This window comes from Pollicipes pollicipes, unplaced genomic scaffold (assembly GCF_011947565.3).
Source record: "Pollicipes pollicipes isolate AB1234 unplaced genomic scaffold, Ppol_2.1 Scaffold_7261;HRSCAF=8764_pilon_pilon_pilon, whole genome shotgun sequence".
Classification (NCBI taxonomy): domain Eukaryota; kingdom Metazoa; phylum Arthropoda; class Thecostraca; order Pollicipedomorpha; family Pollicipedidae; genus Pollicipes; species Pollicipes pollicipes.
In genome coordinates this window covers 8,624,512-8,759,621 of record NW_023597054.1, presented here as the reverse complement: position 1 = coordinate 8,759,621, position 135,110 = coordinate 8,624,512, and the positions used below count along the sequence as shown (strand labels likewise).

At 50.5% G+C, this 135,110-nt stretch overlaps 7 protein-coding genes and 1 long non-coding RNA gene across 16 annotated transcripts in view; 4 read left to right on the top strand and 4 right to left on the bottom strand.

Moving 5' to 3' along the window:
• Positions 1–534: 534 nt before the first annotated feature.
• On the bottom strand, positions 535–3,234 carry Tapdelta (Translocon-associated protein delta; the record flags this gene model as incomplete). 3 transcript variants are annotated; one of them, XM_037235952.1, is given in 3 exon segments in its annotated part: positions 535–656; positions 2,620–2,694; positions 3,142–3,234. In XM_037235952.1, coding segments are annotated over 2 exon segments (177 nt in total), but the record flags the coding sequence as incomplete, so codon positions are not given.
• A 12,099-nt stretch (positions 3,235–15,333) lies between these two features.
• On the top strand, positions 15,334–29,357 carry LOC119112863 (eukaryotic translation initiation factor 3 subunit A; the record flags this gene model as incomplete). The annotated part of the gene is made up of 10 exons (XM_037237151.1): positions 15,334–15,451; positions 22,309–23,293; positions 23,865–24,056; positions 24,615–24,836; positions 25,286–25,445; positions 25,909–26,368; positions 26,603–26,789; positions 27,133–27,249; positions 27,846–27,955; positions 28,160–29,357. Coding segments are annotated over exons 2-10 (3,612 nt in total), but the record flags the coding sequence as incomplete, so codon positions are not given.
• A 529-nt stretch (positions 29,358–29,886) lies between these two features.
• LOC119112012 (urocanate hydratase) lies at positions 29,887–36,072 on the bottom strand. The gene is made up of 9 exons (XM_037235948.1): positions 35,836–36,072; positions 35,206–35,339; positions 34,750–34,903; positions 34,086–34,343; positions 32,051–32,816; positions 31,542–31,717; positions 31,160–31,341; positions 30,761–30,871; positions 29,887–30,423 (listed from the first exon to the last, which is right to left on the bottom strand). The coding sequence occupies exons 1-9, from the start codon at positions 36,031–36,033 to the stop codon at positions 30,294–30,296; spliced, it is 2,109 nt and encodes a 702-aa protein (XP_037091843.1). The 5' UTR covers positions 36,034–36,072; the 3' UTR covers positions 29,887–30,293.
• Positions 36,073–36,701: 629 nt separating this feature from the next.
• On the bottom strand, positions 36,702–70,267 carry LOC119112011 (zinc finger A20 and AN1 domain-containing stress-associated protein 6). 2 transcript variants are annotated; one of them, XM_037235947.1, is made up of 5 exons: positions 70,207–70,267; positions 40,243–40,470; positions 39,850–39,971; positions 38,379–38,547; positions 36,702–37,838 (listed from the first exon to the last, which is right to left on the bottom strand). In XM_037235947.1, exons 2-5 carry the CDS (start codon positions 40,379–40,381, stop codon positions 37,690–37,692), a joined length of 579 nt encoding a protein of 192 aa, XP_037091842.1. In that variant the 5' UTR covers positions 40,382–40,470; positions 70,207–70,267; the 3' UTR covers positions 36,702–37,689. The 2 variants fall into 2 exon arrangements, with proteins under 2 accessions (XP_037091842.1, XP_037091841.1); XM_037235946.1 differs by lacking the exon at positions 70,207–70,267 and adding an exon at positions 45,383–45,534.
• LOC119112010 (long-chain specific acyl-CoA dehydrogenase, mitochondrial) lies at positions 59,895–78,003 on the top strand. 6 transcript variants are annotated; one of them, XM_037235939.1, is made up of 7 exons: positions 59,895–60,126; positions 72,891–73,037; positions 73,701–73,838; positions 74,237–74,401; positions 74,612–75,059; positions 75,312–75,545; positions 77,185–78,003. In XM_037235939.1, exons 1-7 carry the CDS (start codon positions 59,987–59,989, stop codon positions 77,257–77,259), a joined length of 1,347 nt encoding a protein of 448 aa, XP_037091834.1. In that variant the 5' UTR covers positions 59,895–59,986; the 3' UTR covers positions 77,260–78,003. The 6 variants fall into 6 exon arrangements, with proteins under 6 accessions (XP_037091834.1, XP_037091840.1, XP_037091839.1 ...); XM_037235945.1 differs by lacking the exon at positions 59,895–60,126 and adding an exon at positions 64,624–64,698 and having other exon boundaries at positions 77,185–77,320; XM_037235944.1 differs by lacking the exon at positions 59,895–60,126 and adding an exon at positions 70,008–70,144 and having other exon boundaries at positions 77,185–77,320.
• A 31,454-nt stretch (positions 78,004–109,457) lies between these two features.
• LOC119112009 (uncharacterized) lies at positions 109,458–112,830 on the top strand. The gene is made up of 2 exons (XR_005095665.1): positions 109,458–109,556; positions 112,133–112,830. It is a non-coding gene; the product is annotated as an uncharacterized LOC119112009 (long non-coding RNA).
• Positions 112,831–116,586: 3,756 nt separating this feature from the next.
• On the top strand, positions 116,587–122,172 carry LOC119112853 (biorientation of chromosomes in cell division protein 1-like 1). Its single transcript, XM_037237143.1, has 7 exons — positions 116,587–116,594; positions 117,840–117,983; positions 118,192–118,316; positions 118,841–118,968; positions 119,441–120,025; positions 120,071–121,889; positions 122,055–122,172. Exons 2-7 carry the CDS (start codon positions 117,849–117,851, stop codon positions 122,170–122,172), a joined length of 2,910 nt encoding a protein of 969 aa, XP_037093038.1. The 5' UTR covers positions 116,587–116,594; positions 117,840–117,848.
• A 12,369-nt stretch (positions 122,173–134,541) lies between these two features.
• The window catches only part of LOC119112008 (uncharacterized), a 29,055-nt gene continuing 28,486 nt past the window's right edge, over positions 134,542–135,110 (bottom strand). The window contains exon 4 of the mRNA XM_037235938.1: positions 134,542–135,110. This exon is cut by the window's right edge and continues 123 nt beyond it. Coding sequence (XP_037091833.1) covers positions 134,974–135,110 — 137 coding nt within the window. The 3' untranslated portion in view covers positions 134,542–134,973.

Below are 135,110 nucleotides of genomic sequence, written 5' to 3'. Positions count from 1 at the left end.
TGCAGGTACCACACATCACCGATGACCACATGCAGAGCGATAGTGAAACGACGGATGGAACGACAGGACTGGCGGAGGAGCCACACCGGCCACCGGGCCCCAGGTGGCAGGTGTCACCCACGGTCGCTTGCAGACTGACGCACCGACAGTCAACGATACACAATTCCACAACGGAAGGAACCCGCATTGCCATTCATTCGATTTACTTGCAGTATATTCCAGCCAAGCCATTGCCGTCTCGCGGAGGACGGACAACCAACATGCAAGAGCAGGCTGGCGTTTGTAAATATCAAACGTGACAACTTTTGAGAGTTGGCGACAATAATAGCTCAAACCCATATATGTGTTAAAACAAAAATCGTCACCACCAAAGTTGTGCAGTCAGGCGATTAAACATGTGGGGTCTCTGGACGAAGAGTGGCGTCGGGGCTATTAGCAATCGCCAGGAAATTGTGGCCGATTCGACATCTCCCACACAGGGTGACATCCCACCAGCTATTCCGGCGACCGGCGATGGCGGCACGAACTGCGTACCGTGACGCCATTGGCGCACTTCAGAGAGAATGTGGCGATGTAGGCGATGTTGGTGACGATGGTGGCGTCCATGGACGTGTAGGACTCAGCCTCGATCGTCGGGCTCTGGCAGGCGTCAGTCGCTGCCGGTGAACACGGGCGTCACGGCACTGAGCAACGGCATGGCACGACGTTAGACGTGCAACAAATATTGCTGAGAAGTGATGTGTACTGCCCTGGGCCTCGAACTCGCTGATCTGATTACATCCGTGCCATATCGTGCGAACGTAAGTGAAATTGCAATGGGTGAGAAAGAAACTAGATGTGTTCAAACTATTAGGTGATGGGTTACCAGTTTTCTCACAGATGCCCCCATTAGAGGTGCTGATTGAAGTACAAATCTTGGAAATTTGAAAAAAAATTTTCATTGTTCAATTTGGAAACTAGACAGAGGGAAGGAAAAATCATTAAAATTATTTTGCCAACCAGTATGGTTTTCTTGTCACAAATTGGTAAGCATAGAATACTCATTTAATGTTGCTTGTTTTCAAAATAATCTGAATCTGAAATACACACAAGCCACTGATAGAGCACAATAGAAAGCACTACTTTTTGAAACATGAGAAAGAAACCCTCATTGTGTACAATGCCACATATTCCTTGGCCACGGGACTTCCAAATTGAGATGAGATGGACTCATAGCCACCAGTACTAATTCTACTGGCATTTGCAGCTTGCATCACTTTTTGTTCTTTTTTGGCAGCCACTTCTGTCATCATGTGCTGATGGGGTAAGGTCATCCTGAAATGCATGCTAGAATTGTCTTGATGAAATCCTGTGATGAACATCACTTACCTCCAACTGCTTCCTTTCTTTTCATGACATTTGAGTAAAGCCAAACAGATGGTGCCTTGGGTTAACGATTTGCAGGATATGGCTTTTTTACATTAAAAACTGGAAATCCTTGGGCAACCTCATATAGACAAGATCAGGCAGCAGGTCCAACTTTGGGTTTTGAATAGGACTGTGGGTGATAACTTACAGAAGATGGTGACAACAGCATGACTGGCTCAAATTGTGCATGCTTCTTTTGGTGAAGCCTACTGAATCTTACAATAATTTTTTCACTTGTTATTATGTAGGCCAGCTGGGGCCTATGGACAAGTTGGCATACCTTTACCTATAGGTCATATATTGGATGATGTTTGGAAGGCCTTTGATGGCTTTCAAAATATCACATATTATTTTATACCATCAATTATTCAAAAAATATCACACTATGTATTTTGTAATTTTTGTATCATGTTACTTTGACAATGATCACAAAAAAACATCACAACAAACCATTTGCCCATGAGGCAGAATTGGGTTCTCTTTAGCTCAATATGTTGTACACTAAAGACAACACTAATGTGTTGTACACTTGACCATATAGACCATACCATAGGCCATACCATAGAATCTGGGTCAGCAAATGCAATGTGATATATAAGTCCTGTATGAACTATTGTGATAATAACTTCATACTGAAGATGTTTGAGGATTTGTTTGATGCAGCTTTGATATTCAGCAATAGTTTTATGTCAAGAAAGGCCTTCATTATCATATTTGGTAAGCAAAGCTGAATTTAACCATAACAGCTTTGATGTATGGAAGATTTCAACCATGTGTTTTGTTAGTAACCTTAGTAACATTTTTTTGCTAGACATGATATGCTGAGCAAGTTCTAACTTTTAGAAGTAATGTCATGTACATATACCATCAGTAACAGCTCTTGTGTCTATAAGATAGCAGTTCCAAACACAAAACATAGGCAGAGGGACAGGGCAGCACCTACCCTTCTAACACCTATTTCCAACATTGGCCTTAATACATTGCATAACATTGGATAGCTTCAAAACAATTACTGACTAACATGTTGCTCCCCCAACTTCATGTCAGCCTCTGCTGCTAAGCAGCTATGTGCAGAATGTTGACCACGACCCATAATTATGTCAGACCTTGTGCATGAACTTCAAACATTCAAGTTATGAAGGAGAAAATACTTAACAATGAAGACAGAGGTTCAGGGAACTCAAACAAAACATCACAAAGAACTTTACATACCCAGTGACCCAGCCATCAGCCCCCAGATCATTGTCATGTAGAGATAATTCATCATGAAGAACAATGAAGTTTGACCTGTGAAAGAAGGCACCCATCAGAAAAGAAGGCGAACAGACCGTCATATAAGCATCTACAATTCAACCACTGTCACAAACAGCAACCAAGCCTGGGCGTTTGAGTTTTTAGTTCAGGGTTTGGGCGCAGGAAGCCACATGTCACTTTTTGATATCTACGTGAAGTATCATGCACACATTAAGCTAGACACTGAACAAACGAATATTTGCATGTGCTCGTTGTCAATAACCATACTTACAGATAGGCCTGATTGCTAGATTTGCCACCACCTACCAGCCAAAACCCTCAATGATCGTATCAACAGAAGCACGGGAAATGCCGGTCACACTTTGGCTGAAGCAAAAGCGCGGACAATGTCCACAAACCGTAATGTTCAATAAAAGATCAAAAGTTCTGCGTAAGCTAGGAAGCCCTAATCAAAACTAGGCTTTTACGACGCTTTTGTACCTTGGTTGGAGCGACGTCGGAATGAATCGCTACATATACAATACGAGCGTGAGTTGAACACACGCGCACAGTTACGTCAACACCGATGCGCGACGTTGCAGTGACGTCATGGTAACGTGGCGAGTGAAAGCCGTGAAGACAACTAAATGGGAGGTGATAAGTCTGCTCTCGATCATGGAGCAATCCTAAATTAGACCTGGTGTGAAAGGGTCATTGAAAGCGCTGTGTCGTTCTCAAATCTTTTGATCGTTTGCCGTGGTATAATCTCTTCAGTCACCTAGAAATCCGGCCAACGGCCTTTGGCAGATGGCGTTAGGTACCGGCAAGCAGATGGCGTCTCTCAGATGGCGCACCGATAGGTTTTGAACAATAAACAGGCCTGACGGGGTTGGACCCAAGGTGTAACGGGGTCAGAACACTCACGAAACAGTTGGAACACCTAGCCTTGCACGCACTTGCTTTATTGAGGTCGAACACTTGAATACATGCACTCTTGCAGCTGTGCCCAGATAAAATGAGGGGGATGTGGGAACGTATGCGCCGCGTCCCGGTGAAGTGGTAGCACGAATATCTCACAGAACGCTAGACTGCGTGATACAGCACAATGCCGCGGACATAACAACCCAAACACACTCTTGTCAATTCTTTCCAGGGAGAGATCCTTGCACCCGCAAATGCCAGAGCACAGCTCGCCACTTCGGTTCTGAACACCTTTACCTTTCTCGACATTTTTCGGTAGCTGTCTCGCGTGAATCGGGGTTTGCATCTGTCCACAGGGCTCATGTCCCTTGATTTCTATCTGTCCCCATCCCCACCACATCCCAGGGTTGAGCTAGACACCCACGATATAGAACTTGGCCCTCATAGCCCCACTAATACCTCAAAATACTAACCCCAAATACGGCAATGTAATAGGCATATAAAAGCAAGATAATAGTTACACTTATCTCTAAGATGTAAAAACAGGGTTCGATGAACTTTTTCAAAATGTAACTGAGCTTTCATGATATGAGGCACGGGCACAGCATTTCAAATAATGTGGATACTAACGCGTCATTGCCATCTGTACGACTGCGAGGATATCCATTTGTTATTAGCTGGATGCCCGGCGATTCCCAGCCTGCTAAAGAAGCGTGCACTGCAATGGAACGATTTGGGATGCCCCTATCTGATTTTACGACTGAAGATTGATTTGAATTGTGCCGTGTGTATTGATATGTGTACTCGTATTCAGTGATGAGACACGCTGCAACGAAATTGCCGGTCGTACATAATTCCTTGAGTGATACAGTTCATACAATAACAAAAATACCCCGGCAACCAGACGCTCAACCCCCGAGAAGCCAAGGGTAAACGGTAGCATATGATCTGCGGACGTCTCACACCAGTCTCAGATTACCCACTAGGGGTCGCACCGCATTAAGGCTGGACCACCTCGGCTCGCCAGGTAGGGGCTTACGTGCCCCTCTGATGTATAGCATTACGGTCCACTACCCGACTCACGGCACGGGCTCTCATGGCAGTGGACGGGTTGAGCCTCCTATGGCTTTTGTTCCGATTCTCACGGTGAATGTCTGTTTGACAGGAAACCGTATCCGCTTAAATTCGAGGAGCATGTCAGATGGAAGGAGTGTTATTCTTGGAGTAAAGACGCTACGTCCTTCGGCATTGCCTGTTGTGATGGTCGCCATCGCTGGGTTCGGGATTCAGGCTTCGTAGGATTATGATGGGCGCGCCCTGCTTGCACACCAAGTTGTGCAATAATATTCCCGATGACTCCAAGCTACTAAAAAGCGCCAATCAGTAGTTCGCAGCCTCCCCTGGGTCTTCCAGCGTCCACCGACTTGCAGGTTCTTAATTTTCCACGCTGGTTCTCCAGGAGCTGGCAGTTCACATCATACCATGGGACCAGATTCGCAAACGTAAAATAGCGAGCACGTACATAATGACCAAGCAATGGCGCCTCTGCAGCAAAATCAACCATTATTTGCAAAGACCTGTCGCGAAGCGATGGGGCTGGCTGCAAGTTTAATTTAGTTTTTTTTGTGCATTTCGGGCTTGATAGCAAATTAAACTCCTGTCTGGTAACACTAGCGCGAAGAGGACTTTAGGCTACCATGTGGTGCGAAATAAGTGTGATACTAAGTGATGTGCTCAGATACCCGCACTAACAGTGCAGATATATTTTCCTTGTTTTCTTTCCACGATGTTTCTTTATTTTGTATATATGCATTTCGATCGGGGCCCACGTTAGCCTTGGAGGCCCGTGCCACTCAAAAGTATGTTAAGTGACGCTCCTGAGTGTTGACCATACAAACACTTCTCATCCAGCTTCACACATTGATTCGGTAAAATTGCTTACCTGCTGTCCTTAGATGCATCGCTGAAAAAAAGATCGTCAGAGGATTGAAAATCCCGCCACGGGTTGTCAGGATCTGCAGGAGCAGCAGTCTCGTGACCCGTTGTCGTCCAACCGTCTCTGGAACGGAATACCTGGACTGCTTGGAGCTGGTTAACCACATTTTATCAAATCGGAACTCGCCGCTGAATAAATCGCTGATTAAGTCGCTAACTTCATGGACATCTGATTCCAATCAATTGCTGAGCGATCTGACCCGAGGCCATAATTTTCTTAATACTTTTTGCCTACATCAACACCGAGCCGTTTCCTAAATTAATCAGCGCGGCAGGTATTTGGTGGCCTTGCAGGCTAATCAATTACAAGGGAGCGATGCAGTCGTTTGCTAAATGAATGATGACAATAAATGTCGTCGTTATTAAACAATCTGGCCAATTACATCAAACAATGCAGTTATTTTCTAAACTGAAACTTACGAAAGGTGTTCAGGGACCGAACAGCCTAACCACTTACAACGAGGCACTTAAACGGAACTTTATCTACTACCATAATTCGTATTCGGAGACCAAAAAAAGGATCTTATTCGGAGATCAAAAAATGGTCAGATTCATGTGAGATAGGATCAGTCACCTGGCCAAAGTTCTCCCCATAGGATGTGTAATTTTTTCCCAAATCCTGCGCGCTTGGACCGAATTCGTCGATCTCTCCTAGTTTCTAGCGTAAACCTCTTTGCTAACCACAGCCCCACGGCCCTCTTGGGCATTCCCTTGGCTATGACCCTGGATAGAGCCAGGCACAAAACCTACATCGATGACATGTGCCATTTTTTTGTCACCAATTCTTTGACTCTTTTAGACATTTTACCGGGCGTCTGACTTACTGGGCGTCTGACAACTAACCGGTTTCTGACTTTCTCGGTGTTTCGTAACTTTTAAGGTATGCTTAATTATTTGATTCGGGCTGAAATCCAGCGAGATATGGACCCCACGCCCCGTTTAGAGCTCAAAGTCATCTACAGAGCACAGAATCACCCAGACAGAGAAACAAGTGAATCTATTCTTATCAAAAGTTGGCGACCAAATCTTAACGCACAGGGCTCATCATGGTCGATTATGCGAACGTGATATGTGCCTGGATGTGTAATGTGTGCTAGCTTAAAATGGTTTGCATGTAAATGATACCTGACATATGATGCGTGATGCCCGTTCAGCTAAAATCGCTGGCATGTATAATAAATGCGTGATGTGTGATGCCTGTTTACTTAAACTCTCTTGCATATTTGAATGAAGCATGATGCGTGATGCCAGCTCACTTGAACTCGGTTGCATATGCACGATTTTCGCGTATTCTTATTCTTAGTTGGACATGCATTGTATCGTAGTTGTGTCTGGCCATTGCGCCCCATTTAATCCCCCGGGTGTTGATGGGCTGTAAAACCTGTGGGTCGCTGTTGAAAAAAGCCTGAAAAATCAATCAGGATCATGGGCAGGCAGTTCTGAATTCATTTCTGCTATTGTTTCGCTGAAGGCATGTCACCGAAATATCAACACATCTACACCTCCATTCTCCGGGTTTTCCTCCGAGGAATGAGGCTGTTACTACTGTCTGATCTATTTGGCGGACTCGTTGGCCGTCTGAGGGATTTATGGAATGGTTCTGTGGCCGGTATCAAATACAATAACACATTCGAGCCTTCAGTGGAATAAGGTTATCGAGCCGTCTTGGCTGTTGGCTCTCGCAGCTCAGAGCCGAGACACCTGGGATTTATGTGCGCCCAGAGATGTCTCGACTTTTCATGAACTCATTTTCGTTTAGAAGTTCTGACCTAATCGCATCTGGATACACCCAGAAAGTGAAAACGATTTGCTTACGCGGTTATCATGAAACATCCTGATATTTTTACCAGCTGCTAGGATATCAACGACAAAAGGTAATAATTATGATTCAGGTAGCCCATCCAGCAAAGCTTGGTTACGCTAGATATAACCTCAGGTCAGTTGTCTGTTTCGATCCTAGGTCCGTCAAGAGAGTAACACGCTCAAGTTCTAAATTAGACGCAGTGGAGGTACCTTCTACCTCTCGAACTTGCAGACGCAGTGCGATTGCACACGCTCTTGTCCACGTTCCCAGGTTTTGGCTGTACAGCTCGCCAAAAGTTAGGACACTATCTGCTCCCTCTCGCGACCTTGCTGAAAACATTCCTCCTTTAGCTGGGGATTCGAATTCGCAGGATTTCAATACAATAAAATAATTACGAAGATTGCGAATCCACGGATCCTAAAACTGAGGATTCCATCCTTGAGGATCAAGACGTGAATCCTAAAAAGCGTCAGATCTTAAAAGTCATCATTGACAACTCTTGCTACCCCCATGCCGTGTCACCTGGCTTTGAGGCTATTTGTTCAGATGAGTTGAATGCAACGCGGAGCCGTCGGTTCTGCATTGGACGCCAGTCTTCCGCTGAATTATATAATTCAATGTCTCGATGTAAATATTTGCATCTTGAATCCAAATGGGCATCCCAATCCGGAGTCGGAGTTTAGGCAGTGTGCTACATCATTTGCATGATCTCTGGATGCCAAAGCTATCAATGGGCAACAAATGCCTCACTTGGAGCTGGCAATGAGCTATCCATAAGCACAAATCAAGATATTCTACTTCACTGGACCCCGGCCAAAAACCGTTGGTGTCAACGTCATAACTGAAGAAAGAACCAACACATTTATCGGAGCCATTGCCCGAAGTATCAGCAATGGGTACGTTTTCTACGCAATCGTGATAGCCTGGTACGGTTGAAACAGTCTTGTATGACCTCTGGAAACCACAATTATTGATGTGCAGACAGGGGGCGACGTATCCAAATTTGGTATGAGAGAGGCAAAGACTTAACGAAGGACCCACAAAACCGATGGGCCGCTTTATTTCAGTACAGACGTGCAGCCAGAGCCTTGGCAAGGGAGGGTCACAGGGTTGACAAAGGGCCCCTCATGGTAAAGTCCCCCCTCCCCCGCCCCCAACACGACCAATGATCAGAATATGAGCCATTTGCTACTGAGGGCATGCTTTTTTAATTTTTACCTTCCATAACTAAAATAAAAGCCGGTATCTACCGCGAGATCATTTCTGCCTGAATTTTATGGTCAGTCAACGGAAAATGTCTCTTTGGGATCATATGTCGGTTGGACCACCCCACACACCGGCGAGCTGCCGCAAACAACACCGACAGAGAGACTCCACCCCACGCGCCCGAGCAGCACCTCTTATACTGCTTCCTAGACATATACCCGCAACACGATCTGCGTGCGACTGGCGGATGTCGTGCGTTAAACGACTGCATGAAGTACGCCACCGGCACTCTTCTTTTCACAATGGTTCATTGAACTGTTTGCAAACCGAGAGAACTCAGAAGCTCCGTCAGAATCTGACCTGGGCTGTAGAGAGATATGAGGGACCTTGTGAATGTAGATAGAGATGGATCAACAATTTTTAGTACCATAGCCGAGCCATGATTGCCTAGAAGTGTTCAACATTCAGTCAGAATTGATAAGCGATACAAATTATGTAACATGGTTTTGAGCATGCTCGCTCGCAAATCTCGGCAAAAATCCTCGACGTCAGGCGTTGCAGTCTTCGTGAGCCGTGCAGCGTCGGCCTTGAACGCTTAAGGATTTTGAACCGTAAATCTAAAAAGGAGCCAACGTATGTATCACCCGTGCGTTTTTGAAACTGATAAATTGAACGGATTGGCATTTACAGGACCACGAAGTGGTGCTGGAATCTGGTGGTAAAACTGGAGGAGTGAAGTTAGAATTTCTTTTTTTCGTGTCCCTGTAGCTGTTAACCTACCCAGACGACAACCTCAAAGTTGTAAAGATAAGCCAGGCCTAATCTTTGAACGATGCGAATTAATCTTTTAAGACATTCGGAAGCATGATTCCACGACAGTTGCTCTCGCGCCCACGGCACACACCGCCTGGTGTCACTTGCAGTAGCCAAAGCCGTTCCGTTTCACGGAAATTGCAACCCAGGCCATCACTGCCCTTGCTTCCGAGATCGCGGGCGCGCAGGGTCAAACTTTTGATAATTTGTTTCACCAGTCGATTCTTCATAAGAACAAACGTTTTCAGGAAAACACGGGATGGTCTCGGTCGTTTTTTAAGTCATTGCGACCCACTCTTTCCAACAGTAATGAGGCTCCTTATTTCTTTCCGAGAACAGGCCCCCTTGAATTGAACACCACGGGGCACATTAGTGTCGCCGGTCATGGGCTGAAGGGCCACTCCGTCTCACCGCGGGGTATCTCCCGGCAGCCGTCCTGGCCATACGAGGCCTAATCCCCTGGCCGATTCGGAGGCTCCTAGAGGGAGATATATCACATTGGTTCCCTCCCAAATGCGGGAGGCCTTCCGACCCGCGCAGACCGCAATTGACCCTAGATCGACGCAGGAACCCTCACAGACGCAACAACGTCCCTAATCGCCGCAGGCAATCCAATAACTGGCACATAAATCCCAGTTCGGCTTAACAGGCCCTTGCTGGAGCTGGGTTAGAGGGCTCACCGTTCGATATTGGGGCCCTGACTGGCACAGAACACTTCCACTGCCTCAAAATGAACAATCATCATAAGCTGTCATGTTTCCTTTCATTGTCAGAGGGCCCGACCAACGCAAGAGGCCTCTATCTTTCGGGGTTCCGGACCGTTCCTGTTGAGCACACCCTCCTCTGACCGACTCGAGGTCCTTTGTTAACATAGAATGCCTTGTTCGGCACTGTAGACCGTAGACCCCTGATCAATACAGGAGCCCGCATTGTTACACGGCCCCGGCCCATGTAAATCACAGAATCGGGAGTTTCCCTGTTTCGGGAACGGGGCGCCAGAGCTTAGACCGACATGGAGCCGACTGTTCCCTGTTGATAATATCTGGCCGAAGCGGAGGAATGAATACCTCTCTCTCTCTCTCTCTCTCTCTCTCTCTCTCTCTCTCTCTCTCTCTCTCTCTCTCTCTCTCTCTCTCTCTCTCTCTCTCTCTCTCTCTCTCTCTCTCTCTCTCTCTCTCTCTCTCTCTCTCTCTCTCTCTCTCTCTCTCTCTCTCTCTCTCTCTCTCTCTCTCTCTCTCTCTCTCTCTCTCTCTCTCTCTCTCTCTCTCTCTCTCTCTCTCTCTTGGGGTCCGCAATCGCTGCGAGATACTCTCTGACGGACATTTGAGATCATGGCCCTACCAGCGGGGCTTGCTAATGTGACCTACAGCGAACCCTTCGGGCTGTTTAAACCTCTGAGCGGGTCCTTGATCTTTGGTCTCAAAAGACCATTCAGCCCCCTTTCGGGCCCATCAGACACCGCTCCTAGTCAACTCGGGTCACTTGCCGCCACACGACCCCTGTTAGGCACTGTGACCCCTCACCGACACAGGAGCCCCTCATTGTGCCAGAGACCCCGAACATTGCAAAGTGTGGGCCCCGGCCTCATGCCTGCTTGAGAAATAGGTCTCAAATGCTCAGGCGGACATGGAGTCGGCTGTTTGCCTCCATGCCGAGGCCCTGTATAAAGGAGATGGAAACTTTTATGAAATGAAACTTGTAGAAGCCATCTGACTGACATTCTAGGTCATGGCACTACTCGTGGGGGACCGGATCCGAGTCTAATCGGGCATTTGATCTCTGGTCCGGAGGGGCGCTCCGACCCCTCTTCGGATCTCCTCAAACAAGGTCTGTGGCAGACTAGGGGGCCACTAGCCGAGACATGACGCCCTGTTACGCACTGTGGGCCCCTAACCGACGAAGGGGCCCAGCCACCGTTTCCGGGACCTAATCGTGGCCCCTGGTCTTGCTTCTGCTTGGAAAATGGGCTTCTAGAGCTTGGACTGATAGAGAACCAACTGTTCGATGTTCGCGGTCTCTGGCTGAGTTAGACACACGCGTTATCTCAGGGGTCCACAAACGGTACAAGAAAACCTCTGGCTGATATTTCAGACCACAACCCTACGGGTCTCGATTCTTCTTCATATGACCCGCAGTCAATCGTTCGGACCCTCATGCCCTCCAACGGGGCCTTTGATAGTCTGTTTGGTTGGGCCGCCTAGACCCGTCTTCGGGCCTCAACGAGCACTGTCCTTTGCCGCCTCGGGGTCCCTTGCGAGAACAGGACTCTCTGTTAGGCGCTCTGGGCCCCTGACAGATACAGGGGCACCGACCATTGTAAGCCGCTGGGCCTGGCTTTGTAACTTAATGAGAAGTGTGTTCATACCGATGTGGAGCGGAATGTGTGGGACTGGTGGTGTCTGGCCTACATATAGGCCCATAGCAGCTCAGGGTATGCCCGATCGGTACAAATGGTCCTCTGGCTGTTATTTGAGGGTCCGTCCCCACCAGCCGGGCCGCTGAGTACGATTGCGGGGAGCCCTTTGTGCTCTTGGACACTCCAATCGAGCCTTTGATCGTCTGATCCAGTGGGTTCTCCAGGCTCTTCAAGCCCCCTCGAACACTGCCTCTGGCCGACTTTGAGCCTTTTGCCAGCGCAGGGCCCCGTTAGGCTCTGTGGGGCCCTAACTAATGCAAATCGCTGGCTCCGGCTTTGTCCCTGCTTGGGAAGTGAGCCCTCGCGCCCATGCCACCATAGACCTGACTGTGCCTTACTGATGGCGCCTGAGTGACATACAGGCCCTTGTCGACTCAGGGGCCATGTATCAGCGCGGGGGGCTTTGGCTGATATGGGAGTGCCCGGCCTTGCGGGCCGGGCCCCTAAATAAGACCTCCGGCCGGCCTTCCGGGCCATTCGGACCCTCAAATTTGGCCCTTAATGTTAGGTCCCGAGGGCCCCAGGGACCCCTTGGAACCTAGGGGGAGACACGTGCCCCTTGTACCCTCCTCTCTGCCTGCGCTACTGTTTCAGAAGCGGAAGCAACAGCCGATTCTAGAGCTTCCAAATCTACCAAATCATAAAAAATATTACTTGACTGACATATAGGCCCATATCGACTCAGGGCCCGATCGAAGCAAAGGGCCCCCTGACCGCTATTTTAGGGTCCGTTTTCACAGGTCTGGGCCCCTGAATATGACTCCGACCAGCCCTTTATGCCCTAAGACCCTCCAATCGGATCGCTTATTGTCGGACCGGGTGGGCCCTTCAGGCTCTTCGGGCCTCCTCAAATACTGCCTCTGGCCGACTCGGGGCCCCTTTACAACACAGGTCCCCTGTTAGGGGTTGTGGGCCCCCAAGCAACGTGAATCGCTGGCTCCAGCTTTGTCCATGCTTGGGATGTGGGCCCTTGAGCCCATACCGTCACGGAGCCGACTGTGCGTTACTGGTGGTATCTGACCGAAATATAGGTCCTTATCGGCTCAGTGGGCTCCAAATCAGCGCGCAGGGCCCTCTGGCTGGCATTTGAGTGCCCGACAGTACGGGCCGTGGCCCCTGACTGAGACCTCTGGCTGGCTCTTCGGGACATTCGGGCTCTCAAATTGGGCCCCTAATCGTAAGTCCCGAGGGGCCCGAAGGGCCGCCCGAAGCCTAAGAGGGGTGCAGGTACCCCTTGTGCCCCCTGCCTGCTCTACTACGAGGCGTGGACCCTCCACGCTTGCTTTGGTAACACAGCAAGCAAGCAATACCACACAACCGACGGCCTCTTCTGGGCCACCTGAAATTATGGGAGGGGGGGGGGGGGGGGCAAACGGATACTTTTGCCCCAGCTTCAAAATATGAGGGGGAAAATTTTCCCTCGCTCCCCCCCCCCCCCTCCCCGTATACGCCGCCACTGTGTGCAGACCGGATTACTCAAAGTACAAGGGGAGGTGACAGGTGAGCAGGGTCTCGGCAAAATTACAATGGCTCATTATTTTGCATCCCAACACGTTGTGTGACCGTTGGAGGCTCAAGTTACCGTTGCGAAAAAATATATTTGGACACGGACACTGGACATGCAAGTGGACAGGTTTCCAGCATTACACCTCACTAACCTAATGATAGTATGAGGGCATCATGATAGTCCGCCATATTTGACTCCGATCACACGTGCCTTCTGAAGGCCTGGGTTCTCGCTGTGAAAGGGAATTGCATGGTTGTGGACACGGCCATGGAATAAATGCCCGAGGAACTATCACTAGCACGTTTCAGCCAAGCCGTGACTGCGCTGTCTTTGCCCCCAATCTGCATGACGATCCCTGAATAAAGCATTGCGCCAATATTCCGACAAAGTGAGGCCCGTTGGCTGAAGGGACGCCCTATGGCCGATTTGGCCACCTCTTGGCTGAAATCCTGGCGACGCCACTGCCTCAGCATCAGTAAATGCACCATATAGCGGCATTGCTACAAGTTGAACAGCTACATCCGCCATCAGTTACCGAAATGCATCTTCTACTCACACTCATAGCATTGCAGTGCAGTGGTGTGCATTTTCATTGTCTATACAGCGTGGCCACTTAATACGGGATCGATGACACGCGTATAGGTAGGCAGGCAATGTCAAGTATCTGTCCGCGTAAAAAGCATGCGAATGACAGGAAAAGCACAACACGCGATCTCCAGCTTCTCTCTCTCGCCATGGACGAATTGATGGATCCATGAAAACATGCGATGACAACGTTGGTTGTCCTGTTCTCAATTTTCAATCGATTTGAAGGCGCGAAGCGTAGACGTCTCGGAGCGTACGACACATGCCATCGACACCTCGATCAATGCATTTTCGGTACGTTGATCATGTAACGGTTAGGGTACGCGCATGCTTTGTAGAGTTTCCTCCTGCTTAGTGCAAGAGTACGAATAACCAGAGCAAAATCGCGGCTGCGTCACTACAAAAGATATTCCTCGATGAGCTCACGAATCTAGCATTATCCAGCGGTACCACATTGCTGGACTAGAACCATGTTGTTAAGAAAGCTGCACGAAGAGTTACATGCTTTGCAATAAGCCGAAACGTTTGTGGATGTGACATTCTCACCCTAAGCCTACCCCCCATTAATAACTGATGCACCGCTTCTGCGAGCGCACCAATTGCTCTTCCAACGCACATGCCTGAGGCACACGATCCCCCCGCCACCGAGCCCCACCCACATATAATCGGCCGCGATGCCACCGCTCCCTCATCGCCGGCCGACGTTCCGTCCGCACTGTCCCGAGACCGCCGTTACTGGGATTGCGCGAGCCTCGGCAGAGGCTACATTCCGGTCGCGGGAGGACCGTGACGTCACGTGGCGTGCCAGTTCCGGCGGTGCTGGCGCAGGCTCAGGCGCTGTCCGCCGGTGCCGAGCGCGGAGTCCGACCGGGGCAGGGCGCGCCGAGGCTGTGATACACGTAGTCTCCGAGCACCGGCTCCATGAAATGTGGTTCAGTACGTCAGCCGTTGTGGACTACCGCACAATGAGCCTTTCAAATCTAAAAGGTTGGTTTGGGCGCTACCGCTACCGCTGTCCCCTCCCCGCTCAGTCCTTCGCACTGCCCTCGCGTTGTGCGGGTACCTTCAGTGTGGACGAAGCGCATCCCGTAGATTAACTTCCCTTCTTCGTGGTAGGGGCGCGAGTTAGAAGCCCGGGCTGCGGTCGCTGCTGTGTTAGTGCAGTGTTAGTTACTCATTTCTCATTTCCGCAGCAATCGCTCCAGGTTTAAGAAATCTGTTGAGCTCTTATTTTGCTGGCAGCCAAGCGTCGTCCCCCGCATGTTCCTATTGATTCTGGTATTCCGTGCACTCGTTTCACCGAACGGGCGGCCCCCTCCCCGAAGCCGTGCCTGGCTATTGATTGCCGACCGGCGGCCGGCCACGGGTGAATCGGAACGGTCCTGAGCGCGGCTGCGCCTGGGGCGGCGTTGGCCGCGGCGGCGCCATGACAGCTCGGACGGCGGGGCGAGACGCTGGTTACAAGGCACGGGGGCTGCAGCAAAACCGGCGTAGAAAATTAATTTTGGCTCCGGATCTGTGACGTTTCAGCAGCATGTGAGCTCGTGACACCGTAAGGAACAAGGCAAGCGTTCGGGCATGCGTCAGTGGAAAACTGTGGAGGATCAAGCCTGTGTGAGGGCGCCCAGCACACGGCGTCGGGACGAGCCGCGCCCCGTCGTGCGTGTGGTGCAAGCTGGGGTAGGGAGGGGCGATTTGCTGGTGGGCCCGGGGTTGCGTGAATGATCGGACACAAAATGGCACGGTGAATGATGTGCGGCGTGGTATAGCATACTCTGCCACATACTTTTCGCCGGGGTGGAAATCACCTGTGAAATCGATACGAAATTGAGCGCCGGCGCTGGCGGGCCAGGGTCGCGGCGCTCTTGGAGGGGGGAGGGGGGGGGGGGGGTCGGTCGGTGCGTGAGTACGTGCTTCGTTCTGATGTTTTGTCCTCTTCAAAAGTGAGTGGATAGGTTGCATTTCTTACCCTTTGCGTCGTTGATTCAGAGAATGTTGACGGCGTCCTTGGGTGAACAAGGGCGGGGGCAACTTTCGTGCTCTGTCCCGAGTCCTGACGCTCAACCGTTCGAACATTATCTGGGAATCCCGTACGTTGACATTTGTGTGTAGCGACGTCTGCTTAACACACTCCGGCAAACTGAGCAGAACCGTGATATTTGGTGTCTGAAACGACCGTCATTGTTACGCGCAAGCAAGCAGTGGCAACTGAATCCTGTTTCGGTTTAACTTATACGCAGGCACCGGCTGCGACATACAGCGTATATGGTGCATGGTACAAATTTTCTGAGACGTCACTCGAAGGCATCAACGCGTAGCATGGCGCAGGTGCACAATACTGTGCACGGGCGTTTGGTCGCCACGAGCGGCGGGAGCTGCGCACCAATTCACGTCCGTATAGAATGGGTGATAAGCCGATCCAATTCCCGGACGTTGTGCTGGACCGCGGTAAGCTTTCACACTCAGCACATGTGAACGGTGTCATTAACGTTTTTTTTTTTGCTCATTCATGGGGGGGGGGGGGCACCGAAGGGACCGTCCAGCGACAGAAGTGTCGGAAGCAGGTTGTGAATTTGACGCTGCGGTCGAAGTCCTCAGCGGTTTCCGTGCGCTCATTGATGCTGGCGCTTTATAAAGTGGGCGTGACGCCGTGCGTCGGGGTCTCCTTTTAAAAAAGAAAGGTTGATTTGCGTAGTTGATATAGCATATCGCACTTTATCTTTGCTGCAGCCCTGCTGTATGGGTAATTCTGCAGAACTTTGTTTCGCCGATCGTGTGTTTCCAAATTGCCTCCCAGATTCATCAGACCCTATGTTTCCGAAGTTCTCTTGCGCTGCGCTCCGTTAAATTTACAAGGATTTTTTCGTGGACAACCTGCGCTAGGAAACTTTCCTTTAGTACTCAGTTCACCGTTTTTGTAGCAGTTGAAAGCGTTGAGACGAGGTGAACATTAATTTGAGTTAGCGGCGTCGTCGAAAACGCCCTCGCTGTTCCTCTCCATCTTGCGAGGACGTGGGTTAGCATCATGGCATCATGGTTAGCATCATGGTTAGCCACAGCATCATGGCAGCCGTCGCGAGCCGAAAAGTTTGTGCGTTATTGGACAAACATCGGTTAAATTGGATCCTGATTTGCGGAAGTTCGGAATCTCTACACCCAGCTCTGAGACAAGTTGTGACCGCGTCTGCAATGTAGTTCTGCAAGCGATAGCCCGAGACATGACTGGAAAGGAAGTGCGTTTAAGCCGCGGTATAAGAGAACTGGAGAGCAAGGGATGGCGTGAAAACGTATATCGAACGACTTCTTAGGGTAAGAACAGGTAAGGGCTGTTTGAAACAGCATATTCACGGGGGGACATTTCGTCTTAATTTTCAGCTGGCGTCTCATTCTGCATCCGTTGAGATGGGTTGGAATCTTCGCAATATGAAAAAGCTCGTGAGTTTTTCATGACCCAAGTTATTTTACCCGTTTTCTTTCTTTTAAAATCTACTGTAGAGTGTGTGTTCCTGGCTACTAATGAGAAGATGTTTGCGGGTGGTGTGTTCAAGGGGCATTCATCTGACTCAGCCAACCTATTGCCCTGGCACCTCGGGCGGAAAGGAATGGGCAAGCATTTCATCACGATGCGTAATTTTCAACTGAAGACACTACTCGTAGGGCGGCCCCCCGGATATTGTGCGTTTTATGCAGCCCTGCCCACTCGCTGCTAGTGCTTGGCGTACATCTCTTGCTAGTATTGCTGGGTTTTGCAGGCCTCCAGTGCTAGCGCTAGCATGCTCAACAAATTGGTGATGGTGCGGAAATTTATGTCGCGTTTGATATGGTACAATACGTAAATGGCGTATGGAACTATCACTAGTTGAATTCGCTCCAACTACGCATCACCGGAGCCGTCGAACACAAGTGCAATGTACATGCAAGCACGCAATGGGATCGAGTAATTCGCTGGGCATGGAAGTATAGATTAAATATTGGATGAGGTGATGTGGAAATGTATATGAAATACATCGATACCATAAACACAGGACGCGCGTGCCAACGTCTTGTTTGTGCTAGACGTGCTACGCTGTAGATTCCATGCGCTTGCGGGATGTATTTACGGGTCAGGATCGCCCGCGCTAGACAAAATGTAATAATGACACTGTCATACTTGCTGTGACCGAATCCACCAAAATATCTGGAACACATTGTTGAATGGGTCTGGCAGCAGCCCCCCGGTACTCCATACGGGTAGCTTTACCCACTGGGCGGGATTAAGTCGGAGCTGGTGGTGTGAGGCATGTGCGTACCAGACCGTCGATCAACGGCATTGTATTGAATTAATTTCAAAACATTTTTGAGAATGGCCTGGCCGCTGATCGCCCAAATCCATGTGGTGAAGCGCGTGGTGATCGTGAGGCTGAACTGTTCGCATGAGGCGCCACAGTTCGCGCAGACCATGCAGTTGCGTCAGTCTATCTGACGTGGCCTGATTTAATGTCATGCTCTATGCTGGCTAAATGGTAAACCGTTCATCATCATGTACCTTTGCGTTATTTTCGTTATATTTTGGTGATTACAGAACGTAGGAGCCAACCCGGCGCTTGCAGTGTGACAGTTGGCATTTCGGATAGGGGAGGTCTGCAGCTTTGACTTGACTGTATGTACCATTAAGCAGCGATAAGTATCAGCCAATTCCGGATGTGGGAGATTTCAGTTTTAGGGACCTGTTTTAGTTTCAGTTGCGCCGTGTGCTATTGGCGGCCCTCAGTAAAACTGGCGGTTATCATTTTCGTCCCGTTGTACATGCTCATTTCGACGTCATGACCTTGATCAGCTTGAATATTGCGCACGGCCTCGCTGTGAGCCGTTCGACATCTGGCACATTCGATCTCCCTCGTACTTCGATTCTTTCGTCATATCCGACTATCGCGACAGTGGTAGACGCGGCACTCACGGACGTTCCCGCCACACGGCGTGCGTGAGTCAACACGGCCTCAGGTTCACCAAACCGTCAGCTGATGCCCAGTCACTGCGCGCAGAACGGTCCGCCCGTTTCGGTAGCCTCTGCGCGGGGCAGGGTACGGGCGCCTTGCCTGGTGAGGCGGAGAAAAATACGCGGCGGGCATGTGACGGGACTGGGCGAGTGACCGGTCCGTGGTGCATTGCGAGCGCGTATATGTGTACACAATGAGTGGATTGTTGAAGCACCGGCGGTGGTCCGCAAATTATGGGGGCAGTCATTAGTACCTTTCTGGGAACCTAACGGCATGGTAACTGGTGTTCGCAGTTTTAGCCTTCGAGAAATGTCCGGCGGCACGTCTGTGGGGGTTGGCGTCCAGTGATCCTGAACTCAGAATTTCTGTGTTGAGGTGATAACCGTTTTGTGTTCCCGCCCCATCTGGATATCAGTGACGTTCCGCAAAGGTTGGCTTTGTCCATTGCAATAGTTTTCGGACATCAGCATTGATTTAGACCGCGCTAAACTAATAGGGTTTGTGGGCTAGCGTTCGTCCCCGGGAATGGCCTGCTGGAACCCGATTGAACCGTCCAGATCCAGCAAATTCCTCCATCTCTGGCCCGAAAGGCTGCCGACGCCATTGCTGATCACGGTGTGAAGTATCCATTAAACCCTGCGCTCGTGCTTGGCTCGCGCCTCGGCTTTCCGCAGCACATGACTTTAGGTGACAAGGGCCCTGAAGCCGATTGGCGGCCGTGGGGAAGCCTTAAGGTCATGTTACTAATGCAGAGTCATCCTGCCTTTTCAGCGCCAATTTCCCGCGGGCGGCGTGTCCACTACAACCGGTTTTGCAGCCATGTACATGGTTTGAAGCAGAAGTTGGAGGGAATGCGCGCTGTGAGAGTACTAGGTGTCCTGAGGACTTGTTTCGACTGGTCCCAGATGCATGCACTCAAACACACGCAATATCTATGAAGCTATTTTTGACGGATGCGAAAATGTGGACGGGAGTGGGCAGACTGTTCGTGCCAATATGAAGGACAAGAAATAGGGCTTGCTGAAACATTTTCAGGTTAAATATGTAGAGAGTTACGTCACGCTGTCCTTACTCGTTCAGCATGTTTTCGGAGGGTGCCTCTCCGCTGTGCATATATTTTGCCATAGTTCAGGTCCGATGGAGCCGGCGCATCACCTTGCGATATTTACAATGCGGCAACGTTTTAGCGCACACCGTTACGGGGAAGGACAAAGTGCAGAAGTAGTGATATTTCTGGTGGTCATGATTCGTTGGGCTTAACAACTGCCTGATTCAAATGAAACCCTCGGATTTTACGGAAAAAGATGGGTTAAAACATTTTGATTCACAATCGCTTTATGTGCAAGTGGTCCTCATGAAAGGCATGGTCACCGTGAAAGGTTGACGTAAGAAGGCTAAAATTGTGACGTCATGGACAAGTAACTGGGTTAGCCCAACGGCTCCTCTAGGCAGTGCGGTCAGAGTATTCTCAACAAGATTTGTGCAGCAGACCATCTGGGGTAGGGGTGTTTTTTAAGATGGGTTCTCAAAGCAGCGTTGTGAGGACTCCTGCTGAAAGTAGGTGAAATGACGCCCTGATCTGTGGAAAGTGGCAGCAGCCAAACCAGCTTTCATTTAAACAAACCCGCTTTTGACTGTGCATGCATTGGTGCATGCGATGCATCGACGTATCCGATAGATTCACGCTCACTCCGGAATCTTTGCCATTCCGACTTTTCTCAGCATCCTCCACCCGCGTCAAAGCCTCGGGCACTTCAGCCATTTGTGCAAAGCATTCCGCGTAGTTAAATAGTTGTAATGATAGGCACGCAAACGGCGCGTATTTTTATCCGGCCTGTACAATTGGAACGGCGGTGTGGTCTGCAAGGCACGCGCGTATCTAACGAATTAATGTACCTATCCGAGGATATCTGCTTCCAGTTGGTCTGGCTTTGAGTATAGGCACCACGGGCGTTCGCGGCGCGCGGGGACGCGAAAGTGACGATGAAGTTTGGGGACGAACGCACGCACACATCCCGTGCGATTTCAAATCGACGATGTCGAACGCGTTTGACTTACTCGTCGGTGCACGGGATTTGGATTTGCTCTGTGCTTTATTCAGTCAGCTGCGAGGTGACCAGAAATGTTGGGATTTCTTCAATGCAACGTCCGCATTCGATGAGACAATCCACTGTGTCTCTTGCGGCACTTCTGACTAGCCATGCCATGCCGAGTCATTTACTATCGCGTACGTCCTTATTGACTTCATTTTGTTGACTCCCAATGTTGCGATATGTTGTGCTCGAAGCCGTAGAGAGCGCAACCAATTATTTTGCACTTTGCGAGCAGCCGTAACGTGATTTTGCATCGAAACACTTGAGTATACGGCCATGGTTGGTATATGCAATACTTCTTCCAACGAATCAAAGTTGTGCGAGATTGTTGATAAAAATCGGAGTCGGCTCAGAAGCTAGAGTTCTTCATTACTTTTTTAATTGGACTGGAGTGCGGTTTATTAGACTAAGCTGTTAGTAAATTGACTCGAGTAGAAATTTAAGCAACGAGATGTTCTGATATCCTGAAAGCTTTCACAGAGACTGAATGAAATTCAGTCGTGAATAAGTATTGTCAGGGCAAACGCTTCGTTTAGGCTTTTATGAATCTCAATGACAAGTTCACCTATTTGTATTGCCTCTGCTTATCTATGTTTGTCGTTTTCTAATGCAAATGCCAACATTGCCAATATCGTCAATGCTTGCGTTTAGTGTCTTTTAAGCGATGTCTTCTGGTACAATGAAGGTCGACGGCTCGGCGTAAGAACTGTGAACTCATAAAGATCAGGTATCTCATTTACCCGAACGAACTCCGCTCAGAATCGATTTGGGATTAGGATCGATTTGAGCCATGCCTACCAGCCATACCAGTCGGAACCGAAGTCGACTCAAAGCTGCGATGAGCTGTTTAAAGTCAGCGCCGGAATCAACCCCATGCGCTGTGAGGTAGGGTCGGAATGATTCCGCTGCAGTGGAATCAAGCACAGGTCCACAACCAGCGGACAAGGTTGTATTTCACAGGCACAAGTATTGAATGTCCATTTCCGGGAGGTTTGTGATTACTTTTACGACTAAGTTACTGTGGAGGAAAATCATTATGTAGCGTGGTGGAGCGACAGACGTACGTCATTGGTAGACTGCCGTCTCCTCGCTGTCAATGGGAGATACAGTAAATATTGGGAGTTTGCCATCAGCCCTGGAATGAATGCCAAGAATGAACTAAGCGTAAATAAGTTAGCCCCGCCGGTTTTACAACGCCCCTACACCAATGCGATTTCTTCCAGGCCCCTAACGTACGCTTTGAACAACATTTATGACTGTCGGCGCTGCCATTCGCTCTCTTCACCATTACTGAGCCCGTGAGAGTCCGCCTGTACCGGCGGCCACATGTGACCGTGCTGCACCTCCGGCAGGCGTCCCCGTGCAGCCGTGATGGACACCGACGACGAACACGAGCGGTTGGAGATCGTGGAGGACATGCTGGAATCTTCGGACGACGTGCTGGAGGAGAGCGACCAGGCCATGGAGGAGTCCGCCGCGCTGGCTGACGACGACAGTCCGCGCACGCCCGGCAGGGCGGGCCCCGAGCCGGAGGACGGCCAGATGCCGATGGACGCGGACGCGGCGCAGCCGACGGCAGCCGATGAGGCCGCCGCTCCCTCTTCAGGGGATGAGGCCGCCGCTCGAAGTTCGGAAGATGAGGGCACCGCTGCAAGGTTGGGGCGTGGAGACGCCGTTCGAACGTCAGAAGACGAGGGCGCCGCTCAAAGGCCAGGAGGCAAGAGCCCTGTTCGGGCGTCAGAAGACGAGGGTGCCGCTCGGACGTCCGGAGGCGAGGGTGCCGCTCGAACGTCCGGAGACGAAGGTGCCGCTCGAACGTCAGGAGACGAGGACGCTGCTCGGACGTCGGGAGACGAGGGCGCCGCTCGGACGTCCAGAGACGAGGGCGCCGTTCGGACGTCAGGAGAGGAGGGCGCCGGTGGGACATCAGGAGACGAGGGCGCCGTTCGGACGTCAGGAGACGAGGGCGCCGTACCGACCTCCGGGGACGAGGGTGCCGCCGTGACCTCAGGAGACGAGGCCGGCGCCCGGACGGCGAAGGGCGAGAGCGACCCGCGGCCGGCCGCGGACGAGGGTGCCGGCCGGGCGCCGCCGGCCAGCGTCGGACCGGACCAGGACGGACTCTCCGACGTGGGGGCCGACTCGGAGGTGGCCAACCTGGAGGAGGGCGAGCTGGAGGACGGCGAGCTCGAGGACGACGGCGAGGAGCCGGAGGCCAAGGCACCTGACGACGGCGAGAAGGATGCGTCGCCAGCGGCGCCGGCCTCCAGCCAGGAGAAGCCGCGCAAGGCGTCCCTGCTCAGGCCCGAGTGGGAGGAGGCACGGCAAAAGCGGAAGGTAACCGACGACATGGGTGCTTTACTTTACACTTAATCTTACTTGATGCATGTGCCGAAGGATGATTGTGGACTTTTTGGTGGATGGTTTTGTGTTTTGTGTGTCGCCGGCACACTTGATGCCGCACCAGCCACATAAACAAAATTTTCCTAAGGCAAGCAAGTGCCAAATTGCCTCCTAAATTCTGCGAATTGAGACCGAATTCTTGAAGAGACTCTAGTGCGACCTCTTGGCTCCAGGGGTGGAGAGGGAGGGGGGGGGGGGGGAGGCGGCGGAGGGAGAGGAGAGTCGCTCTCCTGGTCGTCAGTTGGCGAGCGGAAGCTTTTAGGAAAGATGCTCGTGAGAAACTCAAAAAACCCAGCGCTGGTACGGAACGTGGCATGAGTTTCGTGTAAGAACAATTCGTGTTACGGTGCACGCGTGACTTTGCGCGGAGCTCAATGGTTGGGCGCAGTCGCATATGCTGGGTTGTTTTCCGAAAGCAGTCACGTCAGTGTCGCCGTAGCAGTTACTTGATCTAGCCGGACGTGATCGGCCCTGACCTGACCTGACCCGACCCGACCTGTCCCAGGCGGCGGCGGCCGCACGGCACGGCGATGAATACAAGCCGCCTTACCCGCGCCAGGGCTCCATGCTGGTGCCAGAGTACGACGACATCGACGAGGAGATGGGCCACCAGCATTTCAAGCGGCGACGCATGGACCGACCCATGTACAAGTCACCCGCCATTTGCAGCTACTACATGCAGGGCAAATGCCAGAAGGTCGGTGCCCAACCTGATTTGCTGGCATTGGCCTCGGTGCTTTGGAGTCGACATCTTTGTCAGTCACCACTCGGCTCGAATTTGAACATGTTGCGTTTGAATATGCAGTTCCGTAATACCATTTCCAACATCGACATTCAATGATGTTTCGTGTTTGATCGTCATTGATGTTTGAATGTGAAAAATCGATCGGTTAACCTTACGAACTCACAGCTTTCACAATCGTCGGAGATTTTGACATTCTTGCTCACAACGCCCACTGACAACTCATAGATGATACCTATGATGGCGATCATAGATCGAAGAGAAGTCTTAAGCTAGCCGTTGGACTGTAAAGGCCAACTGCAACGGGCGTTATTCCTACTTGCATTGTATCTCATCACCGCACGACACAAACTGACACTCATAACAGGTATGGCCAGCTGACGGCCGTTTGCTCTGGCACCAATCGAAGTCGAACTGGTGGTGAGCGGCGATCTTTGATTACGTATGTGCCTGGGCGTAGGCCGTTTAAATGCTGTATATTTCCAGTAGTAATTATTCGGTTTTTTGTTGCAGGGGAGAATGTGCTCTTTCTCGCACAATGCGATTCCGCCAAGGAAGATGGAGCTGTGCAAATTTTATCTCATGAATTGCTGTGCCAAAAAAGAAAAGTGCCTGTACTTACACAAAGGGTTTCCTTGCAAATTCTTTCAAACGGGCGCCAAGTGTTTTGTGGATGAGAAGTGCAAATTCAGTCATGAGCCCCTTAATGATACCACCAGGTCTATCTTGCTAAAGGTGAGTCAGCGGCCTGTACTTCGCATTGAACCTCTGCATCGAATTTATTCGCGATGCTTGGTGCAGAGGAACGAGGAACGAACCATTTCAGTGTTGAATTTGAACGTGTTCTGGATAAGCTTCATCGCCTGGCAACAGGTCACGGCGATTGCGTCGTCGTCCCGCTCCATGTGCATGGTTATCGTGTTTCAAGCTGTGGGCCCCTTAGCTCACTTGAGGCACGCCTTTGGAGCCACATATCCACGTAAGCCATCAGACCGGTTCATGTTGCGGTTGTGCTTCTCGCGACGGGTTCTCTGCTGGAGCGGCGCAGGGAGCCATTCGTCGGAATTTTTGATGACTACATCTAAAAATATTAACTCATCACGCCAACAATGCGTCGCGTCACCGTATCATGTTGGCCGCATCGTTTCATTGCGTGCCGTTGAGTGTGTGGTTTGGGGCGGCAGCATCTGGAGACGGCGCCTAAGGAGATCCTGGGCGACTTCCCTCGCATGACGCGTCCCGACGCGTTGCAAGTCATCGAACAGGCTATCAGCAAGCGCGAGAAGAACGAGGAACCCAGCTTTACCTTCCCCAACATGGAGCAGACCAGATCCGCACACATGGGTAGGCTCCACGTCCACGATAAGGGTGCTTGATCCGGATGTGTGCCTGGGCAGACACGTGCACACATAACGACATGTATGCGCGTACGGCGCATAACGTCTTACGCGCGTGCGTATGCGTATGTGTTTGCGGACATGTCTGTAGAGGGAGTTCGCTGCACGTCGAGCAGTTGCGGAATGCCTATGAGATGCCGTCTGTCGCTCAGTTCTTGTTGCGCTGTTCTCGTGGTTATGGTTGGCGGTACCTTCCATGCTCATATCTTTGATTGTCCGTCCTAACACTTACCGAGATGTCTGCGTTTGAGGCAGCTACTTGACACGCACATATATTTTTGATAGTATAGGGCAAGGCTATGTCGAACATTTAGGTAACATAATAACCATAACATAACATTAAATAAAAAATAGGACATATGTCAGGAAGAAAGTGTCGTTTTCTTCACGAGCGTTTTCTCCGTTTATAGTGAAGAGTTCTTTCGACCCTCGCAACCTGGAGAACGACCGCAGCGTGAGGCCCGGCCCGGAGCGGCATGACTGGTCCGGTCCGGAACGGCACGAGTGGGGCGTTCCGGAGTGCTCGGAACGCCACGAGCGCTCCGGTCCGGACCGTCCGGAACGGCATGAGCGTTCCGGTTCGGACCGGTCGGAACGGAATGAGCGCTCCGGTCCGGATCGGCCTGAACGGAGTGAGTGGTCTGGCCCGGACCGATTGGACCGGCCGGACCGAGGGGACCGGGCGGACCGAGGGGACCGGCCGGACAGGCCGGAGCGGCACGACCGGTCGGACTGGGAAGGTGGCGAGCGATCAGACAAGTCTAGCCGTCGACGCGACTCGTCCGTCAGAGAGGAGGAGCGCCGCCAACGTCGCGAGCGGCGTGCGCAAGAGAAGCGCGAGCGCGAAGAGCGCCGCCAGCACCGACACCGGCGCGAACGCGCCAGCTCGGAGCGTGAGCGCTCGCCGCGCCACGACCGCCACGAGCGGCGCCGGCGGCGCGAGGAGCGGCGCGCCGCGCGCGCCGACGGCTCAGCCGAGCGGCAGCGCGAGCGGCTGAGCGGCGCCGAGGCCGAGCTGGAGCCGGAGCCGGAGCTGGCCGGGCCGCCATCGACTGCCGGCTGCGGTGCCGAGGAGGCGCCTGGTGCGCCGGGCTCGCCGCCGAGTGCGCCGCCGGGCGCGCCAGACCCGTCCACGGCGCATTCGCCGCCGGCGATGTCGAATCCCAGCGGCGGCCTGTCGCCGCGTGACGCTGAGCCGCCCAACATGGTCTATATCAACAGCTTGCCGGCCAGCCAGCGCCAGCTCTACCTGCGCATACACCAGCACCAGAAGGAGCTCGTGCCCAGAGAGGTGAGGCGCTCGTCTGCGCTAGGTGCTTATGGGCTCCCACTAGTACGCGCTGTGTGAAGCACAGCCGTGCCATATCTCATCGTGATATGCTCTCGTTTTATAGCAATGTCTTCCTGGAGCTGTCATTATATTGTCCTTATGTAGCATATTTATAATGGTTCGTTCGGCGCTGCACCGTGCGCACGTGCACAAATGTTTGCACGTGCACATGCATTCGTGTGCACCATGTGCGTCACTGTCCCATTTACGCCTTACACGTGTGGGCCTGACGACGCTGGTGTGAGAGCTCTCACGTGATGGCACCCGAGACTGAACGATGCGTGCGTCCGCGTGTGCGCTGCAGAACACGCCACAGCCAGCCGGTGACGACGACGACAGGGCTGCCGACGACAACTGGTACTCGAGCGACGACGACGACGCCCCTCCACTCACGGACGTCCTGAAGAAGATGTCATCGGAGGTGAGTAGAGCTGTGATAGGCTGCACCCGCACCGCTCTCGCCGTGACATGGTGTGGCTGGGCGGTTATCAGCGTTTCAGTCAAGTTTGACTTTTAGTCTCGAACTTGCAACCAGTTAAAAACGCTGCCCGTATTAAATAACATCCTGTACCACCCGGCCACGAAGCGCTGAGGACGAGAAGTACGGTGCGCGTTGCGAGCTCTGGTTATGGCGCCCAGGGAAGGGGATTTAGCCCGTGATGAGCCCCTGACAGCACCGGTGGGGAGCTGGTGTCCTCACCGTCCGGGTGCTACCCGGTCCGGCCAGCACAGAGGTGCCTCCAGCTCCAATGGAAGCAAAACTTTGTACTTGGTCAACTATACGGTTCAAGTGCATGTACCAGAGTTCGTTGTACTTCAAATTTGAATAAACCTTTCGTGAATTTAGAGTCACCCGTTCATCGAGTTGTAGTACATCACGCCTGGGTGCGTTTGGGCGATCAAAAATGTCTCCGGGGTCGATTGTTGTGGTCATGTCGTTGGTGCGTCATCTCGCACAGTCGGCGTGGATAAAACATGAGCAGCACACCGTAATCGCACTCTTTAACTCGTCCTCAGCCAAGCAAACCTGGTGACTCGGAAGGCTCCGCTACCGTTATGAACCCAGCCGACGCCATCAACCAGTTGCTGACGACCATTCGGAAAAGCACGAAAGACCACGAAATTCGGTGAGTCGACCGCTCATGCAGCTAAAGGAGAGGGCCGTATCTAAGAAGAAAAATTGGCCGCTCATGTCCGTATGTGATTGGACTGTGGTCGAGTTTAGTCGTGCGTAGCCCTAGATATCTCAGTGTTGTTTCCCGGTCCGCCGAGCTGCTAGTTAACTCGACACCACGGCTTTCTTGCTGACCCACTGCCATGCCTCTGCACAGATCGCCGGACGCCACGCTGTCGAGCCATGAGCGCGGCGCGCGACCGCGACGCCCCTCCTGGGAGGAGGCCAGGGACGAGCGGGCTGGCGGCGCGCACAGCCGCCGCGGCTACGGCGGCCATGACATGGATGAGCGCGCGCCGCGGCCGGGCGAGCGGCGCGGCTCGTGGCGCGACTGCCGCGCCAGTTCCGCTGAGCGCCAGGAGTGGGCGGACGCTGGTGGCCGCAGCCCGCGACAGACACGCGACGTGGACCCGCGCGCCGCCCGCCACGAGCCCAGGGATGGCGACGAGGCCAGGGGCGCGCGCGACCACGACATGCGCTACCCGAGGGTGCTGAGGGACGTGCACGCACGCGACGCCAGGGTCGGTGACAGTGACATGCGCGACCCGCGTGCCGCGAGAGACGTGGATGCGCGAGACCTACGTGCTGCGCGAGATGTAGACGGGAGAGATCCACGTGCCGCACGAGATGTGGATGCGAGAGATCCGCGAGCTACGCGAGACGTTGACTCAAGGGATCTACGAGCTACGCGAGACGTTGACTCGAGGGATCTGCGTGCTGCACGGGATGTGGATGCGCGAGACCCTCGCGCTGCGCGAGACTTGGACTCGAGAGATCCGCGTGCTGCGCGAGACGTGGACGCTAGGGATCCGCGGTCCCGCGGGGCAGACCCCCGTCACTCGCCGCGAGACCCAGGCCCAAGTCAGGACGTGGACCTGCGCCATCCGCCAGCCGACGCCGCCTGGCCAGCGCCCGACACGGACTTGCGCTCGCGCGACGTGGACCTGCGCATGCCGGACCGCGACATGCGCGCTGTGCCGCCGCGCTCCGCCTGGGACATGGGCAGCATGGACTTTGACAAGGACGTCGGTGATTTGCCGCTGCCGTTCAAGCCGGTGGACTTCAAGCCGTGCGTGGAGATCGACGCGTCGGTGAACTCGCACCCACCCATGGACTGGGTGGTGGTGCACGTGACCGTGGACAAGCTCGACTACTCGCTGCAGCGTTTCCGGCTGGCGGAGCCGATCGCGCGCGTCGACCCGCGCTTGAAGGCGGCGCGCCGGCGCAGCTCGCAGGAGGAGAAGCCACCGGCGGCGCGCGTCATCCCCACCGAGCCCAACCGCGAGTATGAGCAGCTGCTGAGCCAGACTGGGGACGACCCGCGGTACCGGGAGCCGCGGCCGGACCCGCGGCCAGACCCGCGGCGAGCGGCGGCCGCCGCCGCCGTGCCGCCGCCCGCCCTGCCGCGCCCGATGGTGCCGGCCGGTCTACCGATGAGCCGCGCGCCGGTGATGTATACGGGCCTGCCGCCGCACCCCAAGCCGGGCCTGCTCGGCCTGATGCCCGGCGTGCCCGGCCCGCTCATGCCCGGCATGTACCCGCCCAGCCGGCCGTTCATGCCGCGCATGACCGGCTTCGGGCGCGGTGTGATGTACGGCGAGGGCGGCGGCGGCGCCAGCAGCCGGGGCATGCGCTCGCCGCTTGATGAGCGCGCCTTCACGCCGCCGCTGTAGGCGCTTTAGGGCGCGAGGGCACTGCGGGCTTTCACAGATGCACGAGAACTGAGTGCGCGACTCTATGGTGCACCAGAGATTGGGCAACATTTGAGGCCGGCTACGCTTATGTTTGCGGGACGTGATGAGTGGGAGCGTGCCCACCGTGCCCATCTGCGATGTGGCTGAGGAGTATTACTCAGTCTGCTGTACGTGCTGTAAAAACTGCGAATAAAGCAGAGCCAAAGCGTTTATTCGATTTATTTTGGTTCTGGGCTGTGAGTAAACACCAACAACCTTATCCGACGTTATGCGTTTGCCAGGACTCAACATTTCAGAAATGGTGCGGCGACATCTACGAGCGCTGCCCCACATTCGCAATATAACTGAGTATGCATATCGAGAGTCGCTTCGGAGCCTACCCGACCTGGGTGAGTGTCGCACCAGCTGAGGCCCAGCGCCCCTCCGTCTCACGGACGGCGGCGAGGGCGGTTGGCCAGCATTTAGTCTTGACTTCACATTAGTTCCCATCACAAAAGCTGATCTTAGCCGCCAGTTTGGGGGCGCCCCTTCTTCAGGGCTTTCTCATCCACCCGGTGACCCAGCCGTGGGCCGACCGGCGGCGCAGCTGACGTGGCGTCACTGGGACAGCGCCCGCTCCACCAGGCCGTGCTCCTGCACGCGGTGGGCGCGTGTGACCCGCAGGCGAGGCTCGTCCGCCATGGCTCGGGAGATGGCCAGGTCAGCATTGGTGTTGCCGGACCAACTCCTGCCGACGGAGAAGGACGAGGTCGGGCGGGACGCGTGGACTCGTCACGCACAGGACCGCCGCAACGCTGCTCTGAGGGTCTCAACACAAGCGTCAATGTGGGAAGGCGCTCATCGAACGTTAGCTTTGATAATCGACCGCTGCGGCACGAGCGAGACAAGCAACAACGCACATCAAATATGGGCAGCTAACCTGTGGGCTGTCCTAGCGACATACAGCTTTGCCACGGATCAGTATGCACAGCTGTACTTCTTTGATAAAAGGATACAGTTATGCTCAACGAGATTGAAATTGCTGCATTTATATGTCATGCATAATCGACGTGCCAAAAGATCACCTCCTAGCAATGCCATTGTTGACATCCCAGTGCAGCATGCTCCTGGCGCGGCGGTCAGCCTCCTCGGATCCGTCCAGCACCATGCCGAATCCTCCGTTCATCACTTCGCCCCTGGCAGGAGCAGATCATGCAGCAGATTAGCGCATGCTTATGCCTAAGTTCAAAGCCTAACTAGGGGAACACTGCTGGTGCTTCACTCTGACATTGTTGGGCTGCCATAACGGAGAATCGATATATACTGATGCCGTCATACCGCAAAATCAAGAACTGCATTCACCAGTTGGCTGATGCAAGAACACAAGCGCATTAATACTATGCTTTCTTCGCTCTCGCCGGACAGTGTCTGCAAAAGTACAGGTTCATTTCTAGCCGCCAGGTGTCTCTGATGCTGGCACCTACCAGCCTACTCCACCCCCATTGTGTAGCGCAACCCAGGTGGCGCCGCGGAAAGCGTCGCCAATGCAGTTCTGCACGGCCATGTCTGCGGTGAAGGCCGATCCGTCGTACACGTTGGAGGTTTCGCGGTATGGCGAGTCCGTGCCGCTCACATCATGGTGGTCCCGGCTGATGATCACCGGCCCCTGCGGACGTGGCTCGTGACTTCGGCGTCGCGTTGAACAAGATCGGCCGGCCAAAGTTCTGCCCACAACATGTTGACAGGGAATGGAGGCATGCGCCTGACAAGTGCACTGGTGTGGTCAGCATGAAAATCTAGCATGTCCTGAACAAGCGCCATGCACGGGAGTGCTTGGATAATCTCAAGGGTCAGCCAGCGCCTCACCTGAAGCGTGCCGTCCCGGACGGCGGCGTTGAAAGCCAGCGCGATGGCGGAGCGGCCGCGACAGTCCGAGTAGAGGATGCGTGCCTGGGAGCCGACTACCAAACCGTGCTGGCCCGCCTCACGGATCCAGCGCAGGTTGTCCCGGTATTGCTGTGTCACCGGCTCAGGCAGATCTTCTGTGGCGCGCGCAGACAGACCAATCAGTCGGCTGGGCGAAACATGGCGTGCATATGGGATTTGGATTAGTGCGTTGACAACTACGTTTAAATGATTCCAAATACTTAAACATGATTACCACTGAGTCCCCATTGACCCTTGAGATATCGGTGCAGAAATTGTCAGCACACAAACACCATTCCTAAATTTGATAAGGCCAAGAGCCATCAATATCAAATTAACGCAAAATGTAACTGACCCTTTCGCGCTGGAGGGCAAACACGGATTAATACCCTTACCCTGCTCCTCTGAGCACTTTTGCAAATTGCGGTGCCGCCACCTGCACATCTCACCATTCGTGATCTGCTCCATCGCTCGACCGGCGATGCCATCAGTCGTCGCTAGGTCAGACGGCTCCCCGGAGCTGCACACCCAGCGGAAAGGGCCGAAGCCCAAGCTGAAGATGTCGCCCATCACGTCCTGCACGTAACTGGGGTAGCGGAAGCGCAGGCCGTTCGGGTCGTCATCGCGAGAGACGTCGGCGCCGGCGCGGCGCGCCTCCAGCAGGAATGCGTTGCCGTAGTCCCAGAAGGTCATGCCACGCTCAGCCAGGTAGTTGATGGCGACCACCTGGCGCACCAACGACGCGCGCACGAGCTCGGCAAACTCGTCCGGTCGCTCGGCCAGCAGCCGGCGCGCCTCCTCGTAGCCCAGCTGCACCGGGTAATAGCCACCAGAGAAGGGCGCGTGGCACGAGGTCTGGTCCGAGCCGAGGTCTGCCAGCAGCTCGCCCGAGCTGCGGTGCTCCTCCACCAGTCGCTCCCAGACGGCCACCACGTTGCCATGGAAGCCGATACTGATCGTGCTGCGCTCGGCGCGCGCTGAGCGTATCCGCGCCACCAGCTCGTCCAGGTCGTCGATGACCTCGTCCAGCCACCCCTGCGCGTGACGCTTGTCGATAGCCTCCCTGCTGACCTCGGCCACGACGCCAACGCAGCCACTGATAGTGGCCGCCTTTGCTTGGGCGCCGCTCATGCCCCCTAGGCCTGAGGTGACAAACACGCGGCCAGCCAGCTCCGACGAGCCAAGGTAGCGCCGCCCGGCGTTCAGCACTGTCAGCTGCCGGAGTTGGAGCGACACGGTCAGCTGGTGGGGAGGGGGAGGTGGTTCCGACGTCTGCTGCCCTAGCAAGCGTCAGAGGCCAGTGAGATGACGTTAGTGTTCCATGTCACGGAACACGTCTGCCTGTTGTGCAGTTTCAGGATCAGTGAGATGACGCTAACGATAACCGTCGAGCGTGCCAGCTGAGAGTGGCGGCGGAAGTCAGCGTCCGGTGTCGGGGGTAACAAGAGGTCAGCGTGATGACGTCACTGTCAGCTGCTATGGCAGTCGGTGACGTGCGGAAGGTTGTATCGCAGCACACGATACCATTCGATGTGAACCAGGGGCGGCACCGCGGTGAAGATCGCCGCGTGGGATGCCGGATCGTTATGCCGAGTGCCCGAGCTGTGCCGTGAAGTCATGCCCTGAAGCCTGCGCGCTCTACTGTGTGAACTTGCCGTGGTGTTCAGCGCGACACCAGGACTGCTCAGCGTGCCGCTGTACGGCACTTCAGCGTTGTACCACCGTGCAGGGTGCTTTATGGTGGTGACTTATGTCATTTGCGCCACATTCGACGCTGCACCATCGCGCTGCGTGCGACGCCGGGGCGCCTGCACGGTCTTATAGCGTGGCACAACATGCCGCACTATCTTGTGGTATTGCATATGACCCCACACCGTGTTTACATGTCACACACCTATCGTGGTGGCCACATATGATGCCGCGGTGTAGTGCTACATGTGACGCCGTGCCGGGCTGCTGCCACAAATGCTGTACCACGCACCAGGTGTCATGCCGTGTCGAGGTGCTAAATACGACGCCGTGCAGCTGCGGCCCAATGCTATTGCAGCCTCGTGGTCCTGTGTATTGCACCTTACTGCTGCGACTATCCACAGAAGCGCATGACGCGCGGTGCTGTATGTGATACCGTATTCAGTGACTGTATACTATGTCCTCATACCGTAGTCCGATATACCATGCCGAAACGATTTGAGACATTTGATTGACGCCGTGATGGTTGTCTCCGACACAGCGCCCCGGCGCCGTGGACTGCACCTCACTGTGATGGTCACTCAACATCGTACCGTAATGCGACACACAAAACCATCCCGAAACACTATATGCGACGTATAAGCATCGTATCCGGTACAATGCCTGCCGCTGTGCTACATGTGATGACGCACCTGGTACCGTGTACACCCCACGCGTCACCGCGGGGTTTATCTAAAGCAGCGCCGCGGTAGCAAATGCTGTACCGAACCGCGGTTACCGCACCCGGAGCCGTACCGTGGTGCCGTGGACGATGCCCTGCGGCCCGATGTAGCAGTAGCTGCCGGCCGTCATCTGGCCGTACTGCGTGACGCCGAGCGCGAACAGGCGGTCGTAGTCGCGCCGGCTCGAGTGCTGAGGCACGACCATGCCGTTGGTGATGACGGCGCGCGGCGCGCCGACGCTGGACGGAAACAGGCCGAGCGGGTGGCCCGAATACAGCACCAGCGTCTGCTCGTCAGTCATCGTCGACAGGTAGTGCAGCGTCAGGCGAAACTGCCGGCACAGGCGAAGCGGAGTGAGCGGGCGGCTCGTGGGACGTCCAGATTACCAGGGGCGTCACGCCAGTACACAGGCAAGCCGGCTGGGGCAGAAAGACAGCGAGCTGTCCAACTATTACCCAGCGTGCAGCCATATTCCGTCACCTTTTATATTAGAAACGTTCTTTTCACAGCCCTTTTTATTTTCATCTTTTAAAAATTTGATCCATACCCTTCGATGGGATGGATTTCTGGGATCAGAGCTCACGCTAAGCCCCGATTGTGCAATTCCAGGCGATGGCAAAACTTAGTGGCGGAACTTTAACGTTCGCAATGCTGTCCGTCCTGGCCTCCGACGTCCGACGTCCGACGTCGACTCATAGATCAGCTGGAAAAAGTCGGAGCACCCTTTGACATCATACCTGTGCCCAGTTGGAAAACACTTGACCATTCCCTCCGTATGTGACGAGCTCCTGTGGGAACTGGGCCACACGGTGGTCCAAGTTGTTCATGATCATCAGGATGATGGCGGCAGCCTGACGCGACGCGCCAGGGTAGAGGCGCAGCGCGTAAGCCCTGTCAGTGGGAATGAGGCGCGCTCAGGTGAAATATGCGGCTGAAATGATCAGGTTTCGGTGGAAACATGTTTGAATTATACTGATTTCGATGAGAAGTGGGAAGGCTACTGCCCAGTCTATTGCATCGCCTCATGCGCATCTATGTCAAGTTCCCACGCATAACATGGGAGTACGTGTGACTTCTATACCATCTGAGCGCCGAATCACCATGCGTCGGTCAGTTTCCGCTACCAATTGCTGTCTGGTGTCACGCCCACACCGTGTCAGACTCATGTCACATGTCGTGACCTCCACACTGACCTGATGCGTGCCGTGTCGGGCATGAAGCGGTACATGTAGATGTGCCCATGCAGACGCAGCTCGGTGGCGAATTCTGGGGCCAGCTCGCCGTGACACTCCGACGGGAAATACCGCAGGGCGTTGCGCAGTGCCGTCTGCAGCGTGCGCGCAGAAACAGTAACGTTATAACGACCCGACAAGCACGACAGGGACGTCTAGTGAGCTTCGCACACTTGACGTGTGCGCGGTGAACAGGGCGCGGCCGACAACACTTCGTCAGATCCATTTGTCCCGGTCACGAGTGTGTTATCGCCAAAGTGATTGTCAAGGTTTGAGGCTCAGGTAGTTCAAATAGTTCAGTTCAAATAGTATAGTTCAAATGCAGTCCATTATGCATGCAAGGTAGAACTGGCGATTTCCTAGGATTTACTGGTTCATGCTAGAATTTCCCCTGCAGTGTTCGATGACAAACCGAGTGCATGTGTGCAAAACAGCTGACAACGGGCGACGTGAAAAGGCGGACAGCTCAACAGATCACCAGGTGACACTATACAACTTTATGAAACACCTTATGAACGAGACAAGTACACGCTCCAGCATAGCACCCAGATTTTCTAAGACCAAGACGATGCCCTGGCTGGCTCGCCTCACCTGCTCCTCCTCGGGCGTGAGGTGGGTGGTGCGAACGGGCGCGTGCGGCAGCGCCTCATCCCTGGGCCGGGGCGGCGGCAGTGGCGCCACCTGGAGGCCGGCGCACAGTTCGGCCAGGAAGCCGCGGTCATCCTGCTCGGACGCCCGCAGCCGCAGCACCGGCGCTACCTGCTCCGTGACCGTTCTGGAGGTGCTCATCGCTGTCACTGGCGGCGTGGCGGTCCCGACTGGTGACGGGCCGCGTCGGCGATCGGCCGATGCCGGTCACCGGGTGTCGCTCGGGCCCGCCGCCGGCATTCAAACCGGTCCCCTCGCAAGATAGCATCGAAGGACGGCCGGCCTCCGACTGCGTCATTGGGCGCCGCTCGGGTCTTCGGGCGGAGATGGGTGCCCCCTCCTCCACCTTATGACAAGCGCGTGCAAAACAAAACCGCAGGAGCGCCGGTACTGACCTGAATGACGCAATCTGCCTCTGTATGGCACCAATAGGGTACAGCGATTCTACTGAAACGGGACAGAGCTGTAACCACAGGTTTCGAGGGCGGAAATTGAGGCAGGAAAACGTTCCCCGCCGCCAGTGCTCCTTTCCACAAATTTCCACATGCCCGACGTCAGTTGTGAAAATCGACAGCTAATGCAGTCCAGGCACATTCGAGCATCTTCAGGCACCGCTGCCCGCCGAGTCCCAGACACATTCCACCGGCCGACTGACCGTCGGCCAGTTCAGCTGCCGGGTCTGAGACGCAGCCCCGCGACAGTCAGTCGTTCAGGCCTGTAACGGTCCGAGGCTGCTCCAGTCAATCATCCACCGCCTGCACCCACCGGTCTCCGTGAACTCTCTGCTCCCTGCTGACCAACACCCTCACGACCGCTTTAGATGTTTATTTGTCTGACATACCATTACAAGTGTGATTGAAACGGCCGACGTCGAGTAAGCCTCGCAAATCGTGTTGCACGCTACCGCGTCCATGTTGCCCCGGTGCACTTACTAGGCAAGCGGATGTGCCTGAACAGACAAACAGCGCGAGAAAAAAGACGCATGCCAGCCAGGTGACGGCTAGGAACATCTCAGGCAATACATTTCGAGAGACGCTGGACCCCGCAACACCGCAAAACGCTCGCCACTGCAACTACCAGGACCGCACACGTGCGGCGTTGCTCCGCAAATGCAGACCTCAATCGGAACGCTACTACCCACATAGACTACACCACATCGATACTCGATAATATAGAAACCAACGTCATGTGAGATATATGTATATATCAATAGTAACGCATGCAATTTATTCAACACAACGTGGCGTCCGCATGAACACTGAAACCTCCATACACGAAGTGCGCACGCAGAATCAGGGCATTACAAAGGATTTCAACACTCCACAAATGATCATGAATAGCACGCGAGGCGAGGGAGGGTCCAACCAGATCACCTACACTCTAGGCCGATGAAAGCGCGTGAAGGCAGCGCGGCGGGATCCAGATGAGTTCACATTCCAATGGATTACACACATGGGAGTTGAGCTACACAAAACATTCTCTACCCCGCGTGAGTGCCGGCCCCGTCGGTAGCTCCTCCCTTCCCTGTCCCACCGCCCGGCACCGTCGCCAGCGGCGGCAAGAGCCACCCCACCATGCTGTGCACAAAGCCAAGCGGCGCCGGCCGACGGACCGCCGCGTCAGCGCTCCCGAACGGCCGATCACGGGCGAGCGGCGGCCGGCGGCGGCCGGCGCCGTCGCACCGCCAGCGTCCGCGGCCTGGGCCGGGGCGGGGCGGACGCGAGGCGCGGGCACGACCTTCCCGCGCCAGGTCCTGCCGCACGGCAGGCCCGCCCGCGGCGACACGGGCGCCGGCGCTCAAATCTTGTTGACTTTCTCGCCGACGATGACGGGATTATTTTTGCGGATCTCCTGCTGGCCAAGCTGGCGGTAGTCGAACGTGCAGTCGTGCTTGTCGCTGTACCGGTGTAGCGAACAGAAGAGGCCATCACACCGGCACGTAAACCCTGGCGGCGGGCATCATGGTCAGGTCGGGTCGGGTCACACACCCGTACGGACACAGCAACGCTCGCAGCCCAGCGGCGCCCGCGAACGATCTGCATCGAGCCTGATCCAGACAGCGCACTGGTCAAAGGCTGGACGGCCGACTGAACAGGGGACAATGAACCGACAGACAACTATTGTCTTTTCGTTATCTTCTACAACTAGGAAAAAGGATCAGTTCGCATGCCTCCACAAACCAGCACTTTCCTGACGCGAACCCCGACGACAAGGCACTGATTTGATTGCAAAGTGTGTACAAGCACGTAACTGGTTCAAACTCAGGCATTGGTGCACTGGTGCACAAAAGCAACAGCCGATATCGCGCGACTTTGCACGGCTCACAAATGCCCCGACATGCGCCAATAACCCCAGCTCGGCAAATGAACAACATCTGGCTACATATCACCTTGGTCAGTCCAGTTAGTCAAGGTTAAGCTACAGCAAAAGACCGCACCAAAGCCAGAACTAAAATGCACTGCACAAGAGTAGCACATTCCTCTTACCTGTCAAGCCGACCTTCTTGCGGCACACTTCGCAGCGGTTCTTTTTCTTCTTGCTGACGCCATCGGCCGGCGACGGGGCGGTGTCGGTGCAGGAGCCGGCGGAGACGTCGGTGGAGGTGGAAGCGGCCGAGGCCGTCGGTGATTTCTGGGGGCTGGCCTCCGCGGACTCCTGAAACAGTTTACCTCATTTCCATACGACGGCACGCAAAGCTGCCGGACAAAGGCGACACTGCACGTTCCAAGCTATGCAAAGGTGCATACAAATGCCAAATTACACAATCATTCATTACAGGCAGATATAGTACACAAACAGTCGCCATCTAATACAAAGTATGCCTAGTGAAAGAAGCTGATGTGTATCGCATCAAATTTCATTACGTTCAAGAACAAACTTTTCAACATTCACGACAATGTTCTAGATGTAAGCTGTTGACAACTATCTAGTGAATACAGCGAAGAAAACTCAAGCTTCAAAACCAAACTATTTCACGTTCGATGCTCTGAGAGCACGATCGAACAAGGATCTTGTTACATTTTTCAACGAATCTGAATGTATTCCCATTCCTATGCATTTTTCAGAACTAGAGCCCACAAGCGGGGCAGACTCCCGACTCTGGTACACTCTCGACAAGCTCTCATGAATAGATTTCACTTCAAGACAGTGGATTTTGTGATATTGAGAATTAAGACACGACGTGGGTAATGGCTTTGGGCGCTTAAATATACCTTGAATTCCTCACCGTAAATCTCGTGCAAAAGTAAATAAATATCTCCAATTTTAAGCGACGCAAGGCATATATCGCGATGTTTTACGATTTCAACAATGTGCAATAAGACCCTGTCACAAAATGGGTTCACAATTGATGCTTTGACAGCATGCCTACCGGCATCCTGTCATCATAGCATGCCGCCACCTCACACAATTATATACAGAAGATCATAACTTCCTGTCCTAGTGGTCACTTCACCATTCCCTTCTGGGCACAGTAATGAGGCTATGGCGAAAAAACTCGTTGATTGTTCAATACAGAAGCCCACCCTTTCGTAAAAAAGCGATTTGATGCGCTAATTGACAGCCTCGTTGAGAGTTGACAGCCATCTGTACTAACATGACGAGGTCTTTGATCTGCGGACGTTGATCCCATCGCGGTTTTAGCACCGACCGGCTTGAAAGCTACTGAAAATTTGCACCATAGCTTGAGTGTGAAATCGAACCCAGTAATTCCACGCACATTTAGGAAATCGCGCGATACACTTTTAGCAATGCTGAGTCACCATGGTATTCGCTGGCCTTGAAATTCCACTCCGTCCTCCTTGTGTGCGTGTGGTCATGACAAGGGTTTCAAGGCTGGGCGTCAGCGACCGGTCTGCGACCAGCATCGATAAACAGCGGCGGCTGTCAGCTGCGGACTAATTACGCAACAGCGGCGGGGTGGCGCGGCCCGGCGCCGCCGCGCTCCGCCACACTCACAGCCTTCTTGTCGGCGGCGGCCGGCAGCACCGACACGGTCGGCTGGCCGGTGACAGCCAGCAGGGCTGACGTCGTCTCGCTGAGCAGCACCTGGCTCAGGCTGTCGGCCGCGGTGCCCGCGTCTGGAGGGCGGGCACACGGTCAGATCCGGTGGTGGCGGAGGCGGGCGCGCAGTGAACTTAACATCATAAGCATTATTGCGCAGCACGCACTGATCAGATGCGTAGATCCTCAAGCCTTGGAAACATTTGATCTAATGCTGGATCAACAACTATTCAAATGCATTTCAACATCATGCCAGTGACACACGCAGAATCAATGGCCAAAGCCATCCATTTTTACATGACATTGCCATTTCAACTCAACAGAAAAGCGAACGGCCTAGTGCCTCACCCTGTGGCGAGTCGTCCTTCTTGCCAGAGTCCTTGTGACACTTAGAGCACAGGCCGTCGAAGCTGGGGCTGCCGTAAAAGCCACAGCCGTTGCGGCAGAGCTGTGGCGCCGACTGCCTCTGATTCTGCTCCTGGTCCATGGCGACTGATCCCCTTGCAAACCTACGGCGAAAACGATAACCGGCCAAGCCGACTGCAGCGCAGCTTCCACTCCCGTCAATCGAACAGCCTGAAACGGGGACAGCAATGAACAATGGTGCAAATGCAGCTTTCCGTAATGCACCATTTCGTCATAAGTACCTATACACAGGGCTATAGCTGGATCACATTAGAAGGAAACATAGCACCCAAAAGTTAAAATTTTGCCAGCTTCCGCGGCAGGCACTTTTGATGGAAACTTACGTGGTGGAATCTGATCCACCGCTGTAAAATACGCCAGATAATATGACTATGCTCGCAGAGATTAAAACACCTCGAGTTCCCCAAGCAATACTTTTCATAGCTATGCAACACTTCATATTCATCTTGCACTTTTTCCTCAGCTTTCCATTCATGCTGAATACTTATGCTCAGTTCTAGCTTTAACACATACCAATGCTAGAAAAGTGCCACAATGTGCTGCATTCAATGTATTGGCATCTTAGTCCGTAGCGCTTCGGCGGAACACTGAGGTAAAAAGTGGCAATATTTCGGGCCTTTGCGATCTCGCTGGGGCAGAAAACTCCTTTGCACAGGAATCTCCTACTTTTTCACGAAAAAGGCGACAAAAAGTTGTTTTTTGAGGGGAGGCTTCACATAAACAATCTTGTAGCCTCTAAAAATGCTGCGACTTCCGCGACGCGGCACGACCACGCGCAAGCACAAGGCCTTATTTCAATAACAGGACGTTAGTGATCTGTTATTGTGATCAAACGATGTCTCGTCCAAACCCTGAGCAGTAACAAGCTGCATTTGTTGACTTATCAATTGTACATTTCCAATGACAGCAAAATTGGGAGGCTCAATTTTGAGGGAACTTTGCAATGGACTGATAAAGTGGATAGAGGAACTGGTTGCACTGCAATTCCATACAAACAGGAAGACTCCATGATGCTTATTGCGCTATAATATCTGCCAGGTATTCATATCAAAACTGTTTGACTAGGCACGGCCACACCACCACCAATCAGCACTATCTGATTCTCGCGAAGAACATCTACTTTCTTCACAGCGAAGAGCTGTGCAGCAAGGATCATAACCAGAGCGATGGGGCTTTTTCGGAGCGCGTCGAGCACCACTTAACGGACGAGAGAACGGGAAATCTCAATGGCAAAGGTGTAGATTGATAAGTGCGGCTGGCCCTATGCATTCCAAATCAGTGTGTGGACCTGTTGGGCTTCAAACATTTTAAGGATTGGCTGATGTCAGATGTTGACAACTAGCATGACTAGTCTCCAACACGTTACGCAACGCCGTACAGCGTAGCTTCCGGTTTATCTAGCATGGATGGAGGGCTTTGAACTTCCCAAAATCAACTTAGGTAACACCTGTTTTCCATTTTCATTTTCTGACACCAGATATCTCTTTCAGAGCACTGTAAGTAAGCCTGCCTTTCTGAGAATTAATGCAAGAACCAGCAGTCTGGAGTGCTTATGAAACAGGCTACAGACAAGCTATGCCTAGGAACATCTCTGAACCTGATGTTGGTCTCATAAGAATTTAATGGGACAATGTTATAAATCAGCACGGATTCCAAACATATCCCATCATATCACGCCTGCAGCAGTCATCAGTGATGCTGCACCAATGATGATACACACAATGCGTTTCTGGTGTAATATGCAGGAAGATTTGCCATTTATCAGTTTGATTTGGGATGAAACTTGGGATTCAACACCAATCATTGAGACAGTCAAATGTTGCATGCTAAGGTGCAAAAATAATCCCCAGCTTTGTGAAAGTTGTATTGTGTGTATCTTAAGTACGTGGTTGCTCACAAACTCTACACACAAACTGGGGAGGGAAGTAACCATGCTATGTCCTACTGACATCTCACTGTCAACACATACTTTAGACCCTGCTCCAGTCAAGCAAATCATGGACACCAGCCAAACAGTGTAATTCCAGCATACATGGCTACCATGTGAGGGAAAAGGGAGGTTGTGACAATAACATTTGAACACAAAGTGCTATTAAGTATGTTTAAACAATTTCTCTGCTGTGATTCATTGCAAAAATATCACAAAGCATGATACAGCAATGGCATCAGAGATGCAACAATTGCCTGGCAGATTTTCCAGAGTAAAGAAGGGGATTGTTAATCATTTGGCATAATGATCAATAAGTGAACATGAGCAATAGTGAGCAATAAGTGAGCTATAAGCAGTTGCCTTGCTTCATTACCAAAATACAAGGTGTTCCAAATTCAACATCCTCACCATCAACACCAAAGAAATTCAACTTGGGACCATATGCCAGGATGGCAGAAATGGTAAACCAAGAGGGATTAAAGGTAGTAAAAATTGGCTCATTTTATTTTCACAGAGCAAGCAGAACATCACACTTCTAAAGGTCAGGCTTCCAACAACGGCAAATGACGAATGCTTCATAAGTTGGCATGTAACACTGTTTTATAACCCCACCACATGTACCAAAATGCAGCCATGATGCCTCTACCACTATGAGTCCACTAAAATGTGGCCATAATATCAGTTCCACCAGGCATAGCTAATGTTTCCTCTACTGCTTACCAAACTTTGATGGTGTGAACTCTTTGATTATGATGGTTGGAAGATTGGTAGATGGATGCACCTGATCTGTATGATGCAATTATACATGTATTTAACAAATATCAAAACTATTTAGAACTGTTTTTCACCAGATATGGTGAATGAAATTGCATGCCTACCTCAATCAATTTTTTGTTTTTTTATAAACAACAGATTCCTTTAGATTGATGTAACTACAATAAACCATCTCAAGTTCAATTTTCATCATCCCATTATGTGACATGTTTCTTTAAATCTCATGTAAACCCATGTAACCCATCTCAAGTTCAATTTTCATCATCCCATTGTGTGACATGTTTCTTTAAGTTTCATGTAAACATTTAATAAAATATAAGCCACAATAGACAACTAAGTATAATATTACCTCATGCACTTCATGACAATATTGCATGAAAGTCAATGCAACTGAACAAAACCAAAACCTTCCATCCTGCGGCTCAAATGGTTTTAGGGCCTACCTCCCAACCTGCTTGTGGCTGAGTGGGTCCATTCAAGGTACTTCAGTTCTTGCTATTTGTCCCTGATTGGGATGACTCATGGATGGAGGCTGCAACCCATTCAAGTCAGATGACATCACAGGGTAGGCTGACCAACCAATGCTACAAAATTTTGCAGCTGAACCAGAATTTCATGATCAGATGATGCTGTCAGATGGTGCTCAGGGTTCACACAAGTACTGCATAGTATGCACTCTGTTGTCAAAAACCTATTTTTGTCAATCTTGCCCAATTTACATTAAAAATGCATGACGCCACAACATTCTTACCTGATAAGACCAGCCTCAAAATATTTTAGCAATGGCTGCATGCAATGCTCTTCCCACCCCAGTTTATTACTGAAGGCCCATTTTAAAACATGGTCTGAACCTTTCACTGCCTCTTAACTCTGACTTAATTAAGGATGAATGGTTTCCATTTTCTATGATATCTTTTGACGGTGTAGGTGTACTTTCCTACCTAACGTTAGGAAAAATCACTGCACACCATTCGTCGTGTTCAAGGCGGCACATATCGTAACTCATCTCAAAACAGGTAGAATCATGCTCCTACCTTCGAATTTCAATAACTTCGATGGCGAGCTCCCGAGCGCCGCGCGCACCGCACCGCCTGGACTCCCCAGCGCCGTTTCTGCGTTGCCGTTGCGTAAATACAATATTTCTGCTTACCAAGAACTCTACAAAATGTACGGGACCAAGGTAAACCATTCGTCGTGTAAATATGGTTATGGTAAATATGGTTTATGTTTAGTAAATATTTTTATGGTTCGCAGTTAGGTTATGGTTGTCCTGCCTTAAACATGACGAATGGTTTACGTTGGTCCCGTACATTTTGTACAGCTCTTGGTAGGCAGAAATATTGTATTTACGCAACGGCAACGCAGAAACGGCGCTGGGGAGTCCAGGTGGAGCGGTGCGCGCGGCGCTCGGGGGCCCGTCATGGAAGTTATTGAAATTCGAAGGTAGGAGCATGATTCTACCTGTTTTGAGATTATTTACGATATGTCATGCCTTAAACATGACAAATGGTGTACAATGATTTTTTCTAATGTTAGGTAGGAAAGTACACCCTGACCCTTTTGGCCTGGCTACATAGTGTTAGGAATAAGTATATTAAAAGTTGGGATATTTTGGCATGAGTATATGGCCTTGTTTCTTTTTTAGTAACCTCAACACTCAACATTGTTCACCATCACACCAATAATGTTTGCTTAAACTGCACAGACAGCTGACACCTCCTCCAAAAATTGTCCCCATGACAGCAGATTAGATGCAGACTCCAAGCATTTCCCAACTAATCTCATTTTTTGGAGGAGTGACAAGAGCAGGCCTTTCTTCCAGGCATGGGAGTCTGATTTCAGTTTTTAAGCACACAAATTTTGCACAAATCTTATGTGGACCTGCCCTTTAGAGAGAGCATTTATACAGGGGAGCATAACATTCATACCTTCACTTAGACAGGGTGTTTTCTCACAACCAATGCCAATGGATAATTCTTGTCTTCTTTACAAAGCTATGTCCCAAAATTCAAGCATCACAAGCAGGTTAATCAACAATTTCAACTGAGCATTGATTAAAGCTCAACATCCATACATAACATACAACATTATCAGCAAGCCTGTAATCCATGCACTGCACAGGTCTTCCAATCCTATCACATTTGATACAATGGCAAACAAAGAGCTCTTTGTTGGCTACATCAACTTGAGCCCTAGGTCCCCAGAATACAATACAGACTGTCCATTTTGAGCAATTGGGTGTCTAATTGCACCCTTGAAATGTAGATGCCTTAGCAAACTATAGCGGGTACTTATCAAGAGCCTGCGGATGACATGACATCCCATCGAAATTGAGATTCCAAACGACCTGGCGCTCACCTGTCACTATAGCTGCGTTTAAACACCAGCTTGATGTGTTGTCTGAATCCTAGGAGCGTATCAATTAGCTAGAAGATCACAATTGCCACAAGAAACAAAGCAAAGACGAATATATAATCTCCCCGCTGCCACACACCGCTCCCTCACGGCGCCACAGGGAAATGCAGCTGGGCAGTGACCATGCAAGGACGGGAAATTTGGTGACGCACGAAGGCTGTATTCGATGGGGTGAATCAGACCAGACTTTTATACATGCTCGCCTTGTGATTGGTCAAGATTTCCAGGGCTTGGGGCTCGATTGGTTTATAGCTGAGAAAATACCAAGCGAGCCATTGCATCGAACTTACGAGAATTCGCTGAATTGGCAGCTCAAGATACTTGCGTTTGCGTCAGACAAGTGCCGTGACCTGTCGTAATCAAAGGTATATATGAAATGACCGACGGTCAGATGATTTGAACACAGAATGTTCAGCACATATTGATCGGTTGCAAACATTAAAAGCACCGATCAGGATATCATTGTTACAGGAGACCGCCTTCAGTACCCCAGCATTGTATTGCCAACTGAGCACTTTGAATGCTCGCACCAAAACAGAGTGCTAACGTCATCGTTGTACGACGTAGATCCTATGACGTTTCGAGATAACGTCGTGTGACGTTTGACGATGTCCGTGTAGTTAGCGATTTATTCAGCAATTTTTTTCAGCGACGAGTTCCGATATCTCTTAAGAAGGGTCTCAAAGTCAATTGTGGCATGAAAACACGAAAATAGCCCTTATTTTGCAATATCATGTAACCTTCAAGATAAAAAACTGGGTCAAAGGACAGAGATTTGATATCACACCAAAACTACCGGCCGATTTTGAGAACTGTGAGCATCAAGATATTTACAAGCGCGAGAGCTAGAGTCCGTCAAAAAGTTTTAAACTCTCAAAGTCACTCTCCAGGGTCAAACACGGCTCAAAGGACTGAGAATTTCTTATCACCCCAAAATTTCCGGCCGATTTTTAACTTACAAGCATCGGAATATTCACCACAGAAAGAGCTAGCGTCCGTCAAAAAGTTCTGGCCTCTCAAGGCCACCCTTCAAGGTGAAAGACGGGCCCAAGGGACGGAAAACTCCTATTATCCCAAAATTACCGGCCAATGTTTTATTTACAAGCATCAGAAAATTCACCACAGGAAGAACTATAGCGTCCGTCAAAAAGTCCCGACCTCTCAAGGTCACCCTTCAAGTTCAAACACGGGCTTCTTTTCTTGATATGGAGTTCCCCGTCCTGTGAGCTCGAGTTTGACCTTCAATGATGACCTTGAGAGGCCAGGCATTTTTGACGGATGCTAGTTCTTTCTGTGGTGAATATTTCGTTGTTTGTAAGTTTGAAACTGGCCTGTAATTTTGAGGTGATACGGAATTCTCCGTCTTTTAAGCTCGAATTTGACCTTGAAGGATGACCTTGAGAGCTCAGGGTTTTTTGACGAACGCTAGTCCTTTCTGTGGTGAATATGCTGATGGTTGTAAGTTAAAAATTGGGCAGTAATTTTTGGATGATATGAAATTCTCCGTCCTCTGAGCCCACATTTGACCTTGAAGGGTGACCTTGAAAGGTCAGAACTTTTGGACGAACGCTAGCTCTTTCTGTGGTGAAAATATTGATGTTTGCAAGATAAAAATTGGCTGGCAACTTTTGGGCGATATGGAGTTCCCCATTCTTTGAGCCCACGTTTGACCTTGAAGGGTGACCTTGAGAGGTCAGAACTTTCTGACGTACGCTGGCTCTTGCGCTTGTGAATGTTTTGATGCTAACATTTTTCAAATCGGCTGGTAGTTTTCGGGTGATATCGAGTTCCCCGTCCTTTGACCCAGCTTTTGACCTTAAAGGTCACATGATATTGCAAAATAAGGGCCATTTTTGGTGTTCTTATGCCACAATTGCCTTTGAGACTCTTGTTTAGAGAAATCGGAACTCGTCGCTGAAGAAATCTCCGAATTGCTAACTTCACGGACATCGTTTGGCGTCCGTTCTGCACCAATACTCACGATTTTGGAATCGGGGCATGATTTATAGATTATCCTCATGCCCATAGAGATTTATTCGGCGTATTGCAAGCCTTGAGACAGCCTGATAACCTTTTTTATTTTCATCAAAGTACTGTACGATCATTGTTATTGAGGATACACAAATTTCGTAAGCTATTTGGTAGTCTTCGATGTTATTTTGCGAGCCAATGCATAGCCTTTTTTATCCTCTGGTGATCTTCGGAGGCTCCTGGAGGTGGGCAGTAGCGTATGTAGGAGGGAGCACAGGGGACACGTGTCCCCCCCCCCCATTGGGTTCGGAGGGGCCCTTAGGGCCCCTCCGAACCTCGGGTCTAAGGACATAACAGGCTGGTTTGAGTCTTATTCAGGGGCCCCTGCCTGCGAAGACAAACCCTCAAATACCGGTCAGATGGCCCTTTGCGCCAATCGGGTACCCCCTGAGTCGATATGGGACTATATGTCGGTCAGATACAACCAGTACCGCATAGTCGGCTCGGTGCCTGTACGGGCCTAAGGGCCCGCTTCCTAATGAGCTATGAAGCCGGGGCTAGGAATTTACGCTGGCCGGAACCTTGTGCCTGTCAAGGGTCCGCAGGGCCTAACAGAGGGTCCAGCGCTTGCAAGGACCCCGAGCCGACCAAGGGAAGCATTCGACGAGGCCCGAAGAGAGGCCTGGGAGGCACACCGGAACCGACAATGAAAGGTCCGGTTGGAGGGCATAAGAGCCCGAAGAACTGGATGTAGATCACCCAAAGAATCGCGGCCCATAGGGATGTGACCTGAAATATCAGCTAGATATCCTCTTGCACCGTTTGAGGAAAGCCTGAGACAATGTTAAGTCGGTCAGAGACTGCGAGCACCGAACGGTTGGCTACATGTCAGTCTAAGCCCGAGACCCATTTCCCAGGCAGAAACGAGGCCAGGATCCACGATTTGCAGTGTTCGGGATCTCTGACGCAACAAGGACCTCTTGCGTCGGTTAGGGGCCACAGTGCCTGACAGGGGAACCTATGGTGGCCAATGGCCTTGAGTCGGAGAAGTGTTTGAGGGGACCCGAAGAAGGGCTGAGGGGTCTTTTGAGGCCAAAGATCAGGGGCCCGATGGGATGGCTGAAGGGTCTGAATGGCTGGCTGTAGTCCACATTAAGGACCTCTGTCCAGGGCCGTGGTCTCAAATGTCATTAAGATGATATCTTGCACCAGTAGGGACCCTGAGGCAGGGCCTTCCTCTATTTCTACCTGAGATCATGAACAACGAGCAGTCGGCTCCAGGGGCGGATCCAGAGGGGGGGCCTATTGGCTGGGCCATGGCCCTCCCCCCTTGGGCGCCGGAGGGGTTCATTGGCTCCGAAGGAGCCCATAACCGGCCGAACAGGTGCAGTTGTTTTCAACACAAAAACGCAACACAACTGCGTATCTCCGCACTTCCAGGCCAGCTGTTGGAAGCAAAAGCGAAGGGCATATGAGAAATAAAAAAATAAAATGGACAAAACGCTATTCATTGCTTGGAAAAGTTGTGAACTGAAAATATTAAGCCCCATTACAATGTCTAGGGGCCCATGCTGTTTCCGGGGGAACTATATGCCCACTTGCAGGATCACTTCGGTCGTTAAGGAGCACTCCACGCTACCCTTCATTTCTGCACATTTGATCGGAGGGCCCTGCGCTGTTGTTGAAGTCCTTCCTGTTAGTGTGCCGGGGCACTCGTGTCGATTACGGGCACTTCCGCGGATTCTTTCCATTCGCCAGAAAGGTTCTGGGAGCTATAGCCGGGGTCTCATATCTTAACCTGCCGGGGTATTCTCGGTTGCTCAGGGGCCCTTTATGTGGGCCTCGGTTAACCTACCGACACACTTGCGATATTCGCATGGGCCCATTACATTCGTCTAGGGCGTTTCCAATTCTTTGTAACTTGCTTAGGGCTCCACACTCTTGTCGGGAGGCCATCTGATGGCCTGCTTGGGCAAACTCAGTCGCTCGAGGACTCTTCACACTCGGTCTTGGGTACTTGTTTTCGGAATGGGGGCCGTACGCTCTTGTTGGTGGTGGAGGCTATATGATAACCTGCTCTGGCACATAAGTTCGTTCGGGGGGGCCCTCTACACTGGGTCTTGGGTACGTCCTATTTGAATGGGGCGCTAAGCATATGTCAGGGGGCTCCCTCTGTTCGCCCCTTCCGCCACACTGGATTGCTCAGGGCGCCCTGCAAATTGGGTCTTGCTGTTTGAATTTAGGGCTCCATGCTGATATTGGGGCCATCTGATAACCTGCTCGGGTACACTCCATTTTTCGGGGCCCTCCGCACCGGGTTTTGGTTACTTCTTATTTGAATGGAGGGCCTTACGCACCTGTCGGGGCCCCTTCTGATAATCTGCTCGAGCCCATTGGATCGTGGGGACCTCTACATCTGGCTTTGGGTGCTTCCTTTTTTAAAGGAGGGCCCTCTGCTCTTTTCGGAGGCCCTTTCTGTTAACCTACTCTGGTGCACTTGATGATTCGGGGCCCTCTTTATCGTGTCGTGGGTTTTTCATATTTGAACGAAATGCCCTACGCTCTTGCCGGGGACCTATCTTTTAGCCTACTCGGGCACACTCGAGTATCCGGAGGCCCCCCACATTGTGTCTTGGGTACTTCCTATATGAGTGGAAGGCCCTACGCACTTGTCAGGGACCCCATCTGTTCGCCATTTCGGCCACTTTGGATTGTTCGGGGCCCTATACATCGGGTCTTGGTGTTTGAATTTAGGGCCCCACACTCCTGTCTGGACCACCTGATAATCTGCTCTGGTATACTCTATCTTTCTGGGCTCTCTGCACTGGGTTTTGGGTACTTCTTATTTGAATGGAGGGCCCCATGCTCTTGTCGGGCCCCTTCTGATAAGCTCCTCAGGCAGATTTCGCCATTCTGGGCCCATTTACATAGGGTCTTCGGTGCTTCCCATTGGAATGGAGGGCCCTACGCTCTTGTTGGGAGCCCTATTTGCTAACCTGCTCGGGCACACTCGATCATTCGGGTACCCTCTACATCAGGTCTTGGGTACTTCTTTTTGAATGGAGGGCCCGACGCTCCCGACCTCTGCATGTTAATCTGCTCGGGCGCACTCGATCGTTCAGAGCCCTACACATTGCCTCTTAAATATTCATTTTTTGGGTGGATGGCCCTTTGTTCTTAGCGGGCCCCATTTATTCAGCTGCTCGGGCCAGTGACGGATGCAGAGCATGGTGTGGGGGAGGGGGAGGCACAGGACCATGTCCCATGGACCATGCTGAGTGGGCCTAAAGGCTCCGAAAGGGCCCATAACCGGCCAGACGTACGCAGTTTTGTTACAACAAAAACGCAATAAAATTGGATACCTTTGGACCTACAGATGAGCAAAAATCATAGTTAGCAAAAGTAAAGAGTCATAAGCAAACGTAGTCCATTCTTCGCTGATTGAGAACGTGCTGCTTGGGGGAAATGCTGGGGCTCATTGCGCTGTCTAGAGGCATTACGCTGTTGGTTGCCTGTCCCTATATCCCTATATCCTATATATATCCCTATATATATCCCTATATCCTATATCCTATATCCTGTCCCTATATCCCGATGTCCCTGTTGGTTGCCTGTCCCTGTCCCAGCTTTCCACGTCTCCCCTGACCTCTTTGCGCTTTCTCGTACGGCCAAATGTGCCGCTGGGACGCTGTCTGCCTGCATGCCTGAGCATTGTTGATCCCTCAGGTCTTCCTCCACACATCCTTCCTATTCGTCTGAAAGGCTCTATACACTTTTTCCGGGCCCCATATTCCAGGGTACACTCAGTTGCTCAGGGGCCCTTCATGTAAGTCTCGGGTTCTTTCGACTTGCTTGGAGGGCCTTGTGCTGCTGCTAGGGCTTTTATAAGGTCAAACATGGAGACACTCGATGGTCAGGGGCGCTCTTCTTTGATCGAGGGCTCTCTCCCTTTGGTCTCATTTGCGGAGGATTTTTCACTCCTATCGAGGCTCGTGTTGTTAACCCGCCCGTGCGCTCTTGATCGCACAGGGGTATTGATTTATGATCTTGGATAATTTCTCTTCGCTCGAAGGGTCCTGTGCTGAGGCCGGGGCTTTATATGTTAGCCTGCCGAGGCACTATCGATCGCTTAGGGGCCCACCACGTTGGTCTTGAGCTCTTTTTCCTTGCTCTGAGGACCCATACTTGTTGACGGGACCTACTTTGTTGGTCTCCTATGCACCCATGATCGTTCAGGTCCCGCTCGTATTGGCGTTGGTGCCTTCGCCTTAGAGCAGGAGTCGAATACGTGCCGAATAATTTTTAAGCGCAATTGCCGGACGTAATTTTACTTGCCGCCGACGTCGTATGTGTCATTTCCACTAGCTATTGGGTGTGTGACACACTAGTGCATCACGTTCTTAACATATTTTCAATGCTACGTTACATTGTACTCCTTTATAACGAAGGAAAAATTCTGCATTAGCGTCAGCCATCAGCTGATGACATCGCCCAGCCGTCTAATCGTAATACATAAGCTCGGAATTAAGTCCATGCTTGGTTTGATGGCTGTTAGCAGCCAACTCAAGTTTATTTCGCCTGTTGTTCCGAAACACTTAGCCTTAAAATCACGGCATTTAACATGATCTGTGGAAATGAGTGAGCTCTATGTGCATGCACGCGTAGCACGCATAGCTTTAATTAAGATGGGTTTCTGTATTTACTTAATAAATGAGTAGTAAAGAAGAGAGAGAGAAGAGAGAGAGAAAGAGAGAGAGAGAAGAGAGAGAGAGAGAGAGAGAGAGAGAGAGAGAGAGAGAGAGAGAGAGAGAGAGAGAAGAGAGAGAGAGAGAGAGAGAGAGAGACAGATTAGAGCACGAGAGAGGAGAGAGAGAGAGGAGAGAGAGGAAGAGAGAGGAGAAGAGAAGAGAGAGAGAGAGAGAAGAGAGGAGCACGAGAGAGAGAGAGAGAAGAGAGAGATAGACGAGAGAGAGGAAGAGAGAGAGAGCAGAGAGGAGAGAGAGGAGCACCGAGAGAGAGCGAGAGACGAGAGAGAGGAGAGTAGAGAGAGGAAGAAGAGAGAGAGAGAGAGAGAGAGAGGAGAGAGAGAGGAGAGAGAGAGAGAGAGAGAGCGAGAGAGAGAGAGAGAGAGAGAGAGAGAGAGAGAGAGAGAGAAGAAGAGAGCGAGAGAGGAGAGAGAGAGAGAGATCGAGAGGAGAGAGAGAGAAGAGAGAGAGAGAGAGAGAGAGAAGAGAGAGAGAGAGAGAGAGAGAGAGAGGGAGAGATAGAGAAGAGAGAGAGAGAGGTCGAACAATTACTAAAAACTTAAACAATTACTAAAGGCCTCTACGTTGGAAGTTCCTTTCCGCGGGCCTGATGGTCGAATGTAGGGCCAAATTGAGAGTGTTGCGATGGGCTCACCTCTAGGACCTCTGTTCGCTACTTTCTTTATGGGACACGTAGAAGCCGACATACTACAAAATGACGACATGAGACTGGACATTTACTGCCGCTACATAGAAGATATCTTTGTGGAAGTTAGGGACGTTGACAAACTAAAACACCTTTGAAGAACGGTCTGGCTTAAAATTCACAACAGAGCTAAGTGTGCAAAACGTAATATGCTTTCTTGACGTGGCTGTCGATGGACAAGGACAACAATTCAAAACGACTGTATACCGGAAACAGACTAACAACGGACGGTGCTTAAAAGCTGACAGTGAGTGTCCTCGACGCTACGAAAGTAGCGTAATAGGGTCCTTCATTAGACGAGCATTTAAGCACTGCTCTGATTGGACAGGACTACATTCGGAATTGATGAGAATCAGACAGATTTTGGTGGACAACGGTTTTTCAAATTCTGACGTTGAAAACGGGACACAACGATATATGACAAGACACACTGGCGGCAAACCAAGGCAAGACATCCAATTAACCGTCAAACTGTATTATCAAAATCAAATGACATCTGCCCCCAAAGAAGACGAAAAAAGCTTCACGGGAAATTATCTCTCGACATATTAAAGGCAAAAAACGACCACAAAATAGACATCGTCATTTACTATCGTAATAAGAAAATATCCAACTTTCTTATGAGAAACACCCCAGACAAACCCGACAAACTAACATGCACCAATGCAGTGTATCAATTCCAATGCAACATCGAAGGCTGCAAACTTCGTTCCATACACTGCATTGGTGTGACCACAACGACACTCTCACGACGCCTGACAATGCACTTCCGTGACGGGGCACCTCTGGACCACATGCGACACGAACACGACATGGCATTGACACGACAACAACTGACAGACAGCACTGACACTTTACGGACGTGCAGTGACAGAAGACACCTTCAAATTTGGGAGACCATATTCATTAACGAACTCTCTCCGGCTTAAACAGACAGACAAATTCTTGCATAACTCTTGAACTACTAGGTGGTGGGCCGTGAGCACTTCTGAAGTGATTGTGGCAATAGTGTTCCCATTATGAGTGTTTCTTACATGTATGAAAATGAAGGTAGGATTCTGTCTTACTTCAATTAGCTATGCTTCATTTTTGTTCTCCGTATATATATATATATATATATATATATATATATATATATATATATATATATATATGCACATACGTAAACTCACTAAATTTGGTATTTGACGAAGATCTCATAAAATAATTTCTTCTCGCCAACAGCCACGGCTTGGGTCGAATTTTTCGCAAAACCAAACGGCGTTGGACACTCCAAGTAACGTCAGGGGCGGGCACTGAACACGCAACAATAGCCATCATAAAATAATATTTCTGAATGTCTTCCAAACTTAATTCGTGCGGTTCAAAGATAACACTGGATTATTTTTTATAGAAACTTCAGGTTGTTCTCTTGACAGATTAACAATTACAGAACCATGAAAATAAGAAATTTCACCTTTGCTCTTCAAATTGCAGCACCAGACCAGCACCAGACTCCAGCACCACTTCGCGTTGCTGTAAAAACCGATACGTTATTGTGGTCAATGTAAAAACCACACAGGTCAAACATACGCCCGGAACATCTCTAAATGTGCGATTTGATGTGTGAAAGCGTTCAAAGGTACTTCTTTCTGATGCGTTACTATTTTCGTCCCCTGTTGGCCACGATCTAACACAAGTCGCAAGACCGACGCTTCGCGGCCAAGGAGACTGCAACGCATGGAGTCCAGTTTTTATGTCTAAGATATGCGAGCGCGCACGCTCAACACTATGCTACATAGTTTGTGCCACTAATCAGTTCTGACTGAAGGCTGAATATATCGAGGCAAACATGACCCGGCCATGCTAACACAAATTGTTAACCCACTTGATCTTCAATCTACATTTACTGAATACTTGGCAATCTCATATGTCCTCACCAACAAATGGGTCATGTACGATGATTTGTTTGGGGTGTCTTTGCTATCAGGGGGCACTGTGTCAACCCTGTGCCCCCCCCCCCCCCTTACTGGCTGCGCCCCTGCTGCCGGGGTACTACCGATCATTTAGGGGCCCACCACGTTAGTCTTGAATTCTTTTCGCTGGCGCTGAGGACCCTATAGTTGTTGACGGGAGCAGCTTTGTTGGCCTCCTGCGACACCCATGATCCCTCAGGTTTCGTCCGTCTTGGTCTTGGTGCCTTCGCCTTAGAGCAGCAGTCGGATATACGCCGATTAATTTTTACGCACAATGGTCAAACCAATTTTCCGTGTCGCCGATATCGTATGTGTCAATGCCATCGGCTATTGTGTGACACTTGCATGTTAGTGCACCATGTTCTTAACATATTTTGAATGCCGGGATATTTTGACTACTTTATAACAAAGGAAACATTCTGCATGAGTCATCAGCCATCAGTTGATTACATCGCCCAACTGACTAGCCGTAAATATGCCAGGAATCAAGCCCGTGCTTGGTTTTGATGGTTGCTAGCAGCCAACTCGAGTTAATTTTGCCTGTTGTTCCGAAATAGTTAGCCTCAAAATTACAGGTTTCCTTGATCTGTAGAACATGAATGAACTCTACGTGCATGCATATATAAGGTTCAGAGAACAGCTATGTGCTAGCCAGTGAATGTTCGCGTAGTTTGGCGAGCGCCGCTTCCAGGCGCTCGCGTTCCCTTCCTCCTGCCCCAGGCGCCCCGCGCAAGGCACGCAGCCGCGGGGCCCAGGAGGAAAGGTAGTAACAAAGAGGAAACTCGGAGAGCCGCCGGCGCGAAGACGGACGCGCCAGCGGAACGGACTGTGTGAAGTGCCTGTAGCGAGTGCCAAATACAGAAGTGACTTTGAACGTGCCGCGTGTACCAGTGAGCCGAAGGTGAGACGGACTGTGTGAAGTGCCTGTAGCGAGTGCCAAATACAGAAGTGACTTTGAACGTACCGCGTGTACCAGTGAGCCGAAGGTGAGACGGACTGTGTGAAGTGCCTGTAGCGAGTGCCAAATACAGAAGTGACTTTGAACGTACCGCGTGTACCAGTGAGCCGGAGGTGAGACACCAGAACAGCAGAATTTACACATACGACGCCTAGCTTTATAAGGCTGCGCACAGTAAGATGGGTTTCCGTATTTACTATTACTGTCACCATATATATATATATATATATATATATATATATATATATATATATACATATATGTATATATGTATATATATAAATGTATATAATTATTATATATAATTATATATATATATATATATATATATATATATATAATAAAGTGGGGACTACGTAATATTGCGCGGTCTCCTGGAGTTTGGGGCCCGCTCCGAAAATATCCTTGCATTTCAGTCAGTACATTTTAAGACAAGTAGTATGTAAAATATATGTATATATATATATATATATATATATATATATATATATATATATATATATATATATATGATGCATATATTTTACATACTACTTGTCTTAAAATGTACTGACTGAAATGCAAGGATATTTTCGGAGGGGGCCCCAAACTCCAGGAGACCGCACAATATTACGTAGCCCCACTTTAACGAAATCCTGGGTCGCCCCTGCATGCATGTGTGTCTTGTGAAGGAACGTGAAGTGTTTTTCTGGGGATTAATTGCAGGCTGTTCTTGGCAAGCCGATCAGCAGCGACATTGCCAAGAATGTTTGTCTGGCCGGGTGTCCAAAGCCTTTTGAGATGCTTTTATGGCGTAAGTGATGTGACGATGTTCCGGATTTCGGCAATGAGTGGGTGTGGTGTTTTGTGTCGAGTGTTGAGGGCATGAAGGGCAGAAAGAGTATCAGCAGTATCAGCTTCAGCAGTATCAGCAGAATGGCAGTAGGAAAAATAAAATGATAGTTGGTATTGTGCGCATGATTGGTAGTTACAGTTTTGTCGTCATGCCTGCAGCCATCCGCATGGTACAAATGGCTCTATCTGTGCGTGTGTTGGAATCCCTTGCGTAGGGTTTCATTCGGTTCTCCTTGAGAAGAACACTAGGAGGCACATATTGCTCCCGATCAAGGACTGAAGGGCCATTTTGTTCAACGGCGGGATGTCTTCCCGCAGCCATGTTGCGAAGCGGGGCGGGATCACCTGGTCGATCCAGAGACCCTTAGAGGGATTATCATAGCACATTGTTCCCCTCCCTGACACGGGAGGCCTTCTGACCCGCGCCATTAACCCCGGATCGATCAACGTAAGAGGCCCTCTGCATTTGGGATCCCGTCCCCGTCCCTGTTGAGCAAATGTTTCCCTGACCGACTCGTGGCCACTTGCCACCACAGGACCTCTGTTAAGCACCGTGGCCCCTGACAGATCCAGGAGCCCCTTATTGTGCCAAAGACGCCCACATTGAAAATTGCAGGCCCCGGCCTCGCTTCCTGCTGGGGAAATGAAACCTAAGGGTTCAGATGGACATGGAGCCGACTGTTTGACTGTTTGTCGAAACCCTATATAATAAAAAAGAGGACCTTGATGAGACGGGCCTGATAAATACCTTCTGGCTGGCATTTGAAATCACGGCACTACAGATGGGATCGGACCCCGAGTTCAATCGGGCCCTTGATCTTTGGTTTCGAGGGGCCCGAACCCGCAAACACGGCTCGTGCTGACTCGAGCCACTTGCCGATACAAGAGGCACTGTTAGGCGCTGTAGCACCTTAACCAACACCCTCGTGGTTTCAGTGGCCCCGACTCATGTAATCGCGAGCTCGGCCTTGCTCGTGCTTGGGAACTGAGTGCCCAGGGCTCAGGCAGACACGTAGCCGACTGTTCGGTATCATTGGTCTCTGGCCGAAACAGACGTCCGTACTGTCCCAGGAGTTCCTAAGCGATGCAAGAAGCCCTTTTACCGACATTTGAGGTCACGATTTTAGGGCGAGAGGCACCCTTAATTTGACCAAGGTCAGTCTCTCGAGCCCGTGACCTCCAGTCAAGAGGACAATAGGCCTTCTAATCGGGTCCTTGATCTTTGGTCCTTAGGTTCATTCGGGCCCTCCTCGGACCTCCTGAAACAAAGCCCTTGACCGGCTTGCAGCCACTAGCCGGCATATGATTCCTTGCTAGGCATTGTGGCCCCTGACCGACGCAGGGGCTCCAGCCATTGTTTCAGGGACCAAGACCAATGCAAATCGTGGCCCCCGGCCTTGCTCCTGCTTGGAATATGGGCCCCAGAGTTCAGACTGGCAGGAAGCCAACTGTTCGGTGTTCGTGGTCACTGGCCGGCTGAGACCAGGAGGTCCACGAATGGTACAAAGGAACTTCTGACTGATAATTCAGACCACGCCCCTACGAGCTGCGATTCTTTGCATGACCTACAACCCGTCCGTCGGGCTCTCATGCCCTCCAACCGAGCCCTTGATCGTCACCTCCTGTGGGGCAACCGAGGCCCCTCTTCGGGCCGTATTGAACGCTGCCCTTGGTCGGCTCGGGACCCCTTGGGAGCACAGGAACCTTCGCTGGGCCCTCATAACCCCTAGCAGATGCAGGGGCCACGACCAGAACAAGTCGCCTGGCTCTGTATTTGATTGGGAAGTGGGCCCTCAGGTCTTTGCCGACACGGAGCGCACGGTGCGGTACTGGTGGTGCCTGGAATGTAGGCTCATATCGACTCAGGTAGCTCCGATCGGCGCAAAAAGCGTTCTGACTGCCTTTTCTGAACGCCCGTCCCCGCAGGTCGGACCTCCGAATAAGATTCCGATCAGCCTTTCGTGCCCTTAAGCCCTCCAATCGCGCCCTTAATCACCGGTCAAGGTGGGCCATCCAAGCTCTTTGGGCATCCTTGATCACTGCCTCTGGACAACTCGGGGCCACTTGCCAACACAGGGCCCCTGTTCGGTGCTGTCGGGCGCTGACAGACGCTGTGGGCCCTGACACTCTGGGGCCCCGACGAATATAAATCGCTGGCTCTTGCTTTGTTCTTGCTTTGGGGGATGGTCCCTCAAGGTCATACCGAAATGAATCCGAGTGTGCGTTAACGGTGATACCTGGCTGTCATATGGGCCCTTATCGACTCAAGGAGCCCCTGATCAGCGCGCAGGTCCCTCTGGCTGACATTGGAGTGCCCAGTCCTGAATGCCAAGTCCCTGAATACGACCTCCAGCCAATCTTTTAGGCCCTTCGGACCCTTTGAAGCTTAATGGTGAGAGGCATGTGTCTACGTATCACCTCCCCTCCCTTTCTGGGCTCCTGCAGCTCACTGGTGTTAATTTTTGTAAATTATGGCGGGGGCAAACCGAAGGCCCGACAACCTTCTCTCCCATTTTTCTCACCGGATTTAGATCACTTTGTTTGGTTTAAGCGCATTAAGTGTTTTTAATCTTTGTATTATTTATAGAAGTATTTAATTTAAGCAGAATAGAAGCCATGCAGGGTTGGATCCAGAGAGCAGACACTGGACGCACGCGTCTCTTCTGATCGGCACGTGAAGGCACCCCCTTAGAGGCCACATTAGGGCACCGATAGCGCTCTTCTATGACGGCCATGGGAGGCGGCATGCATTTTGGTTGTGGAGGACGGGGACAGGGTTAGTCATGAAGGGCTTAGGTCATCCCCATATTCCAGGGCTTTTCACTATAACCTCACAAACCATTGCGTGTCTTATGGCGCTAGGTATGTGAAGTAAATTACATCGTTTATCCGCTTATCTGTTACGATCTTTATCTTGTGGTGAGAGCAACCATGAATTTTTATCATGAGAGTGGTACGAGACGCCACCACGCAGAAAGATCAAAGAAGATAACCTTTGTGTTGTGATTATATTTTACCCACATTTTTTGTAGTGCTCTAGCCAAAAACATTGCGTGGGCCATGCCGACATTGAGGGGTCCAACTCAACATTGGGGGGAGGCAGAGCCATCACAAAACAATACAAATCGACAACCGTGCTGCAGCTGCCACTCAGCATTGCATCTGATGCCCGGCGGCTCGGCGAGCATTGAAGTCTTCTCTTCAGTGACGTCACGCTAAGGTTTAGAGAAGGTGAATCGAGAATCACCGGACAATCTTGCCTTTCTTTTCGGCCTTGGTTCCAGCGTTCGCGGGCAGTACGTGGAGCTGGTCGTGTGCGGGTGTGGTTGGTCAGAGTTGTGCCGCATTTAGTGGGGCGCTGGAGGCGGAATTTACAATATGGCGCACCTGATTAAGCCATGGTACCGTATTAGTGGGCCATTGTCATCCATTGGTCCCATTCATGGATTACTACGGAGCCATGGCATTTCAGCACCTTTTTTACCAGCTTCATGCGCCAAATGGATAGGCACGTCAAGGTGAGAGCATCTGTGTTTGATATTCGCTATGGCCTGTGAGAACGCTGAGAGTTTAGTAACTACAAGAAGACATTAAAGTGTTGATGTTGCTGGTGGATCAGCATTCAAGGATAGAGACTGCGCCATGACCCCTCCCAGTTAGCGTGCAGTGCGGCATGGGCTCAACCAGCTCGCGTTAGCAGGATCGCCCGACTTTGAAATCATACAATCCAAACGACATCTTTAGCCCCAAAAATAATGAGCAGGCAATTCACATTATTCACTACGTCGTTTCGACCACTGCTACTCACAATGCTCGCATGATCGCCTATCATCTTCAAGAAATAACCATTTGATAATATAATAATTTCGGCCACAAACAGGTTATATCATTTTTAACACGCAGACGGCCGACGATTTATAGCATGTACTAAAAGGGCAACATAAGCACCAAATTACGTACATTCGAGCAATCAAGGAAAGTATCCCAGTTCTTCACATTCGTGTCTCGAATTGGTATTTCCAAACGGACAGCACAGAGAAAAACTCAACAATGTCAGCGGAACTGAAGCATTTCCAGCAGTCTAAAAAAGCGGACCAAGCCTCGGGAACCAAACACCGAAGCCAAGCCAACGATTTCGGTACGGTACATCGACGTCTATTAGCGCAGTGCATCTCATACACGAGTCCGGATAATGTGATTCACACTTATTAGGACCAAACACATCGTGACGACATTGTCGCTTAAACTACAACACTTGGGTTCAATTAATATGACTACTCCGTTGCCGTGACATGCTGCCATCATGTCGTGCAGAGGGACTGTCGTAGTACCCTCTCAAAGTAGTGCACCTCTTGTACAATGCCAACGAGCAAGGCTTGAAATCGCTCTGACATCCAGAGACATACTCTGCCGAGATAATATGCCAACAGCCACCCTAAGGAAACGGATCAAGCCTCGGGAAACGAAGACTGAAGCAAGGCCAGCGTTTTCGGTACGGTACATATACGTCTGTTAGCGTAGTGCACCTCACACACGAGTCCGGATAATGCGATTCACACCCTTAGAACTGAACACGTCGTGCTGACAATGTCGATGGAACTGCAAGACTTCGGTCCGATGAATAAGACTCATGCATTGCCGTGAGATGCTGCAATCATGTCGTGCAAAGGGACTGTCGTAGCACCCTCTTAAAGTAGTGCACCTCTTGCACAATTCCAACGAGCAAGGCTTGAAATCGCTCTGACATCAAGAGACATACTCTGCCGAGATATTATGCCAACAGCCACCCTAAGGAAACGGATCAAGCCCCGGGAAACGAAGACTGAAGCAAGGCCAGCGTTTTCGGTACGGTATATATACGTCTATTAGCGTAGTGCACCTTACACACGAGTCCGGATCATGTGATTCACACTTATTAGGACCAAACACATCTTGCTGACGATGTCTGTGGATATGCCAGACCACGGTCCGATGAATAAGACTCATGCATTGCCGTCAGATGTTGCCATCATTGGCGGACGGACTGCAGTAGCACCCTCTTCAAGTAGTACACCTCTTGTATAATTCCAATTGGCGGGACCTAAAAACCGCTCTGACATCCAAAGACATACTCTACCGAGATAATATGCCAATAAAAATCCTAAGGATACGGACCAAGCCTTGGAACCGAAGACTGAAGCTAGGCCATCGTTTTCGGTACGGCACATATGCGTCTATTAGCGCAGTGCACCTCATGCACGAGTCCGGATCAGGCGATTCACACTTATGGAAAATAAACACATCGTGCTGACAATGACGGTGGAACTGCGAGACTTCGGTCCGATGAATAAGACTGATGCATTGCCGTGAGATGCTGCCATCATGTGCGGACAGGCTGTAGTAGCACCCTCTGAAAGTAGTACACCTCTTGTATAATTCCGATTGGCGAGACCTAAAAACCACTCTGATAGGCAAAGACACACCCCGCCGAGATAACATCCCGACGCGAACCCTGAGGAACGAAGCCAAGCCCCGGGAACCGAGGACCGAAGCAAAGGTTTAGGTACGGTACATGTACGTTTAGTCGTGCGGGGCACCTGAAACAAGAGCCCTTATAACGCGATTCACACTAAGCAGGAATAAACACATTTTGCCGACAATGTCGGTTGAGCTGCAATACTTTGATTCAATGAATAAGACTCATGCACTGTCGTGGGATGTCACCATCATGTGCGGACAGACTGTAGTAGCACCTTCCTAAAGTAGTGCGCCTCTTGCATAATTCGTTGGCGAGACCTAAAAACCGCTTTGTCATCCAAAGACACACTGTACCGAAATAATGTGTCAACAGCAATTCTAAGGGAACGGACCAAGCCCCGGAAACCGAAGACCGAAGCGAGGCCAACGTTTTCGGTACGGTACATATATATTTATAAGCGCAGCGTGCCTTATACACGAGAGTACTTCCTCGGTAGAAAATGTTATTGGATGCCGCAGCCGTTTTGAGGTCTCGTCAGCTGGAATAATGCAGTAGTACACAACTTTAAGAGGCTGCCTCTGCGGCCAGTCCGCGCAACGCGATGGTGATATCTCACGGCAATGCATGGGTGTTGTTCATTGAACCGAAGTGTTGTAGCTCAACCGACATTGTCCGCACGACGGCTGGCTGGCTGGCCTGGTGGCTGTTGGCATATTATCCCGGCAGAGTACGTCTTTGGATGTCAGAGCTGTTTCTAGGTCTCGCCAATTGGAATTATACAAGAGGTGTACTACTTGAAGAGGGTGCTACTGCAGTCCGTCCGCCAATGATGGCAACATCTGACGGCAATGCATGAGTCTTATTCATCGGACCGAAGTCTTGCATATCCACCGACATCGTCAGCAAGATGTGTTTGGTCCTAATAAGTGTGAATCGCATGATCCGGACTCGTGTGTGAGGTGCACTACGCTAACAGACGTATATGTACCGTGCCGAAAACGCTGGCCTTGCTTCAGCCTTCGTTTCCGGGGGCTTGGTCCGTTTTCTTAGGTTGGCTGTTGGCACATTATCTCGGCAGAGTATGTCTCTGGATGTCAGAGCGATTTCAGGCCTTGCTCATTGGAATTGTACAAGAGGTGCACTACTTTAAGAGGGTGCTACGACAGTCCCTCTGCATGACATGATGGCGGCATCTCACGGCAATGCATGAGTCTTATTCATCGGACCGACGTCTTGCATTTCCATCGACATTGTCAGCACGACGTGTTTAGTTCTAATAAGTGTGAATCGCATTATCCAGACCCGTGTGTGAGGTGCACTACGCTAACAGACGTATCTGTACCGTACCGAAAACACTGGCCTTGGTTCAGTCGTCGTTTCCCGGGGCTTGGTCGGTTTGCTTAGGGTGGCTGTTGGCATATTATCTCGACAGAGTACGTCCTTGGATGTCAGAGCGGTTTCTAGGTCTCGCCAATTGGAATTATACAAGAGGTGTACTACTTGAATAGGGTGCTACTGCAGTCCGTCCGCCAATGATGGCAACATCTGACGGCAATGCATGAGTCTTATTCATCGGATCGAAGTCTTGCATATCCACCGACATCGTCAGCAAGATGTGTTTAGTCCTAATAAGTGTGAGTCGCATGATCCGGACTCGTGTGTAAGGTGCACTACGCTAATAGACGTATATGTACCGTACCGAAAACGCTGGCCTTGCTTCAGTCTTCGTTTTTCGGGGCTTGATCCGTTTCCTTAGGGTGGCTGTTGGCATAATATCTCGGCAGAGTGTGTCTCTTGATGTCAGAGCGATTTCAAGCCTTGCTCGTTGGAATTGTGCAAGAGGTGCACTACTTTAAGAGGGTGCTACGACAGTCCCTCTGCACGACATGATGGCAGCATGTCACGGCAACGGAGTAGTCATATTAATTGAACCCAAGTGTTGTAGTTTAAGCGACAATGTCGTCACGATGTGTTTGGTCCTAATAAGTGTGAATCACATTATCCGGACTCGTGTATGAGATGCACTGCGCTAATAGACGTCAATGTACCGTACGGAAAACGTTGGCTTGGCTTACGTGTTTGTATCCCGTGGCTTGGTCCGTTTTTTAAGACTGCTGGAAATGCTTCAGTTCCGCCGACATTGTTGGGTTTTTCTCTGTGCTGTCCGTTTGGAAATATCAATTCGAGACACGAATGTGAAGCACTGGGATGCTTTTCTTGATTGCTCGAATGTACGTAATTTGGTGCTTATGTTGCCCTTTTAGTACATGCTATAAATCGTCGGCTGTCTGCGTGTTAAAAATGATGTAACCTGTTTGTGGCCGAAATCATTATTTTATCAGATGGTTATTTCTTGAAGATGATAGGCAATCATGCGAGCATTGTGAGTAGCAGTGGTCGAAACGACGTAGTGAATAATGTGAATTGCCTGCTGATTATTTTTGGTGCTAAAGATGTTGTTTGGATTATATGATTTCAAAGTCGGGCAATCCTGCTAACGCGAGCTGGTTGAGCCCGTGCCGCACTACGCGTAAAACGCTCGCGGTGGAGATTTTTCTTCTTCTAAAAAAGGTGAAGTACTTGAAGAATACTCCCAGCTGGCCAAGTTCTATGAAAATGATGCTGTTTTGAGGTGAGGAAAATCTGTACAGCTTTTACAGGGGTGTGTTCTGTATAACAGGTTCATTTGGTATGACAGGTGATAGATGTGCAGATGTCTAGTGTCCTATTAATTGGTGGGAGAGGGTTACACCGGGATTCTTCAAGTACTTCACCTTTTTTAGAAGAGGAAAAATCCACCGCGAGTGTTTTCTGCGCGGTACGAAACGGGCACAACCAGCTCGCGTTAGCAGAATTGCCCAACTTGGGAATAATATAACCCAAACGACATCCTTAGCACCACAAATAATGAGCGGGCAAGTAGCATTATTTATTTTGTCGTTTCGACCATTGCTACTCACAATGCTCGCATGAGCGCCTGTCATCCTCAAGAAATTGCCACCTGACACCATTGTAATTTCGGCAAGAAACCAGTATTGTGATTTTTGACACGCAGGCAGCAGACCGTTTATAACATGTACTAAAAGGGCAACGTAAGCACCAAATCACGGACATACGAGAAACCAAGAATAGCATACCAGTTCTGCACATTCGTGTTTCGAATTATCTGTTGGTGCGCTGAATCTTCGCACGTAACATAATTTTGATCATTTTTATCAAATATTTGATAGCTTATAGGCCTATCACGCGCAGACCAGAAAGGCGCGTACACTCCTACCTTAGCATTGCACTTCTTTCTACTTCTTACCTTATTATTGCGCTCCTAATTTAATTCCAGTTCTGAAGCTTTAATTGATATTTCCAAGCAGACAACACAGAGAAAGAGCCAACGATGTCGGTTAAACTGGAGCATTTCCAGCAATCTTAAAAAACGGACCAAGCCACGGGAACCCAACACCGAGGCCAAGCCAACGTTTTCGGTACGGCACATTAACGTCTATTAGCGCAGTGCACCTCATACACGAGTCCGGATAATGCAATTCACACCTTTAGAACTGAACACGTCGTGCTGACAATGTCGATGGAACTGCAATACTTCGGTCCGATGAATAAGACTCATGCATTGCCGTGAGATGCTGCAATCATGTCGTGCAGAGGGACTGTCGTAGCACCCTCTTAAAGTAGTGCACCTCTTGTACAATTCCAACGAGCGAGGCCTGAAATCGCACTGACATCCAGAGACATACTCTGCCGAGATAATATGCCAACAGCAATCCTAAGGAAACGGACCAAGCCCCGGGAAACTATGGTTGAAGCAAGGCCAGCGTTTTCGGTACGGTACATATACGTCTATTAGCGTAGTGCACCTCACACACGAATCCGGATAATGCGCTTCACACTTATTGGAACTATACACATCGTGCTGACCATGTCGGTGGAACTGCAAGACTTCGGTCCGATGAATAAGATTCGTGCATTGCCGTGAGATGTTGCCATCATGTGCGGACGGACTGCAGTAGCACCATTTTCAAGTAGTGCACCTCTTGTATAATTCCAATTGGCGAGACCTAAAAGCCGCTCTGACATCCAATGACATGCTCTGCCGAGATAATATGCCAATAGCAATCCTAAGGAAACGGACGAAGCCCCGGAAACCGAAGACTGAAGCGCAGCCAGCGTTTTCGGTACGGCACATATACGTCTATTAGCGTATATGTGCCGTACCGAAACATCCAAACCGTACCAAACTCACATCCAAAGACATGCTTTACCGAGAGAATATGCTAACATCAATGCCAAAGTAACAAGCCAAGCCCCGGAAACCGAAGACCGAAGTAAATCCCACGTTTTCAGTACGGTACATATGCTTTAATTTGCGCAGTGCACCTCATACAAGGGTCCGGATAATGCAATTCACACTTGCTAGAAATAAATACGTCGTGCCGACGATGTCGGTTCAGTTACAACACTTCGACTCAATGACAAAGACCCATGCATTGTCGTGACATGTTGGCATGTGCGGACGGACTGCAGTAGCACCCTCTTAAAGTAGTGCACGTCTTGTATAATTCGAAATGACGAGACCTAAAAACCGCTCTGACATCAAAATACATGCTCTACCGAGATAATATGCCGACAGCAGTCCCAAGGAAATAGGCCAAGCCCCGCAAACCGAAGACCGAAGCAAAGCCAACGTTTTCGGTGCGGCACATATACGTTTATTGGCGCGGGGCACTTGAAACACCAGTCCTTATAGTTCGATTCACACTTACTAGAAGTAAACACGTCGCACCGACAATGTCGTACTTCGGTTCAATGAACAAGACTCATGCATTGCAGTGAGATATCACCATCATGTTGCGCGGTCTGACCATAGAAGCAGCCCCTTAAAGTGTACGTCGTGCATTATTCTAGCTGGCGAGACCTGAAAACGCCTCTGGCATCCAATAATATCTTATACCGAGATAGCTCTCTCGTGTATAGGTGCGCTGCGCTTTAAACATGTATGTACCGTACTGAAAACATTGGCCTCGCTTCGGTCTTAGGTTTCCGGGGCTTGTTCCGCCGCTTAGAATTGCTGTTGGCACATTATCTCGGTAGAGTATGTTTTTGGATGTCAAAACTGTTTTTAGGTGTCGCCATTTGGAATTATACAAGAGGTGCACTGCTTTAAGAAGGTGCTACTACAGTCCGTCCGCACATGATGGTGACATCTTACGACAGTGCATGAGTCTTATTCATTGAACCAAAGTATTGCAGCTCAACCGACATTGTCGGCACAATGTGTTTATTTCTACTTACTGTGAATCGCATTATAAGGACCCTTGTTTCAGGTGCCCTGTACGAATAAACGTATATGTACCGTACCGAAAGCGTTGCCTTTACTTCGGGTTCATGTCGGCATATTATCTCGGCAGGGTATGTCTTTGCACATCAGAGTGTTTTTAGGTCTCGCCAATCAGAATTATACACGAGGTGCACTACTTTAAGAGGGTGCTATTGCAGTCTGTCCGCGCATGATGCCAACAGCTCACGACAATGCATGGGTCTTATTCATCGAACCGAAGTGTTCTAACTGAACCTGCATTGTCGGCACGACGCATTTATTTCTAGCAAGTGTGAATTGCATTATCCGGGCCCGTGCGTGAGGTGCACTGCGCCAATTAAAGCATATATACCGTACTGAAAACGTGGGATTTACTTCGGTCTTCGGTTTCCGGGGCTTGGCTTACTACTTTGGCATTGTTGTTAGCATATTCTCTCGGTAGAGCATGTCTGGATGTGAGTTTGGTACGGTTTGGATGTTTCGGTACGGCACATATACGCTAATAGACGTACGTGTGCCGTACCGAAACCGATGGCTTTGCTCCAGTCTTCGATTTCCGGGGCTTGGTCCGTTTCCTTAGGATTGCTATTGGCATATTATCTCGGAAGAGCATGTCTTTGGACGTCAGAGCGGTTTTTAGGTCTTGCCAATTGGAATTATACAAGAGGTGTACTACTTGAAGGGGGCGCTACTGCAGTCCGTCCGCACATGATGGCAACATCTCACGGCAATGCATAAATCTTATTCATCGGACCGAAGTCTTGCAGTTCCACCGACATTGTCAGCACGATGTGTTTAGTTCCAATAAGTGTGAATCGCATTATCTGGACTCGTGTGTGAGGTGCACTACTTTAAGAGGGTGCTACGACAGTCCCTGCGCACGACATGATGGCAGCACCTCACGGCAACGGAGTAACCATATTAATTAAACCCAAGTATTGCAGCTTAAGGGACACTGCCGTCACGATGTGTTTGGTTGTAGTAAGTCCGAGTCGCATTATCGGGACTCGTGTATGAGGTGCACTGCGCTAATAGACGTTTATGTACCGTACTGAAAACGTTGGCTCGGCTTCGGTGTTGGGTTCCCGTGGCTCGGTCCGTTTTTTAAGATTGCTGGAAATGCTCCAGTTTAACCGACATTGTTGGCTCTTTCTCTGTGTTGTCTGCTTGGAAATATCAATTAAAGCTTCAGAACTGGAATTAAATTAGGAGTGCAATAATAAGGTAAGAAGTAGAAAGAAGTGCAATGCTAAGGTAGGAGTGTAGGCGCCTTTCTGGTCTGCGCGCGATGGGCCATAAGCTATCAAATATTTGATAAAAATGATCAAACCATGTTACGTTTGAAGGCTCAGCGCACCAACAGACCATTCGAGACACGAATGTGCAGAACTGGGATACTTTTCTTGGTTTCCCGTATATCCGTGATTTGGTGTTTATATTGCCCTTTTAGTACATGTTATAAATGGTCTGCTGCCTGCGTGTTAAACATCACATAACTGGTTCCTTGCTGAAATTATAATATTGTCGAATGGCGATTTCTTAAAGATGATAGACAATCATGCGAGCATTGTGAGTAGCAATGGTCGAAACGACAAAATGAATAATGCCAACTGCCTGCTCATTATTTATGGTGCTAAAGATGTTGTTTGGGTTGTAAGATTTCAAAGTTGGGCAATTCTGCTAACGCGAGCTGGTTGTGCCCGTTTCGTTCAGCGCAGAAAACACTCGCGTTGGAGATTTTTGTTCTTCTAAAAAAGGTGAAGTACTTGAAGAATCCTGCCACAGCCCCCCCCCCCCCCCTTGATTTGAACCCTCGCCCCCCCCCCCCTCCCAGCTTAGAGAAGAAAGTGGGATACGCTCCAAGTAGACATCACATAATTTTCAGGTATCAAAAACAATCAGGTTTCAGCCTGTGGCTGGACCATGCTGTGTGCTTTTTTTGCAGCTTGTTGGAACCAAGGGCAGTCATAGGAAAATATTAACAGCAAAAGCAGCAATCAAAATACAAATATTGTGATTGCTAGAACCACCCAAAATCCATAAAATGTATTCCTATGTTGTGTTACATATGGAAGGAGAGTTGGGTTTAATGGAGTGGGACCAAAGTACAATGAGGTGGATAGGGTTGGTCCAACTGGTTACCATGTGCTGAGCTCATCTGTGTGTTATGTGGTTGGAGATAATACCTAAGTTTTGTTGTAATGCTGTGAAACAATGAATATTGATTGGTTGCTTTCTCTCATGACAAGCTATATGCCAGCATAGGTATATATTGGTGCCTAACATTAAAAAAGAGCGTTGTACGTCATTGTACATTTTTGTACATCATTCATCATGTTTAAGGCAGAACACACTGTAAATAATCACAAAACAGGTACATTTATGCTCTTACCTTCAATTTGTAATAATTATGATGGCAAGCTCACAAGCGCCGCAAGCATGCAACAACCTCGACCCCCAGGGCCATTGCTACCTCATTGATGCATAGTCACAACATAAGGCGTCATATTTGCCCCCCCCCCCCCCAGGCCGACCGATCTACAAGCGGTACGGAAGACTGATTGGAAATGCAAGAAACATATTTCATTGCATTCCTGTTACTTTGGCCCCATACATTTGTATGGTTGTTGATACGCGGTCATGTTGACCACGTACGCACCGACGCACGCAACGTAGCAATGGCGCCGGGGTTGCGGTTGCTGTATGTTTGCAGCGCTCGGATGTTCGCCATTGTAATGGGTTAAGTTCGAAGGTAAGAGCACAGATGTACCTGTTTTCCGATCATGTGCGATTGCGATATACGCACGCTCCCACCGGTATCAGAAGACTGGCGACCCGGTGACCGCTGACTGCGGCGGCAGGTTGGCCGCCGCCTCCGGCGGTCGGCCGCAGAGGCGCGCCCAGGCACGCCCAGGCACGCGCACCAGTAACGCAATACACCACACGATATATTCTGCCTTTAAAACGAGAATTGATGTACATTGCTCTTTTTTAACATTAGGTACCAATGTGCACCACGACCTATATACCTATCTTCATTTTCCTCCCAGATTGGTAAGGTCTAAAAAGACATGCAAACATACATACATGCAAATGCCGGCAACTCAGATTGCAGAGCCTCGTGGATCTGCCACTGTGAAACCTTCACTACTGGATGCCCTATACCTAATTCCCCCTTGCAGTTTGAAGTGTGGTGGCCCTAGGCCAGGCCAAAAGTCATCAAATTTCACAGTCTAAAATTCTTGCTTGCAGACGACTTATAGCTCAGAAGCTACCATGCTGAGAGCTGCCAAACATTTCCATTCAGTATGTCATTCACCCTAATTCTTTGTTGAAGCTGCAGGTATGGTACCATTTATAATTACGCCTTTCCCCTCATGTTTGTTCCCAAGAAAAAGTGCAGCTTGATTGGGCTGGCCTTATGAGCTTGGCTTTCTCCTTAGCCGAGGTGTTAATTGTGGCGACACCATCCCCAATTCAGCGCCCAATTCAGGACGTAATTTTCAGCACAACACATTTGCTACCAAGAACTTCAACCTCGTAAGTCAGTCTGAGCCATCTGCACTTTTCTTGGGAAGAAACATGAAGGAAAAGGCATAATTATAAATGTCACCATACTTGCAGCTTCAACAGAGAAATAGGATATATGGCGTACTGAATGGTAAGGTTTGGCAGCTATCGGCACGCTAGATTCCGAGCTGTAAGCTGTCTGCAAACAATCATTCCGAATTTTGTGAAATTTTACAACTTTTGACCTGGCCTAGGGTCACCAAATTTTAAACTGGAGTGGGGAATCAGGTATGAGCATCCAATCGTGAATGTTTGGCCGTGATGGGTTTGGTAGGTTCTGAGCTATAAGCTGTCTGCGAACAAGAATTTTGGACTTCGTGAAATTTGATAATTTTTTAACTGACCTAGGGTCATCAAACTTGCATGTCTGCATCATAGGTCAGCTTTTTAAACCCTTCCTCCCAAATTAAAAAAGAAAACAACATGGGAGGCTGCTTCCTCTCATGACAGGCATGTCTGTCCTTGTTTTCCTCCCAGATTGAAAAAAAAACACCAACAAAACATGGGTCATGCTGAACATGTCCACTACATTGAACATGACATATCCAGCATATGAGTTCACTTGTTGCTCAGCTTATGTGTGTGGTAAACATGTGCAGGAGAAGGTTTTTTGCAAACATAATCAGTGTGTAACCAGGGAATGAGTATTAAAAAATGGCAAAAATGTGTGGCATTTGATGGACAGCCTGGTACACTGTGATACGTTCCACTTTAAAGTATTGTCCTATGTTTGAAAATATAAACACAAGCATCATTTATAATGAAATAAGCTAACTTAAAGCTATTGCTGTACCTTTAAATGGAAAAGACTACTCTGTAAGATAAAAACTCTTAAGTAAATGCGCTCATTAATATGTCATTGCTTGATGATGTCATGTAATGCTTGTATGGCAGCACTCACTTGTAGTTCTTCAATATCCAGATAGGTGGCCTTATGGGGCTGTGCTGGATGTTTCTTGTGGTGTTTAAGCACATTTATCAACTTCCTTATCAGATGCTGTCAGGTGATTTGAGGTGCTTGTTTGTATGCACACCCTTGGTTACAACACCATTCTTAGTCATTCAACTACATAGCTTTTTCTCTGTAATAATTGGGAGCTTTTAGTTTTTTTCTGTTTATCAGAGTTTTTGATCACACTACCTGTAGTGGTCATTTGGTGCTGTAATAATCAGGAGGAATGTGTAACTTCTTGCATCATTTAGCACAAAACATAATTTGTGTTAGAATCTTGCGTAGCTTGCACAACATCATTTGAGAGTGAGAGCCAGTTGATGCCAGATATGAACACACAACAATATATTGTTCTTGCCTTGAATGCTACATGGCAGGAGGAATGACATGATTTGAATGATGCTATTATGGCATCATGGATGCCTGGGTAACCTTGCAATACTCTGCACAAAATAGTCTGCACAAAGTTATGGGCATTTAGCTCGGAAATTAGCTGGTTTAGGTCTTAACAATGGTGGGGCTGCGAATCGCGCCAAATAGTATTCAAGATGGCTATTTCGGTTAAAAGCCCCATACAAATTTGGAACAATCCCTGTAGATGGAGACAACACTATGCCAATGTTATACCACGAACAGGGCAAAATTATACATGTTTAACTTAAACATAAGCCACTGTTGGGTAATGAAGTTTGCCCAACTTGCTGAAAATTTTACATCGTCCATATAGGCATTGACTGGACAGGAATAACTAAAAATGGGCACTGCCCCCTTACTTTAGGACAACTTCCTGCATCCATAAATGTGGCTGGCAGGCAAGTCATCTGAATCGCAAAAAAAAAAATCATTCCTTGCCTGAATTGGTATAGCAGGAATGTGATGTCTCATCTGAATAACAAACATGAAGAACAGACATATTCTAAGACGCTGCTGTTCCCTGAGCCTGAGTGTTTCAACTTGGGGCCTGGCTTTGCTGCAGCTTGGAGTCTGAATACCGGCCTCCACCGGCCCAGATGCCCAAACTGACGGACATCGGCTCCCGGGTCCTGTTCACGTCCGATCACGACATCTTCCGTGAATCTGTCCGCAAGTTCTTCGAGACAGAAGTCAAGCCTCACCATGCTCAGTAAGGGTATATTGCAAGTCTGTTTGCTTTCCTGTCAGTGCCATTAATGTCCATTTAATGTTGCTTACATGCCATGATGCTTGCAGAATGCACATACTTATTTGTGATGCTGGGCATCAGTGAGGTGTCGTGTTTCATGAATCAAATCGCTCTGACACAGGAAGATACTGTATCATCAGACTCATGACAATTTTCATCTTTTTGCTGGGAGCCACTGTTCATTCTAACCACAATCCCGGTTAGAATGGAGCCTGGTCAATAGCCACTGCCTTGTGCCTGTGTGGACCGTGGTGTCAGGCTGCGCACTGTGCAATATTCTGAAAGCCCAATTTTTGTGCATCAGCGTTTTCAGAGGGAACCCGATTTGTGAAAATAGCATGGGGATTTACAGGTTTTGGTTATTTTGCATCGTGATGATTTGGTTGCAGATCGAAGGGACAAGGACATACATCAGGTAAGTACCCCCAACCCCCATACGTCTCACTCCATTAATTCAAAGCTCAAAAAAGCAAGGAAAAACAAAGCATGGGATCCTCCGTTGATTGAAAGCTCCATCAGAAACTAGGAGTTTACACGTCGTATGCCCGACGTTTCTGCTCGTGGTATTACCCTATTTCGGCGCCATCCCATCTGACTGCATGCCTGTCTGCGGTGCGTCACCAGGTGGGAGAATGGCGGCCAGGTGAGCCGCGAGGTGTGGCTCAAGGCTGGCGAGCAGGGCCTGCTCGGCGTCAACACGCCCGCAGAGCAGGGCGGCATCGGCGGCAACTGGCTCGACGCCGCCATCGTGCTGGAAGAGCAGTGAGTCCTAGCGATAGGTTTCTGTGACCACACTTGACAGCCACGTTAGCAAACTCATGATGCTTCTGCGCTTTGGAATATAAATAGCCATTCACCATGATTGGTTAGTACTTGACCAGCCTTGAAGACCCGAGACTGGCTGCGAAGGAAGGTTCGTGACCTATTGTCAGTGAGCATTGTTGCGTTTTGCTTGACTTAACGGATGGGCTGTGATGCTTGTCAGGTTTTGGATATCTGTAAGATTCACGCAGCTCACTTGCCACCAGGAATGCGTCCCTGGTCGTTTAGTGCACGCTCACGCGTCCGTGGAACAGACCGAATCCATGCCGTGCGCTTCCGCCCTGATCATTCGATTTCGCTCTGTCATCTCTCCATGCAGCTGACCAGTGTACTTGCAGGTCCTACAGCAATTGCTCTGGCCCCGGATTCGGCATCCACAGCGACATCGTGATGCCGTACATCTCCCACTATGGCACGCAGGAGCAAATAGAACGCTTCATTCCGAGTCTCACGGACGGTTCCAAAATAGGAGCCATCGCCATGACCGAGCCGGGTGCCGGCAGGTAGGTCACCACGGAGTCGGGTTGCACCAAGGAGATTAGTGGCCAACCGACAACGTACTGCAGCGGTTCGTCGATGTAGACGAGGGCGTTTTCAACCGTATACCTCGGTCTTGGTATGCTTTGTTCATGTTAAAGATCGTTTGCTGCATCGGACACCTTCAGCGCGCTCGGCACATGACGCTGCCTGATCCGTCCTGATATCTCCCACAGCGACCTGCAGGGTATCCGCACAACGGCGGTCAAGGACGGCGACGACTTCATCCTGAACGGCAGCAAAGTGTTCATCACCAACGGCTTCATGTGCGACGTGGTGATTGTGGTGGCCATCACGAACCCGACGGCCAAGTCTCCGGCGCACGGCATCAGTCTCCTCCTGGTGGAGGCCGGCACGCCTGGCTTCCGCAAGGGCCGCAAGCTGCACAAGATGGGCATGAAGGCGCAGGACACGGCCGAGCTGTTCTTCGAGGACGTGCGCGTGCCGCGCTCGGCTTTGCTCGGTCCCGAAAACGGTGGTTTCTATCAGCTCATGCAGGAGCTGCCGCAGGAGCGGCTACTTCTCGGCCTCATGTCAATGGCCGGCAGCGAGTGGGCGTTCGAGGAGACGCGCGAGTACCTGATCAACAGAAAGGCGTTTGGCAAGACGCTCAGTAACCTACAGGTGCGCCCGGAACGTCCGTGGGGAAGGCGGCGATGTGTGGAATAAGACTGGGGAGGGGGAGGGGAAGTTACAAGGGTGTGCTTATGACGTCCGTTACATGAGCGAAGAGTGCTATGGTCTCTGGTCAGACATGTTCCGTCTCTGTGATGTAGCCGCCGGCGGCCGCTGACTCGTTGCGCATGTGAGAGGCTGGGCTAAACAGGACCCCGGGCCGTCGCGGCTGATGGCACGATGATGTCCTTCCTTCGCCAGACGATCCAGCACCGTCTGGCGGCGATGAAAACGGAGCTGGCTGTGTGTCGCGCCTTCACCGACCAGTGCATCGGGCTGCATGCGCGGGGCAAGCTGGACGGTTCCATGGCTTCCATGAGCAAGTATTGGACGACCGACATGCTGAACCGAATCGTGTACGAATGTGTCCAGCTGCACGGCGGCTGGGGCTACATGTGGGAGTACCCTATCTGCCGGGCCTACGTCGACGCTAAGGTAGGAATGTGGGAGATAGCGGGTGGCGATGGGGTCCCAGCGTTAAGCGACCAGAAGTGGTGAATGCCAATGAGTGTTGAGTGCATAGGGGTGATTCAGCTAAGTCAGCCGAATTTGCAGCATTCGGGAAGGAGATACCGAGGATGGTAGATTGCTGGGTACCAGACACGGGAGTTTGCAGGTTATAAGGTGCACATAATGTTATTCTGTTGCTAAGTTGACCCCTGTCTTGCACCGACGTTTTGGCAACGTCGGTGCAACGCATCCTCTTCATTCAATATGAAGAAGCACTGTTTATTTGGTGGGTCGGCTTGCCGTTGAGGAGTCTGAAGAGGGACAGAGTTCAGTCTGCGTCAAGAGTGCTCTGGTGGCAAGACCATAATCGATGATGTGGGTCATAAACCGCATGAAAAGTTCTGGATATCCCGATGCCATAATCCCCGATTCGCAATGCCGGTAAACAGTCCTTGATTGCGATGTTGGCCCGAGATGTCAATTATATCTTTCGTTGGGCTGTGATGAATCTCACAGTTTTTTGTTTTACTTGGCAGACAGTGGAAAAGATGTTGATGGCATTAACGCTTAAGCCTCACCAAAAAATATGTTGAAAGATTTGTCACATTGCGGGTTGCTTTCGGACGTAACATTATGGGCCAGCAATAGTTCAAACCAGCTACCAGCTATGCAGCTGCCATGTGTCCGTACCCTGTGAGGCCCGTCATCTAGCCATAATTTACATAATTATTATTGTAGTCTAAAAGGCGAATTTCTGTCAAAGCGATAAGCGCCGCTGAAATTCTGGCTCAGTCTCCTAGGTAGTGCGGCTGTCCGCACGCCTGTGATACGGGTGATCCATGACAATGGTTGCATGTCCAAACTAAATAGCATCACTCGGACTAGAAATCCCTCGGGGTTGTAGAGGCATTGTTCCGCTACTTGAAAAGACCATGTTCGACCTATATGGTTTGTCATAGAGTTCATAGGTATCACAAGTTCTGGACTCTGGACTGTCATTTGCGTACTTACGCCTTGAGGACGAATCTCCAATAATATGACTCAGTGGCTAGTGCCCTGTCAGGCAGCCCGCTGACGACTTCGCTTGATTTCCATCGGTCGAAATGGAACTCGGAGGGCCTGGCTCTGGATATAAGTCACTGGTAGCGCCAGTGTGTCATCCGCGTAAACTCTGCCACTTGTTACTACATTATTACACCACTGTATCAACGCATTGCGCCTCTTAATATTTAATGCTTTTCACAACTCAAATGACCATAAGGTGGTTTCTTAAAGACGATGGCGGTTTATCACCACGTTTTTCCGTATGCACAGCGATCAGCTCGTAATCGTGCTGTTTGGTCATCGTCACCATCTTGAACCCTGCCATAAACAATGTTCATAGGATTTTTCCTTGCTTTACTTCGTGCATGAAAGGTTCTGTCCTCTACAGATTATTAACACAATTTCAAGTCCGTTACCAAACGTTTTGATGCTGTAAAGACTCAAAATATGTCGGTGAATTCAGTTAATCGCCCGTTTGTCCAAAGAACGCCGGTTGGGAAACATCCCCACGTTTAGTGAGTTTACCATCGACGTTGTGACAATGACATATGACATATGACGCTATGGCTGTTTGTTCCAGGTTCAGACCATCTACGGTGGAAGCAACGAGATCATGCGTGAACTGATAGCCCGTCCCATAGTGTCCAAGAAGTGAGCGAATCCACTGGTGTCGTGTTTTTGTGCAATATTCGAACATTGCAATGTGTCATCTAGGCAACTGACTGCATGTCGAAATTTCCAAACTGAAAATGCTGTCGGAGAAAATGCTGGTTATTCAACTGGAGCCGTCAGCCTGTAATCCGCGGCCGCGGGTGATTTGCGTCCTATCGTCATGTGTCATTCTTTTCACATGCGGTGATGTGACGTCGACCCATGTCGCATCAGCCGCTTCAAAACTGGTCCGCTCTTTCCAGACCGTTGTTGTATCGTATAATGTTTCCATCCAGCGAACGATACGAGATATTATGTTGGTATTTGGAGGTATTTTACGGCTGTTTTAACTATGGTGCGGGGACATAGATCAAATGAGAGACTAATCGACGCAATGCTAATAGTCAGTTATATCGCTGGTGAGCTTCGGACACTAATCGTGTCATGACGTTGTGCTATCCTAGTGTCGATGCTGAGTGTTTTAGATGATCGATGGGCCGCACGTGAGTGCTGCATGTATGCCCAGTGGTCTTCCAGACCAAGTGGATAGTGCTAGCATAGAGTATTCAAATGTATGTCTGCGGATTAAGGCATGAAGAAGTGAGGTGCTGAGCTTTGTGATGCGTAAGATATGAATGTGATCATCGAAGTGTTGTAGAAACAGACCGTACATATTTCCAAAGACAATTTTGTAGGGTGCGAGGAATCGTGTAACTACAATAGCACGTAATACATGCAAGCAAAAGTACGAATCTCTCAGGCCAGCACATCAATACCTATACGGCATCATGCTGGTGGAAACGGTAATTTGCCTATAGCCGTGCGGTTGACGGAACAAGGATCTATGCTGGACGAGGTTCTTTGGAACACATCCACGGGGTCTCAGTATCAGTCGATGGACGGGGCGCAGCTGGTCCGAAACACACCATGTTTTGTAACCGATCAATCTGTATGTATCAATCTGTAATAATCTAAATATTCCAAACAAATTTATCAAAACTATCGCTAAGAGAGCCACGCTGCTGATTGCAACCCTTCCAGCAATGCTTACCATCGCGTCGATCTGAAGCCTGTGCGGAGCATGGGACCGACTAGCCGCCGCTGTGATTACTCATGTCAGGCTGCCGATTGAAGCAGGGGTGCGTTGACCGGCCGACCTCCGCTGTTGGTGTTCTGCCGCCAAACGCGGGATCAGGCTGCCAGTCCGGGATAGTTTGGCCATGTCCGCAATATTGTCCGCAATAAGATGATCTGCTCCAACGATAGGGCGGCGTTCTGGATCCGGCCGGGTTTGCCCGAGAAGTCTTCAGTACAACCTGCAGGTATGAGCGAATACCCTAGCCACGACAGTAAATGGCTAGGGTTGTCTTTTTAATCAGCAAGCGTTGCATTCTTATTGGTAAATGATTTTACACCCATTATGCACATCATGGATCGTCTATAAATTACGTCACGAATATTCAACCATATCTAAACACTCCTCCCATACGGCCTTGCACCGATTGCGCTAGGCGAGCCATTTCCCCTGGTCACACTGTTTAACGTAACGTTTCAAAAAGGTACCATCTGTTAGGCTCTTGACTGAGCCGGAGGTGCCAGACGAAATATGGACGCGTTTCTTGTCATGACAGGATGCCGACGGCGTTCGGTTTCAGGACTGTAATACAGTGAAATGTTTTGCAGCCACACCTGACACCCCCTCCCCCCCCGTCCTTCAAGACTTGAACACCCTGGTTGGTTGGCTACAATCTGAGTTATCCATTTTCCTTGCTCAGATCTCCCCACTTAATTTCCGAGACTACACCCCTGCGAAATGCGGTTGCTTAGAAACCATAAAACCAATGTTATGAGTTCAGAAGCTGAGGACCATGCACATTAGGGTGTGTCATCGAGGGGGTTTATCTCTTGGAATCAACTGAGACAAAGTTTTTCCTCGGCACTAATGAATTTTCAGGCCTGTTACACTGTACCGATATTGGTATTTGTCAGTCAAGAGGAACTTTTCCGATCTGGGCCAAGAAAATCGTGTTCGATACTGGCGTCATCTATTATAAATAGTGACGTCATCTATGGACAAGCCCCTTCCCTCTTTCCATACAACCGCCACCTGATGGATAAAATGTTCCAAGTTGATTTTAAATGACCGTTGGTAAAGTATGGAGCATGCATCAACAAGGATATCAATGCCAATTTTTTAACAGATAATAAGTTCACTTTTTATGAAAAACATGATTAATTAGTGACATACGAAAATGTGCAGTTATCAAAATGTTCCAGCAGACAGCAGAAAGTTAACGGTTGCAGTTGTTTGCGCATCATTGTGATATTGATTTGTTGGCTTGTCGTGTGGGCTGTAAGAGGGTGTAAGTTTGGTTTGCTGGTACTCAAACGTTCATTTCGAATAACTACTTGGATAACCCTACAGAAGGCCACGTGGTCACGTACAAAACATTTTGTGGTAGGTCACCCGGCGCCCCTGTCCCATCAACGACTGCGGACTAATGGGGAAGCCTTAGCTCACATCAGATGGCTAAGCGAACCAAGCAAGAATCCCACTAATACCATCTTCAAGACCGTGGCAGCGGAAATCAGCGAGCTACGAGCGAAGGAAGAGATCCCCGTTCATTATATAAAATGTCACAAAAGTTATCAAGAGGGATTGCTATGAGCCATACAAAGCTATCAGCAAAATACAAAAAAGGAAAGAGAAGGACAGAACAGCGTCGCTGCCACGAAGTTCAATAAGTTTCTCGAAATCGCAAAATGTAAGTGCGAGTCCCAGCGCAGCTGCAAATGCCCAGCTGCCTACAGAGCGCCGAAGGAAGAGATTGCTTTCTTTAAAGACCAACGCATGCACCGGAGGCTTTCCCTGGGGATGTATGACCGGGCTACGACTGTGGCTAGGGAGGCTCGCGAGATCCGGAGGATGGCCAGACAACTCCAGGAGCGTCCTAGCTCAACCGCCAGTGGGGCGACGTCTTCTGCTAAGCCTGAGTCGCCTCCCCCACTGGCTGCCGAGCCCATGCTGCCTGCTGACCCAGCGTCGGCTGCTAGTGCTGAATTCAAGCCTGCTCCGGGACCGAGTGGTCTCAGCGCTGGCGAGTCAGCCGAGAGTGCGGAATCTGGCACGATGTCGCGCATGGTGGAAAGCGGCGACGCCGCCGATTTCTTTGTTCCGGATGAGGCTGCTGTCACTGCAGATCGTGCCATCATCAACGCCTTCTAACAGGACAGCAGAGGCGGACTGGCTGTTTCAGATGTCGTAGATCCTGAGAAGATCTGGCGCGCAAAAGACAGCGAGAGAAGAGACGGCGTGTCAAAATGCGGAATGAATCTACGCGTCAGGTTTGAGTAGCCTCTACTTCGATGGCCGTAAAGACAGGGCCTGCGTGAAACATAGCCACGCGAATGCCGCCGAAGAACACGTGACTGTCATCGCTGAGCCAGGCAGCCGCTACATGACTCACCTCACGCCCGAGTCCGGCCGCGCCCTGTACTTACTCAACGAGCTTCACTCCGTGAGCCAGCAGTTCGACGGTCGCGTCAAGGTCCTCGGCTGCGACGGCACGGCCGTCAACACAGTGATGACGGGTGGAGTGTGCCGGCTGTTTGAGCTGGTCACTGAGTCACCTGTGTACTGGTTCATCTGCCAGCTGTGCGGTAATGAGCTAAATTTACGTCACCTACTGCTGAGCCTGGACGGCACGACTGCGGGACTGAAATCTTTTTCTGGACCCATCGGCAAGATCTGCACCGGAGAGGTCTGGAAAAGGGACGTTGTGGCATTCAAGCCTGTGCCAGGGCATGTGCCAAACCTGCCGGTCGACCTGGTCCAGCAGCTGAGCACCGACCAGCAGCTGCTGTACCCGCTGGCCTCAGGCGTACAAAACGACTCCGTCCGGACCGCGACAGCTCGGCGGCGAGTCGAACCACTGAACCATGCTAGGTAAATATGAAAGCATGGTGTCTTCTGCTTCCGCACGTTTTTAGCTGCATTGGCGGGAAATACTATGCATATTGATAAGACAATAATCATAGCCTTATTCCGCGCAGAATATCGAGGAAAATGGAGACATAGATATATTGATATTTCGGCAATATATCTTTACGTAAACCAAACTACGTTATTAGTACGTTCGCTAAACAAGGCCAATGCTATAAGTACTATCCTGTCTTCGAATTATGAATTCGAATTTGAATTTTGAGTTTCAGCATTCGAAGCATGCATGCTGAAACTTTCTCACGCATCATTTGGCATTTCATGTACTCACCGTTCAGCACTTACTCATTACCATGGGTTGTGCCATAGTATGTCGTATCATTTACTCGTTGGTTTATACCTACGAGTATACTTGCTGATAAGTGTTGCTGTTGCGTTAGAATTGAAATAATTTTCGTGTGACCTAGTGCTCAGTTCGGGACGAATTAGTCTAATTGTTCTTGTTCTTTTGTTTTCAGATGGTTGACACTGGCCGCTCGCCTGCTCCGAGCTTACATCTCCACCGAGACTCCAGCGGGGCTCTCAAGGACCTCGTCCAGTACGTGGTTGGCCACTATGTGCCGGTGTGGTTCTCCATTCTACAGAACAGCAGCTGTGACGTGGACTCACGCAACCTGTTCCGAAGCATCACGCTGCTCCGCGAGCTGCCGCAGCGCACACGGACCACGGTGCAGCCAGTCATCCAGCGCAACGGGTACCGGGCCCATCCGGAACAGCTGTTGCTGGCCGTGGTGGCGGACGAGAACCGTGTGGTCCGCGAACAGGCGGTTCAAATCATCAGCGCCACGCGTGAGCAGCAAACCGAGGGGCCCAGAATCTTCGCCATCCCAACGATCAATTTTGAGGCCGTGAGCTACACGAAACTGATCTCCTGGAGCGAACTAGTCACGCAACCCCCACTCCTACGAGACCTCAGCGACGGCGAGCTGCGAAGCATAGTGCACGCTCCATTGCCCATGCCGCCTTATTCGGTTCATACCCAAGCGGTGGAGAGGGCCATGCGCACCGTCACCGAGGCATGTTCAGCAGTGATGGGAGAAGAGGCGCGGCATGGGCTCATCACGGCCAAGCTCATGCACCGACATATTCTCCCCACTGTCAACTCCAAGAAGGATCTGCTCTGAAGGTAGGCAGGTTGTTATTAACTGATCACATCCTCAGAGGTGTTATACTCCCGTTTCAACCTAAAGCTACTCTACAATCCGTCAAATTCATGTTTATCTTTATGTCGAAATTGGGCCCATTGGAAATTGCAAATGCATGCATGGATACAACATGCACTGTTTCACTTTTAAGCAATTTCGTGACTATTGTGCTTCCATCGCAGCCCCCTTAAATGTGTCTGCCGCAGGTGGTCGTGGCAAAAGGCCCCAGTCCGGCAGCCGCCGCCGCCGCACCATTGCGTCCGCCCGCTGCGCAGATGCAGGACAGTCTTTCGAGAGGAGAGGCCAAACAGCGCACCGCTGGACCAGCACTCGGCGCTTCTACAAGCAGCACGTACTGTCTCTGCCTTCTGGTTCAGCAGCACGACGGCACGCACGTTTAAGACGTTCAGCCCGCAGAACGGAGACGACACCGCCGCAGGTCAACCAACCTGGCAGAGGCTAGTGCAGCTGTGCCCGGGCACGCACCGCAGAGCAGTGTGGGGCCAGCGCCGCACAGCCGAGAACATCTACGGCTGGGGCTGGGGCTTCAGCAAAAGAGCGGCCCGGTTGTGACGGTACTTTTGCTCTTGTGCGACCTCCGCCAACACGCGTTACGGGTTTCCGGTTTCTCAGCAGCTGGTGTTCCAGCCAGTGCATCGAATACGCAGGCTCTGTCAGGAGCAAAATGTGTGTTCGGTTGTCCTAACCCCTCTCCACGTCCGTGGTGCAGACTGCGGACATTGGTGCTTGTTTGAAGTTGTATGCCAGGTAATATATTCTGAGTCATAAGCTATAAATGGTTTTGTTTACAACACATGGGCCGTCTTAGAGAAGCGGAAGTCAAAAAGCAGTATTAACAAACGTGCTCGTACAGGTTCATACTTCACAACACATTAGGTTTCCCACATATGGCCATCAAGTGACCAATGCCTGAACCTCATATTGAACCTTAGAATGGCACATTTTCGCACGTATCGCTTTGAGACGCGCTCAGTAGTATCGTTTCCATAGGCGAAATTGCCTTGCCGCCCACGGCTTGGTGTTGCCTGCGGCGGCCGCCGGCGGTCGGCATTGGTGACTGCAACGCCGAGCGCCGGTATACGACGAATTTCGATCGGCTCGCGCTTCACTAATATAAGTTTTTGGGAATAAATTTTGTTATTCTGTGCACTTCTGGACTCCAGCGCTAAGGAATATCTTTCTCTCACCTGTTTTTTTTTTACTGATGACACCCTAGTGCACAGCCCTCAGGGTGGGCTGGATAACCCAGAGAAGACGGTGCAATGGATCGAATGGTGAAAGTTTCGCGGTGGCCGGAGCAACAGTATATTATAAATGAGCTGTCTTTAAGGAATAATATTAGAATAAGCGAAAATTAACTACTTTGTTTCGAACCCAGAATCACCATTTTTGCAACAGCTGCGGGGAATCGGGAATATCAGACTGAAACGCAAATGTTTCGCGGCCATCGAAACGGTAGACTCTGATGCCTGAGATGCCTACTGTTACATACATAATTCTGCCTTCGGGTTTCAGGATGCTTGGCCACCGTGGGTACCCTACACTCACCCACCATTTAGAATCGCAACACATCCTCGAGAATATTTAATGTTGACGGACTGCAGGAAATCGGTTGTGAAAATGAATTCGTACGCCGACGTTTCAAGCTAGGCTGGGTCGAATTAGCAGGGAACCACAGACGGGCCAATTTTAGACATTTATGCGTGAACATGAACGCAGCAAAAATTGGGCAAAATGGTTGCATTACGGCAGGAAATTCCTTTTTTCGTGTTCTTTTCTATACTCTTGGAACTTTAAATGTTTTTAAAACCAACCAGTTGATTGCAGAAACACGTATTCCAAATACTTCATCTGAAGTGTTTAACATCTAATTAAGTCTATGGGACTCCGACGTATATTTTTTAGTCACGTATTTCAGGAAAATGAAATCTGACAGGATCATTTCCTTACCTTCAGTTCGACATCACTATGTGATCCAATTTAACTTTTTGTGGTGCTTCTTACATACGGTAGATATTGCTCGCACCTTTTAGGTACGATGAAACGCAATTGGCAATCTTGTTACCAAATCGAGCTGACCAACAAGGAACAATGTAAGGAACTATACTAAAAAAGGCAAGTAACTTTCAAATTTGCTTTGCTTGCCACTCATCGACACGCACTTAATGCATATTTGGATGTAGTGGTCCCAGTATAAACGCATGTTTTTCTCATCTTCTCAAACGTTTGGTACTCAACTGCATTATGAACACATAAGCGTGTTTATCTTCGCGCACGATTGCTAAAAATCACATTAAATATTTAAGGTAGCAAAATTAATCAATTTTTAAAGAACCAATAACCGCATTTCCTCAAAATTTGTTGCGATTCGGTTTCCAATTTAAAAAGAGTTGAATGTTGCGTCTTACTGCTTCGATTCGACAGGAACTGACCGGGCAACAAACAAAACTTTAACCTCAAAAAGATTCCTGGCGCATGCGGGCTGCTGTTCGGGCTGCTGGCGGGCTGCGCATGCTGTTCACAGCGTTTCGCCAACGCATGGGAACCGACGCGACCGTTCCGGGCGCGGCGGCCTGTGCAGCTCCCCCGCCTGGCGCAGCGAAGGGTTGGGGAGGGCGGTCGTAAACAAGAAGGTTATCACCCACCCAATCTGATCCGTCGAGGGTGGCCAGATGCTTTGAAATGCCGCCGGACTAAATTCTACCAGGGCTGAGCCTCACACCTTACCATGGGCCACCACCAATAAGTACAATCGGCCAGGATGGTTCTTTAACAGAAGATCATCTGTCGCTCCGCTGTAACTGTGGCATCCAGCGCTGGTTAACGTGAAAGCGTATTATTGCTAGTGACACTATCAGCGTGCAATATTCTACCCTTCTGCAATAGAAAGCTGATGGTTCTGCGGTTGCTTCCATGCATTCCTGACACAGGAAATTTCACACGACTAATGCTTCTTCGGACAGCCGGTTTGTTTCGGGTCTTGAACTGGCATGTGTGAAATGTGTCCTGCTAGCAATACGGCCCCGGGTACTGGAGCAACTTTGCTGAAATATGCCCTCGGCAAGTGGGCCTAATACGAGAGGATCGTTGCCGACGTCATCGGCGGACCATGCGCGTGTTCACGTTGTTCTCGGGTCTTGTATGGATTTTCATTAAGTCGAAAGAACGGCCCGCAATCCTCGCCCTGATTCACCGTCTTTCTAACGCGGACTGGTGGACGAGGTATGCGAACTCCTCGCGTTTGCAACCAGAATTGGCAAAAAACACCATTGGTCTGGTCTCAATGGCATCTCGCGACTTGTACTAGTTTTTAAGCTGTTGGTTTAACAATTGAGCCCATTATGGGAGGTCCGAGGTCGTGCTTTCCAGAGCATTACATCTTTTCAGCTTTGCAGCATTATACATACAATGAAGTCCTTTGCGCCGCCACAAAACTTTCACAGACGTGTTTCTTGTTCCATTTTGAGCACAGTGGTGTATTTTTGTGTTTTGAGCATACAGTTATGGCATATCGCTACGTTAATGTGACAATGTCGGTCCGCCGCGCGCGTTCCACGGCATCGTCGGTCGCTGCCCGTCGCACGCGTCGGCCGTATGTCGCCGTGCAGTGTTTTCCCCCCCAAAACACCGCTGCTTCGAAACCAAAAAGCTAAGAACACGATTTTGGCGTTAAAACATACAAATGAATGCTTCACAGGTTACTGAAAACTTGACGCGATCGTGCAACATGCCGGAGAGGCATCCTCAAAGACCTTAGGGGGTCGTATGACCCCCCCCCCCCTCATACCAGGGCGAGGGTTAATGCACATAGGAGAAAACATCTGACCTGTAAGAGGCTCAAGATAGTCAACATCACGCCCGATTGGTCGACAGGAGGCCCGAAATGATCCACCCTTGGCCCCCTTACAAACACAGGAACCCTTCCCCCAAACCCAAGAGAAGGCACCCATTAGAAAGACCGGAGCACCCAATATGCCGGACGAGGATTCAATCATGTATACCTAAAAATTTCGCAAACTCAACCTATTTTGTTCGACGCATGTAAATTCAGTTCGCATCTGCTCGAAACCCACCCGTCGACACAATGTTTCCATTTGCGAGCTGATGCGTGACCACCCTCTGTTCAGTCAGCGTTTCAGTGCGACCGTCTTACACCCTCCATCCGTCAGACCTATGGATTCCAACAGCTCTTCAGCTCGTGCGATACACCGCATGTTAGCCCACTCCTCGCTGCCGACCTTAGCTGGTGACAGGGTTAATTGTCGCCGATACGCCACCCACCCAGTTCGCTTTGATTGGTTTATGGCCACCGGTACGCCGTCTTGCGTTCCGTCCCCAGTCGGTCTGACAGCTGCCCCACAGACGACGGCACTAGCGTCCAGCACCACACTTTTGCTCATTCATCCAGGTCGGCCACGGTGTGTTCTCCGGGTCAGATGGTTTTTAGGTGTTCCCGGACTGCCCACAACTTACGTTACGCATTCACAGCCGTTTTCGCCCTGCCTTCCCCACTGTCACGCACTGTGATCCTTGGCAACGTCTTCCGTTCCCCCCGGTAACTCTGTCTTTAACGTAACGACTCAAAGAGATAACGTCTGTCTGACCCCTAATTGAGCTGGAGGTGTGAGACAAAGACGGATGTATCGCTTGCCATGAAAGCACACCAACAGTATACAATTGTTTGGTTTTGTTTCGTCACGTCTCGTGTTTGGTTTTGTCAACATCTCGTTTCTGTCGCCCACTCCGCCGATATAACTACACCTTCCTGTATTAAGTGGCTCGTCTGGGGCGTCCGTGCCAAGCGCACCTGATCAAACCACGTCTCTCGACGGACCCCATAGCCTCTAAATGCGATAGAAGCCTCACTTCTGGTGTACACAGCTTTCACTCTGCATGCCATGCAGCGCGTCGTCATCACGTTCCTACCTGATCCGCAAAACAGACCCACAGTTTAACACTGAGCATTCGCGTACCGGGCCACGAGGACTATTTTGGTCTTTTCAAAGCACGTTCTCCTTCATTTCAGTTCCCTTCACATCCACTCACGGCAAACGCATCGGTCGGGTAATGCTGTATTTCAAATCATCATCTGACAGAGTAAGTAGGCTCACACGACCTGCCCGCCATAGCACTCAGCGGCAAGTGCCCGTCTCGCGGGCCACGATGCCCCGACGGGATACGAAACATGCGACTGGCTGTGGGACTAAGAAGTGCGGGCCGCGGGCCGAGGGATGACTGCCAGCAAGCGCAGATTGCAAGCATCGTACAGTACGTGGCAGACAGATAGCCGAAGTAAATTCACTTCGCTGTTCGTTTCGATACAGGCACGTTGCGAAAATATCAATACGTCTATAACTCTATTCTTCTCGTTTTTCTCCGAGGAATAAGCCCATTACCACTGTCTTGTCTGTGAACAATATTCCTCGCAAATCGCTTCACAACTTAAATATACTCTTCGATATTAAAGTCATTATTGGTACATCATGATACATCATCGCACCTCGCGCAACATTGAGAGCCAATCGACGGCCGTTATATCCCAAAATCGTGCTCACGAACGCCTGATATGAACGACTTTACCATTACATCTTTATTGGCCTGAATCATCGCATGGAGTGGCAGGGCTTGAAGGACTTTATTATGACGTCACGAATGCCAAGGTGATCTTGAAATACCCTCCCCGAGAAAGGCCCCTTATATTGCCGGGCATGCAGTTCAGAAACTAGAGGGATTTGGGCCTTAAGATGGGCGGGGCTGTTAACTACATATACTGATCTTTAAGATGGCTATTTCAGTTCAAAACCCCAAAGAAATACGGAGCACTCCCTAGCATATACTTTAGAGAGTAAACATGAGCGCGTTTCGAGGTCAGCCACGATTTGCGCTGAGGATGTCTGTCGTCGAATCACGTCGGGCGCTGTACATCAGTGCTGATGTTCACCCAAACCCAAAAGTACCCCCATGTACTTTTGAGCGAACTGGGTTTGTGGAACGTGCCTTATTGTACGGCGACTCAATTGCCGGAACGCAAAAAGAAAGAAAAAACTGCAACGATAATCGCTATAGTAAAAATCACATTTACACATTCAGTTTTCATCATTTGCAGACAAATCGGACATATGGGCACCGATTTTGACGGGACAGGTTTCCATCTAAAACTGAGGGTCCGAACAGCCTCTGCAAGTGATCAGACAACTTCGGTGTCGTCCTTGCGAAAGCCCAACAGTGGGACAAGCTTCCCGTTTTTTCTTAAACTTCATAAACTATTTAAGCCGACGACATTTTTTCATTTCCATATTACATATCTGACGAACAGAAAAGCACCGCTGCAAGGCACCTCAAATTCGTGGCGAAAGCAGGATCTTGGGGATACACGATGCACTCATTTTTCATACCACGCAGAGTCGCGATGTAAATTGCAGCTTTCCCACTCCCACGTTGTAATACTTGTATCCGCCTCTCGGTAAAACCCAAATCAGCTGCGAATGTATGATACGCGAAACTGGCCGGAAAACGCATGATTGATGCAGCGTTGGGGCGCACGCAGGTCAACCCGCACAAGTCCTCATCGCGGCGGTGGGTGCGGTCGAGGGATCTCGGCTTCACGTGAGCAGGTGGTTTCAGAACAAGGGAGCCGGGCTGGCGAGGATCCGGCGGGTGCGGTACGATGGAGGTGGGCTGAAGACCAACCTACGGTGTTTTATGGGGGAGCCCGGCTGACGGGGAGCGGGCGGGTTTCGTATGGGGAAGCTGGGATGGCGACGGCCAGGTGAGTGTTTGTGGGAGAAGCTGGGTTCGCAGAAAGCAGATGGGCGGCCCTGCAGAGAGTTCGGTTGACGGGGAAGCCAATGGGCGTTATGACGGAGTTGGGCTGGCGGGGAACGGATGGGCGTCTCTGGAGGGAGCTGGGCTGGTGAGGAACGTATTACCTGGATAACAGTGAATTACTGGCCGGGCTGGTGAAAGATAACCCTCTTGTGGGCTGGTCTTCTCTCCCGGAAACTCCACTTCTTGCAGCTTTAACAGTGAGGACCACCAAATCCTTCTAGCGTCTGTGTTGCTCAGTAGTTCTGTCCAGCACCTGTGGAAATAAAATGTATGTTGACTTTATCGCAACTGAATGCATAGGGGTGGCGACAGTGGGGTGGTTAAGCCGAACACGTCTAAAAAGTTCAGGGATACGGGATTCGACTTGATTACTCGCAGTGTCCGCCCTTCCTCCCAGGGTAAAAAGCACGCGACGCCACACGCCCTCGACACCTGAGTGGGCCGCAGAGTCGCAGCCGTAGCCGAGCCGTACACAACTAAATACAAGCACCACCGAGCGCACAACCGCAAACCAATTTCGCAATGGACGAACGAAGATGACAGGGTATGGGAACGAATGACCACAGCAGTGGATACTAGGTCGAGAACATAAGGCGTTGCCATCGTAAAATGCATTCTTCAGTCTGACGCTTGCAGCTCGTTCTTTCGCTTGTATCGTCACTGGAACATATGTGCAGAATGGTGTCCGAGATACTACACATGGTGTTTCACCATGTCTGATAGTAATACTCATACACTGATAATGCTACTCATACTCTGATAATGACACCCATATTCTGATAGTGATACTCGTACTCTGATAATAATACTCATACTCTATAGCATACTCCGACACTACACTCAACACTGAAACATGTCCACAGACTGAATGAAAAAAGATGGATGCTAGAATATGCAAGCTAATCCTGACATCAGCATCTCAGGGGTGACAGAATTAAAATCCATCCCAACGCCGAGTTATATTTTTCCAGCCCACAGGCATGTAATTGGGCAAGGGGTTTATTTTTGCAGCTTCTGCAACATTGTGGACCCGACCTAATTGAGGGCCGATAATTTACAGGCGCTGATACCTTCGCTGTGGTCTCACTGCATAATATAAAATAATTGCTGACCACGAGCAGAAGTGCCAAGATTCTGAATAAATGTGCTTTTTGTTATGTTTTCAAAGCATGTTTTTGGAAACTTTATATCTTAAAAAAACGCATCATTGATATAAATTTACCTTGCGAGCTATAACTTTCGTAATTAGTTGTAATCTGTGATTGATGAATCTGTGGCTACAAAAATACTCTGCATATATATATATATATATATATATATATATATATATATATATATAGATATATAGATATATAGATATATAGATAGATAGATATATAGATAGATAGATAGATAGATCGATAGATAGATAGATAGATAGATAGATAGATAGATAGATAGATAGATAGATAGATAGATAGATAGATAGATAGATAGATAGATAGATAGATAGATATATATATATATATATATATATATATATATATATATATATATATATATATATATATATATATATATATATATATATATATACACATATTTGTATATCTATCTCATGCAACTGAATATATAAAATACATCGCATGCAAGTGTTCTCTAAGACCATGGCGTACGTGCGTTTAATAATCTTTTTCTGCACTTGCTCTAGTTTTCTGAAGAGGAGGCTTCATCATATAGTAAAAAGCTTTATGTTCTGGAGGCCGTCACAATTAAAACACTGTCACCGGAACTGAACAAGCAAACCAACCCCTCAGACCTCCTTCACCTTATTTGGAAACGAGCAATGCCATCAGAAGATTGTATATCTTACTATCCAACATTGTTTGCCACCTCAATTCCTATGCCCCTTAAATGCCAACCACCTTATTTTGACACTGTGATATTTGACGATCGAACTGATCTTGATTCTACCTAATCGCTATGCCTTACTGGTTATACCTTACTGTAACATGTCATCACATGTTCATCGCTTGTATGTTGTATATGTGTACCTTTGTAAATGGAATATGTAATTCCGAAACATCAACCCAACCAATAAATGCCAAACATTGGTGAATTAGTTTTTAGTCTCAATGATGGACAGACAACTGTAATCAGAAAACTGGAGCAAGTACAGAAAAAGCTTATTAAATGCACCTCTGCCAAGGTTTTTACCAACACTATATATATATACATATATATATATATATATATATATATATATATATATATATATATATATACATATGTATGTATGGTTAGAGAGAGACATATATATATATATATATATATATATATATATATATATATATATGGAGAGAGAGAGACATATATATATATATATATATATATATATATATATATATATATATATATAGGCTGTGCGTATACACCCTCCAAAACGTAGGGCGGTTACGCACCGGGCTTATACACCCTCCAAAAATATTTCAGATGGTTGTACGTGTCAAGCATAGGCGCAATGGCAGTCTTGGAGGCAAGGAAGTGCAAAAATGCAGAATTTCGTGCGAGAAGTCGGTTCTACGCTTGATAAACATCAAACGATCACTGTGATATTGTAGCGAAGCGAGTTACGGCAGTGTTTCAACATGTTCCGCTGCGCCGTTTGGAAATATAACCAACTCACGAGTTGATTGCGACGCCCCAAGCGACGTGTGTGGGGTTGTGATTGCGGGCATGTCCAGCCAACAAAGTCCCATCTGTCTTCACTGAGCGTGTATGGAGCAAGATTAGCGGTGAGGATATTAATTTGAATTTGTTATTTTCACGCTGAATTGCCCGCCATAAGTTTAGGATCCCGCCTGAAAAGAGATGGCATTGCCGCAGTTTGATGTGACGCACACCGACCGGTCGCCTAAATCGCTCTGTCGGCTAGAAAACATGTGTCTGGCGATGGAAGTAGAAGATCCTGCCCGGAAAAAAGGCTACTTGCTCGATTTTGCTGGCCCTGCAGTGTTTGATCAGCAAGAAACACTGCCACAGCTCCCGCCTGCTGCGGGAGAGGCCGCAGATGTCCACAAAAAGATATGCAGGCAGCTTGGGTCTTATTTTGTTCCACAAAAAAATATGGATGATGAGTGTGATGTGCTCTGCCAAATGATGCAAATGGAAAGTGAGTCCACTGATGCATTTGTGGCTGGCCTTGGGCACCTTGCCAGTACTTGTGATTTCACTGATTCCGCCTGGGAAATCCGCCAGCAGGTGATCATGGGAGTCAGAGATTCCTGGGTGATGGAAAAGGCCCTGCAACAGAAAATGACACTCAAAGAATTGCACTCATTTGCAAGAGGCTTGGAGCAAGCCAGAGCCCATGCATGTGCCATTGAAGCATGCCATTCCAACAGCTTTGCTGTGCCACAGGCAAATGTCCTGGCACAAAACATAGTGCAAAAACAAGAGCCCACCTCAAACCTGATGCAAAAGAAAATGCACCAAAGCAACCAGGCTACTCACAGTGTTTCAAATGCAGAAGATGTGCAAGATGCTACAGCCCAAAACATGGCCAGTGGGAGTGCTCCTTTAAAAAGTAGGACTGCTTTCATTGTGGAAAACGTAACATGGTCACACGCAAACAGCATGTTGCAACAAAGGTCAGCATGGTTTTACCATAGTAAAACAGATGGACCAACTGCACCATATGCAAGCCCAGCATGAAAGCCCACCTGAGGAGTACCTCCTGAGGATCAACAAGTTTATGCAGGAGACAACAGCAAGTGAAAACCATCCAATCAAGATAACAGTGCAAGTGGATGGAAAACCAGTGCAGTGGGAAGTCAATACTGGTGCAGCAGTGTCAGTGATGTGGGACAGCTGTTCTGCAAGCTGTGGCCGAACAGGAAATTGGAAGAATCCAGACAGAGACTGGAAACCTATGCTGGTGAGCCCATCTCTGTGATAGGGGAAGTCAAGGTGATTGTGCAAGAAAGTGCTACCCCTGATCATAGTGTGTGGATCCAGCAAATCCCTACTGGGTATAAATTGGCTCTCCAAGGTGAAACTCAACTGACATGCAATCTTCCATGTGAAGGCCTCACTGGAGGGAACAGCACAAGAGATACTGAAAAAGTTCCCAAATCTGACAAAGCCCGAGTTGGGGAAAGCCAACACTGAAGCCCACCTGGAAATAAATTTGAACGTCAAACCAGTGTTCTGCAACCCGCGATTGGTGCCCCAGGCTCTGCAACCATTGGTGAAAGAGGAGCTAGATCGTCAAATCGAAGCCAGAATCCTGAAGCCCTGCAAGTCAGCACAGTGGGCTGCATCCCTGGTGACAGTATTGAAGCCAGATGGCAAAGTAAGACTGCGGTAGGTACAACCTAACTGTAAACAGAGCCAGTCACTTGGAGCAATATCCACTGCCCAAAGTGGAGGAACTTCTCACCCAACTTGCTGGAGGTCAAAAGTCCACAATAATCGACCTGGAATAGGCCTACTTGCAGATTCCATTGTCAGCGTCAAGCCAAGTCTGCACAGTGGTCAACACGCACAAAGGTCTTTTTGAAGCAACCAGACTGGTGTATGGAGTTAGCATTTGTCCTGCTATTTTCCAGCGCCACATAGAAACCCTGCTAGCTGGCATCCCAAACACCATGATGTTTCTTGATGACATTTGGGTCACAGGTCCGAACGACGCTGCACATCTCGCTAGCCTGGGGGAAGTACTGAGACGACCAGATTAGGAGAACCTGAGAATTGACCCAAGAAAGTGCAGGTGGTTCCTGCCAGGGGTCTCCTACGTCGGGGTGCAGATCGACAAGGTCTGCACGCAACAGAACCGAAGGTAGCAGCTGTGCGAGACGCCCCACGTCCTGAAAACGTCGGACAACTGAGGACGTACCTCGGCATGCTGAATGACTACAGTCGCTTCTGCCCGAAGCTGAGTGCGGTTGCTGCACCGTTGTATGCACTCCTGAGGAAAGACGTGGAGTGGCGATGGGGCGCAGAGCAGCGGGACGCCTTCAGGGCAACGAAGGTTCTTCTCTCAGAGGCTCCCTGTCTCGCACACTTCGACGGTAATACACCAGTCATCGTGTCAGCAGATGCCAGCTCCTATGGCCTAGGAGCTGTGTTGTGTCAGATGACACCAGAAGGAGAACGTCCAATCGCCTTCGCCTCCCGCACTTTGAACCAAGCTGAAACGGACGAAAGTCAGATCGACTGTGAAGGTCTGCCTGTGGTCTTCGCCGTCAAGCGGTTCCGCAGCTTCGTGTATGGAAGACCCTTCACGCTCAGAACCGACCACAAGCCGCTCCTGGGGCTCCTCGGGAAAATCAAGAACCTGCCTGAAGCCATCTTACCACATATGGTGAGATGGAAGGTCATGCTGGACGTCTACGAGCACCAGCTGGTACACGTCCCCGGCAATGCAGAACAGCATGCAGCAGCAGACGCCCTCAGCCGCCTGCCAACCTCTGAAACGGTGGCAGAGGCTGCAGTAGCTCCGCTCATGGAAGTCATCCAGATGCGTGAAGCTGTTGATGAACTGGTATCTGTGGACGATGTTCGAGAATGGACCAGAAGGGATGCCGTTTTCTTTGAAGGTTTGCACTTCACCCGGTACGGATGAAGTCGTCAGAGGTGTCGCCAGCTCTCCTGTCGTACCAGTGTCGAAATGCCGAACTGAGTATCCAGGGCGGTTGCTTGCTCTGGGGATGCCGAGTGGTGGTGCCACCACGGTGCCGCCAAAAGGCACTCAAGCTCCTTCATGAAGGACATCCCGGCATTTGCTCTATGAAATGTCGTGCCCGCAGTCAGGTCTGGTGGCCTGGGATGGACTCAGACATGGCCGAGCTCACCAAAGTCTGTGATGCATGCCAGCTACACCAGAAAGCAGCGCCTAAAGTGCCCTCTCAACCATGGAGGTACCCAGACGCTCCGTGGGACAGAGTACATGTTGACTACGCTGGCCCTGTAGAAGGCAAGATGCTTCTGATCGTGGTGGATGCGTATGGCAAATGGCCAGACGTCTGGATAACAAACGGCGTCAGCACAAGAACGACCGTAGACCACCTACCGATTACATTCGCCACACATGGGATCCCCGTAGTAATCGTGAGCGACAACGGTGGTTGCTTCACCAGTAAAGAGTTTGGCGACTTCACAAGCGCCAACGGCATCCGCCATGTCTTCACCCCTCCGCTTCACTCTGCATCTAATGGTCAAGCGGAAAACATGGTGAAGCTCGTGAAACCCGGAATCAGGAAGCAACGCCTCTCTCCTCTGCTCACGAAGCTCCAGAGATGGTTGTTCCAGTAGAGGAATACGCCACATACAGCAACAGGGAAAGCCCGAGCAGAGATGCTGTTCAAACGTGCTCCAAGAACGCGCCTGACGCAGCTTCACCCGTCGGAGGAAAGGCAGTACCGCAGCAGCACAGCGAGTGGTTCTGTCGACAGATCTTTCCGTACGGGAGACCCAGTCTTCATCACAGAAGTGACTGGTTCAGCCTATAAGTGGCTCCCAGGAACCGTGCTGGATGTCTGCGGACCGTCTTGCCAGGTTCTGTTGCAAGATGAACATCAGTTCCGTCGTCACTACGATCACATCCGTCCCCGTTACACGTCTGGACGGGATGGACTGTTCGAAACAGAGAAGCACTTCGCACCCGGTAGCCTAACCTCACAGCCGTTTGTGGCTGCGCCCAGGAACGTGACGGCACCACAGCCGACTGACAGCAAGCCAGCGACGTTCGCTCCGTCCGCGAAAGCTGTCAACCAGCCAGCGATGTCCGCTTCATCCGTGGAAACTGAAACTAGCCTCCCGCAGCCCAGTGGCGCGCGAACGACGGAAACAGCCAATCACGTTCCGCCGCCTGCTCGTCCGGTACGCAGCCAGAGCACGCCAGAGCGCCTGGACTTATAGTATGTACCGTTAAGCCAGTTTTTGCCAAGAAGGGAGGAATTCTGGTACTGTAGCACAGCGAATTACGGCAGTGTTTCAACATGTTCCACGGCGCCGTTTGGAAATATAACCAACTCACGAGTGGACTGCGACGCGCCCTGCCACGTGTATCGCATTGTGCCTGAAGGCCTGCCCAGCCAATAAACTCCCATCATTCTGCACTGAGCGTGTATGCAACAATCGCGAAATCCATCAAGTCACTCTGAACCATTTCTATTCCCATCACGAATTTTCGGCCGCCGGGCCCGCATCTCCAGTGGATGGATGGTTGGAGTGCTGGTCTCTCGCGCGGTAAGCCCGGGTTGGAATCTTGACGCCCGCTGTTAAGTGGGTGGCTTCATGGTCTATCGGCGCGGCGTGATGATGCCAACTCGCTTCACTTCTAGGCGGAATGAATTATAAGTGGGGGTTTTCATATCGTACAGTACCGTAGTTTCTAATGCTAGGGGGAGGGAGTCCACACCCTGCAAAGATATTGAGGATCCCGCGAAGGTTCACCGTAAATCTAACTTTAGTGTGACACACTAGCCAGTGGAAATGACGCATACGACGGCAGAGGCATGTATAATTACGTTCGGCAATTGCGCGTAAAAATTCATCGGCGCGTATTCGACTGCTGCTAAAAGGTGAAGGCACAAAGGCCAATAGGGAAGGAACCTGAGCAGTCATGGGTGCCGCAGGAGACCAACGCAGTGGCTCCCGTCAACAAGTATAGGGTCCTCATAGCAAGCAAAAACTGAAATCAAGACCAGCGTGGTGGGCACCTAAACGATCTGTAGTGCCTCGACAGGCTGACCTATGAATCCCCGGTCATAGCACAGGACCCTCCGAGGAAAGGGAAACCACTCAGGACTGTGAATTGATACCCCCGTGCAATCAAGAACGCACGGGCAGATACACGACACGAGTCTCGATGGGAGTGAAAAATCAGCCGCAAATGATGCGTCAGGAAAAGAGCTCTCGAACAAAGTAGAGGGCCGCTGAGCATCGGGCGTTTCCGTGCCTTACCTTATAAGAGCCCTAGCAACGGCACAAGGCCCTTCAAACAAGTAGAAAGTACCTGAGATTTATATGAAGGACCCCTGAGCAATTGAATGTATTCTGGAATATGGGGCCCCGGAAAAGTGTACGTAGCCTTTCGGGTGAATGGGCAGAATCCGTGGAGGAAAACCCGATTGATCAACAGTGCTCAAGCATGGAGGCAGGAAGCGTCCCAACAGCACATTGGGCCCTACGAAAAAATGGGAAGAGATTAAGGGTAACGTGGAGAGCTCCTTAGCGATCAGATCGACTCAGCAAAGGGACATATAGAGACAGGCAGCCAACAGCGTAATGCATCTAGACAGCGTAGTGAGCCCCAAAATTCCCCCAGCAACACTCAATTAGCGAGGAATGAACTTCGTTTACTTATGAACTTTTTACTTTTGCTAGCAATGGTTCTTGGTCATCCGTAGGCCCAAATGCATCCAATTTTGTTGTGCGTTTGTTGTAAGGAAACTGCGTCCGTCGGTTATGTCCGTCCGTCCGTCCGACGGTTATGTCCGTCCATAACCGTCCGTCGGGCGGTTATGGGCCCCTTCGGAGCCTTTAGGTTCCCTCGGCGTGGTCCATGGGACATGGTCCTGTGCCTCCCCCCTCCCGCCCCCCCCCCCCCCTCCACCTTCTCCCCCCCCCCCCCACCCACCCTCTGCATCCGCCACCGGCCCGAGCAGCTGAAGAAATAGGGCCCGCTAAGAACATAGGGCCATCCATTTAAATAAGAAATGCTCAGGACGCAATGTGTAGCGCTCTGAACGATCGAGTGCGCCAGAACAGGTTAATATATAGGGCCCCGTCAAGAGCTTGGGGCCCTCCATTTAAATAGGAAGTATTCAAGACTTAATGTAGACGGCCCCTGAATGAGCGAGTGTGCCTGAGCAGGTGAACAAATAAGGCTCCCAAAAAGAGCGTAGCACCCTCCATTCAAATAGGACGTATTCAAGACCCAATGCAGAGGACCCTTGAATGATCCAGTCTATCAGAGCAAGAAAACATGTAGGGCCCAGTCAAAAGCGTAGCGCCCTCCATTCAAAAAGGAAACACCCAAGACCCAATGTAGGGGGCCCCCGAATGCTCGAGTGCGCCCGAGCAGGTTAACAAAAAGGGCTTCCAACAAAAGCGTAAGGCCCTCCATTCGAATGGGAGGCACTGAAGATCTGAAGTATGTGGCCCCAGAATGATGCAGTGTGCCCGAGTAGCGTATCAGAAGGAGCCCGACAAGGGCGCAGGGTACTTCATTCAAATAAGAAGTGCTCAAAACCCAGTGCGGAGGGCCCCGAAAATGGAGTATACCCGAGCAGATTATCAGATGACCCGGACAGGAGTGTAGGGCCCTAAATTCAAACACCAAGACCCAGTATTTAGGGCCCTCAAACAACCCAATGTGGCCAAACCGGCGAACAGATGGGGTCCCCGACAAGTGCGTAGGTCCCTCCATTCAGATAGGAAGTACCCAAAACACAATGTGGAGGGGCCCCGGATATTCGAGTGTGCCTGAGCAGGTTAACAGATGGGGCTCCGGCAAGAGCGTAGGGCCTTCCGTTCAAGTGTGAATTTCCCACGGCACGATGCAGATGGCCCCGAATAACCGAGTGCGCCAGAGCAGGTTAACAGATAGCGCCCCCAAAAAGAGCGGAGGGCACTCCATTAGAAAAGGAAGTACCAAAGCCAGACGTGGAGGTCCCCTACGATCGAATGGGCCCGAGCATCTTATCAGATTGGGGCCCCGACAGGAGCTTAAGGCCCTCCATTCAAATAAGAAATACCTAAAACTCCATTCGGAGGGCCCCGAAAGATGAGTGTACCTGAACAGGTTATCAGATAACCCCGATACGGACAGAGGGCCCTAAATTCAAACGCTGAGAACCGATGTGCAGGGCCCACCAGCAATCCAGTGTGGGCGAGGAGGCGAACAGGGGGGACCCCCGACAATTGCGTAGGGCCCCATTCAAATAGCATGTGCCTAAGGCCCAATATAGAGGCCCCCCCCCCCTCTCGAACGGTCGAATGTCCCCGAGCAGGTTATCAGATAACCCTCCCCCCCCCCCCCACAGACGCGTAGGCCCCCATTCAGAAAGGAAGTACCAAAAACCAGGTGTAGACGGTCCCCAAACGACTGAGTGCGCCCAAGCAGGCCATTAGATGGGCCCCCGATAAGAGTGTAGGACCCTAAGCAAGTGACAGAGAATTGGAAACGCCTTAGACCAATGTAGAGCACCCATGGGCATATCGCAAGTGTGTCGGTAGGTTAACCGACACTCACGTAAAGGGCCGCTGGGCAACCGAGAGTACCCCGGCAGGTTAAGGTATGGGACTCTGGCTACCGCTCACAGAGCCTTTCTGGCGAACGGAAATAATCCGAGGAAGGGTCCGCAATTGACAAGAGTTCCTCGGCACGCTAACAGCAAGGGCCCCAACAACAGCGCAGGGCCCTCGGAACAAATGCAAAGAAATGAAGGACAATGTGGGATGCTCCTAAACGACCGAAATGAACCTGCAAGTGACATATAGTTTCCCGGAAACAGCATGGGGCCCTAGCCGGTATAATGGGGCTTAAAATTTCCAGTTCACAACTTTTCCAATCATTGAGTAATTTTTGCGACTTCTCAAAGGCCCTTCATGTTCGCTTACAACTGTTCTTGGTCGCCTGAAAGTCCAGAGATACCCAGTTTTGTTGCGTTTTGTGTTAAAAAACTGCACCTGTTCGGCCGGTTGTCGGCCCCTCGCAGCCAATGGGCCCTTTCGTGGCCGGGGGGGGGGGGGGGGGCATGCCCCGTGGCAACGCTCTCTGGACCCGCCCCTGCTTGTTACCGTATGTTTTGGGGGATACTTTCGTTACTTTCCACTTTTTTGCCCCTCCACGAACTCAGTTTGCCCTTGATGTCGGACTGCTGTGATGTCGGACTGTCTTGGAGTCACAGCCTTCAGAATCTGCTCCAGATCAAGGCGTGGCTGGAGATGTCTTCTCCTCAGGACGTTCTAGCCAGAGCGCAGCTGGAGGTACCCGCCCCGTCTCCTCCGCAGACAGCTCCAGGCAGGGTGTGGCTACAGAGGCGCGCTCCGTTTTCTCCCCAGGAAGTTCTAGCCAGGGTGAGACCGAGGAGGGCCGCCAGGTCCCTTTCGCTGGCAGTTCCGAGCAGGTCTCTTTTGGTGCTGGTTTTGTCTATGTCACAGATCGAGGCATGTGGAGGCGACTGGGGCATGTCGCCGAACTGGAACATCTGAAGGAACCTGCCAAGATCACCGAGAATAAGGGTGGACCGCGTGGAAGTACGGCAACGTCATCGCACTGCCAGAACTGAAACAGAGAACTCTGAAGACCTTCCCAGATCTGCTTTTCCACGAAAAGCAGAATGGTAAGTTACGCAGTTTCGCTGTTGATGGCTCATCGCACTTGCGATAGCTGCGATGCGACGACTTACAATTGGGATATTACATGTCAAGTGATGGTTTACATCTCTCTTTCGCTCTCTATCGCTCTCTATTGCTCTCTATCGCTCTCTATCGCTCTCTATCGCTCTATTGGTCTTTCGCCTTCTCTCTCTCTCTCTCTCTCTCTCTCTCTCTCTCTCTCTCTCTCTCTCTCTCTCTCTCTCTCTCTCTCTCTCTCCCTCCCTCCCTCTCTCTCCTCCCTCCCTCCCTCCCTCCCTCCCTCCGTCCCTTCCTCCCTTTCTCTTCCTCCTTTCCTCCCTCCCTTCCCCTCTCTTTCTCTCTCTGCTTGTCAACAGTGAGTGTATTACTAACATTGCGGGCCAACCTGTGGCTTCGAGTCGACCGGCACTCGCCTGCGAGCTTAAAACATAGCTGCGCCTTCTTCAGCGTATAAGGATTTGTTTTCCGGGACCTCCAGCGGACAGAAAAGTGCGACGAAGCACCTGGTGAAGGCGTTTGGAAATTGTCATGTCATCCCGACACCGTCCGGCACGAAGGCCCATTAATTCGACGGGAAACGGCCCATGTCACGATTCCTATGTACGCAATACGTTTTGACTTCAAACGAGAAAGATTAAGCCGTGAAGAGCATAGATGTTGCAACATAGTGCATTGTAACCGGCGTTGAGATGAAACACGGTCGCACTTTTCGTGATACTTTGGGCACCATGTACTACAAGTATGCACGGGTCCGAGGTCCCGCATGTCGTCGATGATAATTCTCCCATGTCATTCCCAAGGACAACCTAATTTGGAGGTGAAAGCTATTGAAACAGAAGCCCGCGCACGCTGCATGTCAGTGCACTGCTGCCTGCAAAGAATCAGAAACTAATGCTGCAACGCAGCGAGGAAATCTAGTTTCACAATTTTACATGGGTTACTGGCTTCGTATGTTTTACTCTTGGGTCATCTCTTCCACCGTAACGTTCATTTCTGCTATTATCTCGCGCGTTCCATAGCGCAAAATATATCTCACTGGCCCTTGTTGCAGCCATGCTACGCTGGATTCTCAAGAACTCATCGAATAAAGGCCTGTTCGGTGAAGGGGACGTACGGGCCTGGGATGTCATCCACCTCGGCAGGCTGAAAGCGAATCCAGATGTTCTGCTATCTCTGGGACATTGCTTCACCCGATCTGCGTGGAAGATGCTCCTGGCCTGGGTGGACCAGTTCGATGAAGAATGTGATTGGTTGTGTGGTCGTGGGGAGGACCACCTCATTGGTTCCGCCGTGCAATGTGGTGTGTGTGAAATGTAGTTCAGCACGCGCTGTTCTGTTGGTCATGTTATGGGTATGAGTGCATGTATCTGTTCACTGTGCAAGTAGCGGTAGTTTCTCCCCAGAGCATAGGCTGCCTTGAGTGGCAAGTAGCCAGATGTTTGGTTCTGGTGGTGCCCAACCGACCGATTGGCTCTTATCGACGCAGGGGTCCCCTGCAATCGATACAAAGAGCCCTCTGACTGGTATTTGCAAGCCCAGCCAGCAACGTCAGGCACCTTAATGCGACCGCCAGTCAGACCTTTTGGCACTCAAAACGGGCCCTCAATCGTCGATACCAAGGGCTCTGAGCGAGCCCTTGGGGATCCTAAGGGAGGGGGTGGGGGCGTGCTATCTGTGCCGCCGCTGTCTGTGCCACGGGGTATCACTGTGTGAGATTATTCAAGTGGTATGCAGGTTTTACAATTATGATACTAAAAACTGCAGGGCAAGGCAATCCTCGGGCTCGGCCTCTGATGCCACTGTTTCCCTTTTGTCCAGTTCCCACGCAACCTAAGGTGGGTTTCCCGTTGCGATCACGATGCGAGACTGTGCAGCGTGAGGAAAAAGCGCATCAGTACCTGTCGACGTGCTGCCCCATATACCAATGCATGAACTGTAAACGATTTGATGACGTGGTGCTCATCTGTGGTGAACATGATACTGAAAGTACTGCGCCGAATCACGCCTACTTGCCGCCAGAGATGAAGGAGGGCGCAGGCAACATGATTTCTACGCCGCCACCACAGATTCAGCGATAAGAAACTGTCGCTGTTACTGTCACCGACAACGTTTTAGTGTCAGCTGCCATTGGCTGAGAAAAGGCAAAATTCGGAAGGTGCTAACCTGCGCTTCATGGCACAGGTGCGGCTCTTGTACCTTCGGTGCCGAGCTGGCGCCGAGATGCTGGTATGTTGCATAACGGGTGATTAAAATGGGCCATTCTCTACCGATTTCGGGTCCCGAGATGCACCTGCTCGTCAGTTTGCTGGGAGAAACGAAATAGCCCTGCTTTGTCTCGATCGCGCCATACCTAAGTAGGGTGATACGAACTCAACCATATCAAGAATTTTTGATTTTCATTTTTTCATGTTCCATGTTAGCATTTTCTCAAGATGCAAGCAATATGCACAAAAGAACACATTAGAGGCGACGGCCTTGGTTTTATCATACACCTTCCCATCCAACAAGACTATAACAAGACTATTTCTTCTCCAAATAGGCCAAAATATCAGCTGCAAGGTTTATCAATAATTGATTGCCTGGCGTCCCAGCCGAGCACCCCGGGCTGGAAAGCCGGGAGACAAAACTCACAAAGCTTTTTCAGGAATTAATTGCCTTAGTTGGAAATATATATGCAAACTGAAAGAGTCCATGAGTGCATCCTAAAGAAATAACAATTAGAAATCATGCTGACATCAAAGGTCAAGGTCAGGGCAAAGGTCTGCAGACCCCCATTACATGTTTGCAGGGGCTGGGGCAATTGGAGTGCTTCATTTCCTCAAAAAGTATATGCTCTCTGGGTAAATGAGGGTGCTGTGTCATTGACATGTAGATGCCACAGTGGGTCAGGTCAAGGTCATTCCATATGTTACCATAATTTGCTGTATTCATGCAATCTATGATTCAAAATATTTTGCACATTCAATTTGAGTGCATTATGCAGCTGAAACATCAGCTACAATTTTTTTCTGGTCATTACATAGTCAAGATGTAGGTAGGATGTCAAGATGAGGTCATATGAGGCCAACATGACACACAGTATGCTAGTCATGTCATGCATGGTTCTGGATTGCTTATCCCACAGGAAAATCAATTTTGAAACTGCTGCATAAAAGCTACCACTCTGCTCATGTCTTGTTTGAGATGCAGATTTCATAATTTTCAGAGGTAGAAATTTAAATTTGTCAGCAAAAGAGGAAAGCAAACTTTTTTGTAACAATTAGACAATGCCTAGTGCACAGCCTGCCTGTATTTATCCATGCATAACACACTCCAGCATGGTTTTCCAAATACCAGGAGCAGCCATACAGTGTCCTTATTCTAGATATCAATGACAATGGGACATAAGTAAAAGACCTGGTCACAGCATTTCTTTCCTATACAGCATGCACAGTTCTCACTACTGGTGGCTTAGGGCACCAATGCATGTCCAATGTCTATTCACAGCAGCAGTCTTGTGATAGTTCTTCTCACTGTAAAGACTGCAGACACCCCGCTTTCCACACCTCCCTGTTGGGTACCTGTTTCTGACAATTTCATTGCAAGTCCCTGGTATATCTATGCAAAAAAATTAGAGTGCTATAGTTATCATCAGGTTTCAAATGAAGAGCTAGGCCTTTATGATACCCTTGATATAATTAGACTCATACAGCAAGTTATGAAGCTTGTACCATAAGGCATGCAATGGAGCAGCTACAAAAAATGACATATATGATCACTTTCATGGAAATTATATATCCATCACATAATGTGCTTACATGCACTCATATACCTAAGGACGATGATGTGATCATGAAAAATTGACCCCACATGGTATTCAGTCCCCAAAACAACCATAATATGTGATCAGTTGAGATTGCAACCCAAGCCTATACATAAATATTTGCAGCATTATGCTTGCTAGCTGTCATTTGTACTGCTCATATCTCATGCCTCAAAATGATTTCAAACAAAAAATAAAAAAAGAGGCCAGTTATGAAGCTTGGACCACAAAGCATGCAATGGAACAGCTACAAAAAGTGTCATATCTGATCACTTTCAGGGAAATTATATATCCATCACATAATGTGCTTATATGCACTCATATACCTAAGGATGATGATGTGATGATGAAAAATTCATGTGACATGGGATTCATTCCCCAAAACAACCATAATGTGTGATTAGATGAGATTGCAACCTAGTCCTACACATAAATATTCATGGCATTATGTTTGCTAGCTGTCATTTGTACTGCACATGTATCATGCCTCAAAATGATTTCAAACAAAAAATAAAAAAGAGGCTAGTTATCTGAGCAGTGTCTGGATGAATTGAAGAGATGCATCAGCTTTACAACATGTAATAACAACGATGCGGTATATTTTGTACCACCAGGTTCATACATATCCTCAAAACTGCAGCTATAGAAACACAACACACACAAGCATAGTGCAAGACAGCAGGCAAAGTACTCAACTCCCTGCAACCAGCGGCCCAATGCCGCCTTACACTAAAATCATGGAGAAAAACCTGTGCCTTTAACATTTACCCTGTTTACATGGGCAGCTGTGATTCGAATTAAGCCGGGACCCGTCCTCGATCCGAACTATCCGGCCCATGTATACACTCACGCGCCGTTCCGCTGATTCGAATCGTGCGCCGGAGGAAATCCCTTCCCGTGAGAGGATCATCCGTTCAGGAAGGGATTTCGTCCGAATTATCGGCCGTCAGCTGTCTAAACAAAAAAAAAGAAAAATGCCTGGCGCACGCAGTTCTGTTCATAGCCATTTCAGCTTTGTGCGGTGTTACCGCTTTTCCACGGGTTTTTAGCTATTGCTCGAGACGGTTCAAGTCCAAGATGGTAAGGGAAAAGAGAAGGAAGGTGAAGTTGACATCATGCTGCTAAAACTACTCTTATTATTGAGGGCCTTGAGTGGCTAGCAGCACAGAAATGCTCACGTAATTTAGCCTTGCTAGGCGCTTGATCTATGCAGACAGCAGGCGTCGACGGTGTTTGGTGCTATCTTTCCGCCTAAAAGTTAGATTAGTTTACATCTGGGGCAGGCTCCATGCTTCCAAAAGCCAGATGGAGGTAATATGGTTATTTTATATAGCTTTGACTTGTTCTCATTTTAATTTTTGGATTGCTCAAAATTCTTGCAGAGAATGCATCCAAGTTTCGTTCATTAAGTTAATACCTTAAGTCCCCAGGAGTGTTTTTGCAGATGTTCCTTAAATTAGGATGCTGGTTGCTTGTCAGTTTAATTTGTGTGAGAAAGGTAGCTTAAAAATTGCTGCATGATATGACGGATGAACAAATATAGATCATTGCACTCAGCTCGGAATGTGAACTTTTTTAATGGTAGGACTGAAGTCGCCCAATGATGGGGTCAAAACAGCAAGAAAGCAAATGTGAACACTGGATGGAAATAGTTGTCATCATTACTCTGCTAAATCCAAGTTTGTGTGTTCCATGTGCAGGAAAACAGTGCATAAACTAACACCTAACACGATGGCACATGCTGCATGGAGAACACGTCTGTGTTGCATATCATCACCTGTTTTTGTGCTGGTGATTAAATATGTCACCTTGGTGCTTTTTTGTGATGGGTGTCTGCAGGCCACGAGGTAGGTAATTCAACTGTTCAACAATTCTTGCAGGGAGTACCAATAGTTTCTTTCATTAGGTGAATACATAAATGCCCCAGGATTGATTTTGCAGACATTCCTCCTGTGACTTGAACATTTGGTTGACCACCTATTGGCAGGAGGGATGTGCTGGATATTGGTGACTGGCTTGTCAAGGAAATATGAAGTTACGTCACACTGGTAGACCAACTGGCAAGGAAGTGGGGGCTGGAATATTTGTTTTTGATGCAATTAGGCTGTTTGTTGCTTGTCAGTTTAATGTGTGTGAGATAGGTAACTCAATAATTCCTGCATGATGCAAAGGATCAACAAATATAGGCAATAGATCATTGCAGTCAGTGCAGAATGTGAACTATTTTTAATGATGGGACCAAAATTGCCCAGTGATGGTTCCAAAATGCAAGAACGCAAATGTGAGCACTGGATGAAATTAGCTGTCATCAGTACTCTGTCAAATCCAGGTTTGTGCATTTCATGTGGAAGAAAACAGTGCATAAACTAAGTAAACCTAACCTAATGCCACATGATGTGCAGAGAACATCTGCAGTGCACATCATTACCTGTTTTTGTACTGGTGAGTAAATATGTTGCCTTGGTGCTTTTTTGTGACACATATCTTTGCAAACCATGAGGTGGATAATTGAGCTGTTGCTATAATTAATCATTTGTTATGAATTTTGAGCCCAGATTGCTTTTGTCATGACAGCTCTGGGGCTGGTTCACGTTATGATCTTTGGACTGTGCGAACACGGCTGTTTGTGCCACCTAGCCATCAGTCCATATCAGCCAATGCTGTTGACTGCAAGGATATCAAAGCAGTATTTCAACCCTAGTATGTCAAGAAAGCAAATAGCTGCATTCTGACTTGCCAGTCCATGCCAAGTCTAAATGGCAATGCTGCCCTCAGGTACTGATGATGCATTGGATGGGGAAAGACAACATAGTTACACAATTTTTGCCACTAACTATGTAGCATTCATGAGTCATTTCTGTAGCTTAGCTCACTGTTGCAGGCTGCTCATAAATGCATTGGTGCAGGATTAGGTAATGTGTTTCTTGGGCTGCGCAAAGTAGATGACATGATGCTGGGTGGCATACTGATGAGTGTGGTAAGTTTGTGAGTGTCATTGGCCAATACAAGAAAATACTGATTTCATGCTAGCCAGTTTCCTGCTAGTAAAAATTTGCATATAACACTGCTTATGTGACAGATTTGGCAGTGCTGACTGCGCAACTCCTGTGTTTCAAGTGCTATGGCTTGTGCTGTAGCTACAAAGCCTGTGAGTCCCGCACAGATCATTTTTCCAATGAAGTCCATCTTCCTCCTCGCCCTCAAAGCTGTCTCGCGCCCACCATGGCTCGTGACATTCGCCATCCATACGCAGAGTACCGGCTTTTTTCTTCTTGTTTTGTTCAGTTCGCCTCAAAAGCGCAGTTTTCGCCCATAACCCGTTCCTTGGTTCGAACTAAGCGGGATCGAACTATCGACCGTTAATCCGACGTAAAGCCGGTTTCGCCCATGTAAACGCCCCTCGCCGAGAGGGTTAACGTCGCATGATCCGTTCCGATCTTAATTCGAATTATCCTCGGCTGCCCATGTAAACCGGGTAATTAACATCAGGTTACCAAACGGCTACCGCACACAAGAACAGTACCAGGTACAATACACTTCTTTAGCTTTCGTGCATAACACACAAAAGCCTCAAACACACCATAATTTCAGGCACAACCCCCTACGCGCGGCTTGGCGAGTCGCAATCAACTCGTGAGTGGGTTATGGGTTATATTTCCAAACGGCGCAGCGGAGCATGTTGAAACACTGCCGTAATTCACTGCGCTACAATACCACAGTGATCGTTTGATGTTTATCACGCATGGAACCGGCCTCTCGCACGGGACTCTGCATTTTTGCACTTCCTTGCCTCCAAGGCTGCCAAGGCGCGCATTCTTGACACGTACAACCATCTGAAAGATTTTTGGAGGGTGTATAAGCCCGGTGCGTAACCGCCCTCTGTTCTGGAGGGTGTATAAGCCCGGTGCGTAACTGCCCTACGTTTTGGAGGGTGTATACACACAGCCATATATATACATATATATATATATATATATATATATATATATATATATATATATATATATATATAATATGCCAGCATGCACATCCTAAAACACAAAATTTAATGTCCAGGATTTCAACTCACAAATGAACTCAAGTCTGGTTGCAATGCTGGGCATGAGATAACAAAACATTTTAATGACACATGTCAAAATAACACCAGTTTGTCTGATGTGATCACCATGACCAGGTAGCCATCTACTGAACTTCAGCATTGTTCACACATATACAAACGTGTTCCTCACCTGTGTTCACCTGTGTTCCCACCTGCGTTCCCACCCACACCTGTGTTCAGCTCAAGCTGAATCATGAATCTGTTCGTGAGGCAATCATTTTGGGGAAGTTGTGTGCTGTGTCTGCTCACCAGGAAAAATGCTGTTTTGGCTTATGACCTGGCTCCCATTTGCCATATATTTCATGACCTGAATCATAAGCTTATGATTTCTAACCACGTGACATCAGTGAGCCATAGGGCTGAAAATAAACTGGCAGCACAAAGAAATACAGTGTGTCCTAGGTAAACGCACATGTCATGTCAGTATCAAAATTAACACCATGCAGGGTAAGTCGTAAGACTTCACATCAGCAAAGAATTCTTACTGAAAGTTCTAAACAGGAAAACCGACGTCATCCATCGAGAGCCTTGCTGAGTATCAGCCATGAACCAGATGATATATATATATAAGATTCTTCAAGTACTTCACCTTTTTTAGAAGAAAAATCTCCGCGAGCATTTTACACGCAGTACGAAACGGGCACAACCAGCTCGCGTTAGCAGAATTGCCCAACTTTGAACTCATACAACCCAAATGATGTGTTTAGCACCAAAAATAATGAGGCAATTACCTTACCTTCCCTTACCTTATGGTGATCGGGAATTGTAAAAGGCCACAAGGCCTGTAGGTGCCGGTCTCGTCAGGCTCGGTCAGTATTGTTAATAGCAATGGTCGAAACGACAGAATGAATGTTTCGGTGCAAAATTTTGGTGCTTAAGACGTCATTTGGGTTGTATGATTTCAAAGTTGGGCAATTCTGCTAACGCGAGCTGGTTGTGCCCGTTTCGTCCTGCGCGTGAAACGCTCGTGGTGGAGATTTCTCTTCTTCTAAAAAAAGGTGAAGTATTTGAAGAATCCCCATTTAAGGGCGCCGCTGACGCGGAAGGCTCCGAGCGGGTGAGGAATTGAAGGGGGGGTAGGGGATATAACCCAGACTCCAAAATTTACACATCACGCTGCTCTTTTCCAGCTTAGAAGCAATATTGGGGCCAAAAATTTTGGGGAATACACGCTTTCAATCCGATTGGTGTGTGCTCGGTATTCGGCGCATGGTTGCCATCAATTTCAGCACATAATCATTGTCTCAGGAAAATATGACGTTTGAGGGCTAACCTAACCTAGCCTATCCTGGCAATACCAGAGTTGTCCATCTGTCTTTGTGATTTTTCCTAATCTGTCAATTTTACAAACATGCAAGATGTGTGCATGTTTTTGGTAAGCCCTGCTAATTGTGTAAAAGGGCTTGTTCCTATTTGGCATAACCATACACTAGCCACATTGTAAAATACATGTGTTGCTTGTGACATTGTACAAATTGTCATGCTCACTACAAAGTTCCATTTTGTCAAGATATGGCATGATAATTGCAAGGGTATTATGTACATAACCAGCCATTTCCTGACAATATTATGTGATCTTTGCCCATGGGTCAGCAACATTGTAAAAAACTGCATTGAATGGCTATTTCCTACAAGTGTGTCATATACAGGATATACAGGATACAACAGGATATATGATGTACTATAAAATGAAACAAAAGTCAGACTTAAAGTAACACAGATGTACTTCAGTATGTTCCATTTGAACCACTTTGTGTTCAGGACATTTACCATTTAATAGCAGCAGCCAGCTAATACCTAACTGTAGTACAAACCTGATATGATGTTATACAACCTGATGTGATGTTATGCCCAATGCAACATACCCTAACCACACCAAATGAAGCTTATCTCAGCTTAAGTTAACTTAACTGAACTTATCTTATCTAAACTGAACTATGCTGAACCAAACTAAGCCAAACCTACACCATACCACATGTAAACCTAAACTCTTCTTTGTCTTGCTTTACCATGCTGTACCTTATCCAACCTTCATTGCCTTACCTAACCTTATGTAATGTTATGTAACCTTACCTAACCTTACCCAGCCTGACCCAAAAAAGCTGACCTCATCATACTATCCTACTCTCATCCCTACATTTACCAGTCCATTGTGCTGCCCTGCCATCAAACCCAACCCATAACCCTTAACCCCAATGCCCAGTCCCAACCCCTAACCCTTGGCCCTGATGCTTAACACTGACCCCTAACCCTTAACCCCCATGCCTGACCCCAACCCCAGTTTGTATGCTATTTCCCCACTCTCCCCATAGCAATATTGTCCCAATCTGCTAACATGCCCCTCACGTCTAGGCCATTCAATGACCAGCTATACCATCTGTGCTACTGAGGTTGACACACCTGTATTGACAATAGAAATGTGAGATTGTGATCATTTTGTATACTCTGGCGCGATCTATATCCTTGAAAAGCACTGCACATATGGGCATACATCAAGTATACCATACAGGGTTGGAAATTTCAAAAAAGTTCCTGGTAGCGGAGTACAAATTTTTTTAAAGTGCTGTGGGTCATCACAGTTATTAAGCTTACCATTGGGAGACTCCAGTGCAATGGGCTGTACTTAACAGAAGGCCATGTTTGATATACATCAGTTCATGAAAGAATGCAAGTTAAAGAAGACATCAGTTTAAACATGATACACCGAAACAGTGCAGTCCCAAACTCTATGACATGAAATGCATGTATGTATATATGAGTGCTAATGGCTTACCATACCGTGGATAAAGGCAATCTATGGTAAAGGAGGGCACAACATTCCTTCCATGGCATAGAGCATATGTTTTTGATTTGTTTGCTTTTACCTGCTGTCCTCAGATTTTTAATTTTTAACATGTGTTCACACAAATCTTAAAACATGTCATGATTTTGTCAGGGAGAGCATATGCCCCTGAAGGGGTACGCCCTGTGCATATCTAAGCACGCATGCTGTGCGCTGTGAAGCTCGGCTGACATTTAACATCATTCGACATCCAATGACCTGCGGCAGGGTGGTCAGCCAATGGCTAAACCCCAGTGAATGACATTACGCACACCACAGCAGACACATAATTACCTGCGGTATGACCACCGGACACCGACCGGTAGGCGGCAGCAAAAAGAAGAAAAAAAAGCGTTAAGGGCGATGCCCGCTCGTTTGGCATCTTACACGGCCTTCGGATCTTGCAGAACGCAAGGCACGTGTTCAACCGAGGCGGACAATTTTCTAGGCCCACGACCTGCGGGTAGACTTCTGTGCTTTGATCACTTGTCGCCGCCGTATGTCAATCCAAACTTTCCAAGACATTAAGATGTTGGTGATTTGTGATTGTGCTTACCATACATTCTCTCCAGAACCAGTGGGTAATATTTAGGGTGTGATTACACTCACACCAGCCTGCATCACTTTCACTGTAATGATCAGCCATGCCGTTGTTGCACGGCATCATCTCATTATTACCAGGGATCCCACACTATGCTTGCTAATGTCTTTTCTTTGGCTCTTCTGAGCAGTTTCGGAATACCCGTTTACCTCATCTTCTTGGTGCCAGTTTCATTGATCTGTCTGGTTACCATATGTTCTTTTGTTCACAGGGCGTGTGGCGCTAAGACGTACCACCACCTCCGAGCCGGTTGGCGCCCCCGTCTTCTCGCAGACCCGCTTCTGTATACCAGCATATAGTAGGAGTACCAAAAACAACCCGTCTCGCCGAAAAAGTTATGAACTACTCAGCGAATGTAATGTTCGGCCCCAGAAATACGGCCATGCATCGTATCTGCTAACGAGACTGGGGTAGCTAGGCGCAGAGGCCCTACCTGTGTATCACACACTGCATCTCGCGCACGAGATGCGCCGTTGCGGCGAGATAGTTGAGTTGGCTGGACGTCTTAATACCGTGTCGGAGACCCGGGACCGGACCAACCGCCAGCTGTATGTTATCCGGCCTCGCGAGATGGGCTGGAGCCGCTTCTGCTGCCCTTATTCGAACTAGTTCATCGTGCTGCCACCCGACCTCCGTCGGTTTCCTGTGCCGCTTTCCAGTCGCCGCCTGAGACGACGTCTGTCGAATGTACAGCCTCCGTCGTGCCGACATGTGCGCTCCTCCTGGCGCTGCTAGATTTTGACCTGTATCACTTGGCTGGTATGCTCGTGTTCCGTGTTTGATGACTACTGCTTTTCCTGTATTGCCTTGTGTGATTCGCACCTCAGGTTACTACCTTTTGTTTTCGATGGAAGATGGTAATAGCTGCCAGTCAATTACGAGCATCTCAATAAAAGTCTGTCAGTGCCACCCCGTATTCCCAGTGCGAATACCGAAATATCGAGGATGAGTGACTCAAACTGAAAAGTCGTTATGCTTTCAAACAACTTCAAAACCACCCACAATCACGTTCGTGGACAATCGACTCTTAGCACAATGTAATGGCCATGTATTTACCATGCATCTCTGCATAGGAAGCGCGCTTCACGAAAGCAAGGCCTCGAAACCCACAACGTGCCGACACAAGTACGTCGGACAGTTCAACACACGTACACGGAACGTAGCCAGCAGGTGGGCCCTCAGGAACAGCTTGGCACACAAACTGGCGGGCCGCCAGCGGCAGATAGCAGCTGGGCCACAACAGGAACGGGCTATATGCTAATGTGCAAACACCGCATTACACATGACGTGGAAATGTACAAACACTGCATTACACATTATGGGGGAATGTACAAATAATGCATTACACATGGCATGGAAATGTACAAACACTGCATTACACCTTACGTGGGAATGTACAAACAATGCATTACACATTACGCGGGCCGGGGGGGGGGGGGGGCGGCGAAGTCGCTTTTATTTGGACGTTAGTGTGATTCTCGTTATCAATTTTGCCACCGCACCACACAGTAGCATGTAGCCTGGAGTGTCCTCGAACCCAATGTGGAAGATCAAATGAACATATGAACATGGATTTATCGCCACTCTGTCTGCAAAAAACACCGACCATTAAACAAGCAAGCGCTGGAGCGCTTGCCTCATGTGATGGAGCTACGTGAAGAACGGTAACACCGTACCAGCGATGTGAGTACATTATTTGCAGATGTATTTGGTACTTTCTGCACGACATCCAGGCCGCACCAACCCCCGGTCGCCGCAGGTACCTAGCTAAGGCGTGGGTCACGAGGGCTAGCCCCCCACCCCACCCCCAAGCCAAGAGGCTTACACTACATATTGAACAACTTTGCATCCATCCAGTTCAAATTTGCAGGAGTCCGGACAAAATTTGACATCTGCCCCCTTCCTGAGGGAAGTTCTGGCTACGTGCATGGGTCCCTGGGAAACCCGGCCGGAACTGGAGGGACCCTTAGGTGAAGTGCCAAAGACATGGAGGCATGAGCATCAACATTGCAGGGTAAACTTGTGTGCCATGTTTTGTGAGGCAGCTGTGGAGGGGGCTGTGATCCCATCAACTTTTCTTGGCCAAAAGGTTGATATACCCTTGCCTCAAACTGAACAGAGGACCAACAAGTAATTTAAGAACAGCAGCCATCTGCTTTTCCTGTGGCAACCCCAACCATGTAAGCATGCACAGCCAACTATCAGATATTATGCATAACAAATACATACACAAAATTTAGGACACAACAGTTTGGATAACTATCACCAAACTATGACTATTCCAAGGTGTGTGGGCATGCTACAAACCATTGTGCTAGTGGAAAACAGGTGGAAACCTGATGGCTATACCACAGCCAATTTTACTTTTACTTTTACTATTCCACTTTTTACTTATACTTTTACCAGTGGCACACCATTCCAATACCACTCAAATTAATGGTTATTTTATGCTGGGATTCAAACACAGATGCATCAGATTTACTGCTGGGTGAGATGGAAGTTTTACACCTGGTATGTAGCTAACTGGCTTTTGTTATAATTAATCAAGCATGTCTCAGCTTATTAGTTCATTGTGCTGCACAAGTTCAGCATCAACCTGACATAAGAGCTTTTGCAAGACTCACAGTGCTTGACATGAATAACCCAATCAACAACAAAAAATTATGTCCACAAGAATGTGGCCAGATGATGAAAAAGCATTGTTTACACCATCACAGAACCATGCAGGGCAGCAAAGCAGCGTGGTGCCCCAACTTCCACCAGCTTCCAGCAATTTCACAGCACATGAAGGATCACCATTCTTGCTTAGTACCGAGCATTCCCATCACGCTTAGCAATGCCGGTGAGAAAACCACACCCCGAACACCAAAAGCATGCATTACACATAAAACAAGCACTTGTGAGATGCATAATACTTATAACCAATGATTACAAATGCCTGTCTGTAACAAGGGGTTGGCACAAAAATGTTGATTTGCTGCACATTTAAAACCAGGTTAATATAATGACTCCTAAATTTATGTCATGAATGGTTCACTTCAGCAAGAAGGGCCTTAAGTAGTTTTTATGGACATGGAGCCAGTAGTTTTTATATATTACAACTTGCGTTTTGTGAGAATGCAAAAATCAGAGACTGAAATAGCGATAAGCAGCCAAGTCAATGATAACAACTAAAGCACAGTAACTTTCAGGTCTAAGTTGAGCAGAGTACCTCCTTAAGATATTCATGGTATCCCTGCACATGAATTTCCACACACAGAACATGATATATTCCAATGATTGATGTCATAAACAGAATGAAAAAGGCCTGCTTCCTCTGCACTCTCATGCATCCAGAACTGTACTGTGGTTACAGGGCCTTGACCGTACCTAGAGACATGTTGTTAAGCACATCATCCAGCAAGTCTTAGTCATTGGGCAAGCCTTCATGTAGTCCTGGGGAAGGGAAAACTATCATCACACACATGTGATGTATTGTGCCAACACACTTTCAATGTTAACAGTAAGCCCATGAACAAGGCTATACTTATCCACTCGGACCACCCTTCCCTCTAAGATTGTGGATCGTTTGAAGCATCATTGTTACTGAAATTTGATTTTCTCTCCATGGGAGCGGACACAAAGAAACAAAGAAATACACACAAGCATGGCCTCGTTGGCAATAAAAACTGCCCATAGCATCACGTGGCTCTCAATATCAAGTACGCACCTTAAATCACACCTGGTCAAGCAACCAGATCGAAGTTATGTGGTGAAATGATGTGAAGGATTGATGCCCCCACTTCTCCCCGTCCCCCACTTCGCCTTCGTCGGATTCTACGACCCACGCGGGTCCGCAGGCCTCAGCAAGCCAATAGAGACGGCAATACTCTTAACCGGTTTACCAACACAGCGCGAGTACAATGCCTGACGCTCCCGCCGGGCCGGCGAAATGGCCTCCGAGCTTAGCACTCCGCTGACTCCGGCGGATATTACAAGGTATTGATAGCCTCCGGTGCGCTTTAACCGACATCATTGCAAACAAAATTAGTGTATGTTTCAATTAATTTGTGTTTTTGTCTTGATAGATGCGTTATATCAGCTTGCGAGGCCAAAGAAATGGACTCATGCCTCTCAATTCTCCTGGTGTTTTTGTCGGAGTGAGATGGCAGCCTCCGAGCAGGTTTTTTCTTAGTTATATCAATATTTTTCGACCTAAGAGGATTTCTCAGTTAAGCTCAAATTATCAGCTTTAATTTGATACCCTTAAATGGTAAAAATAACATTATTTAACTGTACAGGTACCTTTACAGTTTTGTACTCCGGATACCAGGAAGTGCCAAGAAATCCAACCATATGGCGCTCCTGGACAAGTACCATTTTTCTGCAAGAGCCCTAAGAAGTGCCACTCTACATTTGCCCATCTCTATACAGCTTACTTCGTAACGCTGTGGTATCTGTTCAAGACGCGGTTGCGAGCACAAAATGTAAGCTGTTGACAAATCAGTTACGAGAGGGCGTTTCCTATCAACCAATTGGAGAGTTATGCGATGTCCAGGCTGCATCCTGAACTAGGTGAGCATAAGCCACTGAATAAGTGAGACGTTTGCGACGCTGAATTAGGAGCGGACATCGAGGCGGAGCGTGAGGTGGTTGTACGCGGTAAGGTATTGTGTTTACGGTTGTTTGTCGCGGTACGCTGCACCATTGGCCATCGGTGCGGTTCGTCGTTGAGGGAGGTGAATTGGTATTCGATTTTGAGAAGGGCTGAGTAAGGCGTACAAAGTGAGATCTTTGCTAACTGGCAGACCGGTGCGATTTCTCTTCTAGTTTTTGACTTCCTGGCATTCAAAGACGATTCCATTTATCATTCCCGCACTTTATTTCCCACATTCACATGCATAATCTATTGTATAGCTAGGTCACAGCACAGCCTGTTCCAAGTCTGGTGGATGCAGGATTTGTGGTCTTGCAGATATCAATATATGGCTCATGATGGAGTCAGCAGGTCTCAAGCTGTTGCATCTACTGATTTCATTTTGCCTGAAACAGAGGTAAAATTAGTTTTTCCAAAGCCTGTGTTTTTCATCAGAGTGGAGTACAAAATATTTCATTTTACCTAGTCACAATGCTGGAGTACCAAATTTCCTGGTATACATTATACCAGGAGATGGCAATTTTTCCAACACTGATACCATAACTGCATCCACAGGTGGAATTCACATGCACAGATTTCTTTGGGAAAGGAATTTGCTTTGAAATCAAGTAGGACTCCCTCAACCTGCTACCTTTTAAGATGGCATGAGAACAAACCTTGGATGGGTCTGAATTGAAGACAAAGTATTGAAAACTATTTATTAAGAGCAGTTGTCATCAGTTTCCTAGTGATCTGATCCATTCCACCAATTGACTGAATTGTCACAGCTCATTGTGAGCACAGTGACATCAGACAAATGTTGGGGGGGGGGGGCAGTCAGCATTTGTCATCACCAGCAAGCATGTTGTCTTAACTAGACCAAATGTTTTGACCAGAGTTGTGCTTTTTCATTTTGAGGCCTTAGTTTCTCAGAAAACAACTCTGTGAGATGTCCATGTGAATGTATGTGTATATGTTTGCTTTTAACATGCTATAACACACTATGCATCTTATGGCCCTCATGCAAGACAACAAACTATCTTACAAGAAGGTCTTCCAATGTAAATTGATTGTGAATGACAATATTAATTATTGTGAATTAAAATGAATAAATTTGTTGTCAATTACCAACTTAAAAATGTTAAGCCCTTCCAGAAATACTAGGAATAGGCAACCTAGGTTGGGTGCCTTCAGCATCAAAATTGCTGATGTCAATGAAGAGGCTGAAGTACTTTCCTGCTTAAAGCAGGTGCTTGATGCCTCTGTAGTGTTCTGTCAGATTAACTACCGGACTGCTTTTCAGAATGTCAAGATGTCCCACATATTGCCACCTCACATGGATTTCCCAAGTCTTGAAGAGACAACAGATAAGATTGTAAATGAGTTGAAGTCAAGAGGTATTTTTGACTCGTTTCGAAAAGACTGCCTGGCTGATGTTGATACCAGGGTATGTATCTTCTGTAAATGTGAGCACTATTTTTGTCATCAATTGTTCATGTGCTTTGTTATTTATTCAGTCCATATTGTCTTGTCATGTGATCAAGTGAGATTGAGTAGGCCACATAAATGTTGCCAGTCACAAATGATTTCTTCAAATAATTGCATAGTTTGCATCATTGTCTCTGATGCCAAACACCGGCTTATGTATGCTTCAGCCTGCATACCAGAACCTGCGACAGCGTGTTGAGAATACTGTCACCACGTTCCTGGGCAAGCAGAAATGGACGCCCGGCATGAACCGGAACCAGTTACGGGAAAGGCTGCGAAAGCACCTCACAGAGTGAGTCAGCACTATGCAGCCCAGTGGTATGCAATGCATCGCGGTTTTTTCTCGCAAAAGGCAGCTTGTCCATTTGGCAAATTTGCTAATTAATTTTTGGCCCCTTGCACCATATGATGTTTCAGCATGCAAAATGCCCATGAAGCCACTTTTCGTCCTTAACGTCCTTTATATCTTCCAAATCGCCTCGTTAGCTGGCATAGATTTTAGCTGAAAGTTTTTTTGTTTCGCAAAACTGTTTTCTCTTTAGTGGTCAGGTGCTCATATGGGTACACTGTCCACGGAAGTCTCCCGGCTTTCCAGCGATGGTAATGAAGAAATTCGAGCTACATTGCCGCACTGTGTGGCGTTAGACAATGGCATGCTTGATGACCGTGACAATGTGTTTTTGATGGAAATAGAAAACGCTTGCATCCGCCGCTGACTAAGGACCAAAGGCTCGAAACGAGCCTCATGGGAGTCGGCGGCGGGCGCCATGCCTCTCCGTTGAAGCCGAATGTAAGGTGGAAATCCCTTGTCGACAGGTCTCGGTTTCTGGAGATCGGCGTGGATCGCATTGTAGACCAGGTGGTCGACAGAAACATCTACAGCACCTACATGCCGCAGATCCACCAGCTGGTCAATGAAACTCTCGATGTCAAGGACGAAAAAGGTGATACATTTTTCCAATCCGCCAACAAGTCTTGGGTCACAATGTTTGTTCGAACATTGTGCCGCTGTTCGTGCATGCGCCTTTGCGTATTTCGATGCTGATGTCTTAAACAAGTGTTCTTGTCAGACACTGGATTTGTTTGCTTCTGTAAGAGCCCCTAGACGTGACGATGTTCGCTGGTGCGCCCGGAGGGCCGGTTGGTGTGGAAAGGCATGCAGACGTTTAAGGAGCGACAGCGGCAACATGCCAGAGCTGCCCCCTGGCTAACGATGAAGTGACGGCATCCTCATTCCCACTGTTTTGTCCGGCCCGGCAATCGTTTCAACGCCAGCTCCATACCAGCGGGATGTGGGAGATTCGACTGTTCGAACATCGCGCTTACCACCCTCCGCAGATGTCACGAGGCGGCCTGAACCAGTATCCGTTCTCTCTCGCTTCACGTGGTTCACATACCCTTTCCGCCCCTCCACAGAGAAAGTCGACGACGACGTAGAGATGGAGGACGTGGCAGTGCCGCTGGCTGACGGCAACACGTTCGGCACGTGGGCCAACCAGTTCCACGCGCGCGCGCCCGATCCGCGCCCGGAGCGGGCAGGCGGCGCTGGCGACAGCTCTATGTCCATCTCATCGGTGTCCAACGAGTCGGCGCACTCACCGAGTGAGGCCGACAGTCCTGACATTCGCGCCCAGATGAGCCCCCTCTCCGACGACGGCAAGCAGGGCTGGGGCTCATTTCTGGGCAAGGCCGACGGCCTCGACTTCAGCGGTATCATGCACCGCGTCGACCGCATCGACCCGGCCATCGATCAGATGATCAAGCTGGAGCTGGAGACAGAGGTCAAGGAGAGCGAGCTGAGCAAGCGCAGCAGCTCCAACAACTCCAACATGTCGCTGGACGACGGCGAGGCGGCCAACGCGCGGCCGCCGCTCGACCTGCACAGCTTCGTCGGCCCGCCGGAGGACACGGAGGAGAGCCAGGACGGTGCGACACGGCGCGCCGTCGAGCTGCCCGGCCACCGGCACAGCCGCGGCGCGCCGCGGCCGCCGCGCGACGAGTCCGACCGCGGCCGCCACTCGCCCGACGACGCGCGCCGCCGCTGCGACCGCGACCGCGACCGCGACCGTGCGCGTCGCGACCGCGACCGCGACCGCCACGACGACGACCGGCATCGGCGCGAGCGGGACCGCGATCGGGAGCGAGAGCGAGACCGGGACCGTGAACGCGACCGAGACCGGGACCGGGATCGGGATCGGGACCGTGATCGGAATCGGAACCGGGATCGGGACCGTGACCGCGATCGGGACCGGGACCGACGCGATCGCGAGCGTGACGATCACGAACAGCAACGCGAGCGCGGTCGGCACTACCAGCGGCGTGACCGCGACGACGATGGCGCGGCCGACCACCGGGCGCCGGCGGGCCGTAGCGGCGGCGGCCGCGGCCACTATTGCCGCGGCCAGGGCCGGGAGGAGGGGCGCGGCGGCTCGGGCGGATCTGGCCAACGCCACCACAGTTACGGCAGCAGCAGGAACGAGCGAGTGGCCGGGGAGGGAGATGCGCTGCACGATGACACACTGGCCGTGGAGGTCGAGAACGAGGCCCAGACGGAGGTCAAGCCGGAGGTCAGGGCGGAGGTCAAGGTGGAGATCAAGACGGAGGAGAAAGCGAAGGCGAAGGCGGGGGTGAAGATGGTCACGAAGTGTAGGGCGACGGTAGGGAAGGGTGAGGAGCCGTTGGGCAAGAGGGACTCTGTGGGCGCGAGCACATCGTCGTTGGCACGGAAGAGGTCGTCTGGGAATTCGACCTCATCCAGCGACACCAAGGCTTCAGAAGACGGTAAACCCTCCTCCGACCGGGAGGCGGTGGAAAGGAGGCCGCCACTATCTAAAAAGTCTGGATTAACGTCTGAAAGTAGGACGTCATCCTCCAGTAGGCTTAGATCGTCTTTGGACAAGCCGTCCACATCATCATCGTCATTGAACAGGCCATTAATGTCTATCAAGATGGATCGTCCGATGAGCAACAAGGAGTCACATTCTAGCAATAAATCGGTGCTTGCAGAAAAGCCAGCTGCTTCAAGCAAACTGTCATCGTCATCTGGCATTGGGTCATCCTCTTCAAAGAAGTCCGAGTTATCAAAACCAAAACATCGCACGAAAACATCTACCGACCGAGAGCAGTCGCAGTCAGGGAAAGCGACTGTGTCATCTGTCGAAAAGCCCCACGCAAACAGCGCCGTACCAAGTCTCACCATCAAGTTTTCATGCATTAAGTCCACGCCATCATCATCTGGCACAAAATCTTCATCCCACGCCAAATCTGCATCTTCACCTGTCATTCGCACCCTCCCCGCGACTAAACCCGATTCATCTGCCGTCTCAACCGCCGCGCTGCCCGGCCCGGACGCCAAGGACCGCATGGCGCTGCTGATGGATAAGTATGCGCCGCACCTGCGCGATCGGTTCCGGCGCGCGGCGGCCAAGCCGGCGCGGCGGCACGCGTACCACGGCGAGCGCGAGCGGCCGGTGTCGCCATCACGGCGGCCGGCGGTGCGGCAGCTACGACGCGCGTTGGCGGAGCCGGACACGCTGTCAATCAGCTCGGTGGATACGGCTGATCTGTCCGACTTCGACGACCGACTGGAGCTGGAGCTGGAGCTGACGCCTCCGGAGCGCGCTGCCTTGCTGCGCATCGGCTGGCGGCCGGCGCCCGACGACGAGCCACTCATCGAGCTGTGCGACGGCGAGGACAGCGTCGATTCGGGCTTCAACCGCTCGGACGCGTCGTCATCGGCGTCGGCCGGCTCGGCAGCGCGACTGGCGGCGCCCGACGCCGAGCCGACGCCCGAGCCAGCGTCGGGCCGCCGCCGCCGTAAGGTCGACTACATCGCGCTCAACTCGGGCTTGGACGGCGAGGCGGCGCCGGACGAGGTCGTGCCCGCCGGCCGTCGCCGCCGCCACCGGCTGCGCGCGGACGACGACTGGAAGCCGGCGCCCAAGGCGGCGCGCGCGTGGCTGCCGGCCGGCGACGCGCTGTGGCCGCGCGTGGCGCTGCACCGGCTGCCGGCCGACGGCCTGCGCGGCAGGCTTGACGGCGAGGAGTGGCACGCTAGCGACAAGGAGAACCTGGACGGCCTGACGCGGCTGCGCGACCCAGGCGCCGCCGGCGACTCGGTCCGGATCCGGCCCAACCTGACGATATGAGGCGGCAGGCCGCCCACCTCCTCAGGCAGGCCCGGCCACGGCGTGGCCTGGGACCTGGGGGTCCCGAGTGGGCGAGGTGCTGGCGTCTCATCGACGGTGCGTGGTGGGATGTGCGATGTGTTCATGAGTTCGTCTCGCAGATATCCCCGCGCCGTGTTGTGTTGTGGTTTAGTTGGCCATTTAGCTGATGAAATAATCATTGTCGCGATTTGTACCCAATATATTGAGGCCAATGGAATAATTGTTTTTACAGGCCATGCATTTGTGATGTGATTGTCGTCTGGCTTCAAGCTCAGCTTGCCAACATGTGCGAACGCAGTCATTTTATGAGGTTCGAAACAGAAATTCATAAAACGGAGAAGTTTGCGCCCTCAGTCAAGCGAAGCAGGCCGATTAGCGCCGATGAGTCTGCAGACAAAATCGATTAGTACGACTGCTATAGCTCGCGTTATGGGTCAGAATGTTAATTGCTACCGGACAGGCATTTTCATCGTAATGTTTTTCGGATCGGAGTCGTGCCGAACAGCGCTATTTTGTTTATCAACTGCAATTTTTGTTGGACAGCCCGGTGGCTGGTGGTTGAGCAAAGCCTCATGCCTAAGTAACCAGCGCTGGCTCCGCGGCATTACACCCAGCACGACGGACCGACCCGGTGATGCCGACCAGCCCCCTGTCGTCCCGGACAACACTGCTTCACCGCCAGCCATGCAACCAACTTCAAACTACGCAACTATTGGTCAGATTTTCTTCAAACCAGCACCAATCGAAAGCTACTATGCGGTTTCGTCCGTCGTTCTGAAACTGATAACCCCAGGTCACCATCTTTGCCTTAAAAAACCGCACAAACCACTTTAGAGCATTGCAGCCAAGTCCAAACTTGGAAACTGCTCGACCGATCTGCTTTAAACTTTAACAGAAGATAGAGCGCATGCGATTTCACAAGCCGTGATGAGACTGATGACATCAGGTCACCATCTTCACTTTCTAAAACCGTATAAACCACTATGGGCACTGCAGCCAAGTCCAAACCCGGAAACCGTTCAACCGATCTGGTTCAAACCTTAACCAGAAGATAAAGAGGATACAATCTCATCAGCCGTTTTAAAACTGGTGACCTCAGGTCACCATCTTTACCTTCAAAAACTGCCTAAACCACTGAAAGACACTGCAGCCAAGTGTAAACTCGGAAACCGCCCAACCGATCTGCTTAAACCTTTACCAGAAAATAGAACGCATGTGATTTCATCGCCTGTTTTGAAACTGGTGACCCCAAGTCACTACCTCTACCTTCAAAAACCGCATAAACCCCTTTAGGGCGCTGCAGCCAAGTCCAAATTCGGAAACCGCTCAACCGATCTGTGTGCGAGTACCGAGTATAGCGCGCGAATAATAGTATCTAGACCGAACGGTAGATGGCAGAGCGTCTCGCGAAGTACAGAAACACAGTCCAGTTCCGACCGCCGATTCGTGTGCACATTCGCGGAGACAGAGTCGAACATGGCGCAGCCGACAGGATCGGTGGGAATTGATCCCGCCTCGGTTCCCCTGCCGGACAACATGGGCGACCCTGTGACTAGTGCCGTGCCCCGGGGAACGCGACTCGTGCCAGACTCGATGGCAAAAAGATGCCAAACCGGAACGATTGGAGCTGACCGGTGACCGCGGAGTGACGTACCGCATGTGGCGACAGAGATGGGACGACTACGCGATGTTGTCGGACTTGAGCAGCAGGCCGCCAGCCCTGCAGCTGGCGATTCTCCGGTCGTGTTTCTCGGACGAGGTCCTGACAGTCGCGGCCAATTTCGACATCCCTGCTTCCCAGTGATCGGACCTCTCCGTCGTCCTTTCGCAGCTGGACGGCTACGCCCGCGGTCAGGTCAACGAGGTCATTCAGAGGTGCACATGCAATATGTGCACCCAGCAGGAGGGCGAGTCATTTAATGACTTCTCCACTCGCCTCCGCGACCTCAGCCGTGAGTGCGGATTCTGCGATGCCTGCCGTGACAGCCTGACCAGGGACCGTATATTCGTGGGCCCGCGGGACCCGGCGACAATCAAAACGATTGTGCGCCGTCCCACTCCCGTCATTGGAGCAGGCGATCCGGATCTGTCGCTCCGAGGAGGCTGCGACGCGTGGCGTCACGGAGATCGTCGGCGGCGAGGCCGACGCCGTGTCAGCGTGCCGCGCCCCGGTCGGCCGGCGCGCCGGCCGCCCTTCGGACCCCAGGACTCCGCGCGGTGTCAGGTTCCAGTCGCGGAGCCCCACCCCTCCCCGCCGAGCGCCGTGTGGGGGCGCCTCCGAGCAAGAAATGGACTCCGCGCGCCCGGTCTGCAGAAACTGCGGCACCCGTCGTGCACGATCTGACCGCTGCATGGCTGCGGGTCGAGCGTGATACAACTGCGGCAGAACGGGTCACATCTCCAGGATGTGCCGCAGCGCGCGCCAGTCACATGACACATCTGCCTCTGCGGTTACGCCCGCGACCGCATCGATGGGATCCGTACCGACTGTTAGGTCGTAAGACGGCCAAGATGACGGCGCTTCCGGACACCGGAGCCGACGTGTCAGTCGCTGGGTTAGACTTTGTCGAACTCATCGACGAGATGAACGATAACCTTCAGCCGCCGTCGACCCATCCCCGCGCTGTGGACGGACACGTGACGCGCTCGCGCGGGAATCTGCCCGTCCGAATCACCCTGGGTGACGTAACGGCGTCTGGCACGGTGCATATCATCCCACGACTCTTCCTCTCGTGGCGCACTGCCGTCCGACTTCGTATTGTACCGGCCAATTACCCACGGCAGATACATGCAGTCAGTCGGGGTGCCGGACCGCCCGGCGCAGCCGCTAGTCAGCCGCCGCCGCCCAACCCAGCCGCGGCTGAGACGCGCGCGCCGCGCAGCAGCCAGCCCTCCCTTACCGACACCGGAGACGAGACGGGTCGCCGCGAGCACCCGGCCGGGGGAGGGACCGTCGGACGGCCGACCTCCGACGACGGAGACGGCGGAGACGGGCCGTCCCGCCCGTCCTCAGCGGACGACACCGCCCGACCGGTGCTGCTCTCTCCAGTCCTGCTGTCGTCCGTCCGCACTTCAGCGTACTTCGACTCAACAAGGCCGACGAGGCTGTCTACGGAGGCCAGCCGTATCCAGAGGCTCGGGTTTCTGCTGCAACAAAAACAGCCGGACGGTACCTGGAAACCAGTGCAGGCCGGGTCGCGCTTCCTCACCGACACCGAATCCCGGTATGCTACAATAGAACTAGAACTGCTGACAGTCGCCTGGGCGGTAAAAAAGTGCCGACTTTTCGTCTCTGGCCTTCCGCACCTGGACCTTGTCGTTGATCACCGCCCTCTCGTGCCCATCATCAACAACAAAAACCTCAACGTAATCGAGAACCCGCGACTTCAAAGACTGCGCGAAAAAATATCCGACGTCAACATGACTGCGTCGTGGTGTCGAGGCAAAATCCACCTGGCGGCCGACCGACACCGCTCCTACCGTGGCCACCGTCGCTGCGCGGGCGATCGACGCGTCGCACCTCGACCTCCGACTACGGGACGTGCTGGAGGCGGCAGATGGCGACGAAAAAGCCCAGCTCCTACTCGAGGCAGTCACGAACGGCTTCCCTCATTAAAAAGCCGACTTCCCGTACCAAATTCGCCCCTGCTGGGCAGTGCACAACAAACTGACAGTTGAAGACGGTCTGGTGCTTCACGGGTGCCGCCTCGTGATCCCTCGGCCAATGCGACCCGCCGTGCTCCGGGAGCTCCACGCCGGACACATGGGCAAAGAAAAGACAAAAAGTCGGGCCCGCCAGCTAGTATTTTGGCCTGGGATGTCCAACGACATCGACAACATAACCAAGGCATGTCAGCAATGCCAACGAGAGCTGCCGGCCCAACAAAGTGAAACGATCCGGCATCACGAACCAGCCAGCCGGCCGTTCCAGCACCTCTGCGCAGACTTCTGCGAGTATGCCGGGCGCCACTTCCTGGTCGCGGTCGACCCAATCTCTGGCTGGCTGATTGTTAGCCCGCTCGGCCGCCACGCCACCGCCGCCGACCTCACCAGAGAGTTCCGTGCCATCTTTTGCGCGGCTGGGGTGCCGGAGCTCCTGTGGTCGCACGGCGGCCCTCAATTCACATCAAAGGCACTTAAAGCATTTCTATCCAAATGGGCAGTGACACATAAGACGTCTTTGCCACATCACCCGCAGCCAAATGGCCGCGCCGAAGCAGCGGTAAAATACGCTGCCAAAATCATCCGCCGATGCTGGCAACAAAATCACGTGGACGACGACGCCTGGGTGCGAGGCATGACACACCCGGCCCGGACGGCCGATCACCGGCTCAGATCCTCTTCCACGCCCCGTGCGGGACATGGTGCCGGCTCAGCGGCGGGCGTTCGCGCCGCGCTGGCAGCAAGAAGCAAATGACGCCGAGCGCGCCGCGGCCGCGGCCGCGCGACAAAAAGACATCGACGCGCAGTACAACTTCCACGCGCGGGACCTGCCAGTCCTCCGGACGGGGACTCCAGTCGCCCTCCAAAATCCAGCTACTGGCCGCTGGAACCGGTATGGCATCACTGCGGAGATCGGCCCTCACCGCCGTTACTTCATCCGCCTGCACAGCGGCCGGGTGTTGACACGGAACCGGCATCACATCCGCCAGCGGTACGCTCCCAGCCGGCCCCACGCGGCCGAGCTCTCGCAGCTGCCAGCAGCCGCGCCCCCGGCGCCGGCGGCCGCGGCGGGCCCGCCGCCCCCGCCCGAGCCGGCCCCTGCGGGGGATTCGGCACGTCTGAGTGAGCCGACCCCAGGTCCAACCCTGGCCGGGGAGGCGACGACCGACGTCTTCCCGGCGCCGCCCGCGACGGTCCGCACGGGCTACCCGTCGAGTCGCGAACGTCTGATTGAGACCATGTGAGTGAGTGGCCAGGCACACCGTGTGCTGTATATTTAGTATTTGGCTGTGCGTATACACCCTCTAAAACGTAGGGCAGTTACGCATCGGGCCTATACACCCTCCAAAACGGAGGGCGGTTACGCATCGGGCTTATACACCCTCCAAAACGGAGGGCGGTTACGCACCGGGCTTATACACCCTCCAAAACGGAGGGTGGCTACGCACCGGGATTACACACCCTCCAAATGGAAGGTGGCTGCGCGCCGGGCTTATGCACCCTCCAAAACGGAGGGCGGTTACGCACCGGGCTTATACACCCTCCAAAACGGAGGGTGGTTACGCACCGGGATTACACACCCTCCAAATGGAAGGTGGCTGCGCGCCGGGCTTATGCACCCTCCAAAAACCTCGGAAAGGATATGTGTACCGTCCCTACGTACACTGCAAATCCTAGAAGACAGTTCTGTTCAATGGCCTTGGAGTTGGCCTTGACAAGGTGGCGCGTGGCGGGGGCGCGACGTGTTCGGACGCCTCGGACGTTATATTATTGCTTTGTTGTGGTAACACCTGACTTAGTGTTTGGTAGGGCTGCGAGAGCGGACGATACTACATTTGGCGACAAGGATGGGATCACGTGGCCGACGCCATGGACAGCCTGCGTGCCCCGCCGCCATTTTTGATGGCCCCCGGCCGTCCTCAGGTCCCATGGACCCGGTGGTTCAGGGAGCTCCTGATCTCCGCCGTGGCGACTGGGTGGGACACCTGGACTGAGGAACGCCGGGAGACCCTCATTCTGCACTGTGTGGGGCAGGAGGCTCGCCGTCTCTACTTCGCGGCGGCGGACTTGGCGCAGGGGACGGCGAACGGGACGCAAGAGGCAGCTACCGGGACTGAGGAGGGTACCGGCTTTAAAAGTCAAGCTGTCCCAACTTCAAAGGTGGAGGCAGTGTCTGCAGTCTTCAGGAAGCTGTTTCCTGAGAGGAAGGCCGTACACACTGAGCGGATGTTGTTCCGAAGATGTGTTCAGGATCACCGGTCCCCAGCTGTGTACCTCGCTGACCTGCAGGCTCTGAGTGCCAGGTGTGGCTTCGGTGAGCTGCAGGAACAGTTTGTGGGGGAGCAGTTCCTGGAGGGCTACAGTGACCCCCGGCTGCGGGAACGCCTCTGCAGGGAGCCGACTCTCACCTCTGCACATATCCTGGAGGTGGCTGAGGTGCTGCAGATGTAGGGGGAACGTCAGCAGCTGGTTGGGGAACAGCTCAAAGCCAGACATCAGTGTCCTCACAGCTGGAGGTGGCTGCTGTAACTACTACGAGGCAAGGTGTTGGTTCCAAGCAGTGTTCCAACTGTGGTGGCCCTCATCAGGCAGCAGATCCAAGCTGTCCAGCTCGCTGGAGAAATTACTTCAAGTGCCAGAAAAAGGTCACTATGGCAAGTTCTGCAGGGAGCGTGCCAAGAAGCAAGTGCAGAAGAAGCAGAAGAAGGTCCAGGTGGTAGAAGTGCTGGCAGTGAACTCTGACAGCAAGCAAGGCTTGTGGACTGATGTAATGGTGAACAACCAGTGCCTCAGGATGTTGGCCGACACTGGCTCGGCTGTCAGCATCCTGCCACTGTCTGTCTACCAGCAGAGTTTCAAGCACCTGCCACTCCGGCCGACTGCTGTGCAGCTGGCAGCCTATGGAGGCTCAGTCCTTCCAGTAGAGGGGATGGTGCAGGTGACAGTGCAGGCCCCAAACAGCAACAGCTCCCACGTGTCCCTGTACGTGGTGGATGCTGGTGTGCCGCTGTTAGGTCGAGACCTGCAGGACAAGCTGGAGCTGTCAGTGATCCATGGGGTAGCAGTGTGTGCTGTCCAGGAGAGGGAGCCAGAAGAACTTCCCAGTCTCAGTGGCTTCGTGCATCGAATGAGGCTGAAGTCAGACCAGGAAGTGGCTCCAGTACAGCAATGCCTGCGGCCTCTGCCCTATGCACTGAGGAAGGAGGTGCGGCAGCATCGCGAGAAGCTGCTGTCTGCGACCGGACGGGACCCGGTGCTACGTCAGCTGACGCAGCAGATTTCGTGACAGTGGCTGCGGACGCGCCGGGACTGCTCGGAGGAACTGCAGCCGTTCTTCCACTGCCGAGAAGAGCTGAGCCTGGTGGGCGACTTGGTGGTGCGCGGCCAACGAGTGGTCGTGCCTGCCGCGCTGCGACCACGGATGGTAGCCCTGGCTCACGAAGGACATCAGGGAATCGTGCGGTCGAGGCAGCGAGCCAGAGACCTCTACTGGTGGCCGAAGATGGACGCCGAAATCGAAGATGCCGTGAAGAACTGCGAAGTGCGTGCGGCGCTGGACAAGTCGGTTAACACCCGCAGCACACCGCTCCAACCGGTGCCGCTGTCGGAGGCAGCACGGGATGAAGTCGGGCTGGACTTTATCGGACCCATGGAGGCGCCGAGACAGCAGCGGTTCGCTGTCGTGCTCATCGACTACTACTCAAAATGGATCGAGGTGGGCTTCTGTGTCGAGCCCAGCACGGAGGCAGCGGTCCAATTTCTGGAGACACTGGCCTCTCGGGAGGGCTACCCGAGAGAGCTCGTATCGGATAACGGGAGCCATTTCAGCTCAGATGAGTTCGAAGCCTACCTGCGGAGCATGGGGACGCACCACATCCACGTCACGCCCTATCACCCGGCCGGGTCAGGGACGGTGGAGCGGGCCAATCGGACGGTGAAGGCGGCACTCGAGGCGGCGGACAAGAGCGGCGAGGGGAGACCGCGGTATTTGCAAAATTGTTTGCAACAATACCGCAGCACGCCGCATGCAACGGCCGGAGTCAGCCCGTCCGAGCTGCTGCACGGTCGGCGGCTGCGGACAAAGCTGCACGCCACAGCTCTGAAAACGGAAGAGCAGGCCGTGTCGGAGTCAGAAGTGCAGAGACGGGTGGAGAACCGCCAGGCCTATCAAAAGGCATGCGCCGACGGACGGCGCGGGGCGCGCACGCCGCCATTCGACGTAGGGGACCAGGTGAGGGTCTGGCGAATGTCCCGGCCCCGTAAGGGGCGCCCACGCCTCTCTGAGCCACTCCGGATCGAGGCCCGCCTGGAACCGGTGAGCTACCGCCTGGAAGACGGCACTCGAGTGCACGGTGAACGGCTGGTGGCGGCGCCGGCAGATCGCCCACAACGTGAGGAGCCTGGCGCGGCTGCACCGCTGCGGCCGCGACCGGCAACGGCAGACTACGCCAGACCGACTACGCCAGCACCCGAGTCGGACGGCTCGGTGGACCTGGACGCTGATCGACCGGCATCCGAGGCGGAGCAGTCCGAGGGGACGTCGGAGGCGGACCCGTCCAAGGAGACGCCTTCAGCGCACCAGCCAGCGACGACAGCTGCGGGCCGTCTGGTCCGAGTGCTGGTGGCGATCGAGCGTCAGGTGGCGCTAGTGGTCAGCGGCCAGAGGGCGGAGATGTACGCGGGGAGTCCAGCGGCGCTGTGCGTCGGAGTAACCGGAAAAGGAAACCGCGTGAGAGGTTAATTGAAATTATGTAAGGGACGACGTTTTTTCAATGGGAGGAGGAATGTGGTATATGGCAGTTGTTTAGGGAGCATACGCGCCAGGCAAGTGGCAGTTGCGCGGGAGCGTTGGCCTTGGCAAGGTGGCGCGTGGCGGGGGCGCGACGTGTTTGGACGCATTGGAATTTATATTATCGCTTTGTTATTACCGAGGTATTGGGAAAATACTCATGGTAACACCTGACTCAGTGTTTGGTCGGGCTGTGGGAGCGGACGATACTACAGTAATGTTAAAAGTGCAGGTTTCTCTCCATGATTTTAATGCAAGGCGGCGTTGGGCCGTTAGTTGCAGGGAGTTGAGTGCTTCGCCTGCTGTCTTGCGCTATGCTTGATTGTGCGTGTTGTGTATCTAAAGCTGCATTTTTGAAGACATGTATGAACCTGGTGGTACAAAATATACCACATTATTGTTATTATGTATTGTAAAGCCGATGCATCCCTTCAATTAATCCTGACATAGCTCAGATAACTAGCCTCTTTTTCTTGCTTGAAATCATTTTGAGGCATGAAATATGAGCATGACAAATGACAGTAAACATTGTAATGCTCTGAATGTTTATGGATAGGATTGGGTTGCAATCTCATCTGATCACATATTATGGTTGTTTTAGGGACTGAATCCCATGTCACATCAATTTTTCATCCTTACATCATCTTCCTTAGGCATATGAGTGCACATAAGCACCTTATATGATGGATATATCATTTCCATGGAAGTGATCAGATGACATTTTATGCAGCTGTTCCATTGCATGCTTTGAAGTCCAGGCTTCATTGATTGCTGTATGAGTCCAATTATATCAAAGGTATCATAAAGGCTAGCTTTTCCCTCAAAAGCTGATAACTACAGCACTCTACTTTTTTGCTTAGATATGCCAGGGACCCACAATGAAATTATCAGACAGGTACCCAAGAGGGCGGCATGGAAAGAGAGAGTCCTTACAGTGAGAAGAACTGTCAGAAGACTGTGTTGCTGTGAATAGATATTGGACATGCATTGGTGCCCCAAGTCACCAATAGTGAGAACTGTGCATGCTGTGCAGAAAAAAGATGCTGTGACGAGGTCTTTTACTATGTCCCTTTGTCACTGATGTTTAGAATAAGGACACTGTATGGCTGTTCCTGGTCTTGAGAAAATTATGCTGTATTGTGTTATTCATGCATAAATAAAGGTGAGGTGTGCAGTAGGCATTATCTTTTCTTACAAAAAAGTTTGCTTTTCTCTACTGCTGACAAATTGAAATTTGTATGTCTCTGAAAATTATGAAATCTGCATTTCAAACAAGACATGAGCAGAGTGATAGCTTTTTATGCAGCAGGTTCAAAATCAATTTCCTTACCTGCACATGGCTATTGAATGCCTTTCAAAGGTCATAGTAAGTTGTAACAAACAACAGGTTTTGATCTCTTCAGGCACTATGATGACCTGATGCAAGATCATAAGTGATTATATTGGATTCCTGCGGGGTAAGCAATCCGGAAACATGCATGATATGACTAGCATACTGTGTGTCATGTTGGCCTCGCATGACCTCATCTTGACATCCTACCTACATCTTGACTATGTAATGACCAGCAAAAAAAATTGTAGCTGACGTTTAAGCTGCATAACGCGATCAAAATGAACGTGAAAATATTTTGAATCATAGATCGCATGAATACAGCAAATTATCACGGTAACCTATGGAATGACCTCGGCCTGACCCCATTGTGGCATCGATATGTTCGTGACACAGCATCCTCATTTAGCCAAAGAGCGTACACTTTTTGAGGAAATGAAACCCTCTAATTGACCCAGCCCCGGCAAACATGTAACGGGGGTGTGCAGGCCTTTGCCCTGACCTTGACCTTTCATGTGGGCATGATTTCTGATTGCGGTTTCTTTAAGATGCACCCATTGACTTTCCGTTTGCATATATATTTCCAACTTGGCAATTAATTCCCAAAAACGCTTTGTGAGAGTCTTGTCTCCCGGCTTTCCACCCCGGGGTGCTCGGCTGGGAAGCCAGCTAATTAATTATTGATAAACCTTGCAGCTGATATTATGGCCTATTCGGAGGAGAAATAGTCTTGTTATAGTCTTGTTGAGGGGGGGGGGGGGAGGTGTATGCGTTAACCAAGGCCGTCGCCTCTAATGTGTTCTTTTGTGTGTATTGCTTGCATCTTGCGAAAATGCAAACTCGAAATTCTTGATTTGGCTGAGTTCACATCACCCTACTTAGGTATTGCGCGATCGAAACACAGCAGGGCTATTTCGTTTCTCCCAGCGAACTGACAAGCAGTTGCATCTCGGGACCCGAAATCGGTAGAGAATGGCCCATTTCAATCACCCGTTATGCAACAGCAGCATCTCGGCGCCAGCTCGGCACCGAAGGTACACGGGCCGCACCTGTGCCATAAAGCGCAGGTTAGTACCTTCCAAATTTTGCCTTTTCTCAGCCAATAGCTGCTGACACTAAAGCATAGTCGGGGAAAGAAACAGTGACAGTTTCTTATCGCTGAATCTGTGGTGGCGACGTAGAAAGCATGCTGCCTGCGCCCTCGTTCATCTCTGGCGGCAAGCAGGCGTGATTCGGCGAAGTACTTACGGTGTCACGTAAATCACAGATAAACACCACGTCATCAAATCGTTTACAGTTCACGCCTTGGTATGCGTCGCAGCATGTCGGCAGGTACTAATGCGTTTTTCCCCATGCTGCACAGTCTCGCATCATCGTCGCAACGGGAAACCCACCATAGGTTGCGTGGGAACTGGACAAAAGGGAAACATCGGCATCAGAGGCCAAGCACGAGGACTGCCTTGCCCTGCAGTTTTTAGTATCGCAATCGTAAAACCTGCATATCACTTGAATAGTCTCACACAATGATACCCCCGGGGCACAGACAGCGGCGGCACAGATAGCACGCTCCCCCCCCCCCCCCCCTTAGGATTCCCAAGGGCTCGTTCAGACCCCTTGGCATCGACGATTGAGGACCCGTTTTGAGTGCCCAAAGGCCTGACTGGGGGTCGCATTAAGGTGTCTGACGCTGCTGGCTGGGCTTACAAATATCAGTCAGAGAGCTCTTTGCATGGATTGCAGGGGACCCCTGCGTCGATGAGAACCAATCGGTCGGTTGGGCACCACCAGAATCAAACATCCGGCTCCTCGGCAGTCTAGGTCTGAAGACCCATTTCTAAAGCAACGACAAAGCCGGGGTTCCCATGTCGCCCAGGGTCCCGAAGTGCCTGACAAGGTCCCGCGTTGGGAAGCTGCCCTGAGGCCGTCAAGAGCCGTGTTTGAGGGGATCCGAAGACCTTGGGACCAAAGCTCAAGGGCCTGGGCGGAAGACAGAAGGGCCGAAGCGCTGGCTGTATGTTACGACCCACCGCTGGTAGCGCCGTGACCTCAAATATCAGTCACGACGTCTCTCCCACCGATTGGGGACCCCTAGGGCAATGTGGGCCCCTATTTCGGGAGGACATCACCAACACCGAGCAGTCGTTTTCGTGCCGGTCTGGGCCCTGAGAGCCCGCTTCCCAAGCATGGACGAAGCCGAGCCCGAGGATTGCATTGGTCTGGACCCCTGCGACGAGAAGCCCTTGTGGCGGTCAGTGTCCCACAGTGCCCAACAGTAGCTCCTCTTAGGCTTGCAGCCACAACAGCTAGCCGAGTCATCTGTCGTCTGAATGCATCGCGTCTATCTGGATGCCAATGTTGTGGTTACCAGAAAACGGCTGTGCTTCATCGTAGGATGACAATCTGGACACAACAGACATCTATTGCACATCATATATTGCATACGTGTATAAAATGTAATATATAAAAGGCATATGTAAATCATAATTCATAAAACGCATATGTAAAGCATAAGGTATAAGACGCATATGTATATTAAACGGAAATGTCCGCTAAAGCAACCCATCCATCGCCGCTGGTCAGCCGTGTCACAGCAAGTCAGGGACAACGACATGACACAACATCCGAACGCAACTACATCATGTTTGGTGCCAAAAGAAAGTAACTGTTCATCGACCCGCTATTACGTAACTATGTACACCTACGCATAATTAACCAATATGCTGCCCCCAAACACAAACGCACCCATGCTGCCATGGCATTCGCAGATCCATGACAACCTACCGACGGCTAGGGCAGGTCGTTATCACACTGCATCTGATATGGCCAGCTTAAAACAATGTAGCAATTCTCTGACTCCAAAATAAGACGGCTGAACTTTTCACTTGCCACTCAAGGCAACCTATGCTTTGGGGGAAACTACCGCTACTTGCACAGTGAACCTAGACGTGCACCCATACCCCTAACATAACTAACAGAACAGCACGTGCTGAACCACATTTCACGCACACACCACATTGCACGGGGCACCAACCAGGTGGTCCTCCCCACAACCACACAACCAATCACGTTCTTCATCAAACTGGTCCACCCCAGCCAGGAGCATCTTCCACTCAGATCGGGTGAAGCGATGTCCCA

Coding starts and splice junctions, on each gene's coding strand:
- LOC119112012 (XM_037235948.1), bottom strand. CDS start 36,033: ATGAGCACCTCCAGAACGGTCACGGAGCAGGTAGCGCCGGTGCTGCGG. Junction 31,718..32,050: donor GATGGAGCAGATCACGAATG/GTGAGATGTGCA, acceptor CGCGCGCCACAG/AAGATCTGCCTGAGCCGGTG. Junction 31,342..31,541: donor TCCGGGACGGCACGCTTCAG/GTGAGGCGCTGG, acceptor CCACGTCCGCAG/GGGCCGGTGATCATCAGCCG.
- LOC119112011 (XM_037235947.1), bottom strand. CDS start 40,381: ATGGACCAGGAGCAGAATCAGAGGCAGTCGGCGCCACAGCTCTGCCGC. Junction 38,548..39,849: donor CCGCCGCCGACAAGAAGGCT/GTGAGTGTGGCG, acceptor AAACTGTTTCAG/GAGTCCGCGGAGGCCAGCCC. Junction 37,839..38,378: donor CAAGAAGGTCGGCTTGACAG/GTAAGAGGAATG, acceptor GCCCGCCGCCAG/GGTTTACGTGCCGGTGTGAT.
- LOC119112010 (XM_037235939.1), top strand. CDS start 59,987: ATGGCGCACCTGATTAAGCCATGGTACCGTATTAGTGGGCCATTGTCA. Junction 60,127..72,890: donor AAATGGATAGGCACGTCAAG/GTGAGAGCATCT, acceptor GCTTTGCTGCAG/CTTGGAGTCTGAATACCGGC. Junction 73,038..73,700: donor GTCAAGCCTCACCATGCTCA/GTAAGGGTATAT, acceptor GTGCGTCACCAG/GTGGGAGAATGGCGGCCAGG.
- LOC119112853 (XM_037237143.1), top strand. CDS start 117,849: ATGTCCCACATATTGCCACCTCACATGGATTTCCCAAGTCTTGAAGAG. Junction 117,984..118,191: donor TGGCTGATGTTGATACCAGG/GTATGTATCTTC, acceptor TGTATGCTTCAG/CCTGCATACCAGAACCTGCG. Junction 118,317..118,840: donor CTGCGAAAGCACCTCACAGA/GTGAGTCAGCAC, acceptor CCTTGTCGACAG/GTCTCGGTTTCTGGAGATCG.